The sequence below is a fragment of the Xiphias gladius genome, chromosome 19, assembly GCF_016859285.1.
Source record: "Xiphias gladius isolate SHS-SW01 ecotype Sanya breed wild chromosome 19, ASM1685928v1, whole genome shotgun sequence".
Lineage (NCBI taxonomy): Eukaryota > Metazoa > Chordata > Actinopteri > Istiophoriformes > Xiphiidae > Xiphias > Xiphias gladius.
The window spans coordinates 861,659-1,001,694 of record NC_053418.1 but is presented as its reverse complement, the minus strand read 5'-3'; the positions used below and the strand labels follow the sequence as shown (position 1 = coordinate 1,001,694).

At 45.2% G+C, this 140,036-nt stretch overlaps 8 protein-coding genes across 13 annotated transcripts in view; 5 read left to right on the top strand and 3 right to left on the bottom strand.

Annotated features, from left to right (window-relative positions):
- The first annotated feature begins 16,124 nt into the window (after positions 1-16,124).
- On the top strand, positions 16,125-18,791 carry LOC120804887 (L-rhamnose-binding lectin SML-like). The gene is made up of 4 exons (XM_040154609.1): positions 16,125-16,134; positions 16,977-17,118; positions 18,383-18,566; positions 18,717-18,791. The coding sequence occupies exons 1-4, from the start codon at positions 16,125-16,127 to the stop codon at positions 18,789-18,791; spliced, it is 411 nt and encodes a 136-aa protein (XP_040010543.1).
- Positions 18,792-19,950: 1,159 nt separating this feature from the next.
- Positions 19,951-46,476, top strand: LOC120805249 (protein mono-ADP-ribosyltransferase PARP14-like). Of its 2 annotated transcripts, none has more exons than XM_040155310.1 (23): positions 19,951-20,475; positions 21,706-21,788; positions 24,041-24,068; positions 24,832-24,894; positions 25,701-25,874; positions 26,505-26,630; positions 29,049-29,150; positions 29,762-31,946; positions 32,409-32,591; positions 33,492-33,567; positions 34,809-35,045; positions 36,170-36,391; positions 37,733-37,847; positions 38,259-38,408; positions 39,105-39,167; positions 39,497-39,682; positions 40,167-40,367; positions 40,629-40,747; positions 41,605-41,840; positions 41,943-42,214; positions 42,911-43,053; positions 43,762-43,936; positions 44,871-46,476. In XM_040155310.1, exons 1-23 carry the CDS (start codon positions 20,289-20,291, stop codon positions 45,152-45,154), a joined length of 5,610 nt encoding a protein of 1,869 aa, XP_040011244.1. In that variant the 5' UTR covers positions 19,951-20,288; the 3' UTR covers positions 45,155-46,476. The 2 variants fall into 2 exon arrangements, with proteins under 2 accessions (XP_040011244.1, XP_040011243.1); XM_040155309.1 differs by having other exon boundaries at positions 24,820-24,894.
- A 2,627-nt stretch (positions 46,477-49,103) lies between these two features.
- On the bottom strand, positions 49,104-80,233 carry LOC120805057 (phosphatidylinositol 3-kinase regulatory subunit alpha-like). The gene is made up of 17 exons (XM_040154897.1): positions 79,584-80,233; positions 76,539-77,026; positions 73,260-73,389; positions 69,914-70,006; positions 68,995-69,066; positions 67,988-68,104; positions 67,673-67,871; positions 66,177-66,259; positions 59,900-60,005; positions 59,305-59,403; positions 57,263-57,443; positions 57,015-57,140; positions 55,529-55,671; positions 53,987-54,163; positions 53,826-53,900; positions 52,510-52,680; positions 49,104-51,978 (listed from the first exon to the last, which is right to left on the bottom strand). Exons 2-17 carry the CDS (start codon positions 76,728-76,730, stop codon positions 51,789-51,791), a joined length of 2,154 nt encoding a protein of 717 aa, XP_040010831.1. The 5' UTR covers positions 76,731-77,026; positions 79,584-80,233; the 3' UTR covers positions 49,104-51,788.
- A 382-nt stretch (positions 80,234-80,615) lies between these two features.
- Positions 80,616-86,415, bottom strand: zgc:101664 (uncharacterized protein LOC450064 homolog). Its single transcript, XM_040156457.1, has 3 exons — positions 86,307-86,415; positions 84,405-85,195; positions 80,616-82,473 (listed from the first exon to the last, which is right to left on the bottom strand). Exons 2-3 carry the CDS (start codon positions 85,083-85,085, stop codon positions 82,270-82,272), a joined length of 885 nt encoding a protein of 294 aa, XP_040012391.1. The 5' UTR covers positions 85,086-85,195; positions 86,307-86,415; the 3' UTR covers positions 80,616-82,269.
- Positions 86,416-88,567: 2,152 nt separating this feature from the next.
- LOC120804825 (serine/threonine-protein phosphatase 2A catalytic subunit beta isoform) lies at positions 88,568-106,950 on the bottom strand. 2 transcript variants are annotated; one of them, XM_040154481.1, is made up of 8 exons: positions 106,717-106,950; positions 102,640-102,678; positions 100,185-100,355; positions 95,391-95,564; positions 94,131-94,220; positions 92,844-93,005; positions 89,876-89,994; positions 88,568-88,969 (listed from the first exon to the last, which is right to left on the bottom strand). In XM_040154481.1, exons 3-8 carry the CDS (start codon positions 100,299-100,301, stop codon positions 88,897-88,899), a joined length of 735 nt encoding a protein of 244 aa, XP_040010415.1. In that variant the 5' UTR covers positions 100,302-100,355; positions 102,640-102,678; positions 106,717-106,950; the 3' UTR covers positions 88,568-88,896. The 2 variants fall into 2 exon arrangements, with proteins under 2 accessions (XP_040010415.1, XP_040010414.1); XM_040154480.1 differs by lacking the exon at positions 106,717-106,950 and adding an exon at positions 104,788-105,229.
- On the top strand, positions 105,963-112,669 carry srp19 (signal recognition particle 19). The gene is made up of 5 exons (XM_040154482.1): positions 105,963-106,192; positions 108,420-108,495; positions 110,399-110,470; positions 110,560-110,668; positions 112,119-112,669. Exons 1-5 carry the CDS (start codon positions 106,155-106,157, stop codon positions 112,247-112,249), a joined length of 426 nt encoding a protein of 141 aa, XP_040010416.1. The 5' UTR covers positions 105,963-106,154; the 3' UTR covers positions 112,250-112,669.
- A 2,142-nt stretch (positions 112,670-114,811) lies between these two features.
- On the top strand, positions 114,812-122,498 carry rsph14 (radial spoke head 14 homolog). The gene is made up of 6 exons (XM_040155924.1): positions 114,812-116,275; positions 117,310-117,412; positions 119,342-119,460; positions 120,336-120,570; positions 121,219-121,355; positions 122,033-122,498. Exons 1-6 carry the CDS (start codon positions 116,101-116,103, stop codon positions 122,317-122,319), a joined length of 1,056 nt encoding a protein of 351 aa, XP_040011858.1. The 5' UTR covers positions 114,812-116,100; the 3' UTR covers positions 122,320-122,498.
- A 2,671-nt stretch (positions 122,499-125,169) lies between these two features.
- Positions 125,170-140,036, top strand: part of LOC120805190 (dematin-like) — a 32,763-nt gene continuing 17,896 nt past the window's right edge. For 2 of the 4 annotated variants that reach the window (XM_040155159.1, XM_040155156.1), the window contains exon 1: positions 125,170-125,273. The gene's annotated coding sequence lies outside the window, so the exon portion shown is untranslated. Of the gene's footprint in view, positions 125,274-131,487; positions 131,613-136,128; positions 136,411-140,036 lie in introns of those variants that run through there. The other 2 variants (XM_040155157.1, XM_040155158.1) reach the window with 2 other exon arrangements.

Below are 140,036 nucleotides of genomic sequence, written 5' to 3'. Positions count from 1 at the left end.
TCTGAGTAGTGAGTTGTCATTTAGCTTCATTCACAAAAAAAAAAACAACAACCAAAAAACAATGTATATGAAACCCGCAGTAACTGACAGATGTGTTGAACCTGTGATCAAACAGTTTCCTGTTTTCTGAATCCAGATGTTACAGGTGTCTGTGTCATCTGATGAATCTAAAGTCCACTACTCCCTCTCTTTTAGCTCCGTTTTGGTCTCCACCAGCTCCTGAGGGAAACATCTGGCTCTTTAGCTGCTAAATGCTCCACCGTGTCCACCAGCTGGTCTCTGACCGGGTCTGTCTGCCGGTTGCTGCCGAGCAGGTAGCGGACGGTGGCTTCTTACGGCTGTTTCTCTGAAAAAATCTGCCCGCTGTATGAGAGCGGTGAGAGCGAACCGGAGCGGTAAACGGATGAACGCTGAGCTGAGACTCCCTGTGAAGCTCCGTGAAGCCGAGCGGAGCTGATTCAGATTCAGCTGATAAATCTTGTTTTCATATTGTCGGGGTTTTGGTCTGTTGGTATCAAAACAAGACATTTGAAGACGTCGCCTTGGGCTTCAGTACATTTTGATGGACATTTTTTCAGTGTCGTTTTCTGACTGATGATCGATCAGTTTATGTAGAAAAATAATTGGCAGATTAATAGATAAAGGAAATAATCATTATTTGCAGCCCTAAACTGAATCTTCTAATTGTCTGTCTAAAAACCCAAACATTTGGGTTTCAGGGTTAAAATGAAAAGGCTGAAATGCACGAAGCGGTTTTAAAACCCGGCCTCTGCAAAATGAAGGACGACTAACTGAGGCGTGGAATTCTCAGAAAGATTTAAGGGACACCAGGTTTGTATGGAAGTCCCTCTGGTTCACTGCGTTAGCGGCAAGGCTGGACAGACGACAGCAGGCTTCGTAACCGGGAGTTTAGGAAAACCTCAGGAAACATCAGGACCCACTGACACCTGAAGTACCGGGACTGGGACCAGCTGAGGAAATGAAAAACACCCGTAGTTGTAGTTTACCTGCACAGAGAGTACTTAAACCACAAGAGGTCGTTTCCATTTCAGGATCTTGTAAGTTGACATTTTCAACAAATTTAACATTTACGATAAAGCAACCTGTAACCTGCTCCACATGTTTCTAAAATCCCCTGGAAGTTTGACCTGATCGTGGCTGCGGAGAGCGGCTGTCAGTCTGAACCGCAGGTCCCTGCATGTAAGACACTGCCACACGAACCTCATGGAGGCCCCTTTTGGCAAAAACAAGGCGCTGGACCCCTGCTAAGGCCCCATCCAGCCCCCAGCCCGTGCAGAGCCCATGCTGGATTCATACCTGACCTCTGTTGGGCCTTTGGCTCTGAATCAGCACATTCATTTATGAATAAGCAACATCAGAGCGCAACCTGAAAGATGAGAGTCTGATTTTCCTGCAGGTCGTGGAGCCAAAGCTCAACTGGAATTCGACCCGGGTCCAGTTGGACACTGGCGTCGACGGGAGGCGGAAGCCACGGTGGTGACAGTTCCAGCTCCCGAGCTCGGTAACTCTGCTCGCCGTCCCTGTCAGAAAATATCCGACACCGAGCGACGACACGTCACTGTGGACGGTCCAGAGTCCTAGTTCACCGCCTTGTCGGGGGAATGGGGAGGCCCGCGCCCGAGCCCTGACAGGCCTGGGCCCCTCCGCCTCACATGCTTAACTCAGCAAACTCCTTAATCTCCGACATGATCGAACGAGATCTCTTGGTCTGACGTAGTTGATTTGGGTTTATTGCATATAGTTGAGATCACACGGAACCTGAAGGTGCCAACACTGACGGTCACCGATATCCTGCCCCTTATCCTGGGCTTCCATTTCACTCCTCCTCGGTTCCAGCGCTTTTTCTTTTTTTTTTTCACGCACACTTCCCTGGATCTCGCGAGTAGTTTGAAACAGGCAAACATTTCCCACGGCGTCTCCCTGCTCCTCGCTCCGCACGCGACCTTTCGTGGACTAGTCGCCCTGTGTGTCCGGTCTGAATCTGTATCCACGCATTTCCTGCCCATCTCTGGATTATACTCACCAGAAATAAAGTTTCAATAAAGACTCCAAATGTAAATATTTTTATATGGAAAAAAATCCGGTATTATATCATGTGATATTGTGTAGTGAAACTTGCTGTCTTAAGAAACTGAATGTTATTTAGTAAATAGCAGGTCTCAAGCAGGGTCTGTAACTGGCCTCCATTTTCTTTTCAGTGTCTTAATACTAAATGCCGAGTTGGTGCTTCATATAGAGATTCACACTGGAATGGTTTTTTGTTTTGTCTTTTTTAATGCCATGCTCTCCCTGTAATACATGCGTACAGCCGCACTCATCTGCTGCTCACGACGCGGCAACCAGAACCAGAACCGGTCAGAGCAGCGGAGGAGCTTTCAGACGCAGTGCCGGTGTTCATTTCCAGTTTAAATGTATCAGGGCGGCGTCTGCCAGGCTCTTCGCTCCACCGGAGGAGACGTTATCTGATGTTACAAACAAAAGCTCGAAAACAGGAACCTCGCTCCGAGTGTTTGTGGTTTTGTGTTGGTCCTGATTTGCAAGTTAATCCTGCAAATCAGGACCAACGATGCGGCTTCGCAAGAACAAAGGTGAGACTCCTCACGGTATTTAATGTCCTCCGAGGTCTTCCCCTCTCTTCTGTCATAGTCGGGGAAAGTATTCTGCGTGTCTTGAGCATCATTCTACATTTATATGAAAAAGATTTCAGCTGAGAATATTTGGTCATTTCGGAAACTTTTGAGTCTCCAGAGAGATTAAAAAAAAAAATTGTGTGTGTGTGTTTTTACTGAACAACATGGAAACAAAAACCACAGACAAATGCAACGTGTTTTTAATCATCAGATAATTTCACATTCACACCTGAGATGACCTGATAAAAGAGTTTGCCTGGTTTCTGGAGAACCAGAATGTGGTCCAGAATGCGGACGGATCTCAGATCCCTCCCCCTGTGTGAGGGCGCGGTCGCAGTTTCCAGCCTCAGACCTAAAGAGCATTTTTTGGCCCAACGGTGACGGTTGTGTCGCCGTGGAATTCAGAGCGGCCGGTTTTCACTGGCGTCCGTTTACTGGAAGCCGCCACTTTATCCACATCCCCCCAGACATCAGCAGAATGCTCAGCGCCGGCCTTCATCCTCCTCCTCCTCCTCCGGATCAGCGGCTCCCAGCCTTTTTCCCTCGGGACTTCTAAACAGAGCAGCTGACACTTTGTTCCCGTCGCACGCTGCATATCCACATATTTTGTGAGCAGTCTCTTCTCGTTCAGTTTGGTTTGAATATTATTCAGAGGCCTGAAGAAAACACTTAGACCACCCAGCAATACACTGCTAATTCTGTTCACGCTGTCCGTTGCATGTCTGTCCGTCCTGTTTGGTCTGGACAGAGTGGCGTGTAGGGTCCCGTCCCACAGGCTGGAGACTGTTCTGTCCGTTTGGCCTCCTGGAATCTTTCCTCTCCTTCCTCCTTCTTCTCTCTCCTGTCGTCATGTCTTCAGCTGTCTGCCGGGTCTTTCCCTCTCTTTTCGTCCGTCCTCTCTCGTCTCGTCTCGTCAGCAGGGGCCCCCCTAACGGGTCCCCTGATCTTTTCCCTTCTCTTCCCTCTCTACCTCGGTCTCCTCTAAACTTCCTCTGGAATTCTCTTTCTCCCGTTTTCCGGAGACGAGCCACACACACTCTGTCAGAGAACTGAACCTCGCTGCTTCGCGGCAGGCTTTGCGTTGCAGAGGTGTTCCTGTTATTGTGTCCACAACATGAACCTGCACAGACCTGTCTTTTTTTTTTGGAAACCAGAGGGTTTTAACCTCTTGGCATTCGGCCAGTCGTAACGCAGGATTCCGGGGTGGTACCTGAGCCTGCTTTTCAGATTTCAGGAGGTGGTCCACACCGGGTGGGACCACTCCCCCGAGTGTCAGACCGAAGCCTCTCCCGTCTGCCCTTGTATGGACTTAACCACGGCTGAAATTCCACCAAACGTGGAGGGGGGGAGTTCCAGTCACCGAATCCCTCGAAACTCCGCGTTTTACGGTCTGAAGCTATTTACGCCTTTTCTATCCCGACGTTTACCTGGACGGTGCCGGAGCCACGTGATCCAGCAGAGATTCTGAGCCCCGCGTCACGTGAAACAAAACCAGCACCTTTAAAAGTCAGCGTCTGAGTTTGACCCGTAGACGAGTAGGACACCATGCGGCTGCTTCCCTTATATGGACCCAGACCAGGGTCATACTTTAAGTTCACAGAATTCAGTTGAAGGACACAGAAACCGGAGAATGTGCGGATTCTGAACGAACCGATAGAGTTCTGCTACTTTACGTCATTTCAGGGGGAAGTTTTATTTTTAACAGGACAGGGAGAGTGAAGTGTCTAAAGGGTTTTGACAGTCAAACGCCTCTCAACGTTCAAGTCCTTTAGTTTCGTTGATTTCGCTTTAGAGACTCGGAGGTAAAGGTGAGGTCATTTCCTGCCCGTTCCCGTCGGCAGCGTTACCGGCGCCGTCGCCCCGAGAGACCAGAAGAGTGCGGTGCCGGATTTGACGGCCCCGCTTTGCCTCGGCACGCCCGGCCCGGATCCCCGAGCCGCGATCATTGTCCGCATTCTCCGGCCGGTCCGGGCCTGTTCCGGGAGCCGGAGGGGGGTCGGTCGCGCTGAAACTGATTTTACCGGAAGGTGACGCGGGGGGGAAACTTCCTGACCGGGTGGATGCCGCGGGGTCTCCGGGGAGATGATCCGTCACAGTCCACGGCGGGTCTGCCTCGATCCTCGGCGCGTTCTGTGGTAACTCAGAAAAGCCTCGGCCGGCTGGCGGGGATCAAACGCGGGCTTCGGGTTTCCACAGGCCCGTGTTCAATGGAGAAAGAGCCGAGGCTGCCAAGAAGGCGGGACCGGTTCATTCAGGAAACCGGTCTCCGGGCCTCCTCCCCCTCAGCTTTAGAGGCAGCCGGTAGAAGAGATGCTCCGGAGAGGCCTTGCCCATCAGACTCCGGGTGTCAAAGCGAATCGGGCTCGTTGGGCAAATACCGATTCATTCAGGGCGCAATATGTCCCCACGAATCGTTTCGGCCAGTACACGTTAGAAAAACAGCGAACGGTCCCCGTTTCCTCGGGACCGGGCGGCGTCGTCTTCATGAGTTTGAACCCCAAACAAATCTGTGAATTATCTCAGGCGACGACGAAAAAGAGCAGGTTCCACGACCCGGGAATGTTTGGGACTTTGGCGCCACAACGGGCTCAAACGCCGAATCGATAATCGACTGCCGCGGGGACGATTCGTCCTCAAGCAGAAAACCGGTTTTCACACGACGATACGACGCGGACGCGTTTCTGCCGCGATGTGCCCCCAGTTAACCGTCTGAAGGAAAACCAGAGATTCCGAAAGATTCCGGTCCCGGCAGACTAGTCGCACGTCGAAACTGGCAGGAGGAGAACGCCGGTATCCGGTCAGGATCTTCCTCCCCCGTTACAACCCGATTCTCCCGCCACTCCGATATCGAGTCGTAACGAACAGTGTGTGTGAGACCGTTTTTAGGAGTCCGTCTCATACGGTTCTGGTTCCGGTTTTACCGCCGCTCCCTTGAACACCAGCGGCGGGTAGGAACGAGAGGTCACTTCAAGCTGCCGGAAAGTTGACGGAAGAAAACGTAAAGCCTGTCGGGGTTCGTACGGAGGCCCTGAAAGGTCATGGGATATTTTTTTCTGTGTCCTATTTTCGCTTTACCTCAAACGTTCAACATGAACCAAACGGTTCCAAACGGTCCGTCGAAAAGCCTCCACTCACACAGACCAGAGGTGTCAGGAAAGACGCGAGCGGCTGTGAACATCCGTCAGTCACCGACTGCTTTGCACCAGTCTGTTTGGTTTTGGTTTTTAATTTCTTCTCTGCCTTTTTCTCCGATGAGCTGATTAAAAAGGTGCGTTTTCATCCGGGGCCGGGTTCTGGCCTCAGACGGGTTCCGGTGCGACCCCGGTGCAGGCGCTAAACGGCTCCGTTGCTGTGTGGAGTCCAGGTTCGTAGAACCCTTCCAACCTTCACGTGTCACGTAGGAAGTCACCTGCGCATTTCCCCCCTCCTCCCCCGCTCGGCCGCCGCGGGCTCACCTGCTCTACCCACAGCGTTTGTCCGGCGCACGTGGACATGTAAAAAGCCCTCACACACACACACACACACACACACACACACACACACACACCAGCTTTCCTAATCCTCTTCCCCTGCCCCAGAGACCCGGTGTCTCATTTGCATGATATTAAAGAAGTCAGCGCACCGGAGGAGGCCAACTCTAATCCGGCTACTTAAGCGCGTGCGTGTGCAAAACGTGTTTTCTAATGTCTTCCAGTATGAAGTTCGCCACTTCTCCCCTCTCAGACCAGTTGTTCCCCAGGAGACCCCCCCCCCAGTTTCGCCTTCGTGAGTCCGGTCCAGGACGCGTTCAGCTTTTACGTGTTGTGTGTTGTTTATTGAACAGGTGTGGAAGTGTTTTGGCAGCAGTTAGCATCGGAGCTATTTTTTACAGAATGCAGTATCTCTAAACTCCTCGACTCAAAGTGGGGTCGCTTGATCCGGTCTGCTCTAGCGTCAGCTGAACCGAGCTGACTGCTGGATGGGTGGCGACCAGCTTGTTAGCTAACGAGATGCGACACGCCGTTGTACGGATGGAGCTAGGCTCCGGCGTTTGTGCTGAGCTCGGCCGAGGACATCCCGGACCTACTATTATCCGCACTGACGAGACTGAGACTTGACAATCTCAGTTCTTTACCTGAACTGGTTTCTGACGCTGTGCCCAAAACCACTCCCTCACCCACTCGTCCATCGCTGCCTGTTCGACAGACGCTGCGGAGTCCTCATTCAGCGGTAAGCAGTAAATCGAGATTTCATCGCTGTCAGCTGCTGAGCCACGCGAGCTGTCTCTGTGACGTCCTCCTGGTCGCCTATAGAAGGCAGAGCGGGGCATTGTGGGATCGTTAGTAGGGAACCTGTTGGACCCACAGTGGCACAGTGGATAAGTTTACACCCAGAATCCAGACCCTCGAACGAATAGGGCACTATAGAGTAAAGAGGGAGTGACCTCAGACACAGTCCTGGTGAATTACAAAGCTCGTGGTGACCGTCGTTACGGGACAGACATCTGAGATAGCCAGTTCTCACTGCTTCGCACTGAGGCAGCTCACGTCTCGGGGTCCCGTACATGCTGTGATTCGCGAATACAGAATGTCCCTGGGCTGTTGACATGGGTGTGGAAAGAAGAGGGGCACAGCTCGGAGGGAGACAAGGGGGGGTCTCCAAACGTTTGACCCAAGCGCAGATATAACAAACCCCCCCCAAGACAAACTGTGATGGATTCTGAGTAAAATGGTGTTTTCCCCTTCTGGCACCTGTTGACCCGCAGCTGCAGTTCCTGTCGAGGAATTTTTTCCAAGAAACAAAGAACTAAACCTACCAAGGACTAAACTCGCTGCAGAACCACACATTGGAAAAATAAGCCGATGAAGAGATGAAACCTGTGACACAGTTCCACCACAAGGGGGCACAACAGGCTTTCTGATAATACCAGCCTGTGCACTGACCTGGTGAATCATACTTGACTGTCCAGACTAAAGTCACTCTGCTGGAAACATCTGAGACAAATGGGGATGTTTTGGGGTTTTTTTTAGGAAATTCTCAAGCATTTATTTACTCGTCTCAGAAAGGATCGCTCATATGACGATGCTCAGGGTTCAGCTGTAGCGGGTCCGTGTGCTTTGAGCTGGTGTCCGGCAGGAAACGTCAGAGGGAGCCGCCCTGGTAGCACCACTTCTGTTCAGATTTCATGGTGAGATTGAGTTTTCTTTCAGGCCCTGGGAGCGTTGGCTTTGACTTGTAAGCATGTTTCCACGTCCGATCTGTTGACATCAGTCTGGTTCTGTGGTGGCCCATGTGAAACCCTGGACTTAGTCCTTCTGTGCTGCATCCCTGGCTTGGATAGGAACAGAGATTTTTCAGCCCTGAAGTGAAGTCAAACCTTTCCAGGCATCACCCGGAGCGTGTGATGTAGTCTAGATCAGATGCCCTGGACTTGAGACACTTTGCCAGGCCTTCGTTGCAGCCGCCCTCAGTCGCTGCCTGTTTGTGGGTCCTTCTGCCCTCAGTTTTGTCTTCAGGAAGTGAAAAGCCTGCTCAACTGGGCTGAGGTCAGGTGACTGACTTGGCCATTGAAGAGTATTCCCTCTCTTTGCCTCGAGAAGCTCTTGCGTTGCTTTCTCAGTATGCAGGCTATTTATGGAAACACTTCTCTTGATGGTAGTGACTGAAGTAATTTGACAAATTCTTGATGTGAATGTAAATTGTTAAGGTTGAACTCTTTTATAATGAATTCTGAACAAATGATAAAAATTATAAATCATTCATCAAACCTTTTGTAGCCCTTTAATTTGAAAAGATTTGTGGTTTACATTACTTTCAAAGACAGAATTTTATACTTTGTTTAATCAGTGCAAATGAGGTGGGCAACAATTAGAAGGACTGAGTGACAGTTTAAATGCAGATGAAATATTAAATATGATAATGTGTGGTACTGAAAAAGCCGATGACCAGACAATTGTGGATGACAAGCAAACAGATAATATTTCAACCTTTTTTTGCTAATACTTAAAAATCGATATCAGTTGGATAAGCATAATAAAAAAATGCACTTGTTAAAGACTTAAAGTTATGATTCAATTAAATCGTAACAATAACCCAGTAACTGACAATTAACTATTTAAAAAACCATGTTCATATTTTCAAACTATGAAAATTGGGCAGATGTTAAAAATGTCAAAATAAAAAACGCAACAAACCTGTAATTCTCGGGCAAAAAATGCACATTAGGAAGAACCTAAATTAAGTCTCACACAATCTTACATAAAATATCTTCAGAAAACAGAATGAGCATTAATTATGAAATCAATCACAAAAATTGGTCCCATGACGTCCGCTTCTGTTATAAGCCGCCGAGGCAGCATTCAGCCTGTGAGCCACGGAGCGGACTTCTCTTCAGGCGCCTCCCTCCGCCGCCAATTGTTTCTGTCGTGTAGCAGTGTGGTTTGTCTTTGTCAGGTCTCATCTTTTCCGCGGTGTCCAGTATCTCTGGGATCTGATGTGTGTCCGTGATGTTGAGGACGACACGTCTTCCTCCCCGGCTCTCACAGAGCCGCTGGATGTCTTTGTTTGCCTTTAGAAAGTGGACGACAGCTGGAGCTGTTGGATCTGACTCCAAAGTGAACGGAATCATGTTGGAGTCATCGACTCGAGAGCTGAGAGTCTTCTGGATGGTCTCTAACTCTCCCTTGTCTTCATCAGCGAGGGGACCCACGGGTAGGACCAGGATGAAGGCGTGGACGCCCTGAAGATCACAGAGGGAGATACACCTGAATGATTCCTCCTGTCACCTCTCCCTGGTGTCTAACACACTCGTGTTGGGTGACTGACCTAAAATGGCCTTGGCTGCTGACGTCTTCCCTGCTCCTCTCCGCCCCCACAGAACCAGGTTTCCAGGAAGGTTTCTCTGCTGTCACGCACAACGTTCTCAGTCTTCTGCATTAACAGTCCGCGGTCACTTGTAAACATGTCGTAGTACCTTCCATCACAGGCTTCAAGCAGCTGATCCACGTTTACATTTCTTTCTTTCTCCTTGTGTGGTGTGACGACCGTTGAGTATTTAAAAGCATCTTGACAAACTCAGGATGAAGCTCGGTGTTTTTTCTGTTCTCCTCGGTGAAATCAGAAGGCTTCACTGACAGCAGCAGAACATTTGGTCCAGGGAAACGCAGATTCCTGCATGTTTTCACCTCTCTTCTCACTCTGTGCTCAGACAAAGTGAAGATGTCTGGTGTTCTTACTACTGTTAATGGTTTTTCTTTCCACAGAAGACCTGACATTGCCTGGTTGGTGATGAAAACCTTGGTCGCTGACGATGAAGTCACAGTTTTTTGGGTTTTTTTGTCCCCACTTTTCCCCAGTGGCACAATCCTGACTGGAGATGCTGTAACACAACAGAGACAATGATGAAATGATACAAAATGATCTTGGTGATTTCGGTAATCGCAGGTGGACAGTGTGTTGTACGAACACACATGAGGCTGAAATCACTCCACTCGATCCAGTCGGTCATCTGTGGGCGCAGGCAGGGTTTTAGTGACATTCATGGTCCCCAGATCTGGTTAAAATGGGATGTGTTTGTATTATTCACAGTGAACCTGGGTTTAAAGGTGAACTAACACAATCTCCTGTAAATGATGTCCATTGATGGGATGGGAATGTGCTGTCGATGTTAGCTTTAAAAAAATCTGCATAGACGTGAACATTCATGTTTCTAAGAAAAAGCGGCATCGCATTTCCCTTAAACTCTACCTTGCAAATGCAAAGTAGCGAAATACAAATGTGCCAGGTAAGAGGTGCTAAGTTGTCAAATGATTTCACATAAAATTGTTTTCATTTTATTGCTTTTCAATGGTGCAGAATTGTGGGATGTGTAGAGGAAAATCTGCAGATAAGTGAGATGACTTTACTTACCGTGGGACAAGTTTTGTCGCTGAGCCTGAGAAGGATCGAGGCAGTGCTTGAACCACACTTATCCCTGGGAAAAAAAATGACATCATTAATGAGCAGTTTATTGGTCTGATTTAATAAAGGAGAATTTGTTTGAACAAAGTTTTGGTTTCCTTGTCAGAGTTTGTTTCTGCACTTACCGGCAGCTATAACAGTATCTGTGAGAGAGGTCTGTGTTTTCTTTGGTTTTGGGCTTTGATGATCACCCGGTAAAGTTGCCGTTGTGTCCTCAAATGCGTCATAGCAAACATGATCTCCATTGTTCTCTTTTACAATTTGAACCAAAACATGAGAGAAAATATTTAACGAAAGCGGCTGTAAGTTGGTCCAGCGCCGAGATCAGAGAGCTGCTCTCCCTCTGAGCCGAGGACCAGATAACCAGGCAGATTTCAGGAGCGTGAGGGTCGTATCATTATACCTAACCTAATGTTCTTTTGGTCTGGGCCCTGGCTCGTCTGACTGAAGCCACCAGACACATTAACTTAAAAGTCCCCTGTGTCTGAGTGGCTTGACACAAAGCCGTCGCTCTAAACGCTCGATGAAGCCAGCGATGTGACGTATTCCACGTCCGAAAAGGGGCCCCGATGATCCTGGGGCCTGAAGCAGCTTTGAGACGGCCCCGTGTGACATTCTCGACTCGTGTCAATCTGTTTCGTGCTTTTCTCAGATCTGTGCCGAGCTCGTTGGACTTTCCCAGTGTCATGTTTGTGGCTCAGTCTAATGTGTGATGTCAAACGAGCTAAAGCTGCAACAAGAAGTTGAATTAATCGGCAAGTATATTCAGTCATCTGCTGTTTGTTTTGTCATTTATGATTGTTACTAAAATCAATTTTAATTTTGGACTTTTGCTTTGGATAAAACGAGCGGCAGCGTCACTTTAAGGCCTGGGAAGATGTGACGGGTGTTTTTCACTACTTTTTGATATTTGACAGATTAAATGATTAATCAGTTAATCGAGGAAAACAACCGTTTGATCCGTCAATAATGAAAATAATTGTCGGTTTTGGCCCGAAAACAAGGTCTGGTTGTGGAGACACAGAGAAGCTGAAAATTTCTGCAGTAAAACACAACCACTGGCAGGAAGTCGAGAGGCAATCGCACAGTTAAGTTAAATCTGATGTAGAACTTTTTATGCCTCCAAAGTTTCTAATACACGGCGCCGTCAGTGGCTGGATCTATATTTTTGACACATCAGATTTTGTCATATTGTCGGAAAACCCACAACAAAATTCTAAAAGAAAGTAAACTGGTTTGTCTGTTTGTGTGTTTGCTTGTTTTGACAGAGAGGAAGCATCAACGCCTCTTACAACTACATGTAAACTTCTGACTGCAAGTGTGGATAAATAACAAGAAAACTAAAACCAACATTAATGTCTGACACAGTCTGACACAAGGAGCAACATCAGTCAACACACGTCACACATACAGGACATAAAACACGATCTCATCGCAGACAAGTCCAGGTCACGTGTCGAGTCTTCGTGTTGGCATGTGGAGTCGGACTTGAGTCTCCATCGTCAAGCCTGGACTCGACATGGATCATTAGAACCGGCATTTTAACGTGCGTGTCAGTTAAAGGCCGGTGTCAGTTTTGTCAGATCATAATGACGTTGGCCTCCTGTTGCTCCGTTGTGACCTGCTGCGGCGGACTTTGGTATTTATGAGCCCGAGGCTGCCACCTGGACTTCTTCAAGAGGCTGCTGATGCATGTTGGGACATTTTCAGGGCGGGTCCTGAGCGCCCACTACTCTACATGGGCTACTCTTTAACACTAATTATCTGTCAACATTTCAGCACATGCTGTGGGTTTTGGCTGAGACAAGAAGTCAACCACCTTGTTTCCCATCCCACTGGTGGGAGTTTAAAACGCAACAGAACTGTGCCGAGTTTAAAAGCAGATTGTGAAAGTGAGGGATTTTTTTTTTTTTTTGTCACTTTAAGATGTTTGCATTCAGATAATTGATCTTTATCATTTAGGCAGCAAATACAAACCCCTGTAAACTTTTCTGTGATCAATACTACCTTTGTGAAACATCCACTCAGTTGTTGTTGTAGGCGGAAAGAACGTTAAAACCACCATCTGAAATGCAGCACCACCTCCAAATGTAAGCTAAAGTTCAGTTTCCCTTCTCGTTTTCACGGACACGTACGTCAACAAGCAGGGAAGTGAAATGCCGTTTCTCAGGACAGATGTTTCAGGACACTGGGCGCGTCCAACAAAATGACAGCACAGCTGTAAATAAGGTGCACAAGCTGTTTAAATGGACACTGCCCATAGATTCAGTGCAGTGACATGTGCAGTCGTTACTGTCCACGTAGTGGACCCAGGCCTGTGGTATTTACAACGTTCTATGAGGGTATTTATACCGGTAAACTAAGGTCATGGAGTCGTACCAGTATTTCCAGTGTTTCCTAGGAATAAGTAAAGGAAGAGCTGTAGAGCTCGCCACGGTTTAATATGTCGTGTTTTTCATTTTTTATGCTCTGCGTGTTTTACTGGTGTTTTTCTACTAGTGTACAGGCGTATACTTCATACTTACACGCTCTCGTTCTTCTTCTGTGTTTCGGTGAGCTAAAGACGATGTCGAGTCCTATTCTCTTCCATCCTTCCAGTTAACGTGAGCACTGTGGCTGGGCAGAGAGAGAAGTCAACGCTTTTACCGGCAGAAAATCTGAACCGTCTTTCCCTTGCCTCGGCCAAGGAGGTCAGGTTTTCCCCCGTGTCTGTCTGTTGGTTCGTTGGTCGGCAGGATTATGCATGAAGCACTTAGCCGACTTATACCGAACTCGGTGGAGGGATGGGACATGGGTCCGGGAAGATCCGGACCACCTACTATCCACCAGGATGGTTTTCTCTGAAGTCTGGTGTATGTCGTTTGAGATTGGCCTTGGCGCAGCTCTGCGCTCTACCGAGCGTCTTTTCTAGTTTTGCGTAGTGTCGTGTTCACATTAGCCATTTTTTTTTTTTTTTGGTTCGGTAGGGGGAGATTTTTGTCCCAGCCAATCAGTATCCAGTGCAGAACTGAAAAAGTTACTCGATTGATTGATCAGTCAGTTATCGGAGGATTAATTAAGTTCATTTTTAGAATGACCAAATACTCCCTCGGTGCAGCCTCTCAGTTGTGAGGATTTTCTGCTTCTCTTTGTGTTCTGTGATGGTAAAGTCGAATATCTTCGGGTCTTGAGCTGTTGGTTTGACAAGACATCTGAAGATCTACCTTGTCACTAGGGAAATCCTTATCTGCACTTTTCACTGTTTATTCGCATTTTATAGACCAACCAATTAACCGACCAACCGAGAAAATAACTAGCAGGTTAATAGCCAGTGAAAACGACCGCTATCTGCTGCGGTGATGCCGCGATGCACCCGTCCCGTCGATGTCATGTCAGGTGAGGTTGTCAGCAGCAGTTCACGTTTGTCATGCAGATCCACGAAATACGTCGATTTCAGGCGTGTTGCTGACTCGAAGCAACCTGTGCAGCTGCAAACATCTCGTCCACGCTCGTCTCCATTTTTTTGTCATTATTCTTCTCTCCCTGGTACAAGATGACAATCCCGCCCACAAAGCTCCGACTGGCTCGGGTGTTGTCCAACCTGGGCCACGGGCAAGGCCTTTTTGAATCGCTGCAAAATTCACATATGTGGGCGGCGTATTACAGGTCTGGAACCAGGTTTCTGAGAGAGCTTCAAGATCATCAGCAGTCGGCTGGGTTTTAGGAACAAAGGTCCGTATTTGTGGACTGTAGAAAAATCACTGAGTCTGTCTTTCAGCTAACTGTCACAAAGCCTAGAGTCCCTATATGGACCTGGTATACGTGCTGTGGTATAAATATGGCTATAGGTTCTTCAAAACATGCACATTTTGTAAATCTGGGCCTGTTAGCTGACACAGTTTCCACCCCTGCTTAACAAATCCAGATGTTTTTCTTTTAAGTTTTGAGCTTCCTGATGAGAAATAAGGAGGAGAATGAGGAGCAGCTGGGATCTAAACCGTTAAAGGTCCTGAAACCTGTGGATTTATAGATCTCTCTCCTGCAGCTCCGCAGGGTTTTACACGTTCATCACATCTGGGTCAGGAGGCCCCGCATGCCTGCGGCGGTGGGGGACAGGCGTCTGCATGTCTACTGTCAGGACGGACGCATAAATACCTGGATGCCCAGATGCTGCTCCCACCGTCAGTCTGTCTGCAGGTGGAAGGCAGAAGAGGAGGCTGAGAGACGCCAACATGGTCCCACTGAGGCTGGTCGCCTTCGGCTGTGAGTATCTTCTCCGCTCCTCGGCTTTAGTCCGAGTCCGTCAAACACGCGGCGTTTCACGACCCCGATTTTGTTCGGTGGGTTTTTAGTCGTGACATTTATGCTCTTTCGGGGAGTCCTGGCAAATTCTTGCACAAATACGAGACAGCGGTGTACGGCGTCTTCGCTGCGTTGGAGTAGAGTCATGTCTAAATGTCGGAACGCAGATTGCTGTCCCACGATGAGACGCACGGACAGGAACTGTGGACCTACTCGCAGCTGGAAAAAAAGAGAGAGAAGGAAAAAAAAATCGGATCATGCTGAGAGACCGCTCGGGAAAAAGATAGCAAGCCCTTTAAAAAAAAACGTAGTTTCATTTTTTATTCTTTTGAGTGTTTTGACTCCTCTTACTTTGGACGCCATGATGCTGTTCACACACTTACGGAGCTTTATGGCTGAAACTGTGTTTTTCATTCGCTGATGATGGAGCAGTAACCTGTTCCCTCACGCTTTTAATCAAACTTGACAACAAACGTTCTCCTTCTAACTAAGAGGATGTTACAGCGCGACGTTACTACACTATTTGGCATTCATCTCGTTTCGCTGTCTACGTGTGGAAACAGGGGGTTTTGATACATACTGTGTGTGAGAGCTGAAGGTGAACTGATCCAACGGATTGTGAGATTTTCTGAAAACACAACTTCCAGCCACATTCGGACCCTCGTGACCTCTGATGTTTAACGTCCAGTATTTAGAAAAGCCATGATTTTACTGTATATTTTTTGAGCGAAGATATCCATCATCTCAGATTTACTTTCATGACAGCTGTTGTCGGACCAAACACCGCTGTTTTGTTTTCAAATCTCAGTCTGACATCCAAATGTTATAAATGTTTCACTGTCAATTTATTATGCAGCAGAATAAAGTGGTTTGAAGTAACGCAAACTTGTGCTGTGTTTTCAGTGCTGGCTGCAGCTTGGTACTTGACTCGTGCCGCTGGTAAGAACTGATGTTGGGCCGTTTCAATATGAATAAAACTGACCTGACGTTTGTTGAAAAATGTTTTGCTTAATGACTGCTGATGGAAATTAGTCTGTCACCAACATCTTTCCTAACACACTCTCGTAACAAGTGGATCCACATGCTGTTAAAACAAAGTGCAGGAGCCTCACGGAAGCACTGACCAGTAAACGATGAGGATGAGGATGATGAAGTCATTTCTTGTAGTCTGACCTGTGTGTGTGTGTGTGTGTGTGTGTGTGTGTTTCAACAGAGGGAGAGGTCATCTACGCCTGTCACAACGACACTGCTGTGATGTCATGTGGTAAGACACCATGGAGAAACACACCCGTCTTGCTATTCTTACGGGGAACCCTCACTGAACGCATTGGTTATCTTTCCGCTCTATCGTTACCGCGACGGGAACCTAAACAGTTTTTTGTTTTCAGATCCACCAAACAAGACACGGCGTGTTGATCAGTGAGCTGTAGAGGAGCTGGTTGGTTGGTGGTGGGTGCCGTTGCCTTTGGACAGAGTCAGGCTGGCTGTTTCCCCCTGTTTCCGTTCTTTGTGCTAAGCTAAGCTAACCAGCTGCTGGCAGTAGTGTTCACGTTGAATGTAGCGACGTGAGACCGGGATCGGCCTTAACGTTTAACCCTGAGCAAGAAGGCAGACACACGTATATCCACAGATGTAACGCTATTCCTTTTAACCTAAAATAATCGGTTGAACTGGGTGGTGGTGGTGGTGGTGGTGTTGGGGGGGGCGTGATCACATTCAGGTCCTCACAGTGTCTGCAATATACACACGGGGGTTAAATCTGCTCTGTGTATCATTATCACAGAGATCAACGGATCATAAATCGTGGCTGTAACAAGCCTCCCCCACAGGATAAAACCCTCGATTTTCTTATCGTCTTGAAGGTTGGACATCTGATCCTGTAAGTCAGAGACCTCCCAGCCCACCAGGGGCTCGTTGGACAAATAGGAACAGCAAATAGGGCAAAGCTATCAGGAATGTTTTAGTTTACTGTTGGTTTGCTGCACAGCGTCTGGTAGGCTCCACACAACACACTGATAATGGGAGCGAATGGGATCGATTTAGCAAAGAAAACTCCCAAATGAAATGTCTTCACTTTGTGACGCTTCGCGCTCGTGTCTCCCCCAGACGTCGGCAGCAAGATAAACCTGGAACACATCCTGTACAAGGTCGGCGTGGGGACCAGGTGTGGGGAGGGAAAACGCCACCCGGACGACGGGCCCGACACCTACTGCTCCTTCCCCTGGGCTGAGATGGTGGTGGAGGATCTGTAAGAGAACTCACTTTCAGCCCCATGTTGTGAAAATAAATCTGGTCAAGTCTAAAGTCCAAGACGAGCAGATATGAGGAGGAAACGTTCTCCCGTCTCCTCTGCAGAGTCTCTGTCAGGTTTCCTGTCATGTTAAACGGGGAAACGAGGTGGGAGCCCTTGTTTCAGGCTTGTCAGGGCTCCTGCCGTAACAGTCCGGTTCATGACGGTCTCGGATGAACATGAAACTGTCCACGGACGAACCGCTGGGTTAGAAATTATCTGCTTCTTTGATTTAAAAAGTCAAAGGCAGAAGGAGCCTAAGGAGAGAGGTCAGCTACGATTCCCAGGGTGCATTTCAGGATGACGCATCCGATCCTAGAGCTAAACGTTCTGCTGTTGAAGCTAAAGGCTAAACTTTGTAGAAACCCGATTAAACATTCAGCAGTTTAAAATCGGTTCACATTCGGATTCTGGATCAGATCGGGACGATTTGAGGGGCTTAAGGCTTCAAACCTCTGACTGGCTGCTCCATAGCAACAGCAGCTGAGGCTCATGGGTATTGTAATATTTAGGAGACAGAGAGAAAAACTGATTTGTCAGAAACAAACTGTAGATAATTCAAATGATGGTCAGAACTTGAACCTGTTACATTGTCCAGGAGTTTCCTTCTCAACCAACATTAAGGAGATGACTTCAACACTTTATTTTACTGCTCCTGTATTTTCCAGCCAATTTCCTGGAAACTTTCCCAACAATTTCCTAAAAATGAGCTGGTGTTTAGCAGTAAATTACTAGATAGATCTTCTGAATTTCGATTCCTCATGACTTCGAGCTGCCTCGCATTATTGATCCGCTCGGTGATCGGTAGATATTCACGAATTAAGAATTTTTGTTTGCCCTTCTCAGAAACTCTGATGGACGCTCAGGAACTTTTTCTTCACTGACCTGCTACATCATTTTTTATTTTTTTCTTCAAAACTCAAATGTCAGGCGCAGCCACTCAGTAACTGTAGCAGCTAACGCCTTCTCCACTTCCCTTGTCAGTAGTACCGGACTGCGTCGGCCCGTCTGGGAAGAATCAGCTAAACGCCAGCTCTTTTTTAGGACATTTTTTTGGGAAGGTTTCCAGGAAATTGGCCGGAAAATACAGGACCAGTAAAATAAAGCGCTAGCAAAGTTTCCACAGACTTCGAAAGTGTGAATTTAAAGGGTGGAGAACAGAACCGGTGGCTCCGCTCACTGGTGCCGGTTCCGACCCTGTTTCCTCTCTCTGCATCTCCAGCTGTGGCAACAGGAAGTCCTGTGAGGTCCCGGTCACCGAGCTGGTGTTTGGCGAATATCCCTGCAAGGAGCAGACCAGGTACCTGGAGGTGTCCTACACCTGCGCCAAACCACCCCCCCCACCTCCACCACCACCTCCAACCAAGCCCGACTGTACGTACGAACACACGCATGCCTTTGTACCCGTATCCCCTCACTGACATAATTCATTTCCTAGTCCCTTGTAGACCGACCCGGAAGTTGGCGTCGCTGCGGTTCCCTCGGAGACCGGCCAGGGGGATTTGTCCATTCTCAAAGATCCTGAAGCTCACCAGTCTCTCGTGTTCTCTCTGCAGGCGAAGACGCACCAGCCGCCGAAGCCTGACGCTTTTAAAGCGCCGTTGTTCCTCGCTGTGGACGGAACAGTGTGAGCGCACATCGGCTCCACGTCCGACGACGGCCTGGTCAGCCGGTTGAGTCTCGGAGCTCCAATCTCACCAAAACCCTGCCCCGCTTGTCGTCCACGCGCCAACGAACCGAGGTCTTAGATGAGAGTTCGGATCTTTGAAAACACTCCTGACGTTTTCCACAGTGTCTGGGCGGAGGCCGGAGTGAATCCATGCATTAGACGTTTTTAAGCTTCTTTACTGCAGAAGGATTTGAAGTCAATAAAATAAAAGTCTTCCTCCCACATCAGTCGTACCGTGTTTCCTTCCGTCCGTTGCTCCGCATCTTCAGGCAGAGCGCAAACAGTCTCGCCTCAGGGTCCATTTAGTAGCTGCTCTTTCTATCAAATCGCATGACCTTCACCAGAAGATGAAGTTTCGGTGTTTTTGTCCGAGTGCATTATGGACTTTTGATCCATGATCTGTGTCTGTGTTAATATTGGTATTCGTTGTATGAATGACTTTTTTTTTAAAGCACCAGTGAGTTAATCGGTTGAACAGTTGAGAATCGTTGTCGTCCTTCTCTTTTTTTTTTTAAATCAGTTTTCTTTTTTGAACAATTAGTCGATTAAACGACCAGTTTATCGACAGAAAATGAATCGATTCATTGTTTATTAATTTGAATAAAAGCCTCTTATAGTGTTGGAAAAGTCACAGTCACTTTCCAAACAATGCTTTCAAAAACACTGATTGTTTCCCACTTCTGTAAATTCAGAAAAAAAACAGCTCAGTATTAAAGAAGCGTATCTCCAACTGAAGACTAACGTGTCTTCCCCACCAGGTGGCGCTGTCAGCTCCAACAGGGTTTATTACCATTTTATTTTAGTCTTTTAAAAGTCATATTTGCCCGGTGGATTTCAATGTCATCAATCATTCTGCACCTTAAGGCCTAAAGGGGAAATCAAACTTTTAATAGACGCATTTCGTGACCATTGGTACTTTCAGGTTGCACATAAATGACCCGTGAATGCGATGAATTGCTGAATTTATTGAATTCTCGAGGTCCCCCTCGACCCGGGTAGAGCAGCGGCCGGCTTACAACCGTTTCGCCTGGGGGGGCGGCGGCCCCGGTGGGTCCCCCGGGCACGGCGCCGGCTCCGTGTAGTGGGTGGACCGGTTCTTGCCCATTCGTTCACGTCAATGCTCGTCCACGGCTGCGTAGTTAGATGTAACCGGTAACAGAAGCCTCGATTTCTGGACGAAACTGCCGGAGGAAGCTGGCGAATCTCGCCGCTCTTCACTCTTCACTCACTTGCACCGGACTCGATTTCATTTGTTATTTCTCAACAATACGCATTGAGTGAAACCCCGGTTTTGCCCGGGTTAACTCTGGCTGGCTGCTTCAACTCGGTTCCACTTTCCCGTGAGTTCGACGAAGAAACGAAAGTGAAAGCGGCGGAAGCCTGAGGACCGAGGACCGAGGACCGAGGACTAGAACGGGCTCTTCGTCTCGGTCTGTGGGTTTTTGTGCGGGACGACGGGATGGACGAGTGCGAGGGTCCGCCGCCGGTGACCGTGGAGGGCGACTGGAGTTCGGTTCAGACCAGATACCTGAGGAACAAACTGCAGCTTCACTTCCAGAGCAAGAAGAAGTCCGGCGGGGGAGACTGCCGGGTGGAGGTGGAGGACGGAGCCCCGAGAGCTGCCCTGTACTTCCAGTCGGAGGAGGGTGAGTCTCTGTGTGCTGGATCAGCTACAAAACCAGCAAGTCCGCGCTCGGGTCTCCGTCTCTGACGGCGCGGTTCCGGGGGGTTAGAGAGCCTCGAGGTTCAGGGGACAGCGGGTTTGGGGACTTTACTGCGAGTCTTCGCGACGGTAGAAACTTGGTAGAAACAACAGAAAGGCCCGAGAGTTTCACTGCGACACACACTGTAAAAAAAACAAAAGTAGATTTGATCACCAACTAAAAGATTCGTCCCCCTCAGACTAACGAGACGGATCTTTAACCTCGAGCTTAAACCAGCTCAGAACCAAGCCCAGCAGCTGGTTTTTAACATCTGTCATTCAGGCCTTGTCCTTACACCACATCAAACAAACGCTCTGAGCCTGACAGAAGACCCCCCACCCGGTCCTGAGGAGATGAGGCAGAGCAGAGGCCTGCAGGTGGATCGGGCGGATCGGCCTGATCGGCCTGCAGGTGGATCGGGCGGATCGGGCGATCGACAAATGAAGATAATGAGCCGTAGCGTTGGAACGCGACAACAGACGTTTCAGGCTCAGTCGTCGAAATTTAAATTAAAACATGGATGAGTCTGGAGTCGGTGGTGGAAAGTCACTAAGTGCATTTACTTACGTACCGTACCCAAGTATAATTCTGAGGTACTTGTCATGTGCTTGAATATTTTAATTTCTTGTTCTCCGCTGCATTTATCTGACGGCTGTAGTTAGTTTTGCGGATGTAGATTTTAAAAACCAGAAGAAGAAAACAGGGCAAATTATTAAATTCAGCCGACACGGCGTCTGCAAAGAGCAAAATGAGCCGTACTGCAGCCGTCAGCGACTTTTAAACGCTGCTGAAATCTTAGTTCAACCACAGTCACGCAACGCTGACGGAGGAAAGGTGAGCTGCTGGCGTCAGGTCGGACGGAAAATCGGCTGCTGTGGAGCAGAAAAACTGAAAACCTGAAAATGGAATCACACGTATAAGCTCGGCCGGTGGTTCTGTGTGTGAAGGTTTATTCTGCAAAGTAACTGAAAACCACAGACTGAAGCGCTCAAGCAAAAGCACCAGAGCCTGGACACGTGACCGGAGTCCAGTTCTGGAGCGAGTGACGTAATTTTTCGGTTCCACTGGAACGACGTCGTCGCTGCAGGCTACGGCGCCGTTTTTCGTTCTTTCGGACAGAGCTCCTGACCGGGAGACTTCCTGACGTGACTCTGTTGTTCCCTCTGGTTGCAGTGAGAGCGCGAGTCCTCGCCAGGGAAAGCCATGAAATCGTCCTGGACAATCAGACCATCAAGTTACGGCTGATTTCTGCCGCGGTGAGTGAAGTTTTTCTGAAGGTCTTGTGTGCATCATTGTAACCAGCAACATGTTCTTCACGCATGTCAGATTAAAACTGATGCCTCGCTATCATGAGGCTAAATATTACCCACTTATGTAGGTATCCTCCAGCACTGAAAACCTCGCTGATCTCTTGATCTTAAATTTAAATTCTGACTTCTTGACTTTTATTTATACAAGAAAGGATGATAGTCCTGTCCTCCCTCCTCTTCAGACTCCAGCTCTTTGTTGTCAGTTGTCCACTCCAAGAAACACACACCCTCTTCTCCACGTGGTTTTCGTTTAACAAACTTGTTCAGGCCCAAAAAAATTCAATATTTTCACAAAAAAAAAATAATATTAGAAAAAAAGAAAAAAAACTGGAATCTCAATCAGTGGATCAGAACTGTTCTTCTTCTTCCTCCTCTTCTTCATCATCATCCGACGCCCCTCAGGTTTCACCTGGCGACTCCCCTCTGGCTCTTGACCCCGGTTGGTGAACCAGTGGACTGAACTGAACTCCTCTGTCCATAGCTAAAAAAAAGCAGCCCCACAGTAAAATGCTGCTGAAGCCTCCGTGACTCAGGATCAGAGACCAGTCACAGGAGACAGGTCCCTGCACGATTAAGTACTTTTACTGTGATACTGGAACTACATGAAGTACTTTTACTGTGATACTGGAACTACAGGAAGTACTTTTACTGTGATACAGGGCCTACAGGAAGTACTTTTACTGTGATACTTCTAGTACATTTTGTTGATAATACTTCTGTACTTCAGTTGGGTTTTGAATGCAGGACGTTGACTTGTAGTGCAGTGTTTTTACAGTGTTTACTGGTACTTTTACTGAAGTAAAAGATCTGGGTACTTCTTCCACCACTGGTCAGGGGAAAGGTCCAAAAGAAAATAGGGTTGTGTTTTTGTTATGAAGCAAAAGAGAAGACTCAGCCCTCCCCAGTAACTTTCCTACGGCCCCCGAACACGAAGACTTGCTGTGTCTCGATGACTCGTTTAAAGTGAGTCACCTGCTCCTTTCATAACATTGCAGGTTTCCACCACTGCGATCAACATGCAAATAAATCCCTGAGTGTGTGACGGCAGCAGGAAGTTTGACCCGAACTCTGTGGGCGTGTGTGTATTTTGGAGGCGCAGGTCTGACAGGGTGTGGTTCCCCTGTCATTACCCACCTGAGCGAAAACCTTGGGAGATGTCAAATGAAGCCGAGCTGTCCGCCAACTCCAGCGTCCTAAGGCTGAACCAGCGGAGCCGCACAACAAAACGCAACGTCCAGAAAAGTGTCCAGAATCAGTTGACTTCCTAAAACAGGCCTAAAAACGAACTGCACCGAAGTCAGAGTTTTAAAGAGGGAGGTTAAACATTTACAGACTGAGCGGCCGTAAAAGCGTCCTGTTTCACACATGCAGGCGTTTTTATTGATACCTGATACTAACTTTGTGTCTTTGCACAGTTTCATTTTGTCCATTTATTTCTACAGATGTCATCGTTGCGAGTTCGTTCTCGATGGTGTAAAAGCTTTTAAACAACAGCTACACATTTTCCTTTTTGTCTGTCGACTCGATTAAAATGACCATACGGGGGAAAAAAAGAAAAGTTAAATTCGGTACATTCGAGTCCATTTAGGAGCAAGGGCTGAGGGTTTCAGCTCGTGGCCTTCGTCGGGGTCATCACACAGAACAGAAAGGACCGTGCCCGTCCGTAAGTGAATGTTCGTTGTGGTGTGTTGTTTGCTGCCCCCGGCCCCCGACACGTGCTTCCTTCTCCGTGCGCCGTGGAAGGAGCTGACGTACCAGAAATCCCACTGAGCCACAGTGGTGGAAAGTGACTAAGCACTTTTACTCAAGTACCGTACTTCAGTCCGATTTTGAGATACTTGTACTTTACTTCTGTCTATCCAGTTTATGCTACTAGCTACCTCTACTCCGCCACATTTAGCCGACAGCGTTAGTTACTAGTTACTTCTGGGATTTAAATCAGTGGATCAGTGGTGATACTGGAACTACAGGAAGTACTTTTACCTTTATACTTACAGTACATTTTTCTGATAATACTTCTCTACGTAGGATTGTAAATGCAGGACTTTGACTTGCAACGGAGGATTTTTACATTTGAGTGTTGGTACTTTTACTCAAGTAAATGGCCTGAATACTTCTTCGCCCACGGCTGAGCCGAAGTCTTTACATTTCTGAACTTGTGCAGTTTTTGATCCCTGACATTTTCGTTGTCTCCTCAGATCCCAGCGAGCTGCGACGACATCTCAGGTAAAACTTCCTTGCAAAGCCTTTCTGATTCTCCGTTTCGGGATTTATGGCCACGGTGACCTTCTTTAACGTCGTGTTGATGTAAATGATCAGTCTGGTGGTATTCTACATTTTTCTTATTGTCAAGACTCAACCCAACAGTGTGTCAGTCCGTCTCTCTCATCACCTTCCCTCCTCCGTCTGTGGCTCTCGGCTCAGAGCCCGTTGGTTCCCACTGAAGACGTAAACCTCTGAAAACACCTCACAGATTTATAGTTTCATTTTTAAAAAGAGGCTCGTTCATTTTTCTGAAACAGCTGGGCACCGCACAGATTCTACCAAACAGGAGGATATGGTACATTTGTTGGGGACTATTTTCAGAGGCGGATTAATCCACATTTGGGGCTTTGGTGAGTATTTGGGACGGCGGGATGGTGTGAGTGGGACTGGGTCAATTCTTGTTGACAAGAAGAAAAATCTAGTATCATCCGGACTTCATGTAAGTTTTAAGTACCTTCCCATAATGGAAAAACTCGTCAGAACCAATTTACTTTTTTACATTTCTTTCCCTTTTTACGTGAAAAAAACAGTGTAAATTCTCCAGAGTGAAATATAGTTCTCGACTCTTTCTTTGGTTTGAAACGAGATGTTTTAGCAGCGATGTTTTAGTCGTCCTCAGACAGTCACACACTCTGGACCGTCTCGTTTCATTGAGTTCACGTTTGCAGATAAATCATCTAAACAGGTCAAACCTGCACCTCTTGATTCTTAGATTCCTCCACAGACGCAAAGACTCGGAGGCCAGAAGTCGAACCTGGATATGGAGCCGCTGCAGCGAACAAAGAGGGTAAAAACAAACTGTGTGCCCGTTTAAATACGAAGAAAACAGCGTAAACTGTACGTAATCCCATTTCTGGTAACGGTTTATTTTACACGTCCACAATTTCCTGATATTTTCCCCAGAATTCTGATTGCAAGTTCCGCTTACTTTGGTTTTTCCAGAGCTTTCAGTCACATCTTTTTGGCCCTCATCAGAGGATAAAGTTTGTTGAGCTGTCATGGACATGGATCTGCTGCTGTGACCCACATAACCTCCAAACTCGGTTTCCTAAAATAATCTGGGAAGACGTGTATAATTTAATTTCATATTTTAGGCTGCATCTCTGCATGAAAATGCCATAAAGAGAAAGTTATCATCATTGTTTTTATTTCCGTCGTTCATTTGGCAGAGTAGGTAAGACAGTGTGTACGATAATTACTAAAAAACTAAAAATCTTTTTAGTCAGTGCACAGCAGCTCGGCTGAAAATGCAAAAACGTGCAAAGGAGAAGTTTGTCAATCACAAATGAATAATGAATGCAAATTAACCAGGGTTTAAAAAGAGGAATTCCTCAGGAAATCAACCCCTGCTCTTAATCTCAACCCTATAATAAATATTACATTATATGGCTCTTTCCACATTATTGGCATTATTAGGAAATGTGAACGGATGTGTGAAATACATTGTTACCCAACTTTTTTCTGGCTAATTTTTTGCATTATAGACAAGATATATAATATATATATCAAAAATTCGAAACAAATACAGAGAAACTCCTCAAGTGGAAGCAGTGAGGTAGGAAGGAAAAGCATCTGTCATCTGTCTCCTCTCAGACTCCGAGTCCGCTCAGAGCGACGCAGTGGTGCTGGAGAACGTGTCAGACGACAAGTGCAGGGCTCTGCTGCTGATGCTGGTGGAGAACATCTCGGGTTTGGACGAGAGCAGCTTCCGTCTGGAGACCATCTGGGAATCCAGCAGAGCCGTGGTCGCCTTCAACAAGCCGGCAGGTGGGAAACGGCACCAGGACACTTCATTTAGATAACGTCCGAGGCCACGTTGGAGACTGGAATCGTGAAGCCAGGCTCCACTTTTAAATGGATGTGAAATGTGAAAGACTGCAAAACATTATGAACTCTGTTTAGAAACGGAGTTTTGTGGACAGATTAGGAAAAACTTGACCTGAAGTAGTAACAAACAGGGCAACAACAGGCTGATTAAATGACACGGTACCACAATGAACAAGCAGATGAAACACGATTAAACCGTCACAGCGAAGTGGGATCTGTACACGAACGTGCAGACGGCGACGTGCGCGTGGACGTCGTGCAAAACGAGGCGAACTGAGCCAGAAGGAGCAGTCCGGAGACTTCCAGAGCACAGAACGGGGGACGTGCCTCTCTATTTGAATGAAGCCTCGGTTTCTTAGCTCCGTCTGAAATACTTCCAAATTATAACATTATTCTGAATTCGGGTTTGACGGGGTCCGTCCGAACAGCGTTGTTGTTAAAAGACGAGGTCTACAGCTCTGTTTTCGAAACATGTCTCATTTTTAGCCACGCTAACAGCGCGGCCTCATGCCGTTCGGGGCCCGATGAGCCTGACTGAGTCTTAAAGGGGTAATCTGGGGTATTTTGCAGACGCGGAGCGGTTCCTGACTTTGAGTCAGACCAGCGGGAGGCTGCAGAAACAGGGACTGACGGCTCGACCGCTGGAGGCAGCAAGGAGCGTCCGAGTGGAGAGTCTTCCTCCGACTGTGACCGAAGGTACGCAGACTGTTAAAACCCTGCTGCGCCACGGGCTAGTCTGGCTGTAGAGGAGGTTCTGTTGTTCCCACAGGGGCCACCGTGACACTACACCCGGAGCAGCTTACAGATCATACAGATGAATGGTCTGTGACTAGCTCTTTCTTCGTGTGTTGTGTTGGTGTTTCAGTTCATTCTTAAGTTCAGCGTTTTCTTCTTCATAATTATTTCACATTAACAAGGTTTCGGGATCTTTGTTCTGAAGCTTTGCAGATTTGAGTTTTTCCTTTTAAATCGCCTTTATTGTTTTGACTCACCTTCAGTTGTTGTTGGTATGGAACCAGATGTTTCCTGCCACATTTTCTACCATTCACCTCTAAATGTCAAGCCTGGCGGGACATTATGTCGTCGTGCTCTGTGGACATGTTTTCTGTTTTAATCTTTGTCGGGAGTTTTATCCCGCATCTGTGCGATGGAATTCAGTTTGTGGTTCCCACGACGAGGTTTGAATGACGGGTTTTAAGATCCCAGGATTTTGGAAGGATTTCTCCCCAAATTCTCATCAAAAATACCCGTCGGAACCCGTTGGAGAATTTTTGTGGCTTAAAGTGATGGAGGTGCGCGCACACACACACACACACACACACACACACACACACACACACACACACACACACACACACACACACACACACACACACACACACACACACACACTTCTCCATATTACAAAAGCTTTCATTTACGTTTAAGAGCTGTGTCTCATTTTGGTCACAGTTTGCATTCAATCCAGCTTGAAATTTCCACTCCAATGCAGCTTCTAACGTCATTCAGGCCTCAGCTTCATCAGAGCCGTCCAGACATTTTATTTTGTGCAGAAGACATCCTGCCGCTTAGAGGAACTGCTGCTCCGCTATCGCATAAACTGATGAATATGGAAAATTAGAATAAGCATCAACATATAGTAAATTTTTCCACAGTTTTATGGTTAAAAATTTACTTATGGCAAGAAATTCCGGGAAACGTGACCGAGAGTGAGATATTCCCGGGATGTAGTGATTCTAAAATCACAAGAACCAACAATAATCATCTCCAAATTCACTGTAGCTGGTTTCTGCTGAAGAAATAGTTCCAGTGAAACTTGATGGATGAAGCTGGACAGTGAGGTCTGTGGATTATCTACAGAGGCCAGATGAAAAGTATCTCAACAACTGCAACTCGTGCATTTTGTGAGCAGAAAATGTGCACGTGCGAAAATCTTAAATCTGACACTGTCCTCACATTCATTCATTGTCGGTCTGCAGTAAAGAAAATCACAGAGCGTCAAGGTACCGGATAAGATGATCACATTATCATCTTATTATCTTATCATTTGTCATATTATTCCCTCGGTGCAGCTCTTGGTTCCAGGAAACACAGTGGAAACCGTTTATAGTGAACACGTCTGTCCGGGTCAAACTATAATTTCACTCTAAGTTTCTCATGCAGCTTATCATCTAATTGACATTTGTATATTTATTACATGAATATTCAATTAAATTTCAATTCAGTTTTATTTATGTAGTGCCAAATCACAACAGAGGTTACATCAGTGACATAAAGGAATGAAACGGACAGCTTCCATATTTACTGATGTAGAGATAAAGTGAGATGAACCGGCCCTCTCCTGCTTCAAGCCCAGTCTGAATGGACGGGGTGAAAGCGTAACACTCCACTCAGGGAACACACCTGCTGCCGCGAGCGAGCAGGGAAGACAGTTAGGCACTGGAAAAGGCCCAAAACACAGTCAGAGCAGCAACGGGAAGGCGGAATAACTAGAGGAGCAAGATGTCACAAGGCACGCGAGCGAACCGTTGGGAGACGGTCAGCGGACGCTCATTACACGCCGTCCCAGTCCAGACACCCTGCTCGTTCTGTGGGAAGGGAGCCTGAGCGCACGGCAGCCTGCAGTAGAGGGCTGCAACAGTTTCCCTGTCTCTTCCCACATGTTGTCATGTATGAAGAGACCCAAGATGACTGCTTGGTCACTTTCAGCAAATTATTCAAACGGCATTTGTGCAGGCATGATTCTGTCCCAAGCTTTTTGATCCATCTAAGCGTTGGATGTGACCATGATCACTGGGCAGTTCCCACCGTGACTACCTCGGCCGAGGAGGTTCTGTTTCAACCCGTGCCTGTTTGTTGGTTTGTCTGTCGGCAGGGTTACGCATCAAGCACTGAAAGGATTTGCACCGAACTTGCTGGGGGGATGGGGCGTGGGTCAGAGAAGAACCCGTTACATTTTGTGGCAGAACCGGATCGTTTTATTATGAATTTGGTGTATGTTGTTTGACATTGGCCTTGGTGGAGGTCTGTGCTGTAGAAGTGCTTTCATCGTTTAACCGTTTTCACAAAGTTTTCCGTGTGGTTAAAAATTCTCCGTTTCCGATTCCTTTCCAGTCATCTTGGAGCTGTATTTTGAGAAGAACTGGGCTCTGCCGGACAATGTCGTCATAATCCCGCATGAACAGGCTGCCATTGTCACTTTCACTGACCCTACAGGTTTTTCATTTAACTTTATTACTGATGTTTTTGAAGTGGATTCAGATTGTGTAAAGGTACTACAGTAATTCTGAGACTTGGACTTCAAGTCTAGGACTTTGAAGATGCTGGCAAACTTCGAAAGGTCTTTAAGACCAAACTACAAGAAATACACTATTTGGCCAAAAGTATTTGGACACCCTAATAATACACACCCATATGTTATAGTCTTTGATTGCATCACCATGGGCATTAATGTGTGCAGCCCCCACGCCTCAGGTATTTGCCCCCATTCAGCCACAAGAGTATTAGTGTCATCCGACACTGATGTTGGGTGATAAGGTCTGGCTTGCAGTCTGTCAGGCCAGTCACTTTCTTCCACACCAAACTGGGAAAACCATTTCTTCCATGGAGCTGTGCACGGGGGGGGGGCTAAACTAAGTCATAAAGCCAATGCTAGAACCACGATGTCCATATGCTTTTGGGCATATAATGTATCCTGTGATCTAGATGACTGAGTCTTCATAGAAACCTCAAAGAAAATCATTATTATTTACAGTAAATGCCTTGTAGCTACAAGTAGAACAACCACTTACCTGAGCTTTCTTCCTGTATTCCCTTTATTGCTGCAGTTGTGAAAAGCATTTGCATGAAAGAAGACTACATGATATGCTCCAACCCTGTCAAGGTGTATCCATACCACGAGTCACTTGGCACCGCCTTGTATGGTAAAGAACGACCACAATGGAAGTTGCCCAAGCCCTTCACCGAGAGCGTTAACCACGCTGTCAGGAAATTCCTCCTGATGAAGAAACAGTTAAAAGCCATCAACGATCAGATGCGTCCGTACTTCTGCAGCGTGGACTTGTTTAATCCTGAGGTGAAACTCAGCCCTCTCCCGAGCTTTTTGAGGCAGAAAGGTCTGACCGCCAAACATGTAGATAACTGGAAGAATACCGCCCAAGAGGCCTTCCGTAAGCAAATGTCTCAGTTCTCAACCTTTGAATGTCCAGTGAATGCACCTGCATGGAAAGCTGCAGAGAAAGATGTCCGTGCGGTTGTCAGGGAAAACGCTGTCCTGGAGCTTGATGCATCTAGGGGGATTTTGACTGCGGCTGGCCGAGCTGAGGATCTAAAACAAATCAGGGCTCCTGTGGAGAACATTCTCCTTAAAGCCATGAGTCAGATCGAACGGCAGAAAAATGGTGTCTCTGACATAATGATTTTGTCCCCTGCAATGTTCTACATCCTGAAGCAGGATGGGTTACAGAGAGCAACAGTCGACATTTCCCCTGAGATGAAGCTCTCCTACAACGAAGGCACCCAGAGGTTAACCGTTTCTGGACTCCCTACAGAGGTTTACAAGACTAAAGCGTGGATCTTGGAGAAGAAACAGCATTTGAGTAAAAAACAACTGAATTTCTCCCCATGTCTTTTAGACTTTCTTAAGACAATAGATCCCATGGACATGTCCCGGGACCTGTTCACATCCCAAGGGATCAGTGCCATCTACACTATTGACAGCAAAGGGGTTTTACTGTTGGGGAGTTCTGACAGCATCCTCACTGACGCAGAAAGTAAGATGAAGATGGTTTTGTCCGTGCACACTCTGGATGTGGAAGACCAGGAGGTTCTGAAACTTCCCAACTGGGTGCACCTGAACCAACAACTTTTGGACACTTACAACTCCTCAAAGAAGAAAACAGTGGTCGTTCAGATCCACCCAGAGAAAAGTAATCAAATATCTGTGGCTGGCTTTGTGAATCCAGTGAGAGAGGTCAGCCGCAGTCTGAAAGAATTCATTGTGAACTACTCACAAGTTCAGGAAATCATTCGTTGCAAGTCCTGTGCTGTTGTTCAGTTCGTTGACAAGAAAAAATCACATAATTTTTTCCGCATTGTCAAAGCTAATAACTTGTCAGTCCATTTTGATTCAGAGAGGCGGAGAATCATTATCTCCGGGGCTCGTCTTCACGTTCAGAAGGCCAGATCCTGCTTTCAGGAACTGACTCGTGCTCTCTTCACTGACAACTTCATCGTGGACAAGCCTGGAGCTAAGAAGTATTTCCAGTCTCAGGGAGGCATGTTCCTGTCTACAATAATGACCGAGTTCAGCTGTGTGGTGTTGCTTCGTCCAGAGAATCAAGAGGAAGAGGAGGAGGATGAGAACTACAAGGAAGAAGGGGGCCGTTGTTACTGCAAAGTGCAGACCCCCGCTGGAGTTCTGGTTTCAGTTAGCAAGGTGGACATCTGTAGCCTCAGCGTTGACGCAGTGGTTAATGCAGCTAACGAGGGATTACAGCACATTGGTGGCCTGGCTTTGGCACTGCTCAAGGCCGCAGGACCACAGCTGCAGAAAATCAGCAACGACTATATCTCCAAAAATGGAAATCTACGCCCAGGCTATGCCACCATAACAGATGCGTGTAACCTGCCTTGCAAGTATGTCGTACATGCAGTTGGTCCGCGGTTCTTTGACTCTGACAAGACGACATCGGTGTCGCGTCTGAAGCTCGTTGTCAAAGAAAGTCTGAAACAAGCAGAGATGGTCAACTGTTCCACCGTCGCCATGCCAGCGATCAGCTCCGGTGTGTTTGGTTTTCCTGTTGACCTCTGTGCTGAGACCATAGCTCAGGCAGTGCGGGAGTACTGCGACAGTCCACGAAGTCCGGGATCGTTGACTGAGATTCACCTGGTGGATAACAACGATAACACTGTCAGAGTCCTGGCCAAAGCTGTCAACCGCGAGTTCGCTCACCTTGGGCCGACTATGACGGTACCACAGCAGGCAGGCGGAAGAGGCACTGGGGCCTCGGGGTAACTAAAGAAACATTATTTTATTACACTGAACTTTTACTGTTGATCAGAGCATATCGCAGAGATTTAAATAAATAATTAAACATTCCTTAAAATTGGCTTTGAGTAAGATGTTGAGGTTGATACCAGTCTTACGTCCGTATTGGTAAATATGAAGTTAGCTTAGGATGAAAACTGGAAACAGGGGAAACAGCTAGCCTGGCTCTGTCCATAAGTAACAAATTTCAGCTACGAGTACAAAAAGAGACATTGTGGCTTCAGCAGCATTTAGCGCTGCTGAAGTGTAAAAACACAAGTTACATGCCGCTGTTGTTTTGAAGTCTGTTTCCCCGTCGAATAGCATTTCCACAACGTCTCCTGTCACATTTCTGTTTCTACACCTGTGCAGTAAACAAAATACAGCACGTTAATCGGACAGACTTGTCGGAAAGGTGGATTTTTATTCTATCGTTTGCTTCCCAGTGGATATCAACGAGGTCGAGGTCGTGGTCGTGATCGAGGTCAGAGCCCGTCTCCCAGGGGTCATTGGTGTGGCGAAAGAAGAGGAAGAGGAGGAGGAAGAGGAGCTGGATTCCGTGGAGGCCTGCAGGGTAACAGGGGAGGTCAGAGCCCCCGGGGACACACCAGGCCTGGAGGGCATGGAGGGTACGGTTCTTTGTCTTCTTTTTTTTAATCTTTCTTTTCTGTTATCTGTGAATTCTTACTTCTGTGTTCTCAATTTTGTATTTGCTCTTCGCTAAAGTATTTCAGACCACATTATTGGAGTCTGACATATTTCTAATAACCAGTCCAACATAGGGTCAGGAACAAATCAAGACCAGCAAAGCCTAAAAAAGAAAAACACCAAAATGTAAGTGTAAGGAATAGAGAGCAACATTGTGAAGGAGCTCATAAGTCACGCAAGGTAACAAAAAAAGCACATAAGGATCTGCGCCAGGCGCCAACCAAGGGGTCGTCAGTAAGCGTCAACCTAGTGTTTTTCAGCATTGTTCTTGGGGGACCAGGGTTTTGCTAGAATAGCATTTTCAAAATGTGTTGTTTATTTCTTTAAATTCATTTTAGAATAACATTGATTTATAAAACTGTTTTAGAATTGTATTTGAGGGCAGAAGTCATTTTTCCCCATTAGTGGGTGAGATCTCGCTGAGTTGCAGCTCATGTTAAAACTTCGCAAGAAAGAAGGAATTTAAAAGTCCGATGCCGTAACGTGAAACTCTCTTCACGTTACGGCATTGATCGTAACTGGATGTCACAAGGCGATATTGATTAGCGTCTACACGAGACTCGCATTTACATTGTTATCTACAGAGGATTTGTGAAAAGTTTTAATGTAAACTATGAAAAGGAAATCTGCAGCTGTCATTGGGGGGGGGGGCATGTATGTTTGCTGGAGGTCCAGTTGTGGCCCACGTGCTGCTGTTTGCCTACCGCTGACCTCACCTTTTACTCTTTGAATAATAAATACAAAAAAAAAAAGCTTTGGATGCAGTAACGTTGGCCAAATTCGCTGCGGTGACATCAGTGCTGTTCTTTGATTGGCTGTAGGCCGGGGAGGACGGAGCAGACCAAAGCTGAGGGCCTGAAGATCGTTCTCTGCAAGGGAAACATTCAGGATCAGACTGTGAGTACTGACCCCGCAGTGCCCTTTAAAGCATCATCTGAATGACACGGTTTATGATGAGCTGCGGGATTTTACAGATGTCGTCCACCTCGTGGCATCAGCAAGACTCTGTTCCTGTGGAGTCTGTACTCGAGCGACCGTGTCTTCAAGGACAGTTCCAGCTGTTAAACTTGGATCCTATTTTCGGAGTTTTGTCCATTTTACTTATCAAAGTAGCTGCTGAAGCATCTGAGATGTGTGAACACGGAGACATCAGTGAAAGGAAGTCGGACGGGTCGATGAGCGCGAGCAGTCAGGCGATCAGACAGTTTATCCAGATTGTGTAGACCGCTTGATTTGGAGGTGAAACTGTGGATGCACCTGAAATGTGACTATTAACCTCTCACTGAAGGGGAAAACGCTTTTCAGAACCATGGTCAATAACGGACTGCGGTCAGCTTCAGGTCCAGATTCAGGGAGAGCTGCTGCTGAGGGAAGAGGACAGAGTTTTGTTGATCACACACATTTACACCAGACCAGAAGCCATCATCAGTTGTAAGCTTAGGCTGATCCACCAGAGCTTTTCCTTCAAACCTCGAAGACGATGTTGGCCGGAAAGAGGAGGTCCATTCCGAGGCAACAGGGCCATCTCTACACGGTCACTCTGACCCTGGTTCCACCCTGTGCACTATTAACATGAAGTGTTTACCATGTGCTGGTGGTGATAGCAGTATTCTGGCAGGAAGTATCCAACTAATTGATGTATTTTATCATTTTGTGTTAAGAGTAGATGACACAAGGCGATAAAAACAGTGAGAAATACTTTTTTTCAGAGGCGCCTTTTCTTCTTTCTTTCTCTTTTCTTTTTCTGCATTGTTGTTTAAGTCTGTTTGAAGGCACCACACACTCCAAACATGGTCTTACTGCAGTGCCTGATTTGCATGGTTTTCCATACAAACTAACCTGAGTTTTTCTCTCTGGCTACTTTCAGCACCAGGCTGGTCTTACTACACACGTATGGTTTATATATGTTTGTTTCTTCCTGCTTAGACCTGTAATGAAGCTGTTTTTTTCTTTCAACAACAATGCAAACTCGTCTGAAGAGTTTTGAAGCCGTAATCAACAAATATTTTTGTATTTTTATTTGAGAAATGACTGTAATCAGTAGAACCAACTTCATTTTCCCCTCGATGGAGTAAGTAACTGATTCCTCCAGCTTTAGTCATGTTCTTATGCAAGATGCTGGGATTTTTGGTCCACAGACCGACGTCATCGTCAACACCATCTCAGAGGATATGAATCTGAAGCAGGGAGCTGTTTCCAAAGCGATCCTGGAGGCGGCCGGGCCCCAGCTGCAGTCGGCCGTTCGGTCCGAGGCTGGGGTGGCCACGCTGCAGCAGAGCGACGTCGTCATCACCGACGGCTTCAAACTCTCGTGTCGGAAAGTCTTTCACGCCGTTTGTCCTTTCTGGGACAACGGGGGAGGGCGGGCAGAGGAGGTGAGAGCTTTCACTCACAGATCAAAAGACTTTCCTGACCGTGACAGCGGGGTAATACTCAAGTCCAGAGCAACGGAGTACACTAGTAGGATACGTTTGAAGGCATGTTCCACTGAAAAATAAAAAGTCCACCCCTGTAACAGGGACTTGTCGTGGGGTTCCCTCTGAAGACGGTTAGCTTATCTACTATCATTTTATACCAGATATTTAAGTTTCGAGTGGCCTTTACTGAACGCAGTTTCTCACAAGCCTGAGTCCTTTACGAGCCAAACATCACGAGCAAGTTTTTAGACAGCAGGGATTCCAGCTAAAAGCTTACTCACCGGGTGAATCTCATGGATAGAGGCGTGTCCCCTCCAAGTAATCGTCGTTTCACTTTGCTAAAAATCCTGAGGGTTTCAACTTCTGCTAGCGAGCACTGGATGCTGTCAGAGTTACAGTGGAAAAACGCATGGGCACATCCATAGAAACGACTCAAACTGTCCATCTGTGTGTTCACTAAGTTCCACACACTCAGTGTCCTCCCAACGGAGCTGCACACTCCTTCTGTGTCACACCGCCACATTTAGCCGTTCAAAGAGTGACGGAGTCGGAGCAGACGCTGGTCCCAGACGCAGAATTAACAACTACAGCTGGCCAGTATTCAGATCCTGTACGTAAGTAAGAGTAGCTGTGCTGCGATTTAAAAAAAACACTCAATTTCAAGTGGAAGTCCCGCGTTGAAAATATCACTCGTAAACAGTTTTAATAGCAAAGCATCCTTAAAGTTTCGACAGTGAAAATACTCAGAATTCGTGAGAACTGCCCCTGAGAGTTACGCTATTAAACAGGATAATGTTTCATAGCCTCATCAGATTTTTGGGTCGTAAAATTGCAACTGGTAACTAAAGTTGTAGTGGAGTAAAAGCGTGACGTAACGTACCGCTGCTCCAGAGCATGTGGTGCGTAGCTCAAGGGAATTTAAACCGACAACCTTCCAGTCAAAAGTTTATTTATTGGAACCGATCGGCCTCTTTCACCTCCATTTATGAGTTTCAACTTACCGACTTTATCGCCCCCTGCGGCAGCTCGTTTACCTCACACTCTCTGAAGTCCGGTCTGACTTGTTCCTCTCTTTGTCTCAGGCGTTAACAACCATCATCAGATATTGTCTGGAGGAGGCCGAGAAGCAGAGGATGACGTCGCTGTCCGTCCCGGCCATCGGTACGGGCAACCTGAGCTTCCCCAGAGACGTGGTGTGCAGGGTCCTGCTGGGGGAGATCCACTCATACAGTCGCAAGAGACGTCCTCGCCACCTGAGAGAGGTGGCCGTCGTGGTTCACCCCAGTGACAGCCAAACGGTGGACGTAAGTTTCTGGTTTACTGGAGGCAGCGCGGTGTGTTTGAGTGCTCGCCGTGGTCTGAGAATGACGACTGTTCCTTTCAAATCACCACAGCTCAAAAAGTCTTATTGCTCCGAAGAGAGAATCAAGCCACAGCCGCTTATGCACCAGAACCACAGAATAACACGCGTCACGTCCTGCACACACAAATGCCGGCCACCGATCCTGCTGCTCTCACCGTCAAGATCCGTCACGGGGGGGGTGTCGTGTCCTCGAGTGACGTCACTTGAGTCAGCGCCATTGGGTCTGAAAAGTTCAAAGAAATCTGGGTTTGGATTTACCAGACCTCTGTGGCCCGCTGCTCTTCTCTGCTGCGGGCTCCAGGCTAGCCGCCACTGGCATAACACACCCCAATCTACCCACCCAGCTGTCGGCAGTCGAGTTGCATTGTGGGTATCGTAGGCACCAGGTTTTGACAGGGAAGAGGAGTGAATGGAAAAACTGAGACGATATGTCTGGTTCCGCTGCATCGCTTTTTTTCCTTTTCTTTAACCTGTCCACCATGAGTCAGAGAGTGTTAGAGTTCAGTCCTGAACCAGTGGAGTTCCCTTTTAAGCTGAACTTACAGTTCCAAGGAGGCGTACACAGGCTACAAGTTTTTGCACACCACATGCGTGTTGGGGAATTTTCTGTTGGGTCACGCGGGTCACGCGTGGCCCTTGAGGTCTCAGGCGAAGCAGCGGCGAATCTTTCTGAAAGACGCACTGTCTTCTCTCCATGAGACGCTGGGCAGCCGTCTGAGGGTATTTGGGGAAAACAGAGCCGTTCTGATAAAAGTGAAGCAGCGTCGCTGCAGTAGCCAAGGTCAAAGTTGCTCCCTAGACGCCACAGACTGGGGTCCGCTAGAATCCATGGGCAGAGCCAGATAACAGCAGCTCCAGACCAGGACGCGCTGACGTTATACTGGAGGCTACGTTCAACGTGATCTGAACTAACACGGTTAAAAACCTTTCCCTGTTTACAGAACAGCGAACCAACAGGCTGCCTCCACAAACTGTGGAGGCAGCGAGCTCGACCACTGCTGGGTATAAAGTACCGGCAGCATCGTCTGTAGGGGTTAAAAGACTGAGGACAGGGGACCGAGCTTCAGGTTGGAGACGGCATCATGCACATAAACCCGTACTGATCATTACTCCATTGTCCTCGGCCAAGCTTCAATAAATATGTTCAGCATAAGACATGTTGGGCTCCTGAACGCTTTCTCCACTGACGAGTTGAGCAATAATCAGCAAAATCTCCACAACAATGTGTATTACTGGCAAAATCGCCTGTATTAACATAATATGCCGACATTTTGTTTGTCAGTGTTTCACCAGGGAGTTCAAAGGTCAGACTGGTCCCACAAACGTCCAACATGAGGCACAGGAATTGAACGAGTCAGCAGATCAGAAACCGCTCGGCCAATCACAACAGTCGTCAGGTAAGACGCCTCTAACACCTGTCATTTATACCTTCGTTCACGAACAACTGAACTACTGAGAACACAAAACAAATCGAACAGAAAATATTCTCTAAACAGAGATGTGGGATGTTGAAGGGTCAGATTAGTAGAATTCATCAGGTAAAGATGGCGCGGGACAAAATAAACCGATCGGTGAGTCTGATCGTATTTAGAGAGCGGCCAGGACAACGGGTGGTGATCCGGGTTTCAGGGACAGAACAGACACCTTATCCTGCCGTCGGCTCAAACTTCAGGCGCTGTCTGCACACAGCTTCAGGGACAAAGTAGCGGGAGTATACAACGTTGTCAGGGAGCCTCTGGGACGGTATTCAAGCCTTAAAATAAGTTCTGTGTGTGTGTGTGTGTGTGTGTGTGTGCGTGCGCGGTCAGCCTCCTTCGGTCGGGTGTCGTTCCCTTCCCTCGGCGTGTACCGGATGCAGATGGGTCAGCTCACCCTCGAGGTGTCGTCAGGAGACATCACCAAGGAGGCCAGTGATGTCATCGTCAACGCCTCCAATGTGGACTTCACCCTGAAATCAGGTGACCGCCCGGTGACTGGGGGTCTCCTCCCGTTTTCTTCTGTTTCTCTTGGAGCGAACGTTGCATTAAAATAAGAATATTTCCCAAACTGTTTACACACGTCTCTCGTGACCTTTTCGCCAAGAGCCATAGTTTTCGGTTCATTTCCGCTCAGTTCCTTCATGTTACATTTTGATTGTGTGATAATGAGGAGCAGGTTGATGTGGTGCAGACACTTTCAGCTGCGACTAACACTTTAAGTATTGATTGATTTGTACAGTGTTGTCTTAATCAATCATGTCCATCGCCACAAACACCTTATTCACACCGATAGGACACAGGAAAGATGCAGTTACATCTGAAGGCCTCACATTTTGGAAAGCTGGATAAGCACGATTTTGACAAAATGAATCAGGATAAATTACTTGCTCAAATCCAAACCAAATGTAATCACATTTTGTCTCGACTCAGCCCTCATCGCCTTGTCACACGTATACCCAGAACTGAACTGGGCTCAAAGTGTTGTTTTTCCCATAGAAATGAAGTGAAAGTACCTGCTGCCTGGAAGCTTAATTTATCTGAAAACCGATGAGGTACACGTGAAGTTCTATTGAACTCACTGAAGAGATCCCTCACCGGTTTTTTATTTTGTGAAAAATCCTCCTCCTCTCTGATAAAACAGCAGTAGCAGCGCCTCTTTTCTCTGTCGCACCTCAGGAGTGTCCAAGGCGATCTTAGACGGCGCTGGACCCACGGTGGAGCAGGAGTGCTCGCGGATCGGTACGTGCTGCAGCCTCACCTTCAACCGGGAGCACCCAAGCACATCTGCTCTTCTGTACAACAGCAGCTGAGGGCTCCGTGCCTTGCTCAAAGGCTACAGGGAATGTTTGTAATTGCACTTCAGAAAGCAGACTTTCGGCTTCTGTAACAGAGATTTCAAACCCTGTCGCAGAAAGAATTTCTTCTGGGATGGAGTTTAAAAACTGTGACATTAAATTTAAGTTTCTAAATGTTCACATTGTCTTTATTAAGCATCTTCTGTTGTACCGTATCCTCGCCGCGTGTCTTACCCGAATGTGGTGTGAGCGTCGTTTGGTTCCTCTCCGCAGTGAACTCTCCGGGTTACCGGGCCTGTCCGATGATCCTGACGTCAGCCGGAAACCTGTCCAGCAAAAGCATCGTCCACGTCGTCGGCCAGAACGATCCCGCAAAGATCAAGGACATGGTTTACTCGGTGCTGAAGCTCTGCGAGGAAAACAAGTTCAGCTCCGTCTCCTTCCCCGCCCTGGGAACAGGTCTGTCCCAACACAAACTCTGCATACGTCGCATTTCTTATTGGAATTTGTCAATTTGTTTTTTGGGATGCGTAGTTTACTAGATGATGTTGATGTGAAGAGGACGAAGGAGACTCCGCTGACACCGTCTCGATCGCATATAAAGGCTTCATTACAAAGAAGAACGGCGTCAAGCCGAGCACCTGCGGGTCTGGTCCTGAGAGGGTGTGAAGCCGGTGAACCGCTCTGGAAACCGGCCTCGGTCACCGAGTCTTAAATGAGGCCGTTGTCTTCCTGAAAAACGTCACTAACCTATGGCTTTACCCCCGACGTCTGCGCCACGTCGGTCCAGATGTCGGCGCTAATGAGTCTATAAACTGGTGTTTGGACTGACAATAATCAACAGATGTGATTTTTAGGGCAGAACCTCCACATGCGGTTCTCACTTTTAAGAAGGCAAAGAGTTAAGGATGAATTGATTCACCGGTCCTTGTCTGCCTGTTAGGTCAGGGAGGGGCCGACCCGTCGGCGGTGGCAGACGCGATGGTGGAAGCGGTGGTGGATTTTGTGAGGAAGAAGAACCAGAGGTTGGTCAGCAGCGTGAAGATCCTGATCTTCCAGACGGCCATGATCACGGAGTTCCACAAGAGCATGAAGAGGAGAGAGGGAGAGGAGGTGGAGAAGAGCATGTTCACCAAAATCAAAGGTATTTTAATGATTGTGGTGGAGCGGGGGGGGGCTGAGTCAAAGTAAACTACAGTGTGTGAGACTCACTGATGAAGCTCTATGGCTCAGAGGAATCAGACACATCAGGCTCTGACCCAACAATCGAGTATCTTCCCGGTATCTAAATAATTGTTGGACTTGTTGACTGTAAGAACAACCTGGAAACTCCAATTATTGCCACACAAATATGTCTGACATGCTACTGTAACACAACACACTGTGGTGTTTTATGCTGTTTCAGACACCTTCGCTTCGCTTTTAACGGTATTTGGGGAGGAGCAGACCAGCACCGAGGACCTGGTTCTGGAGGGGGAGGAGTTCGAGCCCATAGTGTTTGAGCTGTGCTCTGACAACGAAAAGGTTGAAAAGCGTTTATTCACGTCATGTTTTAGCTCTTTGCTTCGAGAGGATCTTTCGATCCTGGACAGGCACATTTTCCAGACAAAAATCACCTACTGCAGAGAAAAAAAATCAATGTATGGTTTTATCGGCGTTTCATTGAGCCGAGTCACGTTTTATGTGACCGACGGGAAATCGTTCAATGAATAGTCCCTTAAAAAAAAAAAATTAGAAAAATAAAGTTGGAATTTTAACCTAGAACCGCAGTCTGCTTATTTAAGGGAGTAGTTAAACATTTTGGGTGAATTCTCTAAGTACAGAGGTGGAGTCAAGGCGTGTTTAGCCTAGCTTAGCATAAAGACTGGGAGCAGGGGGAATCAGTTAGTCCAAAATTAAACCTACCAGCGCCTCTAGAGTTCAGTAGTTAACAGTGTTGTTTAATGCGTCCAAAACAGAAATGTAAAAATTAGAGTTTGTGGTTTTCGGGGGGGGGGGTTACGTGCTGGAACAACCGAGGTGCAGTGACTGTGTGCAGCTTCCCAAAGTCTTTTCATCGCAATGAGGTTTCCAGGTCTGTAGAGAGGCCAAAACCAAAACCTGTGCCCAAAGGCCATAAGTGGCAACCTGCGTTATAGCCCGAGAGGCTGCACAGAAATGGGTGGATGGACACACTGTCGTTCAACAACAAACAGCTCCGGCACGCAACTCTGTCTGAAACCGCAAACTGGGTTTTTTACATTTCTGTTTGTGTGTGGATTAAAACAAACCAGATACGGAGTTTTAATTTAGCAGAAAACCAGATGTATGAGATGAATAAAATGCATCAATACTTAAAATCAACTGGTTTGTGACTTCTCGCCATCTTCCCGCCACTGCAGGCTGTGAGTCAGGCTAAGGAAAAGATAAAGGCGCTGATTGTGGCCGAGCAGGCTGAGAGAACCATCACTGACCCGCACATTAGTCAGCTGTCGCAGGCCGACGTGGAGCAGCTGAAGGCCCTGCAGAGGAAACTGACGGTGAGCATCCGCCTGAACAAAGGGCTGCAGGACCAGGAGCCCAACATCCAGCTGGAGGGCCTGACCAGGGACGTCTTCATCGCCGAGTCTGAAATCTGGTCAGCAAACAGCAAACACATTCATGTACGACGCAAAAAAAGGAGAAACAAATACGTCATAAAGCGTCAGTCCGGAGGACTAAATGTTTTTTCTTTCATCAGGGACCTGATCCGCAAGGTGGAGAGGACGGAGAACCTGAAGAGCAAGGCCTTGCTGGTGAGTGGACTGGTAGAGTGGCAGTTTCAGCACAGCAATGGGGTAATGGTGCCCTTTGACATGTGCACCAACCTCAACCTCGAGGAGGCTCTGAAGAAAAAACAAAGTGTGAAGATCAAGATCAACCAGGAAGCGTACACGGCGGACGTAATGCTTCAAAAAGCAGTTTCGGCAGACGGGCAAAAAGAGGTGGAGCTATATAGAAAGGAGTTGAAAGGTGAGTGATCTTTGTGTTAGCCCTCATTTAACCTGTTAAAACAGACACGTGGTCTTATGTACAGCAGAATCCGAATCCCAGTCCATAAAGAAGTGAGGAAGCAATCGTCCCCCAATTTGTTAAAGATTGGAACAATTTCAAATGATCCAAACTGTCTGGTGTAAAGTAAAACGACTCCAAAGGGCTTTCTGCTAAAACGTTGACCTGCTCTACCTGTAGGATGAGCTACTGTGTCAGAAAATATCTGGTTCTGTGATAAAAAGTCAAAAGGTACAAGAAGCCTGACACGGAGAAGTCAACTATGACTCCCAAGGTGCATTTAGGCAAAAAGAGGAGAGCTTAAAATTCTCCAGGAAGCTAAAGACATCACTGTTGAGAAAACTGAAAACTGCTCATCACTTCAGATTTTGAATCTGGGTCAATTTTGGACTAAATTCATTCAACACTGTCAAAATGGACAATTCAGAGGATTTTTTTTTTTTTTTACCTCATTTCTGTCACTTTTTCAAAGTAAAATGACAACTAGCACACACAGTCCTAATCCTAAGGCACCACGTCGATTGGATGTCGCGCCCACACACCGTTTGGAGTTTGGCCCCTTCGTTCATTCACCGTCTAAACGGTGAATGAACGACGGCCAAGACCGTGAAAATATCCTCTGCCTGTTACCTTCAAACGCTCCTGCTGTGATTTTAGCCGATGACGCTGCCCTGCCTGCGCACTGGGACGACATGAAGGGCGACCTGGTGAAGCGGGTTCCCGTGGCTCCGGGGTCCAAGGAATACAACGAGGTGGAGAAGGAATTTAAAAGGACCGGTCTGACTAATAACGTTATCAGTGTATGTTCACTTTCTGATCATTCTAAACATATGTTGATGATATCAGTTGTTTTCTTTACTCCCTCTCTCTCTTCGAAACCGTCAGATCGTCAGTCTGTACACGAGCCTCTCGACCCGGTAGCGTTTGTACATTGTGTTTGGTCTTGATCTGTGATAATAACATCAGAGATGTGATGTAACACACAAGGGCTGGACTATATGTCCATTTAATATTGCATCATAAAATATGAGCTCATGTGTCGGTGATAAAATAATACTGTGATAAATACCAAAGCCTATTTTAATATTTCTGTTACAATATTTACTACATTTGTCAAAATTGTATGAATTTTACATCGACTGAAATCGTCAAACTGTTTTAATGGGACCAAATGCCGAATCCCCCAAACATGCGCTGATACTATAAATTCTTAAATATTTTCTAACTCACATTTGGTTTGGAATATTAAACGTTATTATTCCGTCAGAGAATTGTAGCCCTGATCAATAATTTTGCCATGATGCGATAATAGAGAGAGTTGGCAAACGATAATATTTAGCCCTCAAAAGAGTTCTGCAACTTGAGGAGAAAAATTAAAAAACCAAAAAGCAAATAAAGAGCCAGTTCTCACCACGTGGAAAACATTTAGGGAGGACGCTGCAAACGAAAAGCAGAGGGAGAGCGAGCGGCAGGATGAACAACGTGTTGTGTTGTAACTGTGTCGGCAGATCGAACGGATCCAGAATGCGACACTGTGGCAGAGCTACCAGCTCCTGAAGAAACAGCTGGAGGTGAAGAACAAACGCACGGACAACGAAAAGCTGCTGTTTCACGGCACCAGTGCCACCTCCATTGACCTCATCAACAACCAGGGCTTCAACCGCAGCTACGCGGGAGCACACGGTAACCGAAGCCGCGCCTCGCACGCTCATGACTCCATAAGTGGAATGTTTTAAAATGAGTGCTGGGACAAACTAGGTCGACGGTATCTGTTGAAGAGTCAGCAGTGTCAGTAATCGCGACCACTATGTGTTGGATTTGAAAATGTAGGACTCTCCAAAACCGTTAGAAATCACTGTCGTAAAAACGATTCGTAGCAGCGTTTTCTGATCCGAAAACCTCCGTGGTCAAGGTTTGGAGAGGTTTCGGGCCTCAGTTCAGGCTGAGGATTATCGGTTTGGTGTCATCTGATTCATTCATGCATCCAGCCCCATAATCTGAAAGGAATCCTTTACCATCCTAATCTCTGGATGGCAGTGTCGGTCTGGTGGTCGGTCCACCACTTTGGTCCGGACTAAAAAATTAGACAAGAGCTAAATGGACTACTGTGAAATTTTGTACGGACATTTCATGGTCCCCAAGGGATTAATCCTGTGGACTTTTGCGAGTCTCTAACTTGTCAACTAGCGCCGCCGGCAGGTCAAAGTTTTAGCTCACCCTGAGAAGTATCAATATTTATGAGGTGGACTGGCACAATCACATGTATGGTCCCTGACTTGGATGATCCGCCATCGTCAGGTCAAAGTACTTCGGTTTACGACCAATCACCTGTAAAACCAATGACGTTCCCCTCCGCCGGGCGGCGACAACAAAACGTTAGTTAAACCCTGCGCGCAGGTTTCGTAGCGGACCGAAGCTCCAACGGTGCAGCAGTGGCAGCACCGTTGGAGCTTCGGTCCGCTATGAACAGAAGCTCCAACGGTGCAGCAGTGGCAGCGATCTAGTTCAACCTGAGGGAATTATCCGGCTCTGGCAGTGGCGCTGATGTATTCAGTTAATGGTGCCTTGGCCTGCAATCCATGGTTGACTCTGTCCGATGCATTTCTTTTTGCTGCAGGTGCGATGATTGGTCATGGCTCTTACTTTGCTGTGGACCCTGCCTACTCGGCGCAGGGCTATGCCAAGCCTGACGGCAGCGGGCACAAGCGCATGTACCTGGCCAGGGTCCTGGTTGGAGACTGCGCCCAGGGAAAAAGTGGCTTGATCACCCCGCCCTCCAAAAACTCTGGAAATGCTGCAGATCTCTACGACAGTGTCACTGATAACCCCGGCAAACCCACCATGTTTGTCGTCTTCAATGACATACAGGCATATCCAGAATACCTTATCACATTTACATGAACTACCACGATCAAGCCGTGGAAAAGATAAAACATGACCTCTGTCATATGTGTTTAAGTTTAAATTCAGTCTGCAAAATTATTTTAAAAGAATGAATATAATACCGTGTAACATTTTTAAAAGGGCAGTTGTAATTTTCTTTAATTAAGTTCCCAGACAACCACAAACCATCCCAGTGTGTCTGAGTTTCAGACTAAATTCATCTAGAAAATACTAAAAAAAAACAAAAGCATGTATTTTGTCTTTGGCATGAATATATTAAAACTGCCATCGTCTTCCTTCGTACGGGTGTTCCACATTGTATTTCCTGAAAACATCTAGAGTCAGACTAGATCTCCAGTTCGGGACCAGTTCCATCTCTGTGTGATGTCCATCGATACGTCGAATGTTATGTTACATTTCTTTGGAAATGTAGAAAACACTAAAAAAAACAAAAACAAAAAAACACCATCTAACATCTGTTGTCTGGCAACAGATGTTAGATGGTGTTTTCATTCTGAAACAGCACATCTGGGCTACAGCATTAGCTTTCTGGTTTTTTTAGCCATGCTAGCGCCACGGCCCTGTGGATGGCAGTGTTGTTCTGGTGGCCTTCCACTTTTTTCCAGACCAAACCATCTCAACAAATAGTGGGTTGGATTATCACGAAATTGTGTTCAGACATTCCCGGTCTCTTTTTCCAACACTTTTTGCTTTTATGACCAAATGACCGAGTACTAACAAAAATAACGACAGTGCCTCCAGCCGATTTTGCTAATTGGCAAATGTTGGCGTGCTAACGAGCTAAACTAAGATGGATAACATGGTAAATATACCTGCTAAACATCAGCCTGATGTCTACAGATTCCTAGTCCTGTTTTTAAAATGATTTCCTACGATACCTGTAGACGCACAAACCGCTTGGGTTGATCGAGGTCAGACGTCTGTACGTTGTAACGTCGACGGAGCCGGCGGAGACCATCTGACTGTACTGAATTGCTTGTGAGGCCATTGTGTGACCATATTCCTGTAAACTTAACCTGCCTTCAGTAAAGTTTGAGCTCTGAATTCTGCCCAGTGTCTTTCTACTCACGTGCCAGAGCCTTTCACTGCCACTTACCCAACTCAGGATGCCAGGGCCGAATAATGAATCACTCAACATGACTTTTACAAACACATGCGAACCCTTGGGAACCCCTGGGTTTTCGGATTACGATAAATATACTGAGCGCACAAAGTATTACATTCTTGCGACTGATCTATCAAAGGCATTTCTGTACCTGTGATATATTATAAAATGTCAGACAACACCGTGGGCACAGAGAAGAGCAGATGGGCCACACTTAAACTACTCCACATTATACATTGTTCAACACTCACGGGATGTTTTTTCTGCATCGAGTACTTGTACATTTTTACTTGCATACTTTTACTTAGGTCAGGACTTTTGCTTGTAACAGAGTATTTCCACAGTGTGGCGCTAGTACGTTTACTTCTCCGCCGGCGATGTAATACAGCGTTACCTCGTGACATTTAACACGTTTTCAGAGACGAGAAGAGTTCTCGTGTCGGGCTGTGCTTTCCCGTCCCGCACGCACATTAAATATTCGTGGAGAGTTTGTGGTTGATTATTTGTTGGGTGGTTTTTGTCAACTTAAGTCTCAGGTTTGCGGCGTCATTAGTCCAAGCCCGAGTGCCCCTAAAGTGGACGAAGACGGAGGAAAGAGAAGGATGACGAACAAAAAAAAAAAAATCCCTGATTATATCTAAGCTGCACTACAGCTTCACTGTTTAGAAGAGAAGGCAGGAAAGCGGAGCGCAAATGGAGGAGAGCTGATCTTCACTAGAGCCTTGTATTTACAATTCCAAAATAAAAAGGCTAGACAAGCCTTTATCTGATCATCAACAGATATAGCAACAGGTCTCGTACCTTACTACTGCGCTGGAACCATATCTCCGGTCTATCATTATCTTTCTCCGTTTGTATTTTGTGTGTTGAGCTCATTTCTATCCCGCTTTTATCCTGGTTTTTACTGCTTTAGGTTTTGAAAGTTGTTGTGATGCTTCTCTCTGCTTCTGTAAGACCCTTTGAGTTGTCTCTGTGTTTGAAATGTGCTATAGAAATAAAGATGCCTTTTTACCAGAGGTCGGGCGTTTGCACTGTGTCAAGAAAAGAAATTGAATTGGCCCCCAACTTGGATATAGTATATCCTACATCCAAAGTGGGGGCACACTCTACCTCATGTATTCTACCTCTCAGTAGAGTCTTGAGTCTTGGATTGTAGCTCATTTGTACAAAGTGCCAGTAACTGCCGAGGTATCGTGACGTTTCAACGCAGCGCCGTGGCTCATCTCCTCCACGACCTTCTACAGCGCCGTGCAAAACGTTTAGGCGCTGAAAGTAGAGTGAGTTTTCTTTCAGAAATAAAGCCATGAATAGTTTTTATTTCTCACTGAACGTCATCCAAATCCAATAAATAGAAAGAACCTAAATCAGATCCGTATTTGCTGTGACCCCCTCCTTCTCCTCGGTGCACTCGGACACAGTTTTCCAGGTTCTTGGCAGGTGGGTTGTCCGGAGCATCTTGGAGAACCTGCCTCGGTTCTTCTGTGGATTCAGTCTGTCTCACTGTCTCCTGTCTCTTCACGCGGTCCCAGACTGACTCCGTGATGTTGAGGTCAGGGCTCTGTGGGGGCCGGACCAGCTGCTGCAGGACGCCTCCTGGTGGTGCTGTGAAGGCTCGAAACATCTAAAGCTCCTAAAACCTTTGCACTGTGCTGTACGTCACTCACGGGTACCAGGCGGTTCTTTTTCTTCACAAGGTGCTCCGCTCCTTCCGTGACCTGTCATGTTTTCGTCGCCGAGCGCGACGGCAGGTCGGACGCAGACCTGGTGGACTCCGAGGCTCCTGATCCTCTATAATAGCAACTGTCTTGGGCTCATGTTGTCATGTCTGAGGCGCAGACCGAGAGCTCCCCCTACAGGCCGTTTACCAGAGGTGAGACCAAAAACCGAGAGGAAATCAACCCGTACAGTACATTGGCCTGTCTTTTCTTTTGTATCAGCCGCTACAGTAGCGGTAGGTCCGGTTTAACACTACAGCAAACACTGCTTGAGCAGCTGGCTCGCGTCTGTCTGGTTCCGAGGAGGAAGCCGGTCAGTAGGGATGAGCATGAGAAACACCTGCCGCCGATCCTGTGGATCGTCAAATATAAAATGAGTTTCACCTCCACAGACCCTCAGCTGACGGTTTCCCGGAAGGCTCGAGGACCCCTCAGACCAAAGAGGTCTGGACAGGCACTGCTACACCTACAATATACAAATGATTTAGTGCCTACGATAAATGTTCATACTGAGACGCTGCTGGGATACGGTGCCAATACGCTTTGCCCACATTGTTATGTAGCCTCGGGTCTCGGTTTCCACATGCTGTGGGTGAAAAGACCTCAAGGGAAAAAACTAATTCCTGTTTAAATGTTTGCACCACTGGATTTTATTCTTTGTCTGTGACACTGGTTTTGCTACTTCAAATTTGTCTCCGTCAAAGCCCTGGACGTATCACCATAGTACAGTTTTATTAAATAGAAGTTATGTTTTACCATAATAATAATCATAATAGTCTTTACCTTCAGATATCAGCTGATTCTGTGGATGATTTGAACAAAACAGAGACAAAATGTTTCATGATTTCAGTATAAAGGCCTTCAGATAATCAGACCAACTGTTTTATTGATCAGATTTCCTCAACAACTGACTTCTCACCACTTCCTCTTGTCTAATGTCACAGATTTTTTCCAAACATTTTGTAGTATGTGCTGATTCTGAAACCGACTGAAGTGTGGAAAAAGCTTCGGAGGTGGGGGCATTACCAGGTGGCTACCACGAGTACAGATCTGTACCTGGTGTCTCTTTAGACAAGTCGTGTGTCTTAATGCACGAAAAGGAAAAAAGAATCCATAAAGACAAACGTCGTGAGTCAGATTTTTATCGTTTTACATCGGTTGAGCGTCATATTGTCCACAAGTCCATGAATCTTAATCCCACAAGTGTGTGGATACAAAAGCCAAAATGAGATCCAGTTCTCGTCGTTCCTGAATCTTTTAAAAGACTCTCAGTTTTGATCCAGCACCCGCGGATCTTTGAGTGTCCAGGACCAGGACTTGGGCTGAGAGACGTTTAATGAAATGAGAGAATAAAGGAATCATCCGTTCACCCTGCAAAAATTAAACAACCCGCTCGGGCGGCGTAAAAAGTACGACTCAAACATCCAAACGAAACCTGAAGAGACGGGGAACTGGAAAACACTGATGGGATTTTTTTTTTTTTTTTTTTTTGGAAGGGGGGGGGGGGCTGGGAATGAAGGCGGGATGCAGGTTTTTTCCCCTCCCGATATGAAATGCGGATCCATGGATTCGCCCTCATGTTAAAATGTTAAACCTCGTTCAGTCACTCACAGTGTTTGCAAGAAGTCTCTCTCTAGATTGTCCACCATATTGTATATCTGACATCATCATCATCATCATCATCATCATCATCATCATCATCATCAGCAGCCCACAGAAGCAGTTTCAGAGACCAGTCCAGTTGGGGCCCTGTTCTGCTGAAGCGTGCTGGACCAGCAGTTCAGTGCTATGATTAAAGGACGAGTCTGTCATTTTAAACCAGACCTCGGGTCAGCTCTGCTCCTCCCGCTGCAGTTCAGTCCAGACCAGCTCTGACGAGACGGTTCAGTACCTTGTTTCTCCACAGACAGTAAACCGGAAAGTTACCGTGGAAGGTCATGATCACATGGGACTCACTTCTGAACGGGCCTGGAGCCCCAGAGACCTTCAGGGGAAAACTAAAAGACAGTAAAGATCAACGTCACACCCTGTTTTGGCTTGAAGAAGCCTCCTTCACACAGTTTGAAAAATGCCGTTCAATGTTACTGAATTTTCTCCGGAAAGAGGAAAAAAAAAAACTTTGGTTGCAGTGACCAGTGTAAAATGGGACCAGGACAGATTAAGTCGGCAAAGTGGATTTAGTGTTTTGTTACCCTTCTTCATGTAAACTGATCAGAGATCGAGCTGCTGTCAGGACTGGTCCACGAGTTACATCATCTGACTGACTGAACCTAATCAACAGAGCTTCACTTGACAGTAATGAAACAAAGACAGAAAACAGAAAACGCTTTTCAAGTGCTTTCAAAAACAGATCAACTCTCAATGCTTTTCTGCTTCTGACTGTGTGTGGCACCGAGAATCAAAGCTAAGCTACTGAAAGTTGAAAACAAACGTCGGGTCATTTTCACTATCCTGTCTTTGACCAGACAGTTCCTGATTTTAATCCAAATTTTCCAGTTTTAGTCCTTACATTTGACAAGATTTATGAGGAATCAAATCAAGAACAGCTGCGGTATCGTTACTCAAACTCGTCATACCTGCTGTCGTACTAAAAGAAATTCAAACGACGCCGAGTCGCACAGGAAGCGTGATCTTTGCTCACCTGTATACAGACGGGTGAGCAGGAGAATAGAGGACGAGTCGTCTCCTGCTCACCATCAACACTAAAGGTACGTTTTCTGAACAGTTACGTTTCGGTCCAGAGATCTTCGTCAGGCGTCTCATCCAGGAACAAATATTCACTGACATGATTCCTGATCAGGCTTTGTTTTTATCATCTTTAAATGTTCCTTAGTCCTGTCATTGTGCCTGTAAGGCAGATTAACAATACGTTTCCATCTTCCCCCTGTGCTTCTGTTCCTTTGGGTAACTGATTTTTGATGTCTCTCAATACACTGTATACGGGCTGGTTATCATTTGGTATTGGAGTGCCTCACACATGTCTCTGTACTGAAACACAACTATCCAATTTATTCACCTTAAGTGCTCTAATTGTGCGGGAGCTGAGTGTTGTCACGTAATACCTGGCTCTCAGCAGCACTTTCAACCTAAGAGCGAATGTTTTGGTTTTTTAGACAGTGCAGGACGCACAGGGACATTTTTTTGGTTCGGTTTTGTTCTCGTGCGACCCCGACCTGAAGCGCTGTCTCGGACTCTGATGATCGGACCTTTCTCCTCACTGACTGAGGCTGATCTTCGGCACCCGATCACCTGGACAACTGAGCAACATTTTTACTTTCTATGAACTGAGAGGTTTGTTTTTTTTGTTTTTTTTTTTACTGTATTTTTAGAGTCAGGTGGGGCTGTTAGTTTTTCCCCCCACCATCCTCACAGGGAGTTAAAGCTTTCACAGTAAACTCTTAGTTGTTTAGTCAGCTCCTATAGGATGTAACAAAGCATTAAACTGGACACGGAGCTTCGTCATCTTCATTGTGCTAAACAGAACGCGCGTTTCTTGTTTCACTGTGATGTGCAGCACCAGGACGGCTGGTTTACGGTCTTTACAAGTTCAACAACAACAACTTCTGTCCACGGTGTCGTTATGGAGCCGAGTTTTCACACAGAGCTTTAAGCGTAACGTGTTCAGAGTGAGATGTATGGTGTGGTCAGGCACTGGTCTGTGAAGAGAGACAAGTGGGAGGTGTTGACTTCCTTCTCGCTCGTTTGGTGAGACGTGTCGGACTGACCGGCTCCTGTTCTGGGGGTCAGGTGTGTAATCGAGGTCTTGCTGCTGGTCTACCGTGACAGTGTAAGTCGGGAGGGACCGGGTGGGTCACCGTCTCTGCTGGCTGTAGACGGGGAAGGCCAGCGTGACGTTGAGCGAGTCGTTGTGTTGCACCAGCGAGGTGTGCTGGTAGTGCAGCACCAGCTCCTTCAGAGATCCGTACAGGTTGTAGGGCTCCGCAAAACCGTAACCGGTGCTCGTCTTGTTGATGACGCAGTGTTTCACCTCTCCGTCCACCCTGAGAGGGAGAAAGAAACGGAGAGAGAAGTGAGAGTGGGATTATACAGACGGACTGAGAGCGCAAAGACACAGGTGTCTGCAGTGGCTTGAAAAACTCCAAACTACTGAAGAGACATAAAATGGAGGAGAAAAGGCCGATTCTCTTAAACCTCGGGGCGGTTCCTGCAGCTGCCATGTTTAAGTTTGTTCACTACTGTTGCCACTGATGAGAGAGTAACATGTCCACTGACTTCAAACACTGACCCAGTGACACCTCACATCTAACTGGGAGAAACACCGACTAAATAAATGTGTGATTTTAAGTCCTTGACGCTTTTCCTCCGAGCTGCCGTACTCAAGTTCTGTTCGAAAAAGAATTCTTGCAGCAGTAAACAAAGTTTTCATGAGCTCCTGAGTTCAGAAAAACTGGATTGAAGAAAGACTCGCTGAGTGAATGGGATAGAACACAACGGAGCCACAAGCAAAGCCCGCCGAGCAGGCAAACGTCTAAACGGGCGGAGAGACTGACGGGTGAAGAGGCGAGACTTACACCACGGAGCAGGCGTAGCAGCCCGGTTTGCTGCTGTCTCGGACCAGGAAGGTGCCGTCTCGCTTCCCTCGGAGCAGAGACTCGGCCTGACTGCGGTTGATGTTTCCCAGGCGCCACAGACGCTCGTCGTGGTGGGGAAGGTCCTCCTCATCCTCCACCATGCTGTACTCGCTGAGGGGGGGAGGCACACAGAGGACACTGTTAGCAGGGGATCACACAGACACACAGGGTAGGGACGTAATAGTCTCTCATTTTCAATTTATTACTAATGCGGAAGAAATAGAACCTTAAACGTCAGTAGAACACTGGTGCCTCAACTATTGAAAGCTGAAACACAGTTTAATTACTTCATACCATGTTTTCCTCGAATTTTATTAAACAACTTTTTCTGTTTGCACTATACTTATATTTTCTAACTTTAACACACACACACACACACACACACACACACGTGCAGACAAGTGTGAACCTGCAAAAGCATGAAAATAAAATACGCTTAAAACCCTGGCAAAAAGAAAAGCGGGTTGGTTGTTAAAAGTTTAGGAGAGTTGACTGCTGATTACTTTAAGTGCAGGATGTTTGTGTCCCACTGAGTCTGCTCCGAACTCTTCACCTGTCTGCTATACGAGCTGAATAGCGCCCCCTTGTGGCTAAAATAAAACTGCTATGAAAGGCAAGAACGCTGCGATATCTCCATGGCAGGCCTGCAAATTATTTAGTCTATTAAATGTCAGCAATAGTAAATGAGTCCAGCCGTTAAGTCTTTAATTTTTACATTTTTTTTTTTTTTAAATGAAAAATATCTTCACTCATGGTCCACTAGCTAGCCTTTTCCAAAGCTTTCAGCCACATCTCATGGTCTTCCTCAGTCTTGCTGAGTGACTGTGACCTCTGAAAACCACGGCAGTCAGGGTCACGACGGTCACGTTACTTTAGTTGTTGGATTCATTTATCAGGCACAACACATTACTTAATGGCAGATTTAGCCCCGAGGTCCATTTTCGGTGCTTGGGCAGGTTGATGTGACGCCGTGCATCAAAAGCGTCAGGACATACAAGAAGCAGACAAAACAACATTGAAGCACACGAGAGGTTACGGCATAAGTAAAACTGAAACTTCGTAAAAACCACCAGTATGTTTCTCCTGGATGAAGTTACACTGACAAACCTCTCACACAATATTCAAATAGAAATACATGCGTGCAGATAAAACACAAAGTAGTAACACTTTGAATTTTCTATCGAACTCAAAGTGGGGTTAGTGGCGTTAGTGGTATCACCGTCTACCACGGCGTCGTTCTTGATGTTCAGACTTACTCCTCTGTGGTTTCGTTTTTCAGACCGAGCCACTCGTTCAGTTTCCTCTGACGAACCCCCTTCTGGGTCAGCCACCTGAGAAACACACAGCAGTCGTTAGCACAAAGCGCTGAGCCGGACAGTTTCGACTGGATCTGTGTGCCCGTCTGAGTGCGACGTACATGAGGTACTGGTCCCTGGTCTTGCGGAGCTGGATCAGGTCTGGTTTGATGCTGTTCATCTTCTTGTCGATCTCTCTGTAGTCGGCGGCCTGCTTCTTCAGATCCACCTCCAGGTGACGCTTACTGTCCACGATCTCACTGATCCGAGACTTCAGCTTGTCGTAGTTCTCCATGATCCTTTGGAGAGACAGAAAAATTAAAGTCTCATTATCTGAAGTCTGAAAAAGGAGATTTCTTTTGTGAACACTGCAAATGTAAGAATTTACTTGAGCATTTGAAAACAGCCCTTTACATTTTTTTTTTTTACATTTTGTATGTGTGTTCAGGTGGTTTTGCAGTTGCTGGTTGTGTTAAGCAAACTAATTTTCTTCTTTCCAGTGCTGAACTAGTCTGGATCAAAATAATCCGCCCACCAGCTGAACGAGAGGCAGCGCTCAGTGTCAGTCCTGCCTTACAGCTACTGATCTACTGAAGAACAGCTCAACCAGGACACTTGTTTTTGAGTGAGTCTGAACATGAAGTCAACCACAGACACACACTTGAACAGAAGTTTGTTTGACGGTGGCAAAGCCCCTGCTGCTGTTTCCTCAGAGGCCTCGGCGACGTTTGGAGCCAAAAACCAGGGGTTTAATCGAAAAGCCACGAGTTTAAACAAATCTCAAACTTTCAATTAAGAAGGTTCACAACTGCATTGTTTTGTCTAAACAAGGGAGAAATGTTTTCTTTTTTTTTAAACTGCTCCCACCATCATTTTCAGATGGTTTGAGATTAGTGGCAGTTTGATATGAAGTTTTGAGGAAATCTAACATATCCTTCATCCATCTGCAGACGGGCGTTAGTATGTTACTGTCATTCACCCTCCCTTCGAACGGAGGCCTCTTCAAACTCAGACTACGTCCACGTTAAGCAGGTTAAATTTGTCAGCGTCGTTTTCTCTCCATTTCAGCCCCCGTCCAGACTAATATTCTCTACTTTTTCCCCCAAACTGAGTTTTTTCCAAAACAGCCTCCAGAGTGTGTAAACGTTAAAGTGCAGCTCTGTGTTTCAGTGTGTGTGGGGAAAAGTGAGACTAAACGATGCCGTAGCTGCTCGAGTCAAGAAGACGACCTTTAGTCTCCTCCGAACTCTCTCTGTGACCGCCAGCGTAGCTGAATACACAGCAGAGCTGTTGTCATGAACTTGGATTCATGCTGATTTTGTTACGCGACGTAGTGACCATTAAATAATGATTTTTTTTAAATCCGCCAGCTGCCTCACTCCTCACCACAGTTTTTTTCTTCAACTGAAAAGAGTTAAATTTAGACAGATTATTTAATCAAGCCAGAGTCTGGACCACTAGACAACTAGACCCCAGTGCAGCCCAGGACTTACAGGGAGCCCTGCAGATTCCTCTGACTGGACGACACAAACCTCCTTCCAGCTTCAGGCTAAATTTCCCAGCAGGTGGTCTCCTCTGTTGCCACGGCAACCAGGCCCCCTTCGTGTGTGTGTGTTGGTTTGTGTTTTAAAAGGTCTCTGTCAGTTGCCATGGTGACGGCCTACCTCTGGATCTCCTTGTCGTTGCCCTCTCGACGAAACTTCTCGATGTACTCTTTACTGAAGCGCTCCTGAGTCTGACACTGCTCCTCGAAGATCTTTATGGTCTCGTTGAACGCCTCGATGGCCGTCCTCTTCATCTGGATCTCCTGAGGGACGAAGAGGGGGAGGAGGGGAAGGGGAAGGATGTAAGGCGCAAGAGGAGGTGGTGGTGGAGAACAAAACGGAGAGGTGGAAGGAGAAAGATGACAAGAGGGGGGAGGAAGACAAAGAAAGATTGTACATAAAAGAGTTGAGGCAATTAGAAGAGGAATAAACAGTAAAAAAAGAAAAGGAGGAGAAAGGGGGAGAGAACAGCAAAGAGAGGACAGGAGGCGGAGAAAGATGGAGGGATCGGAGAGAGATGGCAGAGAGGAGAAATGCCGGGACAGGAAAGAAAACCAAGAGAGGGCGGGATACAAACAGGATGATTTGGAGGCGGGGGAGAGAAAGAAGGTGAAAATAGATGGGTCAGAGAAAGATACATTTCCCAGCATGCTGCTGTGACCTGCCAAGAGTGAGGGGAGGAGGCTACAGCTTGTGTCGTTTGTCTGTTGCTAAAACAATGTTAGCGAGAACAACTGGAACTCTCTCTAACCAGAACTACTAGTGCCACTAGGATGCTTTCGCGTCGGTACCAATACCAAGTGGATATTCTCATCAATAACTTAATTTATAGATATACATGCTTATTGACAAAACCCCTTTTTTCATAAAAAAGAAGAAAAAAAAAGAAGCCAAACTTATCAAGAGACGACTGTTCAGCCTTACAAACCTTAAAGTAAAATAAAATAAAATACAGTCTTCAACTGGTAAAATTAGGATTTAAATCAGGAACGATCTAATCAGAGGACGATTCTAAATCAAACCAGTCGTTCATTACTTGACGGTTTGACATGTGGCACCATGGACACGTTTCGGTTCGTACTCAAAAAGTATGGAGGTTTGATGCACAGTCCTTTTCTTCAACCAACAGACACGCAGTCCCAGTGGACGCTCTCCCTGGGGGACAGTTCCAGGGTCTCAGTTGGACTTGATAAATCTTCGGTGAATTCTTCGTGTGGTCTGTTGTGTATCAGCTTCTCTAAGGGAAGTTTTTATGCTGACGAGGCAGTTTACAGCCAAACAGTCACAACATCAACAAAAGTCTTAAGTTTTGTTGATCTGACGTTGGGAGCTCATCACGACAGCATTGTACTGGACTGTACAGATCTGGACTGTAGTGGCACATGTAACAGGGCTGTAGATGTTATAGCGTGTTTCTAATGTGTTGACAGGTTTGAAAACTGAATATAAAAACTAACTCGGTGTAAATATCTTTTCTTTTTTCAAGTGGTCATACATTATTGAAAACTGTCCAGTAAAAAAAATCTGGTGGCACCCGCGGCCACACCTGATGCACCCACTCCGGGCGCCGCTGCAGCGTACAGTAGTGTGGTGTACGGAGGGGTACCTGCGATGTTCTGGTGTACTCTTCATACAGTCTGTCGTACTCTCGGTTCTTCTCCTGGTACTGCAGGTGATACTCGTGGAGCTTCTTCCCCACAGCTTCTATACTGTCCTCCTTCACCACCTGGTCCTGAACAACGACAACAACAAAACACGTCCAATCAGACAACTCAGCGACTGACAAACCACCAGTCACCAATCCCTGACTCGCTCTACTCGGAAACCAGCTGACCGTCAGGCGGCGTAACAGACCTGTTGGTGTTTGGAGACTGGGTAGAGCAGCTTGACGTCCAGTTTGGGGTTGTACTGGGCCAGGGACTCGTGGCGGTAATGGTTGATCAGCTCCACCACTGAGCTGAAGGTTAAAGGGTCAGAGAAGCCGTACTTCCCCTCCCGATGGAAAATCTTGATCAGTTTGTTGTTGCCTCCTTTCCTGCAGGGGGGCACGGAGCGGTTGTTGATTAAGCCGAACCAGTGTGTGATATCACATTTTGGGGTAATGTTAATCCTATCCAAACTGATGTGTGGCATGTGACCATTTGTCTAGGAGGGACGAGGACAGATCTTTGTGCTGTACCGTAGATTAGGACAGCGCTTGTAGCAGTACTACAGGTATCTGGAGATACTTTTTTGTTTTATTTAAATACTAAACATTATTACGGTGGTTTTTCTTGAGAACACCTTGACTTGCAGGCATCAACCGTTCTACTCAACATTATTTATTGCTGTATAGGACACTCTGCTGTGACTACCAGCAAATTATCTGCTCTCTGCTGTCGAGCTGATTGGGAAAATCAAAATAAAATTCTGGTAACGAGTACTAAAATATGTTTTTACCACTGCTGTTTATACACAGCCACCAAGTTTGAAAAACCACATTTTAATTAAGTATCCGTTGAAATTCTGGGGCTAAATGTACAATGAGGAGCAGGATATAACAATCTATAATTTACTGATTTGGAAAAGAAAAACCTGCAGAGCTCAGATGAAACAAACTCAAAATTATAGTTTGATTCAACAGAAAATGAACCAGCAACTATTTTAAAAACGGATTCGTCGTGTCAGTTATTTTTCAAGCAACAATAACAAACATTTGCTTCTCAAATGCGAATATTTTCTGTGTGATAATCTCACAGTAAACTAAATCACTTCAGGTGTTGAACTGTTGGTCGTACAGAACAAATCCTCTGAAGATGCCACCGTTACCTGTGGGAAAATATTACAAAAAAATCAAATTAATCTATGCGAAAAATAATCGTCGCAGCCCTGGTTTGGTTGTCAAAGCACTGGTGCTGGCTTCAGAGCACGTGTGTGTCTGTTAATATACAAAAGCTATTTACGGTTAAATGTTTACCAATTACCAGGCTGCCTGCAAGGTTCAATTTAGAATAAGGTTTTTTAGATACAACTAAAATATAAAATTAGAGCAGTATCAATTATTAAATCCCTACATCATTACACTGGAAGTTGATTTTGACTGAGGGAAAAAAATAAAACGTTTAAAATTTCAAAAACAGAATTTAAGACGTAAAATATTAATAATTAGCAATCAAAGACCACTCAAGGCCTTGAAGTCAGAAACAATTCCCAGACATTTTAAGTCTTGCTGAAACAATGAACGACAGAGGGAGCAGGTTTCTTAAAAGTGTCTCAGATGCTGAGGTCAGTAAAATCCACGTAGGGGAACCTGACTTGCTCTATTTATTTTGTAATGGAATTTAAAAAAGGATTACGATATATACTGTAATTTCTGTGTGATGAATATGAGGCTCCCTCTATGCTCATGAAACCTCACACTAGTGAGTTTCCCCACCTTTATAAGGACAACTGTGCTCAGAGTTCACTACCGCTCTGGAGAGAAAGGAGACTTCATACTGGTCCTAAGAGAAAAAAGTGGGGGTTGTCTCATATTTCAGGACCAGACAATCACGTGTTCTGGTGTAACATGTTCTGCTGCCACCGAAGAAATAAATTCATGACGAGCGAAAGCCAGTCCACAGCGCCGGCCCACTGGGATCTGTCCTGGTAGTCCTGATGGCCAGTCCGGCGATGAACCAGGGAGAAAATCTGTCAAACTGCCAGGAACTACGTCAGTCACAGATGATGAGCTCAGAAAGACTGAAGACTGAATGTTGAGCCATCACAGCGCTTAATCCTCCAGGGACCGAGGGAAGACCCTGCTAACACTAAACACTGCCACGGTTTTCTGGGACCTCAAGACCTGGTTGTGTGTGTCAAAACATTAAGAAAAGCCTGTGTTGAAGTGAGTGAGGCCACAGTGTCGAACAGTTCACCTCAGAGTCAGGGTGTAATCTCCGTGCATCTTAGTGGAGGCGTCTCGGACCAGGAATGTACCGTCAGCTGTGTCTCTCAGCTTCTCATTCACCTCCTCTCTGTAAAACACGCGTCAACCAGCATATAAAACACATCACCGACAGCTCTGATACGACGGGGTTCTCCTGTCTTATCCTCTGCGGCCCTTGTGCAGGAGCGGAGGCCTCACAGAGTCCAGAGGCGGGCATTACAAACTAGCTTAGGCTACAAATGCTTTGGTACGTAGCATTAGTTTTACCCACTTGTCCCGATACAAACAAATGTCTAAAAGTACATAAATACTGTGTGCCAGCATGTTCGCGGTGAGTCTACAGGATGCAGAAGATGCAAAACTGTTCAAAGTGAATTAACCCAAACCGGATGCCTAGATTATAAATTAATCACACATTTTTTGTAAAAAAAAAAAAAAAAAAGGGTATTAATCCTTAAATCTATCAACCCTGCCCGACATTTGATGACATGCTTGAGTTTAGTTTTCCATATTTTTCAGTCTTAGTTCAACTGTAGCCTGGATGTCTATCTGTGTGTGTGTGTGTGTGTGTGTGTGTGTGTTACCTGGAAATGTCTCCCCAGTACCACTCGGCGTCCTGCAGAGCGATACTGTTGTTAAAACTACAGGAAGGCGCTGGAGTCGACGACTTCACTGGTTTAGGAGGTAAAGCTGAAAAAGAGAGAGAGAGAGAGAGGGAGAGAGAGGGAGAGAGAGAGAGAGGGAGAGAGAAAAAGAGAGGGAGAGCGAGGGAGAGGGAGAGAGGGGAAAATTAAAACGATCAGGAAAAAAAAAATCCTACTTTGTTTCCTTCATCATTGTCAGTTGCTGAACCCACTGAAAATTCTCTGAAATCAAAGTGGAAGTCTGTTTTAACAAGAAAGAAATTATTCAGAGAAAGTGGACGCACTGATACATGGACCAGTATTATGGGCAGAATTTCTCACTGATCATCAGAATCAGTGTATATGTCACCAAAAAGTCACAGTAAATGTTAGTAGAGAAATGTTAAAGCGTGTCTGAGGTCATTTAGAAACGGACAGGTGGATTTTGAACAGTTACATTTCCTGCTCAGAACAAAATTTCCCTTCATGTTATTAATACCTGGCTTGTCCAAACCACCAGTTACTTTATTCAATGACTATCAAATAAACTACACTTTATTATAGTGCTGATTTTTTTTAATGCATAGGCCCGTTATCAATATGTGTGACCCTTACTTTGACAGTTTACTGGTATATTTCCTGTTAACAGTCCCACTCAGTCCACGTCGGGGCATCATCTCTTTAGAGCCAAATTTAAAGGGACCCTTATCAAAAATGTGGATGTGATAACAATGTGTTAACGTGAAACATACAGGCTTGATATAATAATAACATATGAGAGCGATTTAGTCGTTCTGTCAACGTCGAGCTGAAGTTAACGCGAGGCTTCAACAGCCTGAGTTGGACCAACCAGGGGTTCCGGGTTTCAAGTCTTTTTAGTACCAGATTCCTAAACTCCTTATTGGAATGAGTGTTCACACACGTTCACGTGTCCTCGTTTTGAACTCATGTTATAATGAACGCGTCCACTAGGAAGCAGTATCACATTTATCAAACCACAAGGTATAGAAGGAAAAACGATTTCACCCAAGTGACGGTTAAAAAAACAAAAAAAACAAAAAAACAAAACAAACCACTACATTCTCAAACAAATGTGAACAAAATTTGGATTTATCAACATAACCGGACGGGACAACGACAAGATACGCACCGATGCTAGAAGATCCCCTTGTAGCAGAACGATGCTGAAACGTAACCACGCTGACGCTGCAGGGGTGAGCCTGGTAACTGATCATTCGATCAACAGCAAATTAATCAGCAACTTTTTTCTATTTGATTAATCGTTTTACTAATTTTTCATTCAAAAATTCCCAACATTTCGTGGTTAGAGCTTCTCATGTGTGATGAGTCTTTTTCATATCTGATATTAAACTGAGTGTTTTGGGGGTTTGGACTGATGGTCAAATAAAAGAAGCAATTAGAACACATCATATCTTGGGCACATCTCACTATTTTCTGAGATTTTAAAGACAAAACAATTCGTCATCAAATTAATGCGCAGATTAATCGATAATGAAAATGATGGTTGGTTGCAGCCCTAAAAATCAGACCAAACTCTGAAAGAACATTTGCTTAACATGCTCCATCGCACTACGTCGCCGAGATTTGGGATGTGCGTGTGTGTCGGCTTCTCTGCGACCGACTTTTACCTATAACATCGTTACCTGCGTAGGTTCGCACAGACGTTTACGGTTAAATCTGTAGAAGCAAAACTCCGGATCAAGATACAATGATTTCAATGATTTCCACGTCACTTTAGATCTTAGAAAATATCTTCAATGCAGAACCCCACGACAGAATTCAAATCATTTGTCTAAAACACCGTTTTACAAAATGGCTCAGGACAATTAGCAGGACCCTTTTCAACGGCTATCTTAACAGACTGTGCGGACTGCCTCCAGGTGCCGGTCCCCTCTAACAGCTACAGGTTCAGGTCTGAGCTCCTACCTGGACTCTGCATGTTAATGTAGCAGAGGATCTTGTCTCGTCCTCCTCTCACCGGCTCGGACTCGGCCCTGCCTCCCTCCTCTCGCTCCATCTCGGGCTCTAAACTGTCACCCGCCTCCGCAGCGCTTCAGAGGTGAAATGAAACGCGGATCCCTCTTTTCTGGATCTCATGATCCTCCTGCCTTCAGCTGAGCGCTCCTATCCTGCCCTGAAAAACTGACGTCATCTCGAAGGAAACAGGTCCAGGCTACATTTTCCTCACTGAGCCCTATTTTTAAATCTCTTTTTGGCTATTCCCCTAATTTCTAAGGCACACTCGACTGCACCGATGACTGAAATCGGCAGGATGTCCTCTCTGCACCTTCAGGTAGATCTTTTGCCTTTTTCACCTTTGCTGAGACTCATATACAGAGAAACTAAGAGCCTGAAAGCAGCCTCCTTGCATTGATCTCGATACGAGCAGTCGTCTTCAGCTGTTAGACATTTAAAACGACGCAACTTTCTCTCCGTCTGCCTACCTCTCTCTCAGCCTCAGTTCAAAGCTCAGGAGAGCAGCTTGGAGATGTGTGACATCATCGTAGCCCCCAGCCAATCCTGCGATGGCAGTGATATCACCGAGGCAACACCCCCCTCCCCTCCTCTCTTCTCTGCTGCATCTTTCACTCTGTGGATGGATGATGTCATCGTTTCAGCTGCCGCTCAGTCTGACCGACCGACTGACCAATACCCTTACTGACTGATACACTGACTGACCGACCGATACACCGACCGACCGACCCACTTACTGACTGATACACTGACTGACCGACCGATACACTGACCGACCGACCCACCGACCGACCGACCGACACCGACCGACCCACCGACCGACCGACCGACCCACCGACCGACCCACCGACCGACCGACACCGACCGACCGACCCACCGACCGATACACCCACCGACCGATACACCCACCGACCGACACCGACCGATACACCGACCGACCGACCGACACCGACCGACCGATACACCGACCGACCGACACACCGACCGACCCACCGACCGATACACCGACCGACCGACCGACACACCCACCGACCGATACACCGACCGACCGACCGATACACCGACCGACCGATACACCGATACACCGACCGACCGACCGATACACCGACCGACCGACCGACACACCGACCGACCGACACCGACCGACCGACCGATACACCCACCGACCGACCGACCGACCGATACACCGACCGACCGACCGACCGACCGATACACCGACCGACCGATACACCGACCGACCGACCGACCGATACACCGACCGACCGACCGACACCGACCGACCGACCCGACCGACCGACCGACCTACCGACACACCGACCGACCGACCGCCCGACCGACCGACCGACCGACACACCGACCGACCGACCGACCGACCGACCGACACACCGACCGACCGCCCGCCCGACCGACCTACCGACACACCGACCGACCGATACGCCCGACCGACCTACCGATACACCGACCGACCGATACACCGACCGACCGACACCGACCGACCGACCGATACACCGACCGACACACCGACCGACCGACCGACCGACACACCGACCGACCGACACACCGACCGACCGACCGACACACCGACCGACCGACACACCGACCGACCGACCTACCGACACACCGACCGACACCGACCGACCTACCGACACACCGACCGACCGCCCGCCCGACCGACCTACCGACACACCGACCGACCGCCCGCCTGACCGACCGACCGATACACCGACCGACCGACCACCGACCGATACACCGACCGACCGACCGACACACCGACCGACCGACACACCGACCGACCGACACACCGACCGACCGACCCACCGACCGACCGACCCACCGACCGACCGACCGATACACCGACCGACACACCGACCGACAGACCGATACACCGACCGACAGACCGACCGACACACCGACCGACCGACCGACACACCGACCGACCGAGCGACACACCGACCGACCGAGCGACCGACACACTGACCGACCGACCGACACATTGACCGACCCTGAATCGCCTTTCTGCACGGCTAGAACCTGAACACTGTATGGCTCACCCAACCGGCCACAGTGTGGAGCTCTCACTGAACGTAAACACTGAACCTCTGGTCATCTTTGCCCAGTGACACTTTCCGATAAAGTTTACTCAAAAAAATGATCGTGACCTTGACAATGTTGACAAAAGGAAGAAAGGCCGCTTTACTTTGTGTGTTCAGATAAAAGTCTGCCTGGTCTCCAGTGAAGTTCAATTTTATGTCACAGCAGTCTCAAGACTACAGTTTTAGCCAGAGCATGTAAAATACTAGTCCAATGATGTTAAAACTAGCTCACTACAGTTCATAACAACATGTAAAATACTGCAGCATAAAACACTACTGGTGGGACATCGGGTATCGCCAGAACGGCTTCAATCGGCCTTGGCATTGATTCTCCAAGTCTCTGGACTCTACTGGGGGGACGGACACCATTCTTAGAAAAGACACTCCCTCATCTGGTGTTTTGATGGTGGTGGTGGAGAGCGCAGTGTAACACGTCGGTCCAAAATCTCGCTCAGGTGTTCAGCTGGGTCGAGATCTGGTGACTGCCAAGGCCACAGCACATGACTCACATCATTTTCATACTCAAACATTCAGTGACCCCTCCTGCCCTGTGGATGGAAGCACTGCCATCCTGTTTCTCTGCTCACTCTTCAGCTCCTTCCTCTAATTTTGGTCACAAAGAAAACATCTAAAAAAAAAAAAAAAACACATCCCTGCTCAGCTCTGGAACAGGATTCTTCGGACAGAGGAAACCAAGATGAACTTGTACCAGAATGATGGGAAGAGAAGAGTGTGGAGAAGGAAAGGGACGGCTCATGATCCAAAGCCTCCACATCATCTGTCAAACATGGCGGAGCCAGTGTTATGGCCTGGGCATGTATGGCTGCCAGTGGAACTGGGTCACTAGTGTTTATTGATGATGTGACTGCTGATAGAAGCAGCAGGATGAATTCTGATCAGATGGATAATGCCCCAAAACATAATGCGAAAGCAACACAAGAGCTTCTCCAGGCAAAGAAATGGAATATTCTTCAATGGCCAAGCGAGTCACCTGACCTCAACCCAGTTGCTGCGTTTCACTTCCTGAAGACAAATACTTAGGGCAGAAGGAACCACATATTTCTACAACAGAAGGCAGCTGCAGTAAAAGGCCTGACAAAGCAAATCAAGGGAGGAAACTCAGCATCTGGTGACATCCATGTGTTCAGACTTCAGCCAGTCATTGACTACAGAGGATTTTCATCCAAGTATTAAAAATAATCCTTATATCTATAATTATGTTGGTTTGTCCAGTTACTTTTGAGCCTCTGAAAATGAGAGACTATGTATAAAAGGCCTTTAATTCCTAAACGGTTAATGTGACATTTTTGTTAAACCTGTTGAATTAAAGCTGAAAGTCTCCACTTCAATCACGTCTCGATGGCTTTGTTTCATATCCACTGTGGTGGTGCACAGACGCAAAGTTATGAAAATTGTGTCACTGTCCAAAATGGGTTTTAGACCGTAGGATAGACAAAAGAAGACATCTAAAGACATTACCCTGGTCAGTGGGACATTATTACAAGCATTAAACAATTCATCAAAAAAATGGATTAGATTAAAAGATTTCTAGATTATTCTGCAATTTTTGGATTTTTTCCTATGTCCCTCCCCAATCTCATCTCGAGGAAAGACGTGACAAGCATATGACTCTTAATCCATATGATTGAGCAACAGCTGCGACGTGTGACGGTGACACAGATCCAGTGTGACGCTGCTTCACTGCTGTTAGAGGAACTTAAAACGACCATCGAGGAGTTTGGGGCCAAAGTAGCTCGAAATCAAGTGACATCTGACCGAGGGAACCAGAGTTCACCCAGAAAACAGCCCTATTACAGATCGCTGTAATCAGCTATCCTATACAAAGACTCGGGTATTTTTACATCTTTGATTTTTCTTATTAACATGCTTTGAGCTCTTTTCTTTTTACTCACTACTGAGCCGTTTTTTTACTCACTGTGGTCAACTGGATTAACAGCTGGATTAACAGCTGGAATAACAGATGACCAGATGAATAAAAGGTTTTATTGTTTCCCATTGTCTGTAAATGCAGGTTAAAGTTTTCTCCAGCCAAACATGGAGCCAGGCGTGTGTGTGTGTGTGTGTGTGTGTGTGTGTGTGTGTGTGTGTGTGTGTGTGTGTGTGTGCGCATGCGTGTGTGTTAGTGTTACCTGGTGCAGCCTGGTTCATGTTGAGCTCGCTGGTTATCAGAACCTCCAGGACCTGAACCAGAGGATCCAAACTTGACTCAGACCTGCACAGACACACAGAGTCACTGTAAGATTCATCAACATCACACATATACACAGAGAAAGATGTTGAGATTCTTCAGGTTTAGTTTCTGTAAAGGAATTTTGTTTTGAGCATCTCAGGAAGACTCAAAAATCACGGGAGTAAAAACAGTCACCGTAGAAAAAACCTACACGTAACAACTCAAAGGTAATTTTTTGGTGCAGCTGCCTTCAGTAAAACAAAGAGTTCCTGTTCTCATGATTCATGTTATTCACAATATCCTGTGACTCAGGATGTAACATTTACTGTTAATCAACTGTTGAATTATTTATAATTTTTATTTATTTATTGCAAATGTGCCAAATGCAATATTTAAAAAATGTACTGGTTAATACACCGACCATGAACCATGATGCCCTCTTCTCCCTCTTTCCCCTTGTTTCCCTTGTATGCTGTTGGCCACCAATTGAGACGCAAAGTGACCAAAAAAGTCATGTGAAAAATGTTTATTACTTTGTCCTCCCAGGCAGATATTACTCTTGGGCCTTGCTGCCAAAAACCTAACCAGCTCTAACCTGATACTCGTACACCGTTTTTCAAGAAGCTAAATTTAAGGGGAAAAAAACAACTCACCAAATACTCTTTCATCTAGCTGGATGTGTGCACAGCCCACCACTGTTTCAGAATGCATCCACCCATACTTAGTTTCATCAGTGCACTTTTACTCTAAGACAAGAGTTTAATTCTTGTTGTCAAGTTTTATGTTTTGATGGCGATATTTTACATTCACAAGCGTAGGTCCCGGCCTAGTTTGCTGCCTTTTCTTTCTGAAATCAAATGTCTCTTCCTCACTTTAAACCACATGAAGAAACACAGAAGCTGCTATTACTGCCTAGATAAACAGAATTAACTGGAGATTGGTTTTATTCTATTTATACTGATTTTCTATAATTATTTACTTTGTGTTTGTGCCTTTTAAACTTTATTTAAAAATGTTTTTGCTTTTTTTACCTTATGTTCACCTGCTGGAATTTGTATGTTTTGTGCAATGTCAAGCTTTCTGCTCACCTCTTGTATAATTAATTCAGGATTTTTTAAATAAAGCTTTTCCTTCTAAAATAAAACTCAGTAATTGTAATCCCGCTGTCAGTGTGAACACGAAAAGTGAACAAACTGTGTCGCAATTTCTCTGAAATGCTGCTGAAAATTCACCTATTTCGTTTCTGGCCAAATTCATGAAACCACAGAGAGTTCACAATCTGTACAGTGGCTAATAATTCAGCCAAGAAAAAAATTAAAAAAGCGAAATGAACTTTTGTCAAATATTCAAACGCTGTTAATTCTCTTATTTTGGGCTGCACAACAACTGCTACTACTGTAAGCTGTGTGTGTGTGTGTGTGTGTGTGTGTGTGTGTGTGTGTGTTTATTACTGACCCTGCAGTCTGTCTGAACAGCAGTGGACTGAAGCTCTCAGCCAGGTTTCGGGGGCTCAGCTGGTTTCTGGAGCCATGCAAACAGAGTCGGGCGAGGTGTCGGACCACGCTGAGCAGGGTCAGGCCGTACTGGGCCGGGCAGGCTGGCGAGCTTGCCACACCTCGCAGCACCTGGGCGCAGTCTTCTGGGTCTCGGACCTCTGCAGAAGGAAGCAGTGGGGCAAAACTTTGAACAAAACACAGACTCGACCACAAAGAACAAAATTCATTTAAGAATCGTCAGGACAAGACAAGTGGGGTCTGGTTTTCTGCTGACCTTGCACCGCTTGGATCATGTCAGCCTGCAGCGAGGAGGGCAGGACGGGACCAGGGAGGTCAAGCAGGAACCGGACCACCCCGTCACACAGGGACGACACCTCCAGCTGCTCCAAGTCTGAAAATAAACACATCTCTCTTTAAGGGACAAGGATCAAATCACAGCTGCCTTCAAGATGATCATTTAACTTGAAGATTAAGTTGAAGTTGGCCGTCTCCTGCCTCTAACGAGCTTTCGGGATGTAATCTAATTACTCGTCTACAACTGAGTAGTCGTTTTCGGACAAGTCTCAAAGTAACTCATTATTATTAAAAATGTGTTTGGAGGCCCATGTCTGTAATGATCAGATTTTCCTCCATTTTGTCTGAAGTTGTTTTACGTGGTTGATCGGAGTAGAACACAGCTCCGCTTCTGTCGCCTGTGGGAATCAAAACAAGCCGATTGGTTGCGACTCCGGCAGGTCAGGGGACATTTTCTAAAAGCTGAAACTCCGTCTTTAATCTCCGACATCACGCCGCTAGGATTTTGAGTCTTGACATTTATGCTGAGAATCACATTACAGTGCTGCTGACATCCTGTCACTTCTCCAGTCTACGAGTCTCTGTGTGTGAATGGGGTTCGCTGTTATCATAATGAGCAAGACTTCTTGGAAAAACAGGACATGATCCAGTTCGCAGCTATTCTGATGTGTTTAATTGTATCACATGATCTTCCTCAGAGGACGGCGTTTGCCCAGTTGTTATGGAACTGTATGTTCAAATAACCATTGTTCTGAGAACTTAAATGACTTCTTCTCGTCCACGTTGGCTTTAAAATGGGACCTTGTGGTTGGACTGTTTTGTTGCCAGCTACAGTCTCCACGATCAAGAATGAACTTTCAGTTGCAACGTGTGATTAACATCTAACACCCACAAAACAACTTCTGCTTGGCTACAGTCGATCTTGCGATTACTGGTTTACAAATGAAATTGACTCAAAATGTCTGAGGGTAGAAAATGACTCCTCACCGGTGTCGGCCAGCTGCCGGGTGTCCAGACCTCCTCCACTCACGCTGCGATACACACTCGGACTGTCCAGACCTGCAGCAACACAGACCGGATGATCAGCGCCACAACACATGAGCCAATGGAATTAGAGGTTAACGGTGGCCGAACCAAACAGAAGCCATATTCTGCTGAAGGTATCGGGTGTCTGAATTGTAGAACCCACCTCCACCGGGTATTAACCTGTGACCTATATCTGGAAACATTATCTGGGTATTGACATCTGATCACAGGCGTTTGCCTTCACACCAGGTATTAATAAGTGTTATTGTTATGTACGTTCTGCCCACAGCGCAACTGAATCTCAAAATGAAAATAAGGCAGGCGAAGCTGGAGGACTTGTCCCGGTTCAGGGACGCACTGCTACTTTATGAGCTCTACTGATCATTTCTTTGCATCGTACTGCGTGGGGATTTTTTTTTTTTGGTTAAGAATCTGTCCAAGCTGCACGGACGTCATTTCATTTACACCTGCTGAGATCTGATCACATGTGGTCTGTTAGATCTCATCTTTGCATTAACATGCGTTTTTCCTTATCTAGATGAGATTACATGACACAGGATGCGTGTTTACAGCAGGTGGAAACGGGTTAATGTGAAGACAGCGATGGACACTGAGGTAAGGCTGGTTATCATTCAAAACAATGCCCAAGCTTTGGAATGAATTTTAAACGAAAAGGGTTCACTTTTTCTTTTATTCAACAAATTGTGCCACTCAGCTGCTCTGTAGGGATTTAAGGGTTGAGGGATCCCACGTTTAGGCCATGTTTGCTCATCAGATTCGCCTTCACTGCTGCTCCCCACATCAGTAGAAGCACCCGCAGAAACTCGCGTGTTGTCCTGTATGCACTGTTCATTTATGTTTAAATGCGTGAGCTTGGTACCTTTAGTCTCTATGGCCTCCATCAGTCTGCTGAGGAGGGCAGGGGCTGTGTCTGGGGGTCCAAACTGCTCTGGCAGGTCTGGCAACATGAAGCCTGAAGAAAAAAAAACACACACAAGAAACAAACTGTTCAACAAAACGGTTTCTGTAGCTCAACATGGACAGAAGATGAATGAAACTCTTCTGGCTGAATCATCAGTACAAAAGAGGAACAACGGGGTTAGAAAATATCTGGATCTTGATTTAAGGTAGAAGAAGCCTGTGGACATAGAAGCTGAAGGAGAGAAGTCAACAAACTCACAAGGTGCATTTCACTAAACAAACATCCATCACGGAACTTCGCTCTCTGTTGTTAAAGCTAAAGATCAAACTTTGCAGAAACCTGATAAAGCATTCAGCAGTTTACATCAGTTCATGGTCAGATTAAACGTCTCTGACTGGCTTCTTCTACATAGCAACAGCAGCTCTCCACAGATCTGACGGGGGGGGGCACACTCAAGTTGAAATAAACTGAGACAAATCGTCTGGTTAGGGTATCCAGGAGAGCCACGGGTTTCTGTAGCCGTTTTCCACACATGGATTACGTAACATTGCCCACTTCATCTATCTGTTAAAGTGGCGGCTTTCTGTCGTACAGACAGAAGAGTCTTTGACGTTGAGGTTCCTCGTGGCTTCAGACGTGGCAGCACATTTACAGAGACAGACACAATGATCGTTGACATTTGGAACAGAGAGAGAGAGACACACCGAACAGCAGTGAGTTGAGAAAGTCATGACAGTGTTTTCTGTTCTCTCTCAGGCTGCATCACTAATGGATTTTAAAACTTATTTTGTCACTGAAGCCTTAATTAATGGCGAGTGACAGGGGAGTTTGTCTCACTTTTCGCGGTGAATCCATACATAAATTTCCACATCAATCTTGTCTTTTAAAACTTATTATCAGGGAGCGACTTCTGCTGCTCGTTTTATAACGTCTGACGGTGCACAAGCATCGAAGGACGTCTGCTTGGGACTCATCATTCATTCATCCACGCAACTGGAATGAAGATTGAAAAGGGAGAGTGCGCGGGTGTGATTATTACATTGATACTGAGACAGTTCATTTAACCTCTTCGGCTCCAGTCTCACTGCAGGAGGGAAACGGACTGATTTGATCTGTGTAGAATCTCCTAAAATAAAAGAAAACTTAAAACTGGCTATCGCACGACTTTCCCTGGTTTATTTAGAATCAATTGTCACTTCGAAAGTGAAACATAAGTTTCAGGTCTGAAGGTCAGGGTGCATACGTGACCTTTACAGAAAAGTGCCACGAGACCAACACGTTAAACTGCCATCATATCATTGTAAAGGGCTGTTGACTAAAGTTAAGAAAATGAGTAAAATATGAGTTAGAAGTGGGAATTTACAGCGGACACAACAACTTCAGGAACCAGCAGCTTCACAGCTCCGTACCCCAGGGACTCAAATGCCTGAGGATCTTTTAATATGAAAGGGTGAAAGCAGCAGGAAGCAGAGGTGGCTCTGCGGCTTAGTGCAACAGAAAGGTAACATCAACAGCCAGGTTTCTGCTGCTTGCCAGTTTTCACCGTAGCACACACACCAACAGCAGATAGCATCAACACACACACACACACACACACACTGAACAGTAAAATCAGAAGCACACACTTCCTGTGTTCTCTGGTAAACCTGGTAGCAGCAGAACAGAGCTGTGTGTGTGTGTGAGAGAGAGTTATTGTGCATATAGCTCCTGGCGAGGAAGCAGCTGAAGGAAATTGAAGTGTGTGAGTCACACTGAGCCAGTTTCAGGCTGATAAAACTGTTTCGAGTTTCTACAGAGCACAAGCACGCATATATGGACAAAATTACAAGCGACAATGATTCACAGTATTTAGCAGTAAGCACAAAGCCCAGCTGAGGCTGATGGGAATGTCGGTAGTTTCACGTAAACCAAATTATTTGACACATTGAGGCGTCGACCCGATGATGGCGCTGGATTTAAAGTCAGAGGATCACCAGGGTCAGGAGGATTCCTGCCCTGGATACCATGAATGTCTGAACCACATTTCACCACAGTCCATCCAATAACTGTGGAGACATTTCAGCCGAGCATCTGACGGACGGACATTGCCAACCCCTAGAGCCACACCGCCATCATGGCTATAAACGCCACCCCTGGACCTGTTCTTATATTCTGGGAACAACAAAGGAGGCTTTCATAAGATATCTACACACTCGGCTTCAGCAGACTGCTGAGGTCAGACATCTGTGTCACTTCACCGCAGCGCTGAACATCAGGAAAAGGTCACATTAGTACTGGGAATTTTTGAATGCATTCTTTTTTCACACCGCGGGTAGTTTTATTAGCCGCAACATTAAAACATTATTTCTGTGTAAAAAATTTTCCATAAACTAATTTTAGATGACAATTTTCTACTCCAGTGGATTCACATTGGTGAAATATCGAGCTGAAAGGGTTCCTGCAGAGTTTTGAATACCACAGAGTGCACGGTAAGAACGTCTACCGGCTGCAGCGTGATGGCCGGCTATACTCTCATGATCGCACCGTCAAGAGGGAGAGATGGCCGAGGAACAGCCAAAGAGGAGAAGAAAACCTGAAAAGGAAGTGCTCCGATCAGGCGAGGCGCCAAGAGCCGCGTTGACATCGACGAGGCTTTCCAGCAGAGAGTCCCGAAGACGGATGCGGCGGTTGCTCCGTTTCTGCTCGACAGGTGGGCAACACTGGTTTCGCAATGTTTCACAGAGCCAAAAGGTCAGTGCTGTTTTGGGCCGCTTGCCGTGGTGTGTGGTGCCTAATCCCAGCTGGCTAGTGAGCAAGCAGGTACCTGTGTCACATTTGTGTGTCCGGTAATGTTAAACTACTTGCCCACGGACATTCGGCTTTCTTTCTAGTTTGCTATGGTAGCAGGAGAGCTGCGAGTATCGCCGTCTGCAGCTGGCGTGCTGGCTCTGGGAAACCGTCTCGTCCTCTCTGCACGTTAGATTCACAGCAGCAACTGAAGCAACAGTTTGCCGTCTCGTCGCTTGCTCTGTATCGTGGTGGAGGCTGTATTTGTTTCGCTGTTACGTTCATATATCAACAGTCTCTCTCCAGAATCACTTACTCTTCTCTTAGGCGGACAATTATTTATTAAGAACATGAATTTACTGACATTTATATCATGTTTTTTGTCAGGTTTCCCAGCTGGTGTTGTTTGAGCGGCAACAGAGGAATCACATTTTTCACACAAACAAAAAAAAAATCAAAAATTTGGAAAGAATTTATTCGATAAAAACGTCCACTCCGAGGTTTAATAATACAGAAGTCTAAATCGAGCTTCACTCACCGTCTGACTCGGAGTCGGTCCTCGCCGACGCCGCAGATGGCGGTCTGGGTGGGCGGGGCTTCGGTGTGGGCGGGGACATCCTCTTTCTGCCGACAAACTCCACGTACGTCCCCGGGAAGTCGCCTTTTTCCTGATGGCCAGAGAGGGACGAGTTAGAGACACGGAGATGTCTACATCTAACAAAAACCGTGCGATGATGCGTGTTACTGACGCTCCGTTATCATGAAAATTACGTTACATTAACCACTGCAGAGTTTGTCCACCAGAGGGCGCTGACACATTCACCACCCCCCCAATTGTAAAACGATCCTAAACACACCTTTACCTCAAGAACCATATTTAAAAGGGATCGTTACCAAAAACATTCATTCATGTTATGTGGTTATGTTAGGACTGCATTATTTTCATTATTATTTCCAATTAATCTGCCAATTATATTCTCGATTAATTGTTTTCTCTATTAAGATGTGAGAAAATAGTGAAAGAAGTCGCCTATAATTTGCCAAAGCCCAAGATGATGTATTCATATCGTTTCATCTGACCATCGGTCGAAAAATATTCCAAAAATATTCAGTTTACACTCAGATAAGACAAAGAAAAGCAACCTGAGAATCTTTAAGCGACAAATGTTTGGAATCTTTGTTTAGAAAATGACTAAAATGATCAATTACCAAAACAGCTGCTGATTAATTTTTTTCAAAATCGACTAATCGTTGCAGTTCTAGTTCATGTTACAAAATAGACATTGCATTTACTTTATCATCAACTATCTTGATGATAAGAACTTTGTTCTGAGTCATTTTTAATGAAATATTTCAAAATTTTCTGGGTGCAGCTCATCCAGTCTGAATATTTCCTGGTTTATCTGTGATAGAAAACTAAGGACAGCGATGTGATGTATGTGATGTATTAATCAAACTAGGGATAGTTTTCTATCACAGTAAACTGAATCTCTCTGAGCTCTGGACTGTTATCAGACAAAACAAAGACACCCAAAGACGTCACCTTGGGCTTTCGAAAATTGGGATGGACATTTTTCTCTATCTTCTGACATTGTTGACCACACAACCGATTCATTGATGGAGAAAATCTACAGATAAAAATCGATAAAAACAAACAAAAAGAAACTTCCGTTGCAGTCCTAGATACGCTCTAGTGTTCATTTTGGTATCTGCCTCAAAAGTCAAGTACCGAGCTTCCACATCCAGGCAAGATCTTGACTCTCAGCTGTGGATCCTCCGGCGAAATTAAAATGTGATGAATTAATCAGCACTGTAGCTGTTGGTCAATCAATAATGGTAGCTATGTGTTGTTGTATAATGGCATAAAGATTTTTAAATGTCTGGCGGGAAGACTTGCGGAGGCTTCGTTCTTTGCCTGACATAGTGGGGGGTGAGAAAGATGATATCAGTAAATGTGTGGAATATTTTATGTGCACAATTGAAGGAACATTTTTAAATAATAATATCAGAGCCGAGAGTCAACACAAACTGCCTGAACAAACATGAGGTGGTAATGGACTGATTCCTGACATAAAGCAGCAACATAAAACCTTAAAAACAACCCGGGAGGGGCCGAGTGTATAGCTGTCAGGATGTTAGGGAAAAAAAAACCACACAAAAAAAAAGAAAAAAAAAAAAACCACAGTGTTGTAATTCGTTTCCAGCGAAGAGAGTTTTTTTCAGTGGTTCGCTGCGTTTCCTCCCACAGCGCAAGTAGATGAAATGGAAACTTTAAACTGCGTGCAGGTCTGCGAGCGTGCCTGACCGTGTTTGTCAGTCTGTATGAGTTTAATCTGACAGACTGGTGAACCTTTCAGGGATGCCTCTCACCCAGTGCATGGTGGGATACTCTTCTGAGCAGGAGCGCTAGTTTTGAGAGCGGTTGGATGGATGGACGGACTTTGTTCCACGGAGCTGAGGAATCATCCGTCTCATACTCGTGTCCATGTTGTGAACAGAAAAGTTTAGAGACTGAAATGTTTCATCAATCCAGATAATCTTCATTTTCATTTCATCTTCTTTAACACAGATTTTATTTCATTGATTAATTGTCTGACATGTAAAACGTTAAAAAGATGATTACAATGTCCATCAAATGCTCCCAGAGCCCAAAATGTGACAAAGAGCTTATTTACAGAAAAAAAAAAAAGAAACAACCCTAAATGAAATAAAACAGAAAAGCAATAAATCTTCACAGCGGAGAAGGTCAACCAGCTAATGTTGAGCAGTTTCACCAGATAAATTATTAAAATGATTAAACAGTTTTCAGATTCGTCAATGATAAATTTTCTTTTGCCGACAGCCAAAGAACTTACTAACCCAAATAGAGTTTTAGAGACTATGATAGATAAACAAGTAATGAATAATAATAAAAAACTGTGACAAAGTTCATTAGAAAAATTGTATTTTCACCTAATTTCTTCCTAGACCTTTCCACGCAGAAATCATGAATCAATACAAACCTGGAAAAAAGGAGCATTATAAAAGTCTTTTGACCTCAAAAGTCTCCTAAATGTCAGAGAGCTGCAGAGGTCTGATTGTAAAGAGTAGATCCCTGATAACAGCAGTAAAGTAACAGAGCCCAGCACACCTATGTTTTTTCCGTCTGATGATAATTTTTGAATCAGGCTGCAAACAAACAAGAATAAATCTGGCACTGATGTCATTTACAGTCACAACTTCTCTGTTTGCGCTCATCAGCGTGGAATTAAATTCTCCTCTTTATCTAGTTTCTCTGACGAACCTCGTCCAGCAGCAGCAGAACGCCTCACAGCAGAGTCTAGTTTCCATTTCAGACAATTTCCTGTTAATTCCTCCCTGTTTCTGTTTACGTGTCGTAAATGTGTCAGATTGTTGTCAATTATTCCTGGAGTTTTAGGAGTTTCCCACCAGGAGCGGGGAGGTGAGATCCAATCACAAGCGGTGACTGGAGACGCATGCGGCGACACATTTCAATGCCAAGCGTGAACTGACGTACTCAGAGCTGTCCACTTGTGACTGGATCCCCGAGACGCATGCTAACGCTGGTCCGAACCGGACCTCAGACAAGAGCCGCTCTACTCTGAAGCTGCTACTTCAGATTCTTCTGTAGAGACGTTGTCATAAGTTTGAGAAATACAGGCCCTGGCCTTACTAGGAAGACCAAAGCACGACCCACTAGACCATGTAACCACATGTTACCCAGCCTAAGCACGTTAATCCAGGACTAATCCGGTCTAACTACGTCTCCCCCAGACGTGGTCAGGACTGCGTCAGCCTGGTCAGAGCAGTGTCCTACCTGTGTGGTCTCATTGAAGCCCGGCAGCCATCCGATCTCCGATGGTCGTTCTTCGGCTCCGCTGCCGCAGCCCAGAGCCAGCAGCGCTCCTTTACTGACCAGCAGCATGTCCCCGACATGCAGGTCTATGTCCTCCTCCCTCTCCTTCTTGTAGTCGTACAGCGCTCGGTACTGAAAGCCCTCCGAGCTCATCCTGACTGCTTTGGTCAGCTGAGTATGGCTTCACAATGACTAACAAAAACAGCTCTGAATAAAAAAATATAAAAATAGGGTTTACTCTTGTCCTGAGGGGGATCTAATGTGGAGAATCCAGACTAAGTAAATACGGCGTTTCCAGCTCTCTGTGTGTCTCCCCTGTCTCCATGTCTGCTAATGTCCTGTCATCCCTCCAGGCCGAGCCACGGCTGCCCAATCAAAGCATCCTCGTCGTTCATGAACAGGAGTCTCAGCAGAGGTAGCGGCCGCATCTGGCGAGGCAACGGATCCACCTGGGAGACGAGAAGGAGGTCAAAGCTTGGTGAGAGGAGACAGCCGCATTAAGACGAACACACCTAATAACAGCAACGTGTGTGGAACGGCGGCAGCACTTGCGCCGGTGCAGCAACAGGTCCGTTGCGGCTATCACCGTACATGATTCACGACTGACGTGACTCACCGGGGACAAGTTATAGACAACCCAAAGCCAGTATACAAACGGATGTCACAGAGCATTTCGAAAGAGGAGGAGGAAACAACTCGAACTCAAAATATAAACAAAACTATTTCGAAGCGGAAGTTGTTAAATGTCGACTAAACACGTCTTAATTAAGCATGGTCTAAAAGTGGTCAAATCAGATCGGACACCAAATCAATGGGATTAAGAGTCTGACCAGACAACTGACATCATCTCTGAGTACTTGACAGTTTTCGGTGCCTGGTGCAGCCGATACATTTTGGTCGGTTCAACCCTCAGCCTTGAATAAACCTTAGAACCCAAACAGATAAACAGTGTTAACAGGAGCCAGATATGAACACACACTCTGAAAACATGGAGACGCTGATTTCCTGTCTCTTTATTTGGTTGCTATGTTGCTCTTACAAACAATGCTTTATACAGGGTTTTCCCCCCCAAGCAGTTGTTCAGAGAGGTGATGATCCACCCAGATCCTGATGAATCTTGTGATGAATTAAGTCTAAATTCTCTCTGATCACGGCCTGAACAAATCTTTATTTCTATTTTTTACGTTTCATTTCGTAAAGGAGTGCTCATTTTCCTGATGTTATCAATTAGCGGTGTTTGCCAACCTCTGCTATAAAGCCACTGCGGAAACTGAGTCTTATGAAACATATCCAAACACATATCACTGTTTAGGCCTTAGGCCGTTTTTATCTGAACATTTTTATTACTGTTTTTTGTACTTTAACAAATTACTGCACTGAGTAAATCCTAACTGAATAAAAAATATTGCCATACATTTCTTTAAAAAAAAAAAAAAAAATGCTGAAAGTCAACATATATATAATAGGTCTGCAACAAGAAATTTCATTAATCTGTTGATTATATTTCCAATTATAATTAATAATTTGTGAAAAAATGTCCATCGCAGTTTTCCAGAGTCCAAAGTTACGTCTCCAAATGTTTTTTCTAGAGCTGCAACTAACCATTATTTTCATTATCAATTAATCTGCTGCTTAGTTTCTTGATTAATCGTTTACTCATTTAGTCTGTTAATTGCTTTATTTGTCCGACCGACAGTGAAAAATCCAAAGATATTTCATTATTTGACAAAGAAAAGCAGTGAATCCTCACATTTGAGAAGCTTGAACATTTCAGTCTTCGGCATCTTTGCTTGTAAAGTTACTGAAACGATCAACCGTTAACGAGAAGTTTTCATTCAACCGATTAATCGATTAACCGGCTTTATTTGCAGCCCTAGAGAAATTAAAAAGCCCTGGAGACCCCAACCAGCAGTCCCAAACTCAAACATATTCAATGACATAAAAGAAGGAAAAGCAGCAAATCCTTACATGGTAGAAGCTGCAACTTGATAAATCTTGACATTTTTTACTAGATAAGTGACTTGGAGGGAAAAGTAATCAATCAAAACTGTTTGCAACTAATTTTTTTGACCGGATAAATATTCAACCAGTTCTGCAACTTGTTTTTGGACAAATCAAAACATTTCAAAAACATCGATTGGGACGTTTATCACCATTTTATGAACTGAACGACTAATTGAGAAAATTAATCAGAAGATTATCTGATGGTGAAATTACATGTTAGTTACAGACGTAAATTAAAAATAAATTAAATACCAATTAACAGAGAAAACCAGAAAATCTTTAACTATTAAAGAAAAAGAAAACTAATATAGTCGCAGTTAAAAATCATTTTCAGTATCGATTAGTCTATTGTTTTGTCGATCAATTGTTTGGTCCAAAAAATGTTAGAAAAAGAGGCGTGAAAAATGCCCATCGAAATTTGTCAAAGCACGAACCCAACACTATCTGGTTTAATGTTACCCGCAAATATCGATTATCAGTTGAGAAACAAACAAAAAAAATACAGAAAACGAAATGTCATTTTTTCTCAGGCGACATTACCTGACAGGCAGAGTTTATCAACGTTATTTAACAAATGGAAAGGAATTTCAAATAGATGAATGAGGCCGGAAGGATGAAAACAAAGTGGCTTACGAGCCACTATGTAAGAAGATTTGAGAGTATATGTATGTTACGGTTATAAACTATAGAAAACACAAAGTTTTAAAGGGGCTTGCGTTTTGTAAACAGAATAAAACAAGGAAAAACGGCTAGCGCTTAAATGTTGAGGTATTTTCCGGTTAAATAAACAAACCAAGCCGAGATTTACGTCTTTCATCCCCAGCTACACCCCCACAACTAAAAACCTCTAAACTAAAACTCCTCAACGATGTAAAATAACGCCACAAAAAGCACAGACGTGAGACGCGGACACAGTGAATCCCTCCAGGAAACGGGAGACGACAATGCATACCAGCGCTAGCTTAGCCTGCTAGCCTCGCATCAGTCGCCACAAGCGCTTACCTTTTTTTTTTATTTTCTCCCCCTCGAAAACCCTCCGGCAGAGCAAACGGCGGACGCCATCGTGGAGCGGCGGGCAGACGCGAGGTCCGGACGGTGTCCAAAGCTGAGATATTCCGTTGCGTTATCGATTAACTCCAAAATGAAGACACTCGTGGTTCGTCCGTCCGAATCTCAGATGCGAGAAGTGCGTCGAGTTCACAACGATTCGCGGCACTTCCGGTGCGGACTGTCAAAGTATAACTGCTTTTATTGTGTCAAAAAGCCTAACGTTTAAAATAAAGATCGAGTTTTAAGGTAAATCGTTAGACTATTAGATAAGCATACGGTTTGCATTCAACGTTTCCCCCACAGTCCACTTTAAGGACATATTTTCTTCGCTTATATGCGTTATATAACAATGTAGCGCGAGCAGAATTGACAAGTTCCGGCCTGCTTTGAAAATAAAAGACTTCTCGCGAACATGTGTTTCAAAATTACTGCGTGGTACGCAGCGCCAGCGACAAAATAATGTTAATGTGTGTGGGAAAAAATGAAGATATTTAAGTTTTTTTCCTTTTCACATCGCGAATTTGTAGCGTTAAGGGGACAAACAACGTGGATTTAAGAGATTACAAGCGACTACAGCTGGTTGAGGAGGCAGGGCACTGATGTCACATCCGGTAACCTAGATTTTTAATGCAGCGTGCAGCGCTGTCAAGACAAGGGACCCTGGCAACAAAGAGAGTGTGTGTGTGTGTGTGGGGGTGTGTGAGAGAGTGTGAGTGTAAGAGAGAGAGAGAGATGGGTGAGGGGTGTACTGTATTCATGCTGTCCTCATTCATCGAGGTCTTATACAAGCATCACAGTCTTTGAAAATGGCTCTGTGTGTGTGTGTGTGTGTGTGTGTGTGTGTGTGAGAGAGAATGAGAGATGGTGGACCAGTCTTTTTTTTTTTTTGTCTCAGTTAAAAGCAGGGTGACTCCTGTATCATGTGACTGCTGCGGCTTTTCCAGAACAAACTGCACATCACATGCACACTGTGCATCCATTCTGTCCATCACTACATATTAAACCTTTATTTACATCAGAGAGTGACAAGAAAAATCAAAGGGAAGATCAATCATAACCATTCTCACATTTATAAAACATACGGTACCGGCTGGAACCTCAATTCACCTTCAGTTCATCAATGAAGTCAATTCTTGTAAAATATTAATGAAGCTCTGTTTGAATGTTGTGTATTTACTAGATGTAATTACAAATATACTCTAATAAATACTAGATTTTGTAATATCTCATGTCTCACTGATGTGAGTGTGCAAACCCTTTCTGTACTTTGGATAAAGGTGGCTCAGAAAAGCAGGGCTTACTCTGAAAATAATGTCTTCCATAAAACACAGAAACTGTACCATGATTGATCGATTTCATAAAGCTGGTTTGGAGCTAATGTGAGCAAAAGTCAAGTCTGGCTTATCTCATGGCACAGCCAAGGCACGGTGAAGAAAGCGGACATGTTAGGACAAAAACTGTGATACTCACAGCCACAAAGCAACACATAGTAAACATGTAATATGGACAAGAACATCACTACGACAAACAAAGCTAAAGAGAAGAATGCTGTAGCGCAGACTCTGTCGGAAGTAGAGACGAACTCAAATCCGCCGTACTCCTGCGTTAGCTCCGTTTGTTGCTACACTCATGACGTTGTGGGTTCAAGTCGGAGGTAAATGGTGTGATCTTTCTTTCTGTCATATGTGCTGAAAATTAACGTATAGATGCAAATGTGTAAAGATGCAACACAGTTTTAACGACTCTGATGTATCACATAGGGCCCCAGCCAGGTATGTTATTCACTAGCAAGACATAAATTCTCCGTCAGTTGGATTTTTTTGTAATCCCACTTGTTTGTAGGGATATACAGTCTCCATATGCTGAAGCTTCTTAAAGTTCCAATTTTATAGTTTGGCATTTTTATAACCTTTTTATAGCATGGTGTTTATATGTTGTTCTTTGATGTTTTGATTTATTTTTCTGTGTGTGACCCCGTCTCAAAATACCTTCTTCATTCTATATATTGTTGTTGTATGGTTTATTTCTCTATATTTGAACACTCCCTGGTATCGTATGGGATCGTATTTTCGGAAGCACCTTGTAACTCTGGTTTTGAAAGGCTCTACAGAAATGAAGTTTACTTTATGAAAACAGATTTTCCTAGGATTAAGCCTGACTCTGAAATAAGCCTGGTTTAACTGGTTCTCTCTTCATCAAACACCCGTCTGGTTATGTGTCGCATAGCTTAACATTACATCCTGGTTTCAGAAACCTGGACAAGGCCTTACCGCGGTTTTGAGAAACCTGGATATTCTAACTGGAGCATTTCGATAGAAACCAGGATACTGTGGCATGTGAACACCTGATCCAGGTTTCTGATCGTTGTCTGCCATGTTCGCAGGTGCGTCCCCTCAAGATACAAAAAATATGATGGTAAATAATAATAATGATGACAGGGAGCTGAAGAACCAGGTTTCTCATGTTCCAGGCTAACGTCATGTCCTTAATATGCTTGTAAACTCGTAATTTATCATCTCATATTGAAATGTTCAAAGGGGACTGCATGCATAGAGTCCTGTTACCGTTGCCTTTGAGTTAGTAAAAACCTGAGTCTGTTGTCTGTGGACTGATCAGACTATTTCCAGCCAAAGTTCCTCTACATGCTGAAGATGCTTCCCAGTCTGTGAACCGACAGGCTGATCCTCCCCGACAGCTGCAGCTCGTCCTTCAGGAAGCGCCCCACCTGCTCAGAGTAGAGAACGTCGCAGAACACCCAGATCTCCGCCACATCCCTCTGGATGTTGGCGTTGCACGTCGGCAGCCTGGAGCTCCGGACGGACCGGCTCAGAGTCCGCCAAACCTGCAGGGAGGAGGGTTGATGCGAGGAAGACGAGGGAACAGGAAAATAGATGAAGGAAAAAAAGGGTGACAGAAACATAAAGGAGAGGAAGGAGGTGCAGAGATGGAGAGAATGGTGTGATTTATTAAATCGGCCCCATTTCACATTGATTGAAGAACAATTAAAGTCCAGTTCCACAAGAGACATCCAGCTAAACAACAACAAAATCCCACTTAGAAAATATATTAAAATACGTCACATGTACATATTGTAAGTAGCACTCAAACTTTGCACAAATGGGAAACAGTGCGGCTACTACTAATTATTTTCATTAGAGATTTTTTTTTTTTTTTTTTTTTCACGATTCATTTTTTGGTGTAAAATGTCAGAAAATTGTGAAAAATGCCACAGCTCAAGATGATACGTTCAAATGTTTGGTTTTACTCCAGTAAGAGTCCAGAACCAAAATACATTCAGTTTACTGTCACATGTGACAAAGAAAAGCATTAAATTCTCACATCTGAGACTCTGGGACCACTTTTACTTGAAAAACGACTAAATGGGTTCATGTCAAGTAATGGTCGACATAGTGAAAACATTTTTCTACATTTCTGTAACTTGATGCCGTGATACTTTGGTCTGGTCTGAAGGCGAGGAGGTACTGAGCGCAGTGGAAAAACAAACTGAAGGACGATGGGACAGATAAAGATCCACAGTCACACCGGACCCAAACATAAACACAAACACAAAGTGCGATCTCAGCGTTTACACTACGACTGTGCCCGATTAAAAGGTGACAAAAGTGTCACATAAAAGGAAAAGAAAAGCGTGTACCTGAATGTGTGTGTGTGCACAGAGACAAGCTATGTTAAGTGTGTTGCTGTGCATGGAGGTGTGAGGAGGGCAGTGTATGACAATGATAATATGAAAGCTGCGCTGTGCTACATAACAAAAGGAGAAACGGGAGCAACGCTGACAATGACGACAACAACCTCCTCAGTGAATGCTGCTGATCCAAGTCATTCCAGGATCCACCAGATGTCCACGTTGCGACTGTTTTTTTGTGTCACACATTTGAGATTTGATGTCTACAGGCTGAAGATTTTTGAAGTACATAATCGGTACCGCTACAGATTGATCCAGGCTGACAGCACTTTCAGACACGTTTCTTTTGGGCCATGCTAGCAGCGTGGCAGCGTCGGCCTGTTGGTCCGTCCACCACTGGTCAGGACTGAAATAGCTCAACAACTGTTTGATGGACTTTTTCTCCAGCGCCACCAAAACAATGACATTTATGGTTTAGAGTAAAAATTTGGATGGTTTGCCATGAATGGTGGTTCAGACGTTCATGCTCCCCTCAGGATGAACTGTAGTAACTCTGGTGATCATCTGACTTTTAATCTAGCGCCATCATCAGGCCAACATTTTAAATTTGTCCAATACTGTGGTTTATGACCAAATACCTGCGGAAGGACAACTCTCAGCCTCAGCTGGACTTTGTGCTTACTAATAATTTGTAACCTGCAACCAATGATTACTTTCATTATCAATTAATTTGTTGATTTTTTCTTCAATTCATCGATTAGTTCTTTCGTCCGTAAAACATCCAAAAACAGTGAAAAATTAACATCACTTTCCAGAACCCAAAGCGATGCCTTCAAACAGCTTTTCGTGTTTGACCAATAGTCCAGACCCACAGAAGCTCGAGCCATCAAAATGTTTGGCAGTTTTCCTTCAAACCTGATATAAACGATTAACAGACTCTCAAAACAGCCTGGTGCATATGACATATAATAACCCTCTCTGTCCCCACGTCGCTTTTCTCCCTCCACTGGCTGTCAAATACAAATAATACCAATAGTAGTAATTAGCTCAAAGCACCACTGCGTCGCACTACAGCCCCACTGAGCTGTTATAGACTCATAGTCCCGTGTCATGGATAATCTACTGACCTGTTCGATGTCCCGGGCCGCCCCACAGTTGCGCTCACTGATCGCCCATTTGGCCCTCTGGCGGAGGTGGAGCCTGTGGACCGACACCATGTGATGAAACTGTTTGGACAGCGACTGGGAGCTCTGCAGCAGGACCCCTCTCTGTGTAAAGACGCTCCAGGAGCGTTTGATCGGGGAGTTTGAGAGGGTGAAGCCTTCTTTGTCTTTCTGTAGCAGCTTTCCAGGCGACAGTCTGGTGACCCCTCTCTCTGGTTCGTGATAGAGTGATGCTGGGAGGAGATGGTTTGGGGTTTCTGGGACGCAGAAGGCATCTTTGCTCTTCTGTGTTTTTTCAGGTGGAATTCTTGTCGTTTCTGCATGTGGACAATCATGACGTTCTTCAGCAACGAGGCCGTCAACTTTAGGTTTTTGTAGTTCGTTTCCTGGGGGGGATTTTGTCACTGTTGTGTGAGTGTGTGACCTGCTGTCAGAGATGAGTAAATCACCCACGTGGGTGATAACAGGAGCTGGTTTGGCAGGTCTGATGGGCAGCCGGCGGTCTGTTGTGGCGGTGGGGAACCACGGCACGAAGACCGGGGGAATCCGATAGGGGAAAGGCTCCAGAAGTTTCTCTGTCCTCTCTAACAGAGAGCTGAGCCCCTCTGCTGATCCAGACTGATAGTGGAGAACCACATCCTCCATGCAGACGGACAGAGATCAGAAGACTGACTGACCCACCCTCCTCCTCCTCCTCCTCATCTTCGTGATATCAGCTCAGTCTGACATGCAGGGGTTGTTGGGAACTAGACAGCCTGTGGAAGAGGAACACAGATTCCTTTTACAGTTACAACCAACGACTGTAAATAAAGATGGCCAACGCGTCTTCGCTTCCTCCCACGGTACCAAAATGAAACTAAAATATCCCGGATACGGGCGCTGCCATCTTGAGCTGATGCTTTGGCTTTACTTTTGGGGAGCTGTCATGTCGTCCATTTTTTACAGTCACTGTTCACAACACATTTACTTCGGTCTATCCCTGGTTTCTGCCTCTCATGTATTACCGTTACAGTTCATTGACTTAGCAAAGCATTTGGAACCCGTTGCACCAGCTTATTTGCAGAGTCACCGGAAAAAAAACAAATGTCCTTGCTTTTTGCAAAACACAAACAAAATATTAAAATAATAGAGATTAACGTAAACAGGGTCAATCTGATTCATGTAGTATAAAATAAGTAAAAATAATTTTCATCTTCGTATTATCTTAGTTTTACCTGCTGACCTGAATGTGCATATAACAAATAGGACTAATCTGAGTTTCCAAACAGCTGCTATAGCATGAAGCAACCTTTATATGTGGAGGTTAAAACTGAACATGCAGGTCCTATAAACAAACTGCTGCCACCTGGAGCCAAAACTGAGTATGTGAATTTAGACTGTGTGTTTTTTGTGGCTGTCGTCTGATGTAACTGACCCCAACCCGTGCACAGTGGTGCTGCGTCAGTGTGTAAATAATCAGGTAACCGACCTCAATGAAAGCGTTAAGGATACAACAAACAATGTGGAGAGAGAGATACAGAAATAAACTCCAGTAACCTCATATCAGACAAAAGATGGCGTGAGAATATAGGGCATAAATATAAGAAAATAATATTAACGGTAGGTAACGGCTCATTTGACTGTTACAGCTGAATAAAAGCTAAACTTGTTTTATTCCACGGAACATTAGCAGCCTCCGGGTAAACTCCCTGACCGGCAGCTAATGTTTTTAGCGCAATGCTAGTTAGCTGACGAGCTAAGCCCAGCTAGCTGACTGACTGGGCTGAACGCCGACAGACGAGCCCCCATTCTCTGCCAGCAGTTAAACATGAAGCCGACCGACAGTGCACTGTGTCTACACGGTTATTATAGCCAAAAAATACCGACCTCTTAATCATCCGACGCTGGGCCATCGAGCACTTCGCCTGCTCGGAAGCTAACATGGAAACGGTATGATGTGCGCGTTCCGGAAACTCTCGCGATATTTGAGGTGAAGTCGTCCTTCCTCCTCCTCCTCCTCCTCCTCCTCCTTCTTCTTCTTCTTCTTCGTTGAGGTTTTAGGGTAGGTGGCATCCCCAGTGCTGCCTTACTGCCTCCCTCATTTTTTAACTCCCCTTCCTTGGAGGCTGGACACAGCTGTGGGAGGACCGACTATTATTGGCGGGGACATAAATTCCTTCATTTTTCTTTAATGTCACAAGTCGACTTGCTCGAAGTCTTCGACACTTCAGTTAGTCCCCGTCAGATTGTGCGTTTTATGAGAGAAGGGGGCCGTTTTCCTCCCCGGCGGTGCGTTCAAGGACTTAATCAGTTGATTTGATTTGCTTCATATAACGACATGCACATGACAACATTTGCCACAAACGCCGAGAGTTGTGACACAGTGTTTCTGCTCTGTGGTACTAGTACTTTCACTTATGTAAAGTATCTGAGTACTTCTTCCAGCACCAATAACAACACAACAGTCTTTGACTTACAAATAAGAATAAGAATTAATTGATCAGTCGCAAATTCATTTTGCTTTCTCATCTTAAAAAACTGAGTCTCTTCTCTAAATTACGAGGAATGGAAATCTCACTAACCTGCTACTGGAGGAGCTGTGTGGACACTACTTCTGGGGAAATGTGTGGTGTCTTTTCACAAGACTGCTGTAGGCGTCAAGCAAAAAAAGTAATCGTGTACCAGTTCAGCTCTTTACTTTGCTCCATTTATGTCTTAAACTAGACTTTAAGGTTAACTGGACGGAAGGGAAATGAAAACCGTATCCATGAGGATGTTTTTCTTCCAAATTGTAACCATACCGTCTCTCAGCCAGGTTGGCTTGAATTTCTAAATCAACTAAACATGGAACTTGCCCAAACCTTTGCACACAACTGTAAATAAGTGTCATAAAAAAAACACCCATAAACCTTTTCCCCCTCCGAACACTGTCTCAGGAAATACAAAAACGCTGCTGGTACAATTATCAGTAAGAGACTGTCTCGTTTATCTTGGTCTGAGAACATCATCACAAATTCTGGACAGCTTCCCAAATTTTGCTCTCAGGCTTGAATGTATTATTTCACAATCCAGATTCTCACTTTGTAGTCAGTCCGACCCCGACGACCAGGGTTTCTGCAGGTTCACCGAGGTAAATCTAAGACTTTTAAAGACCTCTCTCAGACCACACAGGGTGCAATTTAAAGTTTCACTATCTAGTAAAAGTTTGAAACATCCAGTAGGGACATTTTAGACAAAAATGATTTTGTTCAGTTCTTCCCAGCAGCATATAACAATATTCCTGATGATACATCAACACCTGAGCTCCCAGCTCCCGTAACAGCAGCGGCAACGGCGTTTTCTGCAGGTCTGATGGTTCTGACTGAAGCTACTCACGAGGACCAACAGCCTCCTGCGGCACAACCCACTGTCACAACAGTCCAGTTTTTAGTTGCGAGGTGGAGAAAGTCCCCTGCCAGCTGCAACCACATACAAAAAAAGCCAAAAAAAAAAACCCAACTGATAATGTCTACAGCAGGCGAGAGAAAATATTCAAGACATTGGTAAATTTTATTAAAGACGTTCATTTCTTCTAAGGCCTTTTTTGAGGAAACTAAATTCAAATACGAATTCTAAGACCTGCAGGTCCCCTGTATAGATCCAGAAGTCATAATTGTCTACAGGCAAACCATGTTTACGTGCTTTTAAAAAAAAAAAAAAAAAAAAAAAAAGTGTTACATGAATTCAAGTTTCTTCCCCACAAAGTCTAAAATCGAGCCAGAGAAATGACACTGACGCAGCCCAGTAGTTTGTCAATAGGACATTTTATTTCATACGTCTGTTGTCTTTATTCAAATTACAGTAATATACTTGCTGAGATGACCACCGGCTGCAGCCTGGACAGCTAAAACTGACAGCTGTACTACTTGAAGCAAACTTTTTTTCCTTTTTTTTTTCCTCCTTTTTTAAAATTATCTTGCAACAGAAAAAAAGCACATACTTTATGCCATGAGATGTGATGAGTGGTGGTGACGTCAGGTAGGTAGGGTTATAGTGCTGGTCTAAAACAAAAAAAAGAAAAAAGAAAAAAAAAGAAAAAACAAAAAAACAGAAAAAGAAGAAGAACCTTGCGTGTTGTACATGTTGTAAAAGGATCAGAATATGGCACATTTGGTCCACGTTGGTAGTTTTATTATCTCGTTTTCAAACATGTAATAAACAAAAAAAAAGGAAAACAGATCATCAAAGTTGTACGTGTTTTTTTTCCCCAGAAGCACAGCATTAATGACAGCATATTGAAAACACGACTGTAGAGGGGGCCGCTCTTTAAGTTTCTCTTTGTTAAAATCTTGGATTCATCAGCCAATCGTTTGTTTCTATTCTCCCTGGTACAGTGTCATCATCTTATTATTATTAATATCTTCTTTCCATCCAAAATGTGGGGGTGAGGGGAGGGGGTGGAGCTTCGTGGATGATTGACAGGGGTGGCTTTGGACATTCACAGGAAGTAGTCGGGAGTGCGTCTGGTCACATGGGGCTCGCCGCGGCGGGGGGCCGGGTCAAACTGAAGGCTGAGGGGGCAGAAAGCGTTTGTTATTCATGAGGTCACTCTGTTAAATACTTCAAAAAACAATCGGGAGACAGTCTGAAACAGGAAGTTGTACGTAGCCCGTTAAAGTTTGTACCTCGACAAACCGTAAATCCATCAGAGGTTATGTGGCGAGTCCCTCTGAAGGTAACTACTTAATGAACTTAATGAACAGCTGGCACCAGAAAAAAAACTGCAATCAGAGGCTACATTTCAACCATCTGGTAAAAGTGGTGACTTTTACTTTTTACATTTAAAATAACCTGACTTTAATCGGGTCAAACATCTTTTCCTAACCTCAACCTTGCGTTTTTAGTTGCCTGAGCTTGACCATAACAACCACAGAGATGTCACAGAGCTTTGGAGCTCTCAACTTAAACTCTATGGCGTCCATTTCACCAGGTTACAAAAACACACCAACGTACCAGTGTGTGCAGACGTGTCTAAATCTAAATGAGCCCGCGTACAGGAGGGATCTCCCTTCTGCCGAAGCCCTCGAAACAGGAGCCGGGCAAAATGGCCAAACACTAAAATCAAAGATTGGCGGCGCCCCGTGAAGAACAGCCCCGCTCACATGGTTTACGTGTGTTATGGACACTCAAAAAAATACAGGTACTGTCAGTACCAGAGGCTTCGAGATGCTCCCCGAGCTGCGCGGCAGAGTGAGAAAAGCAGATTCTGCGCCTCTTGCGAACGGAGGTAAACTGCAGCAGGTGTTCACACAGCTCACGGGACCTTTGCGCTTCGAGACAGCTGATGCAGCCGGCTTTCATCTTCCTTACTGGGACTGAAAAGGAGTCCTTGGTGCCGATTGTTCGGTGTAACGCCCAGGCCTACCCGAACTTCACATAAACATCAAGTCTTACGTCTTTAATGTTTTTGTACTTACAAAGAGTATTTCAGAGTGTCGTCCAGTTCCATGATGGCTGCCTGATTTCCACAGCGGTAGCAGTAGTTCGGAGCACTAAAGATGGTCACCACGTTCTTGTCATGGCCCCAGTTGTAGCCCTGAAGGTAAGAACACGCACATGGAGCTAAGACGAGTAGACATTTCATTTCCATCTCCACCTGACCACAGCCAGGGTCGTCACATGACAGAGGTTTAATTCACACGGAACAGGACATAAAGGCAAAGGGCTTATAAAATAAATATACAATAGGTTTTTAATCACTAAAGTTTGGCTGGTCTAAACTCTCTGACCGATTTATTCCTTAGAATTGCAATTATTGGTAAAAAAGGGTTTTATTTATCAAGTAAAAATAAGAGACTCGCCACTTTTCTTCATATTTTAAATCCCATCGTGCTACTATTGTGTGTGTGAGGTTTTCTGTGACTGTGCCAGATAAGATCTGGAATATGAACGTCGCTTTGGACCATTTGTCCTCATTTCAAGCATTTTATTTCCCGAATGATGAAGTGAACAATGGAAATAAAAATCACTAGTAGGCTCCAAGCTCCCCCTACTTAGCTGATCAGGGTTATACTTGAGTTGGATTTTTGTTTTTTTACTGGTCTTTTTTGGGGCTAACAAGCTTAAAGTTATAACAGGAAAATGATAAGTCATTTCTGGCATCATAGTAATCAGTAACAGACTTTGCTCTTCAATCACCTTCAGATTGACTGTGTTCATCTAAGGGACAATAATATTCGAGAAAGAGTCTCATAAATTTTTTAAACTTGCATCCACCAGTCAGTCAAAGAAACTCTGGGCTGTCGACTGAAACTTTCCTAAGACTGACAAGATTCTCGCTGGCTCTTTTGAGCCACACTGGTTTTAATTACAGCTTTTCTTCAGTTATAAATCTATCAATACAATCAAACTCGTTTAAATCCTCACTTTGCTGCAGCTGCTGCCTGAAACTCATTTGAACACAAAGCGGGTGAACTCTGTGTCAGGCGCAGTGGGAGTGAAACTGGCACAGAAACGGGGATGGAGGAGCACTGCACCCTTATAAAACTTCATCATATTATATTGCCATGGAGACAGAGGGATTTTAAGGATGCTTCAGTCCACTTGTGTGTGAGCATGTGAACCAACTCGTCTAAAATACACTCAAAAGACTAAAGCTCCAAATTTCACGTGTCATCCCTCCAGAAAACATTCAGCATTTTAGGTCATTTTATACGTTTTTAAATGACTAATTGCAGGAAGTCCAGCTCAAGTAGCTGGTACCTGAGCAGACTGTGCAGCGACGTGTCGATGTGAACAATAATCTAAAAGGTCATTTAGAGACCGAGTCTCAATTACATAGTTTGTTCGGAGAGCGCCGACAGGTTTATTTGTGCAGTGTAAAATGTCCAGCTCAGTATTTATCTGGGTCACATTTCTAAAAAAAGAACTAAAAATAAGAATAAGGGAGGTGTAGGTGCCCTTTTGTAGATTCTATTGCCTGCGTTTACACCTCTGGCTACCTGGCAGAGCTCCTTCTTTGGAGCTAATAGATAGTGACGTACTTCGGGAGGTCAGCGTAAACAGCTTCAGGTGTTGCTGCTTTGTGTGTGTGTGAGACAGGATACAGTATTCGACTGTGTTCATGCCACATGTCTGTGTTTATGTGCATTACTGTGGGGTTTTTCATTTTCTCTGGAACATTTGCTTCATTTTATTGAGATGGAAACAACAGGCTGAGCCGTTTTGAACTGAATAACAGATCTGTATTTAGTTGACCTACAAACTGAGCGTTTTATTGGAAGTGCGTGTCATTCCTAAATCTCACAGAGCAGCAGCCTCTCAGTGGTTTTAAGTTCTGCAAATGTACACAACAGGATCCTTAACAAAAAGGTTTGTTTAAAAGAAAAAAGCAACCAATCTCTACAGGTGTGTGCAAAAATATAGTTTTTGATGTAGAAAGAAGCAAATTCAACTCCTGCAGCAAACAGTTCTTCCCTCTTTCTGTGCAGTGTTTCCTTTGCCACTGGCTGCCACACAGACCCGAGGCAGCATATTTCCACCCCCATGCTGAATGGTTGGCAAAGGGGGCTCAGGTTCTGGTGAACACCTGTCTGTGATAAACTGAACGAACTGACAGTGCTACTCATCCAGAGCAAGAGGACCCACTAAATGCTCCCACATAAGATTCAAACATTTTGGCCATCGCTGCGTCTACTTCTGCCTCTTCTCTGCATCGGGTTCATCAGGTCTAAGTATAACTCAGCTCTGACCACGTGGTAAATATCAACCACTGCAGGAGAAAGCTGTGTGTGTTTTGGGACGGGAGCAGGAAAGAGCTTGTTTTAGGAAGAATCGGTTATTAAATGACAGGTTTTTTTTAAAAACTGAATTCACAGATATTAAACAGGTTAGAACAGTGACTCTTGTTGATCTATTGCCCTGTTGGCTACAATAGGTTTCATTGCTTGTGCAGGGGGTGGAAACAGGACTTTCATTTATTTATATGAATTCGGTTTCTGTGACTTTGCCTTTTTTTCGTAGGACATTATTATTACATTGCTGCTCTTTTCCTCTGCGGCTGCTTGTTAATTGATTGAATTAACTGATAGATCGTCATGCTGCTGCCGGTGTTACTGTTCCCTCTCTGTTCGGGTTGTCGTTAAGGTCGACATTTTGGATCTGGTCTAATTATCCTCGGGTCTTTTCAGTTCAGCTCCGCTGCGGATCGGGTCTCTCTTTTCAGAAAATTAATTTATGCGCGTAGGATCGGGTAGGTTTTCCATGGGTTTGTATTTTTGACCTGTGATGATCTCCACTCACAGGTTTGAATCATACATGAAACAAATCTACACAGAATTTCTACAAAATGTGTTGCTTTGTACAGATTTAAGTGTTTTATTTGTTGCGTAGGTTTGACTTTGTTCTCCGGCAGGACATTGGTGGGTCTGTGTGCGTCTGTTTTACCTCCATGACCAGCTGATGGGCACGGGACACCAGGGTGAGGCCGTTGGCGTGGTTGAAGGTTTCAGAGATGTCCTGTCCAAAGGTGTAGCCAGCACCTCGGGGAGAAATACCCCACCCACCACGATCATCAGGGTCCGACCACAGCAGGTCACACATTGGGCCCTGAGAGAAAGAGACAGAGTCACTGCAGTTTCCCAGTGCAGGACATCTTTGTTTTCTCCATGTTGTAAACCACATGCTAACATTTGCTTTCTCCTCTGTCTGAGCTGGAAATGCAGCTCCTGAATCAGACCGATAACGTCATTTAGTCATGCATCATTACTATGTTTTATCAAATTTTATCACAAACCACAAACCGACTGCAGTACTGTTTTTGGACAATCACTCAAGTTTGAAAATATGATATAATGTCAGAGTTCACCTGAACTAGAAAGTTGTTAAAACAGCAAGACAGCAAGGGCCAGACGTCCAAGATTAAAGCGCAAGTTTGGTGATATTTTATATTCTTCTTCGTCAACAAATCCCATGTTTAGACTCAAACCAACACTGAATGTCTCCTATTAGCAAGAACTGCGTGTGTATCACCACCTGATCTATCTGATTCCTCCGAGCCTCGGAGCTCCATTGTTTCCAGAAACAATTAAAACACATCAGCGAGTCACACTGTTGCGCTGGGTCACATGTTCCTTCTTCACCATGAACACACACACTGTGATTTATTTAGACTCATTCCCGCACCCGCACACACACACACACACACACACACACACACACACACACACACACACACACACCGTCCTACTGCCCCAAATGCTCACCACGGCACCAAACGTGGATTAATCCGCCACTGCAAATAGTCCCCAACAAATGCACCATTTCCTCCCGTTTATTTGATAAAACTAAAGCCTTTTTTAGAAATCAAACTATATTATTTCCTATTTTCAGTAGGAACCGATGGACTTAGAGCCGTGAGCCACAGGCAGAGGCAGTTAGCAAGTGTTGAGGGACGAAGTCATATGTTGTTGGTTTGAAACTACCCATGGGATGTGTTGACAAGAATGAAAACATAGACCACTAGATTTATCCTTTAGGTTCTGGTTCTCCAGTGACATTCTAGTTTGTGATCAGATATTTGAAACAGACAATCACACAGTAAAATCTCCTCAGAGTGTAACATCACCTACACACATTATCTTTGAATCGACATCCAGTGTTTAAGCATTAGAGGGGTGTGTGTGTGTGTGTGTGTGTGTGTGTGTGAGAGAGAGTGTGTGAGAGCACGCGTACCTCATGTGGGACTTCTTGCAGGCGGTCCAGAGCTCGTATGTGATCCAGAGTGTCTATGGAGGGAGACAAACCTCCGTGGAGACAGAAGATCTGAAACCAAAACACAAGAAATGATAAATTATCCTGCTTTATGAAAAATTTAATTTATCTGAAGCTTTAAAACTGAAGATTGGGGGGTGGCCATTATCATCCAATTTTCAATGTCATCATATACAATTATTCAAACCCGTAGTTCTCAGACTGGTGGGGGGGGGCACAGATGTCATGGGGAAAAATGTGGAGCTCATCAATTATTCATTCATGGAGAAACAACTAGTGTGTATTGCGAGCAAAGCTATCAAGATTCAGCTTAGCTAGGTTAATTCAGACAGCAAAAAACAAAACGTAAAAACACAAGATGGACAGATTTAAGGACAGGGAAGGAAAAAAACTAAAAACAGATGATGTGCATCAAGCAAACAGCTTAGCCAAAATACATAATTAGGGCTGCAACTAATAATTATAGTCATTATCGATTACTCTGCAGATTATTTTTTTAATTAATTGTTCAGTCTATGAAATGCCAGAAAACAGTGATAAATGTCATGTGTTATAATTTGCCAAACGCTAATGTGACGTCTTCAAATGTCTTTTTTTGTCTGACCAGCAGCCCACAAGCCAAAGATATTCAGTTTACAGTCCTGTACAACATAGAAAACCATCAAATCGTTACATTTGAGAACATGGTGAATTTTCGCTTTTAAAAAAAGAAGAAAAAAAAAACGATTTTTCAATCATCAAAATAATTACCAATCAGTTGATCATCACCTCTTGATCATCTAATTGTCAATTATCATAGTATTTTATACTAAAAAACCCCTGAGAAAACGTGCATGAAAAGAAACACACAGTTCGTGTACTTGATGTTATCCTACTGAAACTTAGCATTGTTGTGTTTGATTACTAGTTTCCTCACTATTGTTAATGCTCAAAAAAAAAACTTAAAATGTGGGGTGGCACAAATTTTTTTTTCAGCTTTCAAAGGGGGAAATAAAACAGAAAAGTGTTAGAACCACTGATTTAAACCATTAACACTAAAAAACTCATCTTTTTCTCCTAGAAGTGACCTTGCAACATTACAACATCCAGTAACATCCTGTATCAGAGGAAGTACATCACAGTACAAAAACCTGATGCCGTTTCACTGCTACTTGAAATTGGGATGAGAAAATCCGTCATCTGATGGCAAACCAAGACAGCACCCCTAGCTAAGCCTCCTACCTGTCCATCGACCAGTGCAGTGAGCGGCAGGTAGTCGAACAGGTCTGTGAAGTACTTCCAGACGTTGGCGTTGCCGTACTTCCTCAGGCACTCGTCGTAAAAGCCGTAGACCTGCGTGATCTGCCGCGACTCGTGGTTCCCTCGCAGGATGGTGATTCGCTCCTGGAAACGAACCTGAATAAAAGAACAATAAAAAAATTAAAATTAAAAAAAAAAAAATTAAAAAAAGCTGCAACTCATGTTTATTTACATTTAGAGTTTAAAAAAACCCAATTGATTAACTACTCACCTATTTTGATAAATCGATACACTCTGTCAGTCATTATCAATAATTTCAGAACTGTGAATATTTGTGAATATTTGCTATTTTGTTTGTTTTACATGATAGTCTGCCAAACATTTTTGGGTTTTGGATATTTGTTCGCAGAAAACCAAAACAGTTGAAGAGGTCATTTTTCCCCAGAGTCCAGGATTACGTTTCAAATTGCTTGTTTTTTTATGACCAACAGTCCAAAACACAAGGATATACAGATTTCTTTAAAGAAAGACGAAGGGAACCACCAAAATATTCTCTTTTGAGAAACTGGAACCATTGAATCTTCTGTAATTTGCTTAAAAATCAATTGATTATCAAAATTGTTACAATAAATTTCCTATTAATCGACTTCATTGATTCATTACTTCTCGTTTCAGCTCTAATAAATTAAAAACTACAGCTTAGATTTGGCTATTGAGAATTACTCCTTTATTGAATCAGATTCTATATTTAGAAGAAGCAGGGATTCTTTGTTTTTGATATTGTGTAGCAATTTTTAAGTACTGACACGTTTGTGCGTCAAAGTACATGTTTTGTTACCTCACTTTACTTAATTTTGGGCTTTTTAAAATATGACAGCTACAGCTGAGCTTCATAGAACATGGATTATTCGATAAAATGTATAATGGCTGCACCAAAAATAACTTAATGCAAAGGAGGAAGTCAGTCAGTTTAACATGACTCAGCATATCCTGCAGTGTTTCTATTGTCCACAGTCATGGACATAATGTCCCAGAATTAGAGTGAGACAGAAGATTTATAGATGAGGAAAAATTGTGGCTTCAAGTCCAGTTATAACTGATTAAACAAACCATTAGTTACTTTTGTTTTGTCATTTCTTAACTTGATCTGGTGCTGATGCTTTATTTTAATAGGTGCATTTATTTGTAATGAACTCAGTATTTCATATATTGCTTTTCATGTCGTTAATTACACGTTGCTGCTGCTCATTGTCATCAGGGTGTTCCTGTGATCTGTGTCTGATGCCTTACTGCAAAACAAATCTCCATGGGCGATAATAATAAAGTTGACATTTTCTGAAGAGTCAGGAATTTCACACTTGATAGAATCACACACTTTGACTCTCCGGTATGAACCTGGCATCTCATCTAGTCACAATTAAGGCTGATTGTTCCATTATCCATTAATCTGACGATCATTTTCTCAAGTCTTGTTCTACTCAACAGTCCAAAGTCCAGAGATATTCAGTTTACTGTCATACACGGCACCAAGAGAATATCTGACATTCTTTCAATCCACTAGAAGTTGCAGCTCTAATCATAATATGTACCTGATCAACCAGCTGATCAATAGCGATCTGTGAGAAAGTCGACCGAGGAGCCACATAACCTTTGGTATCAAACCTTAGTAGTTTTCTTGTTAACGACTGAAATGTGTTTAAAGCATCGGAACTGCTCAGATTTTCATGGATCAGACAGTAATTCCTGATTTAAATAATCATTTGACTAATTTTAGACTTTATTTATGAAAAGCTCTTGTTCGGTTGCCTGTGTTCAGACAACAGTTATCATTCGACAACTTTGGCTTCTTTTGTCAAATCAACAAAAGGAGAGAGAAACACTGGTTATCTGCTCGTCCATCAGCTCCAGTCATCTCCTTGACGTCGCTACATTCCTCGCTGTCTGCTCACACATCACTGCATCATGTTTTTACAAACGTTTTTATGATGCAATAAAAGTTCCCAGTAAAAATATCAACACAGGGACACTGAATACTTCAACTTCCTAAGATCCTAATCAGGGGAGTGTATGTCTGCCCAGATTGACGAACATTTCAGTCAAACTCCAAGTTGAGTTTCTGAAGCCGATAAGGATCCAACATGTTTGTTCACTTCTGTCTGAGCAAATCAAATTTAGAGGAACTGATGATTATTTTTAGATGCACTGAGGCAGGTGGAGCAACAGGTTTAGTCTCCTGCTGATCAGATTTGTCACAACAAACAAAATGTCAGCAGGCTTGTAGCCTCAGAGCCGAAAGCTCTGCTGAGAATCACCTGAACATGATCAGATACTGATCAATCAGATCAATGTGGGGACGGATTAGATCTCCTTTTTTTAAATGCAATTAATAAAACATGTTGTGATAGGTATAAATTGAAGCACAACTCAGTTCTGGATGCCGTGTGTCTCTTGTCGACTCTAAGAAACTGATTTTTCAACGATTGTTAATGAGAAATGAGACATTTAGAAAAGAAACCACGATGTTTTTCTCTTTGAAAATCAGATGCAAAGACCAACAACAATCCCGTAAGATTCATGCTACTGTCTGAGTAAAGGCAGGAGCCTCAGACTGTGGCCTGGCTTATCAGGCACGTGCTATTCAAAAACACACTGCGGCACAACGTTCTTAACCAAACTATCATAACATACAGTAACTACTAATCGACCCATTAGTGAGATGAAAACAAAAAATTGTTTCATCACAAAAAAACTTTCAAAAACTACAGTTGATAAAACACTGTACGGTTCAGTCAGAAGTAAACAGCTTTGTGATGATTCAGGGGCAGGATCGTCTAGTGTCTGCTCTTCTAGACTGAATATGTTCTCATAGGTGATGGTCGCTCGTCCTCAGAGGAGGCGTTTCATTCATGTTTTTAGTCATTCGTCTAACACGTGTCAGACAGAACAGATCATCATCTATTTTAATCAATACAGCCACACAGGGTGTGTAACCATCCGCAAATCTGAATTGAAATTTGACATTTATTTTGGTCTGCAATCAATAATAGAGACATTAAACATGAAACTATTACAAAAAGGCAATTACTCAAATACCAAATAAAAAGGACGATAAAGCAACAAAGATTTCTGTAAACTAACCAAGTGTTCTACATGTTTTCAATTCCTCACTACAGCTTATCCACAAATTCACCCCTTTAAAAGGATTTTTTTTTACACCAGTCCTCACAATTTGTTTTTTAACATGTAAATTCCTCTCAGATCATATCAACTTTCCCTCATTTTAAAAACAACCTTTGGATACCTTCAGGTAATTATTTATTTTTTACACTCCACATGACATTTGGAAATTGACCAAATCTCTCAAAACTCTTTTTAGTGCTTCATTCAATATCTTATATGTAACTCTTTTTTGAAGTACAAAAATTGTATTTGGTTTATTTGTATCTCCCCATACCTCTACACATTTATGGAATGATGAGGAAACAGTATAAGGTATCTAATGAAGATTGATTTATTTTCTACAAGTTTCTGCTTTGAGGCAAGCTATATGTGGTTTCCAGCATAATTTATTATCTACATTCACTCCCAGAGTTTGTTTTGTGTACGTGTTGCATAATTCCCAAAAATAATGAATTTAGTCCTCCGTATATTCAGTGGTAGTTTTGTTTTAAAAAATAAATAAATAAGTCAATAAAATAAATAAAAAAAATTTTAAAAATAACTCTTCAGAGATTTCAATTCCTTCCTGAAATGGAGTGGAAACTACACCAAACCAGTTCAAACCAGCATTGTGCCAGTCGGGTTTTTAGGCACACTCAGACGTCAGCAGTTTCACATGACTGGAAAAAGCCCTTGAAGGATGCAAATAATCATCCTGTGTTTGTTCTGTTTCATCACTACACTCATTTACACACATTAGGACAAACACACACAAGTTAGATGGACACATTTAATGTTAACATGCTACAAAAGCTGTCCATCATGTGTCCAAGTCAAACATTACAACTAGTAAACTTGTGGATCATGGTTTCAAATATCAAAATATTCAAAATCTTATATTAAATCGCCATCTGTGGTTGGGAATTTTAGCTGAAGTTAACAAAGAGCCTGAAGGCCCCATTACTTTTGGTCTCTTTGAGGTTTGTTTTTTTCAGTTGGTTGGACGAATGCTGTTTTACAGATCCATAAATTAATAAAACAAACACTAAAAATCAGGGTTTCGGCAGGATACCACACAGAACACAATTTAACACCTAGTGACAAAAAGACCAACAATTATATATTAAATACCTGAATGTATCTACATTTATATCACATTTCTTTCAGTGCTTCCCAGCTGTACATAATAATTCTGAGTAGCATAATTAATCAATGAATGTGACCTGGACCCAGATAAGGGCGCAGAAAAAAAATTAAATTAAAAAAATATTCAATCAATTATAAACTTATTTGAAGTTTTTGCTAAGATCTTGACTTAGTGATAGTGTTTGCTGCAGGTCTGACGGTGCTCAACAGCCCCCTGCAACAAAGTCCACTGTCACGACAATCCCGCTTTTAGTTTAGAGGTGGAGAAAGTCTACTGACAGCCCACAGTCATTTACAAAAAGCATTTAAACTAATATCACTCTCTGGCGAGAAGAAACATTCGAGACTACTGTGAACTAAATTTAAGACTTTATACCTTCCAAGGTCATTTTTGGGGGGAGGGGCTGAATGCCACTTTTCAATACCTGCAGATAGACACACACAGACGGACAACACGGCATTGGCGTTTACCTTTAACGTGACGAGCAGCGTGACCGTCTCCACAGAGTAGTAGCCTCTGTCGACGTAGTCTCCCATGAACAGGTAGTTGGTGTCGGGAGACTTGCCTCCGATCTTAAACAGCTCCATCAGGTCGTGGAACTGACCATGGACGTCGCCGCACACCGTCACCGGGCATCGCACCTGAGGGGACAGATAATGGCGTCACCAGGTCGTCTCAACCAGTGCCACGACCGGCAGTTCAACAGTAATGATACGCTGACTACACTAAATATTTTGTTTTCCCTTTGCACATTAACACCTTAATCAAATGAAGGCACTCTTTTTGAAATGACACTTCTGTTGAGCACAGAGGTTCATTCTTGACCTCAGGATTATATCTGTGATCAAATATTCTAAACTCAAGGTTCGCTAACTAACTTTGTCTAGAGCTTCTTTGGTTTATAAAAAAGTGAAAATCAGCTAATATACCATAATTTGATAGTTTTTAACTGAAATATCAGCCATAAAAATTCAGAATCAGATGGGACCAACTACTGACAGCAACAACTGCAAAACCCAGGTACGTCTTGGATTAAATTTCTGCAGCAACCACCATGTGTTTGGTTAAAAGCTCAATATTGAAATGTCTAAACATTAACACTGACAGATTTTTGGTGTCACTAGTACAACTCAAGTCAATTCCATTTTATTTATATAGCACCAAATAATAACAGAAGTGAACTCGGGGTACTAGACCCTACTCTCAATAGTCAACCCATCACTGATGTTAGTAAAACCACTGTGCAATTTCCTCAAGTGACTTTTCATTTCCTCATTAAAACAAAAATCAACCTGCAGGGCACAATAAAAACATCTAATAGTTAAGTTGAGAAAACACCTGAAACTGCACACTCCAGTAAATAAACAATGATCACGCTCAAAGTATAAAGACACTGCAGCTTGACTTGAATATTATGTTTTGTCAGTGTTTGGTAAAGGACAACTTATCTAACTTTATCGTGGCTGACAGATCTGGGGTAGAAACAGTTTCTGTAAGGACTCGGTGACATTTAAAAAGGAAAGTGTGTGTGTGAGCCTGCAGCTCAGCAGAGACACAGTTTTCAGTGTAAACAATGTGTGATATTGTTCAGACTGTGGAGGCTCAGTCATATTTATATTCAAACATGCCAGAGGGAACAACACCGAGAATTAGATCCATGAAACATTTGTTTTTTCTAATATACAGATAAAACCATCCAATATAAAATTTTAGCCAAACAAGAAACTTCTATTCACTGCTTAAATGTAAAAATACTTTTTGGTTTCAACTGATGCGTTGATCTTTTCATCATATCGTGTAAATCTTATTTAGGAATAACCCCCATCTACACATAAATGAATTGATCTGTGCTATTTGAGAGACTAATGTGACTTCTTGCACAAAAAAAGCTTTCAACATTTTTTTTCTAGTTCCCTTTCTGATGCAGTTTGGAAACCTTCCAGCAGCTGAAGATTTCACCATCTGAGTCTAAACAGGCTGTTGTCCCGTTCTGCTGTTTCTCTGCTTGTTGGTGGAGTGTTTGTGTGTATTTCTGGTTTGTTTCTAAGAGTCTGCCAATTATTCTAATAAAACACACTAAAAAAGACACAGTCTTTGGTTGAACTGGTTACAATTGGTAGACATATACAACCGATGACGAGGGGACGCAAATAGACGTTTTGTTTTGGAACCACAGATTTAACACACAATTAATTAATTTCTAGTTATTGTAACTGTATTGTGATCTTCATAATTAGTGTTACAGTTAAGGTGGGCAGAGATAAAACTGAAAGTCTTTTGTTAATCTCACCTGTGCAGATTACAGATTAAACCACTTTCTCAGGACTTTGTATTTAAAGGTTCACTCTCTATTCTAATCGATTTTGTTTCTGAAATTTAACAGAACCGACTGTAGAGTACTAATTAAACGTTTTCAAAGTCAAATTATCTATTGATTATATTATCCAATTAACGGATTAATACATTTATTATAAAATATCCAAAATATATAAAATTGACCAAGATATGGTACAAGAGCACGTATTCATACTAGATGATTGATTGTTGGTCAGACGACAATCAGTCATCAGGGGTCAGGGTCTAATATATGGGGTCAATATGAATCAGAAACCAGCTTCAACCTGGAATTATACCTGATAAATAACTTACATTATGAATTGATTATCGACAAACATCTACGATTCATTTCCTGCCAACAAATCATATAAGCAAAAGCACCAAATCTGTCACTGTTTGTGGTCCCACTTTATCATCACTTAGATTTAAATTCCCTTTTTCAGCTCTGTAACGGGACAATCTGTTGCCCAAAGGCCGCCATGTCACCCAGGACCTGACAGCCATGTTGTACTGGTAATCAATCAATAAGAGTTTGATTTTTCTGCGATGATGTTGAGAACAGACTCAGGCATCGTGGGGAAATCTCACCTCCTGAACGTTGGACTCCTTGGTCAGAATCTCCTTGGCCTGGAGGAGACAAACACACAGATTCTTTTATTTAATTACCGACCTTTTCAAAATATATATTCTGTTAACCTCATCTCTCTCAGACACTTAAATGATCGTGTGAGCAGACAGAAGGTTAAATAAAACTCTTCACAGACACACTAACAGAAACTCATGTCATACAGGTCCACGTTCAGCCTCCATGACAGACCGCCGCATTATTTAGAGATGTCGAGGCTGCGTGACCTCACAAGACACCGTAGTGTTTGAAATGAGTTGGTCATAAATAGAAAGGCCAAGTTTTTGCTGATGAAAATGAAAAAAAAAATTTTAAATAAATTAGTAAGAATACACACAGAATAGTAATCTGCAACACTTTTGATAGTCTGTTCAGTCAAAATGGCCACCTGATTAAATCAATACTGAAGATAAATGTTAGTTGTAGCCTTAAATGATTAAAACAGAAATGCTGATAACAGTACACCTGTATCAGTGTAAGAAACAAACTTAACCAATTTTTTTTTTTTAACCAACTAATCAAGAAGACTTTGCTGCTTTGCAGTGTCTCGCTTGTTCTGATGTTTTTAAATCTCCAGCAAGTTTCAATTTTGGGGAAGAAAATTTAACACTCACTCAAAGCATTAGTTACATAACAGCCAAAAAATAATACACAAATCATGAGAGCTGTTAATGTTGAATACAAACAAAAATATCAAAATATCAAATTATTAAATCATGCTGTCTAACAGAAGACAAGGAGTCAATTTATCTTCGAACACAGACATTTAAAGTCAAAACTTTGGGCTCCGCTGACTTGGGACGGCCATTTATCCTTATGTTTAGACATTCCACTGAATAGTGATTTCTACTTTGAAAATAATTTTTATTTGCAGGTAGGGCTGCAACTTATAATTATTTTAATTATCGAATATTGATCCAATTTTTTGCCGATTAATCTGTTAATTGTTTAGTTTATGAAACATGCTGTTCAACCAAAGTCCAAACCCCCCAAATATCCACTTTATGAGGACACATGAGAAAGAAAAGCAGCAAATCTTCTCTTTTGAGAGGCTGTACTCTGCAGAGTTCTGGCATCTTTACACTATTTTTGTTTGAAAAATGACAAACTACTAATCAGTTATCAAAGTAGACGATTATCAATCAACTAACTGTTTCCGCTCTATTTGGAGGCCTGTTGCTCTATAAAAGCTCACATGAGCTGGTAACAATTGTTATCTGACGTTTCCGCACATCCCTATTTACCAGACCTGCATATCATCACGAAGTAAAATTACTTTTTCTCCATTCGCCAATATCGGATTATTCACCCTATAAATAACTCAGCAGACACTTTCAACTCTTTGCGGATCAAACCAAGGTTTTGTGGTTTTCCTTCCATTCATTCAACTCACACAGACCCAAAGTTGCCCCTCGACACACTCAGGAGAAAACACAGCCTGCGGCTTCTCAATAGTACGATTTATAGATATTGTTATAAAGCGTGATGTGATAACATTAAAGGTCGATGATGCAGAAAAGCTACCCCAAGAGTTGCTTTTTCTGGTGCAACAAACCTGAGGTGACGCCTGAAAACCGAGAGGCTTGACAGGTTTATACAACAACACAGTTGATCAATAAAGACAGGGCGCGGTGCAAATCGGAACACATACACCTATTGATAGATATTTACTTTTAACATAGAAGTAAGAATATAAAACTCAGGAATCCAACACTAGCTGAGTCCTGGTCTGTGCGCAGAATGTAGCCCTGTTAATAAACTTGCAGTAAAATGGGCTCCGTCTACTTATTGGTAATAATGTAAACGATGCGAATTTTCGGCCTGCCTGTCCTAAGACGACGATTGTCGGATAACCGTCCACATTATTACCGTTTTGAATGGTCGGTAGTGCACTTGGCGAAAATAAGAAATTTTAAAAAATGCTTAGCTTTAGCTACAGTACTGTGATACACCAATAACTTCAGGATGACTGGTCGAAAACGGGGCGAAAATAGCCGCCTTGCTGTTATCTCATTCCAGAAATTAGTCGGAGACGCTTTCGCCATCTAGGCCACATTGAAAGCGAGGCCGACTAAGTCCAAATAAAACCCGGACTGATTAAACCCACTTACCTTCTCGCAGAGTGTCCTGACTTGGTTTTCCGTTAGCTGCTTACACTCGTTTAGCTGTTCGATCCATTGGTCTAATTCTTTAGTAAAAGATTTGTCTTCCATGACAGCCGCGGTAGCTTGCTAAGCTAGCTGTGTTAGCTACCTGAAAAAAACAACTGGCCTGTGTCTCAGCGCTAGCTGCTTTAGCCCTTAGCTCGTCGTATTGTTAACCCGATCTAGTCCCGCCAAACCGGTTGGAAAATCAACGACAAGACCTAAAACTGACGAGCCCTTCAATCAACTTCTATCATGATAAAGTACCGATGTTCAATTACCGACGCTAAAAACCAGTTTATTTGGGCCGGGGGAGTCAAAAGGGTCGAAAGTCCCCGATGCGGCAGACCGTAGCGGCAGGAGTCAGCGGCGTCGCAGCGGTTAGCCGATTTGCTAAAAGAGCTAGCTACAATAACATCCGGGGATTTCAGCAGCGCGCAAAGTCGGCGCACTAGCGACACTGCGCGGACAGACGGTGAACTGCAAGAGGGTTCAAAGTAGCGGGTACAAACATAGGGGTCGGGCCTACCCGAAAGGACGCAGGGTAAATCGGAGAAGCAGTGGTGGAGTGTAACTACTGCTTGAGTACAAATCTCCATTTCATGCACCTTTATAGCGACAGCCAACGTCACAGTAAGGCAGCCCAGCATTTCCACCACAGTGTCGCCTTTCTCCGTGGATACTGTATTGTTTTTAGACCATTCAGACTCAAGACATTTGCTATTCTTTACCGCACCATTACTTTGCTCTGACCGATTATGTTTGCTACCAGTCGGCAGCTCCCTTGTACTTCTGGCGGAGGTGATGACATGACACGCTTAGATCGGGATACTAAGGTAGAAATGCCATTAACCTGTCGATGCATCAAATATATGTCTTTTTATTTTTCATGCTTGAATCACGACAGAATACTGCAGCCACGAGCACTCTGACATTAGCCGCTGAAAAAAACGTTACCGGAGGTGAAGATTGAAAAACTTCCCTCTTTCTTACCTGTTTTAATCCATTTCAATTCAGTGTCATGAATCACTTCATACTCTGTGTGTTATTAAGCGATTTGTTTGATAACCACTCGCGACCGCACCGGCTGGGCGGTGCTCCGCCTTCTCGCGGCCGCCCCTTGACCGGCGTACTCGGTGCATCAAATGAAGCGCGCCGGCTGGTTGTCAACAGTCAGTGAATGAGCCCGTGAAGCGGCCATATGGCTGCATGGTTTACGCATAGACTGTGTATGGGGGAATAATATCGGGATCTTTATATAGAGTCTATGATTCTACGGCACAAATCAAAGCGTGTCGTTAGTCGTTGTATCCAGTCGAGATTGGGCCACAACAATGGCTCATCTGACCCAAAACCCCGCTGATAAAGAGAGGTGAGTCCTTTTAAAAGCTAGCCTATTAGCCAAGATAAGCTAAAGCTAACAGCTCTCCGCTCAAACTTCTATAGAAGATTTTTCAATTTAAGGACAACTAGGATTCGGCATACATGTAATCCAGGTTCATATATTTTAATCCAACAAAAACTCCGTGTTTGTTTAACACGATTTACGACAACGAAATCATTAACTAGAGCAGCGAACTGAGGGATTGAGGGAGTAGCTAACTGTCGGGTCAACCGAGTTAAATTGTTTGTTGTAATAAATCATGTTTACCACTATACCGCGTTTGACTTGGTGTTTTGTAATGAGTTCGGTATAAAGTCACGATTTACGACGTCTTTGGCAGAAACCGTGGCCAGTGGTAAAATGGCGTAGTTTTTACGTGAAGTCTGGCCTGGCGACCTTTCGGCGCAGTGTAGTCCTTTAGCGTGACGTGTAAAAGTCTTTTGACCCGCGGATCTCGTGGCACCCGCGACGTTATATCGCATTTTATGGCAAAATGCAACGGGGGGACATACCTGTTCTGTGTCACGTTGTTATGAAATGGGATTTGTTATAAATGTGGCTAACTGTTCAATCACTGAGTTGTCGGGGGATTGGTAACTTCCCGCTGAGCCGTTCGTTCAGGCCCGTGATTCAAACCAGTGGTTCCCAGAGTGTGTCCCTCTCTAGACCCGAATGACTTTCATTCGGTAGCTTTAAGGATCCGCTGCGGTAAATTACAGGTCAGGACCCAAGAGTGTGAAATGGTTTGACACATAACCAGCATCAGTGTCTGAATAATAAGCCTTCAGCCAGCTGCTCAGACACATCTGAAGGTTAAACACCAGGTCTGCGGCTAACGATTGTTTCCTTGACTATTCAATGCGTCGTTCGGCCTGTGAGATGTAAGAAAATGCCAAGAGAAATGGAAAAGAAGCCTGTGACAATTTCCTGTAGCCCAGGAGTGACCTGTCCCAACCGGCAGCCCGGGACCGTAAGATTTTCCGGTTGTTCTCACATAAGACGGCATGTCCCCAACTTTTAGGGATGCCAACTCTTAAAATAAAGCGGCGTGAACTTTTGACCTCTCATCGCAGGTGTCAGAAGTCAGTGAGTTAGACAGTTTCCTTAAAATGGCTTAAAAAATTCAATGACTATCAGATGTGTTGAAAATTAATTTTCTGTCAATTGACTAATCACTGAATCAACTAATCTCAAATAATATTTTAGGCTTCACGACTTTATCTTGTAATTTCCGTAAGGGGTTTATTGGTTATCCCCTGATCATGGAAATATGTACTTTTTTATTATCTGAAAACTTTGCTGCCACTTTGGGACAGAAAAAACCGATTCACTGATCTCAACAGACTGTCCTGGTAAAATAAAGGTTGTATAAGTAAAATAGAAACCAAAAGGTGGTGAAAACAGTAGCATCGCGTGTCGGCGTCCTTTCTGTTCGGTCTCCTCTGGTTCCCCTCCTTGTCTCCGGGGTCCTGAGCACAGAAGCCTGTTATCCTGAAATAATCACACACCAAAGTCCTGGTCACGTCTGATATCGTGATAAAGCTTAAATTGAATAGGTCTCTCATTGATAACTAACTTGAGCTGATTAAGCCATGATCTCGTAACAACAGACCTTGACAGATCTTAGTAACCACAGAAGAGCTGAAACGAGCAGTTGCTTAATCGATTAGTTGATTTGGGGAAAATGAATCGTCAGGTATTTTGATGATGGTTTGGTTGAACAGAGCAAACAATTTGAGGACGTGAGCGTGGGCTTTGGGAAACTGTGATGGCCATCTATCTCTCTTTTCTGATATTTTATAGGCCAAACGAATAATTCCAGAAAAGATTTGGCAGATTAATCACCAATGAAAATATAGTTAGCTGGAGCCGCTAATATCTTGTTTGCGATATGAAAACACATCATCTTTCAGGACCGTACAATTGGCAGATAATCGATCATGAAAATAATCATTAGCGTTTGCCATCAATCGCCGTAGCGCTCTGTTTCTATGGTCCACAGCTGTATTTGTGCAGCATATTGTGCGATTAGCGTTACGTGGTATAATTCAGGTTGGCCCAAACATCTGTTTGTGAGCAGCTTGGTTGTCGTAGTTGGATGGGGTCATTCTTGGTAGACTTTTGTTTTTCGGAGCCATGTCAGTGCCGTTTTTTAACGCTGCCTCTCGGCTCAGTGTGCTGCCCTGACTCGGTCTGTGTTGGTCACCTGTTTCAGGTTCATCTGCCTCTACCCAGTCTACATCAACAATAAGAAGACGCTGGCTGAAGGACGCAGGATCCCCACAGAGAAGGTGACTTTTAATACTCTCCCCTACTTTCACAAAGTTTCACCAGTGCACATTTTAAGTTTTTGGCTCCATTCTTTTGGTTTATCTTCCAAGCAGCTCCTTGATGTTGGCGGGGACAAACCCTGTTGATATGTTCAAGGACGCCCGCCCCCACCAAAAACTCAAATATGTGGTAAAAATTGGTGACTCAAAGTCGACTTGGAGACTGCGGGTGATTCGGGTGCAGATCTAGTACTATATAATATGGGAGAAATCAGAATAATTACACATTAAATAGTCCATCTTGTCTCCTTTTGAGAAAAATTTGGAAAACTTGATCACATCAACATTAAACAACTATTGCAATTTTTGATCATCTGTACACCTGAATATTTGAGGTTTTTTTTTTTTGAGCCATTCGTGGAACATTGGTGCTCTTAAATGAATTCGGTTAAGTTGTAAAAAGTGAGATTTCCATATCTTTCTTTGATCATAAAGCAGGTCAAGCTTCTGTATAAATACTGTGACAGTATTAAAATACTCAAACGACACAGAACCACACACAGGCTGTATTCAAATCCTGTTGCTATTTTGAGGTCATGAGTGCGTTCACGCACACATTATGGCAACATGCAAACGCACCACGAGTAAGAAGTTGACTGAGAATCCCCAGACACTTCTCACCCTCAACGGTCGCCATCTTGGCCGCGTGGCGGAAGGGGAGGGGCCACCGACGTATTTTCAAACTTGTGAAAATGGCGGCGAAGCAAGGAAGACTCGATGGCGTCGTAATTTCCACTTCGCACGAAACGGGGGATACACACGAGAAAGTAAAACATCGATTTTTAAGTCAAGTGAGCAAAGCAGCTGGGAGATATTTTTTTTCGTCGTTTCTGGTGACTGCACAACTGCCACGTTTGATTTGAGACAACACTACCCTGTTGAAGTTGGCGTACTACATCAGGGAGAAACATCAAGGAAACGCTGCGCCATCCTTGGACGTCAGGAAGCCGATATGTATCACGGCTATTTAGCCCGAATTGACCGACTGTTGGGCTCATTTCAGCGCTGGCTGACCATCGCCGTTTGAATTTACCGGTGGGTTTTACCAAGCTGCAGTAGATGGCTACAGTCTGTCACCTGTGGTGAGCCTGGCCGTGCGTCACTCAGAAAACAGTCAGCCAATCAGAAGAGAGGCTCAGAGACTGACACAAAACGCCCTGTTCTCGCTAGAGCTCCAGCGAGAGAAGCGTGACTGAGGAGATGTAAAAGTGTATTGAGATGGTTTTGGCTACCTAAGACCACAAATATATCTTCTTAACGATATCAAAACTTCAAATAAAGCAACGGATAAAAGAGAGAAATATAGGACCTTTTTTTAAATGATCGTAGTTTGTACACCACAAAAGAAGATCTGCTTCTGCCTCTGAACAGAAACTTGTTCAATGCATGAAACCTTCAAATGTACATCATCCTTTTCACAACGTCTACGTTCGTTAAACATTTTGACCTTTTACCTATGATCATCTATTTTCAGGCTTCCTTGTAGTAAGAAGAACGTTTGCAGGTTGATACTGTTGAATGAACCAGACAGAGAGTCTGCAGCCAGATGAAAAGTCTGAGGCTCGCCAGAGTTTTTCCAGTTCATCCTGAGGGGAACATGAATGTGTGAACCGAAGTTTGTCACAATCCATCCAGCAGCTGTTGCGATATTTCAGTCTGGGCCAAAGTGGTGGAGGGACCGACACTGCCAACCCTAAATCCAGGTCACTAGAATGGGTCAAACTAAAGCTGACTCACTGTTGACTGATGGACAATCTCTCTGCAGGCTGATTTTTTTTTTTTTTTTAAGAATGAAGTGAAACCAGTGAGGAAGTGAACCGTTTCAGCTCCGTGAATAAAAACCGCTGACGTTGTCTATTTGCAGGCTGTGGAGAATCCGTCCTGCGCTGAGATCAGAGACGTCCTGACGGCTGCTGGGCTGAACGTCTACGTGGAGGTAAACCTGAAAGCCGCTCCTCACACGCGCTTCATCGGGGCTTGAAAACGCATCACGTGATGACATTGTACTCTGTGCGTGTGTTACAGAACAAAATGCATCCACGGGAGTGGAACAGGGATGTCCAGTTCAGAGGTCGTTGCAGAGTTCAGCTGAAGCAGGAAGACGGCAGCCTCTGTCTGGAGAAATTCAGCTCCCGTAAGTCCTACACACTCTCTGCTGTGTGTGTGTGTGTGTGTGTGTGTCCATGCATGCGTGTGTGTCAAGGGAACGAGGCTTAAGACAAAATACTGAGGTATCATTTTTTTATGGTTGAGACAAAATGACTGAAGAATTAAAAGACCATTGTTTGAGTTCGTGTGATATTAAAATTCATGTTCTGGTGTATTTGTGTAATAGATTCCTAACAGGGTTTATCGTGGCTCAGCCGAGGCTCAGGGGCCGGTGGTCAGTTCTGCTTTGCGTTCCCACTGTATTATACAAACTGGGAAGGGTCGGATGTGAGTCATTGAAAAGGCGACGGCGGGACAGATGTTGTCCTTTTTGTGTGCGTGTCCAACAGGCGGAAGAAAGTCCTTGTCGATCTACACTTCACGGTTTGGCAATCGTCTGTATTGTCATATGATCGTATTGTCATTAGAGATCGCCAATAGACTGTCAGTAAATACAGACATTTACTGTAGATCAATTTTTAGGCTTCGGTTGGAGATGTGAGCTGACCCGGCAGAAATAGACCTGGTACGTAAGGACAGCGGAGCGGAGAAAAACGCCGTGGTCACGCAGTTTCACTGACCCAATGGACACACATACACACCTGTCTTGTATTAGCTGTGAGGACACTCGTTGACACAACCCTAGCCCCTAACCCTAACCCTAACCTAGACCTGATTCGAATCTGAACCCTAAAACCACGTCTTAACCCTCAAACAGCCCTTTCAAGGTGTGGGGTCTATTATTTCGGTACCCACGCGGCTCTCAAGCCCCACAAGTATAGTGGGCTCCCAGTTTTCGGACCCCACGAATATAGTAAAACAAGCGTGCGCACACATATTATTTCACTCACACACACACACACACACACACGACTGCAGGGAGGGGTCACATTAAATTAAGCAGCGGAGTCACTTGTGGTCGTTCCTTAATGTCAGCGGGGGGAAAATCAGGGGTAAAGTACAGCGGAAACAAAAGGCGAACCTGGAACAATGGGTACGAGTTTAGTTACGTGTCAGTAAGTTCCCGGAGTGGAAAAGGCCTTTAAGTGACAGCTGATGTGGCCTGTCACTCGTCATATTTGTCATTTCAACCACTGATGTCGACTAAACGGGGAGTACAGCACGGAAAGGATCGGCCTTTGCTCGACCTTATTGTAGCTGATACCGATCCATCAAAATACGCGAGGATCAGCCCAGACACATTAGTCAGGGTTCAAAACGTGGTCGTTTTTCAGCCAAAGGGCTTTGTCGCACTAAAAGCAGGAGGAAAAAATCCACAGGCAAAGTCTTGCATGGGTTTTTGTGCCGCCAAGTTCTTATAGAGATGGGTAAAGCGATGATTGCGTCAACCACCCATCCAGACCCCAACGACTCTCACATTTTGGATTTGAACCAAACATAAATCGCTTTTCTTTTTTTTTCTTTTTTTCTCTCAGGTAAAGATGTGATGTTTTACGTAGCCGAGATGATCCCAAAACTAAAGACTCGGACCCAGAAGAGCGGAGGAGGAGACACCAGCTCTCAGCAGGGAGAGGGAGGGAAGAAGAGCAAGAAAAAGAAGAAATGAGCGGATTTTACTTTGAAATTTGACGTCATTGTGAACTTCTTGTTTAGATCGGTGTCAGGCTGAATCAAATCCTGAACTCAAGCAAGTTCTTTTTTTTTTTTGGTTGAGAGGTTTGTTGTCTTTGAAGATTTAATGTAACTCATTCAGCTGTAGGCAGCTGTCTTTCATATTTTTTTTTCTTTGCTGAACATTGCTATGACCTAACATACCTACTTCCAGTTCATCAGGTCGTGTTCAGCAAAGAAATCAAAACATTTCTGTCACATTTCAAATTTAGAAGCAGCAGGAGGAAAGGTGAGAAGTGACAGAGGAAGACGTGCGTCTGTGTTTCTGTGTGATACCTTCCTCCGCATTTTATTGACCTCGTTACGTTTCTTTGGAGAAAACGACGAGATGAATAAATAGTTGATTTTGTCACCATTTTGTTTGTTTAATTTGAGCAAATCAATTCTGCCGGTTTTAAGCAATCACAGAAAAACCTCATCGGGGCTGCAGCTCTGTCACTTGTCTCTGACTAGCTTAGCTGCAGTTTTAGAAACGGGACCAGCTAAACAGGAACTTGTAGGGGTTTAAAACGCAGCCGCGTGCTGAACTGGACCTGACTGTTCCGTTGAAACGAGCACAGGTTCAGTTGAACAAGATGTGAGGAAGTTACCTTAACATCTGCCCAGCGGTTCCAGAGGAGCTCAACATCATGATGGTGTGTGTAATAGTTTTTTTTTTTTTTTTAATTAAAACAAAAACAAAAAAAAAACCCTTTTTTTACACTAATTCACCAAAATCTGAAATGACACACAGGCCAATGGACACTAAAGTTTTTTGACACTGAGTTTTGCAAACATTTAATTAACATTCATGTAAAAAGATCATCATCATTACCTCAAATCAATCAAAGCCACAGAGGTCGGGGCCCATGCAAGAACGACGCTACAGAGGAGTCTAAAGAACCAACGTTAGAGTAAAACAGTTCTTGACTGAGTCACTTCTAATATATCAACTCTCAACCAATCACATGATTGATCACGTCTTATCAGAGAAGGAATAACCAATCACCTGGCTATCATGGCCTCTTTCTTCTTTCCTATGCCGGACCAAGATAAGAGGATCTCTCTTGCCGTCTGTTGGCTCTTCTCAACACCCATGTGGTCGTTGTGTATGTGTTTTGACAGGTCTGCTGGTACAGTTATTCTCCCACCTTTTGAGCGGCAGACCATCCCCCTCTGTCAGCTCGTCCATGCGGTTCCAGCATTCGGTAGCACCGGCCTGGACTTTTACTTCTGGCTTCTGCCCAGCCGGAGTGGACGATTCCCGGGGTGAGGCGTCCGCTACCGGGACTTCTTGGCCATGGGTGTTTGAAAGATGCTGATGTCGTACCTCTGCAATTGCTGGATGATGGGTGAATGCCTCCGCGTTATAGAGCTGCCCGGTTGTTAACCCACCACGTCTTGTTCAACACGTTTTAAATAGAAAGGACTTGACATGAAGGTGTGGAGCTTTCGTCTAAAAGGCACCTTTGATGGAACTGGGGTTAATAATGAAGGTAAAGTCACCTTTGCTGATGACAAATAAGTAAAGTGATGTAATTACTTTTTCAATGAGTAATTGATTACCATTCTCAAGTAGCTTGCCCAACACTGATCATATTTTTACATGAAAACGTGATCAGTGCCGAGCACAGCAACACTCGGCAAACAGCCAATCACATAGCAGCGCGGCAGCGGACAGTCAGCCCCACCTGGCGTGAAATTTGTGCCGTCCACTATCCTTAGCAAAAAACGGCCAGGTGATGTTGACTCCAGTCCTCCCAGGGTTATCTTTCAAAGGGCAGACACAGCCAGAGAGCAGCTGGTGAACATGGTGGAGCATTTAGCAGTTAAAGAGCCAGATGTTTCCCTCAGGAGCTGGTGGAGACCAAAGCCAGAGCTGAAAGAGAAGGAGTACTGGACCTAGATTCATCAGGTGGACTCAAACACCAGATCCAGATGAATCGTGATGTCGCTCTGTGTCAAATAAGTCTTTCAGTTACATCTTCTTCAGCGTGACATGGTGTTCATGTTAGCTCCGTTTTGTTTGGGAGGGGGCCATTTTGCTATATCCAGTCAGCAGCAGTGACTGACGTATCTGTTCAGCTGATGCAAAGCTGGATCTCCGAAAAGGCAGAGTGGGAAAACTGCCACGGAGCCAAAGACCCCCGGGGGCCCCAAAGCCCCATGTTCACTTTACATCAACTGGTTGTTCTGTTTAGGAATTTGACCCGACCATGTGCAATATCAGGGCCCTTCATTAGCTAATGTTGTGGCGCTTGTTCTTTGGAGGGGCAGTGTGTCAAAGTTTAGTTATTTGTTTGTTTTGTAGTTTTAAGACTTGTGATATTAATTTGGTCTAAATACAGACGTGTTTTATTTAAAGTAATTGAAACACACACTAACAGTTATAGTCATCATCTCTTATTAGTCTGACGATTATTTCCTTTTTAATTTACAACTAATTAATCATTTAGTGAATACAGTTTTTGAAAATAGTTTTTTTTTTTAAATAAATAAAAATGACCATCTCAAATCCCCAGAGTCCAAAGTGACATTTTCAAATGTTTGTTTTTTCCAACCAACTTTGGGTCCAAAACCCAAAGATATTCAGTTTACTGTCACAGATACGGGAAAATTGGCGAATAAACAAATGGGGTCAGTCTGCAGTGATGTCTTTGATGTGGACAGACTGGATGTCAGTCAAACCGTCCTTTCTGTGGTTTAAGCAAAGGAACAGTTCATTAATGTTTTTGTTGTTTCTGTACAGGGCGAAAAGCCATTTTATCCTTTTAGTTAAACTCTTATTAAACGTTGGTAAATTCAGTATCAAAAGAATATTTCTCAAAATGGAAAAGCTCAGAGAATCTGTGTTTGCTCGGAGTGAAGAGCGGTGGGCTGATGAAACATGGACCGAACCAAAACTGCCAACATTTAGCAGGATAGTGTGAACGCGGTGCTGAGAATAATGTTGTATATAATTGATCTGAAATCAAAGATGTCCATGTGCACAGCCGAGATCTGGTATTTTACCAGGTGGTGTTGAAACAGGACGTTTTCTGGAAGAATCTATTTCAGGATGTAAGAAAAACGAATTTTTGTGTTCCACATAAATATGTGATCTGAAGGAATATTTGAGTCCTTATAGTGATGTAAATTTATTTTTGCTCTTTTGTTTTTGTTTTTGTGATGATTCCCATCTCAGCCTTGTGTCTGCTGGCCGCTGTTTCCGCCAGGTGTCCCTGGACTTCATCCTGCTCCCGGATCCACCAGCTCACCTGTTCCCCATCTCCAGTCCCTTGAACTTACCCGCCTACCTGCGCCCCTGTTCCTCATTTCCCTCCCTTGCTCCTCGGTAGTCATACCAGCCCCTTGCCCCCGGCCAGTTTCCGGATTATTCCGCACATCTCTACATTTGTGCTGCTTATTCTGTGGACTCTCCTTCCTGTTACCTGTCCTCCCACCAGGCTTTTACTACCTGTTGTGTGTTTCCTGCCCACCTGTCAGCCTTTCTACCTGTAATCCTGGTCTTCTTCACTTGTTCTTCTAAAGCTACTTCACCGCACCATCCTGCCTGTGCTCCTGCTGTGTCTCGTAATCCCACGTGGGATGGGCCAGATGTTTGGCAGGGTTAAAGCTAAACTAAAACTGGACAGTGGTTCGACGTCCTAGAAATGCCAACTTTCCCACAGGCCGAGAACGCAGCATCATCGTCCAGCGGGGTTTACATGCGGTTACCAGGCAACGGCTGCGGAGAGTTTGGGCTGCCAGGTCGTCTAGTCCGCTTTGCTCCCGATTCACCAGGTCTTCAGGCAGTTCACGTCCCGGATGGCCGGCGTCCTGATAGACCCGACCCGGGCTCCGGTGGCCTTCGGGCAGCGGGGCGTGCCGCGGCTGTTCGCCGAGCTCCAGCAGCCGGACACCGGCGGGAGGCAGCGGGCTCTGGCTTCACTCTGCGACCTGATGCACGACCCGGAGCGGGTCCACCAGACCGTTAAAGGAGGTGAGTCCGAGTTCCGCAACCGGCCGACGCGACGAGGTTCGGGCCGCAGTCTGCTGCGCAGACGCGCTCCTGCCACCGGTGGAGCAGGTGTGGTTAAGGTAGGAAGTCCGTGTAGGACCGTGCGGCGTTAGATGATCGCGACTCGGGCATCGGTGGAATTTCCCGATCAACCGACTGATCAGTTTGGTTTGTGGAGGTGAATGGATCAACCCTGACACCGATCAAACACTTTTATGACGGTAGAACAATTCAGAGGAGAGGCCGGAGCCACCAGACGCCCGGTATCCAACGAGTGGCACCATTATCCGCGTAGCTGCCGGGTGAGGTCCGGGCCCGCTGCTCTGCTCCGGACAAGGCGTCTCACTCTGGACTTGTCTCATCGATTTTGGATGTAAAAAAAAAAAAAAACTCGATTCGTAAATGAACTAAATCCGCCAGATAAACGTGGAGCGCTCGAAAGTAGGACGTCTCCCTCCGCAGTAGACAGCGGCGTCAGGAGAAAAGACCCATAGTAAAGTAAGACCACCTCCAATCTGCGTCCCGGACTGGAGTAGGACGCACTCGGTCGGGTTTCCTCGCACTCAGCCTCGGGGCCCGCGGCGGACGTCTCGTGTACGCGCGGCTCCAGCTGCCGTTCCCGAAGCACGAGCACCTGTACCCCGCCTCGTGACTCTGCTCCATCCGTTTCACAGCTTCGGTCCCAGGCTGCTGCTCAGACAGAGAGTTTACACGGTCCCCGTCTGGTGGTTTGTGTCCCCCCGTAACAACATTACAGTCAGTCTCGGGGGACATTGTAGTGTTGACGTCTCCTCCTCCACCTCTTCCTCCTCCTCCTTTTCCTCCTCCTCCTCCTCCTCCTCCTCCTCCTCCTCCTCCTCCTCCTCCTCCTTTTCCTCCTCCTCCTCTTCCTCCTCCTCCTCCTCCTTTTCCTCCTCCTCCTCCTCCTTTTCCTCCTCCTCCTCCTCCTCCTCTTCCTCCTCCTTTTCCTCCTCCTCCTCCTCCTCCTCCTCCTCTTCCTCCTCCTCCTCCTGCAGGTTTCCTGGCGCAGTTGGAGGTTTTGTTGAGGGACGAGGATCCATCGGTCAGGACGGAAACCTGCGAGCTGCTTCACCTGCTGAGCGCCCACGACCTCGGCAGGTAGGCGGCCGACGGCTGCACTGCACCGGGGCCACTGTCTACGGCGGGACTGCGCCGTCTGCTCGACCGTGTCTCCGTCGACCAACACACCGCCAGAAACCGCTTTCTCTCCTCTCCCCCGTCGCTGCGACTCCCCAGCTCGTGTCTGGTCACAACCTGATCAAGTATTATGGACTTTTTTATTTATTGCAGTGCTCAAACAAAACAAGTAACAGATAGATTTTAAAAAAGAGAAAACCCCTCAGGAAACCAACATACCGGCGGGAAAGAAAACGATATTCTGGATTTCAAATCTAAATCCGGACTCGCTGCTGCGCCGCTGTCTTTGATCCTTTGCGATATAAACGTGTAGTAAATTCCACACTCGATATTAAGCCAGTAATTGCACCTGATCTGAGGCGAGGTCCGGTAGAAGTGAAGTAACACACTGATAAAAATAAAATAAAAATAAAAACGTGCAGTTGCTGTAAAGTGGTGCGAAGATCAGAGTTTACTGAAAGTGGAAATGTGAAGTTTAGTCGAGAGGATTTCATTCATTCTCACTCGGTGGACTGGGGGTCTGGGTCTGCTCCGTATCCGCGTTCTTCCTACTGTCATCAAATCCCACGTTCGGGCGTCGGTCCGGTCCGCGGCTCTCGGCTCCGAGCCCGTTGGTCCCCCCCCCCCCGAGGACGCCCTTTCGTTCCGTGACCCTCTGGGAGACGAGACGAGACCAGGCGAGGACTTCACTGGTCCAGACACGGAGACTGGCTGAACGAGAGCTGCTAGACAGAATGAAATGAACACGAATGAAGAACGAGACCCAAAGACGCAGGACCAGGGAGACTGAAGAGACTAGACCAGGGAACCAAGTTCGGCATTTAGAGCCCAGGGTCGACTCGTTAGTACAGTTTACATGATATATACTAGTGTCAAGGTCGATCTATGTAATACACACACTATGAAGTCATAATCCAACATGGTGGTGGTCTCTGGTCTGTCTGGTCTCCGGGGAGTGTTTGTGGCAGCAGGACGGTGTGTGTGTGTGTGTGTGTGTGTGTGTGTGTGTGTGTGTGTGTGTTGATGCTGATGAAGCGACACGTGACTCACTGATGTGGTTGGAGCTCTGAGGCTCAGAGGGATCAGACACATCAGTACCTGTTCGGAGGAGACCTCCGGTGTTGGTTCTGGTCTAGGACTCGCTGTCAAGAGGAAAACGAGAGAATTCCACTTTTTGTTTCCTGACGAGCCGCTTGTCCTCGCTGTGGTCCGCGGTGTCGCCGGCAGGCGGCGGTATCACACTGCGGGGACGTCCAGGTGAACCCGGCGCTTCGGTTCCTCCTGGTTCCTGCAGCGCCGGAGCCGGAGCCGGACGCCCGAAGTTCTCCCAGCGAGTCGCGGGCCGAACCCGCGGCTTTATGTCAACTGCGCAAACTGCGAGCGGAGGCGAACCCCGCGGAGGGTCGAAAGCTCCGGAACGAGCGAGGAAGTGGTCCTTGAGCGGTGATTGTCGTGCCCGCTGTGCGACGCCCCTTCTACGCTTATGTCTGCCCGATGTCACGCCGATGAAACTGGCTCTCACGCTTTCCGACGGCGGCAGAAACAAGTCAGAAACGCGGCGTGACCGGCTGCATCGTCAGTTAGTTTCATTAGTTGGGACCTGAAATGTCGTCGACGGCGCGTTTTCATGTTCGCCCGAACCGAACTGGACCGTTCGCTGCTCTGCCTCTGCCCGATGGTGAATTCCAGGAGAGCGTGACAGTAGCACGACACCGTGACTGCATTCAAGAGGTCACTGCGGAGGTCACTGCGGTTTTCCCAGCCCGAAGCAGGGGGGGCCAGTGTAGCCTGGGAGGCAAAACTCCGGGCGGGAGAAGTTTACGGAGGTTTCGAAACGACAGCAGGCAACGGCTCGGTCATCGCGTGTCTCTGTTGTCTCCTCTCCCGCAGGCGGGCCGTGCTCTCCTCCTCCCTCCTCCCTCCTGTCTCCCGGCTGCTGGACGACTCCTCGTCCTCCTGCAGGAGGAGCGTCCACCGGGTGCTGCACCGCCTGGCCCTGCGGCCCGCAGGTACGCTCTCCCCGTCTGCATCGACCCGCCGCCTTCATCACATTCAGTTCTCTTCTCTTCTCTTTGAGTTTGGGAGCCACGAACTAGTTTGGTAACAGTTGAGTCAATGAACCGTCCTGAATTTACTACAGTGGGAAAAAAAACAGACTGCACAGTCTCAAGTATTATTTCTATTGTTTCACCAAATATATCAATGCAGTACCAAAGACTGTAGCCTGCTCACTTTATAATGTGCTTCCACACTAGAGGGCGGCTCTGAAAAAAGGTCTCTGAGTTCTGAAATGGGAAATAAAAAAAGGTCCCCTGAACCGGGGCAACCACCCTTCACTCCTAGCTGCTGTAGCAGTCGTGGTACTGGTGATCCATTACTGCTGGGGCCAAAAAGATTCGATCAGATTCTACTTGTAGGAGATCAGTGCATCAATGCACTGGACGGATCGTTTCGCTCAGCGTCTGATCAAGTGTTAATTCCAGTGAATGACAGTTTTATTCCGGTAGTTTTGTAAAACCATTTCTGTCGGTAATAGTAACTTTATACTCAACGAACGGCCCCGGATCTGAGAGGATGATACCGTCGCTGAAGAGAAGAAACTGGAGCAGTCGGAAGATCAGACAGGTTGGAAAACAAACCAGCAGCTAGTCCAGATGATCTAAACCACTTCATTTTGGGTCAAACTGACAGCGAACGCACCCGAAATACCAGCAGTAGTCCCTCGTTGCTACAGTGAGTAAAGTAGGTTAAAGTAGAAGCTAGAAGTCTGTGAAGGGTGTTTACAGCAGCGAGCCTGGGAACAATGTCAGCGTTCACTCTCCCACTTTCTCTTCCCAACTAGTCTGTCTAACCTGGGGTTCTATCACCGTGTATTGTCCTGCAGGTGCAGACGCTCTCCTGACTCTGGTTCCTAAACTGATGATGAAGCTCAGGAAGGAGGAGGAGGAGGAGGAGGAGGAGGAGGTGCAGGTGCTGCTCCTCTCCACCCTCAGCTGCTGCTCCAGGCTGGACGCTCTTCCAGCTCTGGCCTCTGACGGCGTCTCACTGCTGGGCCGCAAACTCGCCCACCGCTCCACGAACATCCGCAGGGAGGCGGCGGCAGCCATGATGGCGCTCAGGTTAAACACCAGGCTCTTTTGTACAGAGCAGGGAAGCGCGCGGGGTTACGTGTCACTTCAACTGACACTCCGACTCCTTTCGGTGCTTAAAGTTGCGCTCGAATTCAGTGCACATAAACTCCCACTTCAACTTAATTCACTTCTTGTACCTAAAGAGAAACTTCAGAACTACTCTCAATATTTCCACTTCATGTTTACAGCTTCAATTGTGCTCACACTTCAACAAACCCTTGAAATTAAAGTAACACTTCAGTTCCTTTCAGCACGTTCACTTCAACCTCACTCGGTGCCCAATAAGCAAACCTACACTTAAGCTCTAATTCAGTACTTACCGTTAAACTGAAACCTCAGCACTATTTTCAGCGTTCGCACTTCATGCGTACACTTCAACTTCGTTCAGTTCTTACATGTAGATTTACACTTCAAAATTACATAATGCTTATAGGTTGAGCTCATTTTCAAATGCTTCCTCTGCAGCTTTTCAGTTTATTGAGCCCAAGTCAATTTTCTTCAAAAAATGTAGAAACTTCTAGTGTTTCAGATGTAAATTTACTCTAAAAAACACCCTCTGGAACCTGCTGCTCTTCCCCCTTAACCCCTTTATTTCAGCGTTTGTTTGTTGCTCTGGTTCTTCCCTGCTGCTTTCAGTGTCACTGAGGTCGGGAAGCGGCAGGTGTGCGAGGAGGCGGTACTTCCTGTCCTGGTCGGTCTGCTGCAGGATGAAGACATCGAGGTTCAGGCCAACGCTGCAGGAGCCATCATGTACACTGTGATCATCGCCACAGGTACAAACGCACACCTCGGTCAGTTTCAGGCTGGTAGCAGCAGAGCTGGCAGTATTTTTCCTCACTGTTAATTAACACTCTTCTGGATCACGTAACCAGACTACAGGTTTATTTTCTGACCATCAGTGTGAATTGTTTCCACACTGTTTTTGACAAATCAGGGTTTTTCTGCCAGCTTGGCGGACGGCTTTAAATACTACAACACCCATGAGCCTCAGCTGCTGTTGCTATGGAGGACTTGGTCAGGTGTGTGAATCAGAGCTGTAGCGAATTCAGGCTTTGTCAGGTTTCTACAGAGTGTTTACCTTCAATAACAGAATGTGAAGCTCTGTGATTGGATTTTTATAAGTGAAATGCACCTTGGGACTTGTAGTTGATGTCAGTTCAGCCCCTCCTTCTTGTACCCTTTGAGTTTTTGTCAAAGAACCAGATATACCGTTGTTCGTCTTTTGTACTGATTCAACCAGGAGAGTTTCATGTTCATCCAAGACTAGAAGAGAGAGAACTGAACCAACTCTGTCCTTGAGAACATCAGCTGGACTCTTACTGCAGGAGCCCTGGATGCCCATGATAAAGAGTTGTCCTCTGTCACCACGTAACTTCTCCTGACCCATCAGGTTTCCTACAGAACGACTGAAACAGAAATCAGACTGAACCTCCTCCTCCTCCTCCTGCAGGTAAGCAGAAGTGTCTGGATCTGGACGTCGTCCCTGTCCTCCTCGACCTGGTGTCCAAGAAGAAGGAGGAGGAGGAGGAGGAGGATATGGAGAAGCGGAGGAGGAGGAAGGCCCTCGTCATGTACTCCCTGCGCGCTCTGACAGCCCTGGCTGAAGCTCCAGACGGCCGCCGCCTCCTGCTGGAGCAGCTCCCCCTGCTGGTGAGGAGGAGCGAGGCCGCAGAGGAGGACCGGGACATCCGGAGGGCCGCTAAGACCGCCATCAAGGTAGTCACCTGGACACCCTGAGACCCGGATGACCTCTGACCTCCAGAATAGACCTGCTGGGTTAGCCTCAGCTGATCAGATAATAAATAAAATAATGAACTCTCTGGGTGATTATTAATTCATCGTATATTATTTATAGTTATTAATCATTTGTATCTAACATGCACAATAAAATAAAATAATTTTTATGTAGAGAAAACTGGATTTTTGTGCTACACTGTATAGGTGTGACCTAAATCACCTGTAATGGCTGTTCATACCTCACATTTCCACATCTGTAATAATCAACATATCACATTGCTTACTCTAATGAATTTGGACTCAACACAGTAAAGTCTGACTGACTGTCTTACTGAGGGCCTCTGGAGGCCTCTGAGTGACCCCAGCGGGGCCACGGACCACAGTTTGAGGTCCCTGGGAGTAGAATCACCTTCAGCAGTGTGCTTGTCCTGAATAGTTTCCTCTCTGACCTGCTGCTCTGAATGAAGCTGCTTTTCAGTTAAATTAAGGCCATCAGCTCTGCAGCAGCAAACATCCAGATGGCCCTCCTTTATCTGAAGCTCACACTGAGCTCTTTTTAATGCATGATGCCCCGGGCGCTGGCATGAAGACGGAGCTCACAGGGAGGGAGAGAAGGAGATGAAAAGGACCATAGAAAATACCAAAACAGGAAGCTGAGATGAGGAATAATATTCAAACATTTTCAGTATTGGTGCCGAGACAACACCCAAGTTTCAGGAGACACCGTAAAGAAGTTGAAAATAATGAACATGTCTGTCGAGTTGTTGAATGTTAAATGTGGTCCGAACACAAGGAGACACACAAGGGCTTTGTCCAACTAAAATACAGTCTAACTGTTCACAATTTAAATCAGGAATGAGTTAATCACCAAGACTATGAATCTGATCAGACATTTGATTCCAGCCTTCAATACCAGACAGTTTGTGATACTCTGAGCAACATTTAGTTTGTAGCAGCAACTATCAGAAAAGTTATTCCTGCCCAGGACATGGGACTATTTTCTATCTTTTTTTTAAGTAAAATTATTGGTCAGATAAAAAAAAAAAACAAGTAATTTTCCAGAGAGATCTGAGCAAGAATGCAGCATAAAAACATCCTCACAACTACATGTACAATACGGACACAAACAAACTGTCACACACTACAGAAGAGCATAAATAATATCCAATTGAAACGCATACACACAAAGGCAAGGCTGTTTGAGTTCGCTCTGAGTTGAAGTTAAATTTGAAGTACTACTAAAACAATAACATCCCATTATTAGTAGTAGCAGTAGTAGTAGTAGTAGTAGAAACAGTAGTAGTAACAATAGTAGCAGTAGTAGTAGAAGCAGTAGCAGTAGTAGTAGCATCAGTAGTTGTAGCACTAGTAGCAGTAGTAACAATAGCAGTAGCACTAGTAGCAGTAGTAGCAGTAGTAACACTAGTAGCAGTAGTAGCAGTAGTAGTAACAATAGTAGCAGTAGTAGCACTAGTAGTAGTTGTAGCAGTAGTAACAGTAGTAGCACTAGTAGTAGTTGTAGCAGCATTAGTAGTAACAATAGTAGTAGTAGCACTAGTAGCAGTAGTAGAAACAGTAGTAGTAAACAGTAGTAGTAACAATAGTAGCAGTAGTAGCAGCAACAGCAGCAGCAGCAGTAGTAGTAGCAGCATTAGTAGTAGCACTAGTAGTAGTAGCAGTAGTAGCAGTAGCAGTAGCAGCAGTAGTAGCACTAGTAGTAGTAGTAGTAGTAGTAGCACTAGTAGCAATAGTAGCCATAGTAGTAGTAGTTGTAGTTGTACATTTTAAATGAAAAATGAGTCAGGGATCCTTTGTACAGTAACTAATGCAATTGTCACAATAGAGCCATCAGAGGAAAACAAGCACAACCTGTGAGGCTGGAGTCAGTGATCAAAGTCCACCGCCCACCACCAAATCCAAACCACGTGATTGGCGGTTGCCGCCGCCCACACAGTGATTGACAGGTCTCTGAGTACAGGAGAGAGCAGCGGACGTGAACTAAATCTGAGTTACTGATGTTAATCGGTGTTTTCTGAGGCTTAACTTTTCATCCGCGGGTGAAATTAACTCCTCGTAGATTCAGATATGTGAAAATACTTTATACTTCTGTGGCTAAACACAGTGGTGGAAAGTAACTACATACATTTACTCAAGTACTGCAATTTAGTCCAGCTCTGAGGTACTTGTACTTTGCTTGAGTCCTGAAACAATTTTTAATGCTATTTTAAACTTCGGTGCATTTCAAAGGGAAATCTTGTACTTTTTTTTTTACCGTTATTCATTTCTCTAACGACTTGAGTTACTAGTTACTTTTCAGATAGAGGTTTTAAATACAAAACATGTGATCGGCTCATAAGATATGACGCATCCTTGTAAATTGAAGTAACCGGCAGTAAATGAAGCAGCTAAAACCGGCCCCACAGTGACCAGCTACGACATTAAAGTATAATCTGCGTCTTAATTAATCAATAATGATCCATTAACACTGACAGGAGACATTCTGCCTCGCGAGCGTTTCTACTTGAAGTATATCTTGTTGGGAAGACTTCCGCACTTTTACTCGGGTGAAAAACCTCAAATGCGGGAGTTTTTACTCGTCGCGGAATATTTTTATCCCGTGGTTTGAACACTTCCTCCGCCGCTGGTTAAACAACTTATTAAGTAACGTTTATACAACACGCACCTTCCCCGTCGGGATGTTGCACCGTCATGTTTAACCCCCCCCCCACTGCTGCAAATGGACTGGTCCAGAGAGAGAGAGAGAGAGAGAGAGAGAGAGACATAGACAGGTAACGGGTTGAAACCGCAACAGCAGAAAGAGAGAGAGAGAGACACACACACACACACACACACACACACACACACTCGGACTATATTTGGGACTGAGCGAAGTGAGAAACAGTTGATGTCGGAGCTGCTGGATGTTTCTGACCGACACCGGCAACAACAGACAGGTAGGACCCACCTCCCGCTGACCTCCTGCGGCTTTACATTTCAGGTTTTCCTGTAAGTGTGGACCCGAAAATCAACTGTCATAGTCTTAAGACATGTAAACAGAGGGACTGGGAGTCCTAATGTAGGAGCCTTGGACAGCCTGTATATCCAGACCAGCCTTTATTTCCAGCCATATGTGATGAATATTATGAAATACGCATCATATAAAATACACTAGAGACACGTTACAGGAATATTCTAGAGATGATCGGTCGATGCAAAAGTGCAAAGTGAAGTTTGCTCTAAAATATATAAACTGTCCAATGCACTCACTGGAGAGATGTCGTGAGAATACTATGAAGATAATGTAGGAATAAAATGCGGGTTTTTTTAGCGGGACTTCGGCCCGACTCTCTCCCCGCCGGCTCCCCCCGTCCGGGGGCGCCGGCGCTGTGCCACGGCGGGCTGCGGTGCGTCGCAGCCGGGCAGAGGAGGTCCGACGTCCCCCCTCGCTTTTTTTTTACAGGCGTCTCCTCTCGTCTTCTTTTTCCCTTTAAAAATGTGAAACCAAACAGTGTCTGATCGTGGGGTTTATAGAGCTACGGTCAGACGAGAGTCAGGTCCTGGGTGATGGTCTGAAATTATGTAAGGGGCTGCTGGAAAGTGAGCACGCCGCGGAGGAGAGGAGAGGAGAGCAGGGATGGAGGATGGATTAAGGAGGGGAGGATGGTTTTATGTAACACCCCCTAAAACCCGCCTCCTCATCCAGCATTACAACATCTGCCGGCCGGCCTCCACTCTGAAATCCTCCATAGTCCCATAATATCTCTAAAATGTCCCTGCAATTTTCTAACTGTCTCTCTGCCTGTGTGTCTAAATGGTTTTCTCATAAAATCGAAGTTAGGAAACCTGCCCCGCATGGATCTGTACAGGTTGAGTAGGCTGGGAATGTAGCACATGCTCTTTTATAGCAGCGCCCTCGTAAAGTCGAGCTAAGATCATGATTGTTCATCCTTTTTTCAGTCAAACATCACGTCAAATCGATTTTCTTAAAGTAGCTGTTAGTCATCGTAGCAGCGTAACTGTCCGTCCACCACTTTGGTTCAGACTGAAGCACCTCAACAGCTGCTGGATGGATTGTGACAAACTCCGGTTCACACATTCATGATCCCCTCCGGATGAACTCTGGCGAGCCTCGGACTTTTTCTCTAGCGCCATCATTGGGTCAACATTTGGCATGTCAAATCTAATGACGTGCCAATTGGCCGATGGTAAACATACGCCATTTATTAGCATTGTGAGCATGCTTGTGCACTGCAGCAGAAGTAAACAGGCAATTTACCGCATGATCGGTCGGACTTTAGCGGTTAAAGTTGTTCTGTTGAGGTCCGAGCCTGAGAGGATAACGTGTAGGTGGAAAATGTTTCTGCCGATGTGAAGGACAGAGACGGTTCGGTCTGGACGAGGATCCATCCATAGGATGGGAGGGGGGCGTCGTCATGGACACGTGAACCACAGCATCCCCGCTCATGGGTTTGATGTGAGCGGTTGAGTCTTAAAATCTGAAATTTGCAGAGATGCTCAAAAACCTCCTGCTCCCGCATCTTCGAATGAGGTCAGAGGTCACAGCACTCTGAGAGCCCAGAAGAAGAAGTGAGAATGAGACGGCTCACACATCAACAGCACATAATGAGGTCAACTGTAACAGGCAGACTAACTGATGACAGATCAGCTCTCTGTCTCTGTCCCATTGAACCTACTGTAGCTGTGAATAATGGGTTTCAGTCCTGTGGGAGCTAGAAAGAACCTGCTGTGTGTGTGTGTGTGTGTGTGTGTGTGTGTGTGTGTGTGTGTGTGTGTGTGTGTGTGTGTGTGTGTGTGTGTGTGTTTTAACAGCCTGACAGACCGACCCTGCTTCAGTTGAAGCTCTTCATACTGAGGATTTTTCTAAAACTTCAGCCTCAACACACAATAAAGCCCCTTTCATACTGGACAAAAAACCCACAAACACCCACTAGCATCTGGTGTTTGTCTCCAGTGGGAAAAGGTCCAATCACCGTTCAATCTCGGGTTGAAGGCCTCTGCAGTAGTCATGGGTATTTATTTAGCGGTTTCCATCGGCACTGATGGAAACATGACACCCGGGTGGACAACGCTAATTTCCCTCCCTTTTTCTGGCGCGAAGCTATGAGGCACGTCGAAGTTCCGGGCGTTGGCGAGTAAATAGTCAGGAACATTCACTGTGTTTTACAGTCTTTGTGTCACCTTGGTCACAAATTCAATCCGTCTCCGTTCAAGTGCTGCTCCAACATCGTTCAGTCGGCGTTTGAGGTTGAAGAGACTGAAGTAAAAGATATAAAAAAGTAACCGCTGTAACATAGTCCCTGGCCCCCATGCTGCTTTCTACTGTTTACTAACCCTGTGTTTCTGACACACCAAAAACAAGACCAGGTCACAACCTAGTACGTGGCTGGACTCGTCCGTCATCTGTTGGCTTCTCTCCTGCTCCCTGTGCTCACATTTACAGTCATTTAATCCAGTTGAATTCCCATAAAGCTGCTCTCATCTACATGTGTTTCTGTTTCTGTTGTCAGGCGACGGAAATAGTGTGAAATAGTGACTGAAACGATGCCCAGTAAGATGTCGTGTTAAAGACGACGGCTGAGCTGAGATTTCAGGTGTATTTACCTGTAAAATGATCAGTCAGAGAGAAAGTTAGAAGCTCATTCGGGTCTGTGTCAGCTGACCTGAGGTCAGTTGAATGAGACCCCATAGAGAGGTGTGTCTGAGGAGGGAAAGACCGACCTCGTGCTCGTGGGTCAACACTGGCGACTCTCTTCTACAGGAAGTAGCTGAGGTTTGTCCAGAAAGTCGCTGGATTTGTCACGAAAGGGTCTGAAAAGTCGGTAAATCCAGCGACAAAGGCTCTAAGTTGGCAACACCGTCTGTAAACGCCCCTGATGACGCAATAGAAACTGTCTGCACAAATCCATTTTGAAAGAGCAACGACCAGCGGTGTGGCTTTATCACTCAGTCAGTCGCGGACATTCACATTTATAGGCCTGGCTCCGCTGTTGCGGTCCAGCCAAAACAAACAGTGGGAAAGGAGTCAATCACCTCTTTTAGTGGGTTCACCCGCGTTTAAAATAACCCACATGTACGCACTAATTTAGGTGTAAAACAGGTATAAGAGCAGCAGCCAGATAATAATTATAAGAAATAAAACGCAAGATGATCATCAACACATTCCTACAGCTTTTAACCTTCTATCACCCACTCTGCCCTCACAGGACGCTGATATGTAGATATAAACGTTTACAGCTACTAATGCGATGAAAAGCTACAGATATTAACATGTAATATGTGTCCTGATAGATTTCATTTTCTTTATTGACAAGGACGACTCACATGAATCAACCTTTCTGTCAATGTGCCAGCGTCAGTCAGCTAGTTTTCGTCTGCAGCCCTGACGATGTTAGAGTCTCCTCCTTCACTGTGATGCTGCTCGCTTCGCTGTGCAGAATGAAGCGTGCTCACAGTTTGTTTTCACCGTTTCTCCGGAGCTCGCCTTAAACCCCGGAACCGGTGGATCTAGTCGCCACGGTGCCCACGTGGCCGTCAGAGCTCAGCGAGACACACTCCGGTCACTCCCGCGGCTACAAGTACATGGCACATTCCAGCTCAGATAATTAGTTGAAACCAATAAGTGGGATCCACCAAACGGCATTACACTTCCAATGGGGGCTGAGAGCAGCAATTGAATCGGGTTTTCTCGAAGTAGGTACTGTACATAAAAGAGACAGAAAATGATTCTGTTCTGAACGGTTTCTGCCTGATATAAGTTTTAAGGATGGAAATCGTTGAGAAAAGAATACGATATTTAATATTTATCTTGACAGCGTCAGATGAGGGATGCAATTCTAACTGGTCCCTTTAAGGAGAATAGGTTGATAATATTAAGTGAAAACCATCTGTGAGGTTCATAACTTTGTAGCGTTTGGACGCGAATAATAATATTCAACACGTCACAAACTTCAGCCTCTGCGTGCTGCTTGTAGGTGCCCTACCCCCAACAGCCGGACTGTGGGCTGCTGGTCGACTGAACTGCGTGTTGGCATTTACCTGACATGGGTCACACCTGTCTACCACCTGAAGGCTCATGAATGTGCGACTAAGTGCTCAGCACCACGAGACTGGGTTTTGGGAAAGACCCACAGTGTGATGTGGTAACTCGTGGTCTATGGAGCCAGGACAGTGACTTAACATTTATTTTTTATTCCAAACAAAGCATTTAAATATGTCGTGAGAATGTCTGGGGGGGGGGGTCTTTCAAAAAATACAGGTGAAGAAAAACAAACAGGAAAGTAGGACGCTGAAATGACAGAAATCTGCTCAGGAGGCAGCAAACTGCTGACTCAGAGTTGTTGATTCAACTGTATGAGGATGCGCAGGATGTAGTTTGTGCTGCTGCTGAATATTGCATTATACAGGGAGGCGTTTCAGTTATTCAGCCTACGCTCACTGGTATAACGGGGCTGGACAAAATAATAGAAACACCCGTTAGTATAATGCAGTACAGTTCAACAGCTCCACAAACTACATCCTCCATAATGATCGTCCAGGTGATTCAAGCCCTCTGGAACATTAGCACTTTCATGAAGGAGGATTTATCACAGCACTGTTGAATTAGCCTGACTCAGTTGTAGCTGGGTGTTCCTAATAAACTGCCAACCAAGTGTTTCTAAATCGGAGCTAAAATTTAAAATATGTTGCTGCCTTTTTTGACAATGTGAATAATTTACAGACTGGGCTGTGTGTGTGTGTGTGTATGTGTGTCAGCGTGTGTGTGTGTGTGTGTGTGTGTGTGTGTGTGTGTGTGTGTGTGTGTGTGTTAGCCCCTTTATTCAAAGATTTGTCAGTTCGGGAGTGATAGCAGCTTCTTTTCCTTCTTTTCCACTGTGTGGGCCAGATTGGGCCTGAGATATATTGTTGTTGAATGCTAAAAAAAATATATACAAATGGAAAATACTTGCTCTTCCGACATTCAGATTTTTTTGGGGGGGGGGCAATGGCACTGAGAGGTACTGTAACCCATGTTTCAGAACAACCAAGTTTCACAGTTTGGGTTTTACTCTCATTGGTGGCGTCCTGTGCTCGCACAGTCCCTGAACGTCTCACCATGCTGCGTGGGCGCTCTCCTCTATTTCTGGACACATGAGTCATCTTCGCTCATGTTATACAATAGAAACTTTGCGCCACTGAGACTGTACTGAGCTTCTGCTGCAGCAGAGGCGGGAGTAGCGCTCAGTCTCTGCTGCCGACGCTCAGCCGGTTTCGGCCGCAGTTTCTGTCCGGAGGCTTGCCGTCGCCTGCAGCCTGTGCCATGAAGTGAGTCTAGCTCAGTCTGACTCTCTGTGGGTGACCTGGGTTCACTGGTGATCCTGGATAAATGGCAACACAGAGCTGCCAAACAACTGGCCCGCAGCATCAACAGATAAGGACCAGAGGATTTAATAGGGGATGAACCTGTAACTTACCTGTCTGAACATTTGGTCATTTTGGCAGCAGAAAGTGGTTTTCAATGAGGAAAAAGATGCACAATATGAACACGTAACTAGAAAAACAGTCCTGACGTTCTTCTAACAGCCCCTAGATTAGTGGTCCCAAACCCTGGGCCGCAGGCCTGTACTGGGCCTGGGAACGTTGGCGGTTGGGCCATGATATTAATCTACAAAAGAGCAGAATAATAATGCAATAAATGTAAAGCTATTTGTGTGGTGACTGTCTAGAATGTGGCCTGGTCAGTGCCGGAGAAAGTCCCGATGTGGGTCAGTTTTAACCGCGTGCTATCAGCTAAAATGGACCCGATCAAATGTCGATCCTTTCAATGCCGAGAGTGAGTGGATGACAGAACAAATGAAACTTGTCCGTGGTCGGTTTGTGCCTCTGTGCTCGACCAAAGATGACGCTCCACTCCTCCAACACCACCGTACAGTCAGAGTGGACTGTGACTGAGACGTCTTCTCTTTAGCTGATCGCGTCAGTTTCTTTCATGTTTGCTAAAAACGTTATGGTATCGAACCAGAACCTTCAGTATTTGAATCAAGTACCTCGCGAAGAGTTAGGTGTCAGATGTTATTTCAGCGGGTTGGACACATTTTTAATGAACGTGCTATATCATCTGCTTTCTATGTATTTATTTTTACTATGTGCACCATACTTTTCGGGTTGTGACGGTGCACTGCTCAGTCATTTAGGAAAACAGAAGTACGGGACTGGATTTAGTATCGGTAGATACCGAGCGTGAAAGGACTCAGACAGAGGTCGGGACTGAAAATACTGGATGGGGATCCTCCTGGGTCTGTGCTGCATCTTCCCTCAACATAATCAGCAATTATGAATGAAAGTAGTCATCAGTCTGTCAGCGCTCACTTTGCTAATTAACGTGTGTGAGGCGAGTTATCCCTCGAGTCAGCTGTTCCCATCCTTCGGCGTGAAGTAATGTCTATTTATGGCCCCTTGTCACAGAAGCCAGTTTCATCTGAATAAATGTTTAGAGTCTAGAAGAAGTCAAATTACACACTGATTCACAAAGAACAACAACAACTGCAGGACAGTCTGACTTCATGTTCTGCTTTTCTGTCCTGTTCATCGTCTCACCCTTCAGATTGATCACATGATGCCTTTAGAGGTCACAAATCCCAGGTTGGGACCTGCTGCCTTAGGACTAGAGGACCGTCTGAAGCCGGACTTCAGATTGCTGCAGACTAGTGTGGTGGCTCGTGTTGTGATGCACCGTTTAATCCTCAAGTTGTAAAAAGCAGAATGTTCCTTTAATAACTAGTGCGGGTTGAATCCAGTCTGTTACTGCAGCAGACGGAGGCCTCAGCTCTTATCTCTGAGTGCAGCTGGGGGCTGGAGTGTGGGGGGGGTTGTTGATGCTGCAGGAATGAGGCCACGGGCACAGCCAGCGGTGGATCTGGTGGTGTCGGTGTTGTTGTGGTAGTGGGCGGGTGGGGGGGGGGGGGTTTCACTGTTGTGCTGCGTTGCTGTGGCTGCGGGCGTTTAGGCTGCCGTCCACTCGCCGTCAGCTCTGTCACTGCAGGAATTTTAAGTTGAGCAGCTCTTGTGTTTGCTGATATGACAGATGGGCGAGCTTTATTCAGAACAACACCTTCCTCGCTCCTCTAATATCAGAACAGACCCACTCTGAGGCCGATAAATTTAAAAACGCAACGCCGTTCTGTCTCTTTCTCCACACCGAGCAGCCGGGTTACAGCACCGGAGACGGAAAGGAAAGAAGCCTGAATGTAAGGGAGGGAGGAAGTAGGAAAGCAGAGGAGGGGTTAAAGAATCAAATGAAGAAGACTGAAAGGAAGGAGAATGTTGGAAAGGTAAAAAGGGAAGCATGGAAGGAAGGAGGGGGCTTAGAAAGGACACAGGGAAGGAAAGAAGGAGGAGGAGGTAGGGAAGGACTTGTGTTTTCAAGTTAAAAACATGGCCTCCACGTAACAGCGGCGTTACTTGTATGATCAATAACAGCCGATCGCCCAGTCCGGCTGTTGTCATCCAACACATCACCTGAGCCGATAAGACAGATGTGATGTGGGGTCGGTGCAGCAGAATGACCCTTAACCCCTGTCAGCAGGTCACTTTCATGAGCACGCATCAAATCGCTGCTGTCGTCATGACGACACGGATGGGAAGAGAGGGGCAAGGCAGCGAAGGAAAGACAGAGGGATGGAAGGAAGGAAGAGGGGGTGGAGAAAAGATGAAGGTAGGAAAGTAGGTAAGGACAGGACAAGTTTGTAAAGGAAAGAAGAAAATAGGGAAGGAATGAAGACCGTAGGAGTTAGGAAAGGAGTGGTGGAGGTGGGGAAAGAAATGAGGGAGTGCGGAAGCAAAGAGGAGATAAGGAAGGAGGAAGAAAAAGGATGAAGAAGGTGAGGTAGAGGGGAGGTGCTAGGGTTAGTAGGCAAAGTTGTAAAGGGGATAAGGAAAGGACGAAAGGAGAAAGGAAGGGGGCCAAGGAAGGAAGGATAGAAGGCCATACAGAAGGAAAGATGGAAGCAGGCAAGGGAGAGAGGAGATGAGGTAGTGAGGAGGTAGGGAAGTAGGGAAGAAAAAGGAAATAAGATCGTAGGGAAAGAAAGAGGTGATAAAGCAAAGGAAAGGAGGGAGCAGGGAAGGAAGTAAGTGAGTATGAAAGGAAGGAAGGAAAGAGGGACGATGGTTCGAAAAGAGGTGGAAGGGAAGTGCTGAAGGTACAGAGGACAAGAGGAAGGAAGGATGAGCCTGGAAAGAAAGAAAGGAGATAGGGAAGGAAAGGAGGAGTCAGGGAAGGAGGTAAGGAAGGAAAGGAGGAAGCATTTTAAGCTCCTGTTAATCAGAACAAACATGTTAGAGACGCTGTGATGTCGTGAGTGTCAGCCAATGACAGCAGCCGTTACCGTAACGATGTCAGGCTGGGTGTGGTCACATCTCTGTGAGCTGAGATAACAGCCTGCCAACACACACACACACACACACACACACACACACACACACACACACACACAGAGCCCCTAACCGACACAGTCCAGTCCACTCCCGGGCCAAGTCCTTCGACCTCGTGGCTCGGTTCTTGCTCTGATGCGTTGTCAGCCCTTATATACATAGGTGTGTTCCTTTCAGAACCACGTCCAATCAGCTGAATTCACCACAGGTGGACTCCAGTCAAGGTGTAGAAACATCTCAGAGATGATCAAGAGAACTGGGAGGCACCTGAGCTAAAGGATCTGAATACTTATGTCTACTTAATGTGATATTTCAGTTTTTCCTTTTTGATAAATTTGTTTTCTAAAATTCGGTTTTGACTTTGTCATCATGGGGAACTGAGCGTAGACTGACGAGGGGAAAACTGTAGCAAAAGGCTGCAAAAAAAACAGTGTGAAAAAACGGAATTTGTCTGAATAGTTTCTGAATGAACCGTAGGTGACATCGTTATCAGGTCCTTAAAACTGTGAAAGAGAAGACGAAGCACGTTAATAAAACAACACCAAGTACAATGAAATGCAATAAAAAGAGGTGTGAAACTCATAAAACTCATAGATCATGGATTTAAAAAATATTAAAGACCTAATTAAAACATCCCCATAAAAAGACGTGGTTCGTACCCCCAGGAGATGAAGTCGAGGCCTGATCAGCTGGTGACGACGTGTGATGGTTGAACCCGGTGAAATCGCACCCAAATCCCCCTTTTCCTTCTCCGTGCACCTGGACAGTGGGGGAGGTTCCGCCAGTAATTCCTACCCCAGGACGCGAGCGGTCTCCGTAATGTCCGGCCTGCACAGCGATATACCTCCTCCCGTGTACTCTGCCACTGGTGCAGTTTCTGTTCACCAGTGTCACCGTGGAAACCCCAACGCCCGTGCATCGGGAAGAAGCTACCGATCAGCGACCGTTTAAAGCAGCACATAGTGAAGACAAAAGAAGAGGGTTCGTGCGGCGAAAAATGTGGCCGGTGAAAACATTTGAAGCTCGGCAGATGTTTGAAGAGTCAGTGAGAGTCTGAATAATGAGTCAGAGCCGTGACTCGGCAGTTTTCATTCTCCGAGCCACTTACAGCCTCGAGCATCAACGTGTTTTACATTTTACTGCGTCACGACTCGACAAAAACTGCGACGCCACAGGCGGCATCGAGCCCAGCAGGATGAAGGGTAGCAGGCGGAGCTGCACAGCTTCATGTAACCTCCGGAGCCGGGTCCTCGATGCAGCTCTGAACCTAGAGGTGACACGTGGACAGTCTTAGGCTGATGCACTCGAAACGATGTGAATGTGTTTTGCAACGCTACGTGCTCATTGTGTGGTTCTGCAGGTGTGAACAAGCAACCGTGCTTGTCCAGGACGTTGCGTTCAAAGACCGATAGCTGCTGCCGTCGGTTTACTTTTGAGGGAAACGTTGCCGCTGCCTGGGTTTTGTTCAGAGGGACTGTTTTGTCCCGCGAACGCAGCTCCACATTCTCGTTACATGCAGGTTGTGGGCTTTTAGTTGAGGTTGAAATAAAAGCACTTAGGTTAAGGTTTGGGTAAAGTCAAGGTCTCCGTTAAATATTGATGAAATGAACACGTCAGCTCTTTTTCAATATTTAACCAAGACCTCATCCTCCCCCGTAACTTTAACCAGCTGTTGTCAGAACCATAGAAACTACTTGTGCTTTAGTTGCGTGTTATAGGAAAACCAATGAAATAACGTCGTCAGTAAAGGTTTTGCTGAGACGCTCAATATGAACATTTCACTAACGTCTCCTCATAATGTTGATAAAAATGTAAGTTTTTCTCCCAGTGTGTTTGCTGTTGACACTGGTAACACATTAACATCATTTCTAGGCGACGTGATTGGAGCAAAAATCTGTTGCTGCGTTCAGTTTTTAGATTCACTTGCTGAAAAGGAGCCTCTCTAATGTCCGTGTTTGGTGGTTTGGGTTTTGCCTTCTGATTTTTCGACAACATAAGTAAATAATGCTTTAATAATTCCTTCTTTTAGCCGTCGACTTTAAAACCTCAGATGTCCAAGAGTCCATGAACGTAGCAGCATCCAACAACAAAGTATTGATGCGACTTAATTCTGGCTCTGATGGCGTCTGTGTAAACTGAGCCAATAGAAAATTGTTTAGATTCAGGAATGTGTGTGTGTGTGTGTGTGTGTGTGTGTGTGTGTGTGTGTGTGTGTGTGTGTGTGTGTGTGTGTGGGGTAGTGATAAATCTGGATGGAAGGTCTACACGTTCTCAGGACCTGTCTTTTTGTTTCTGTGTGTGTAGAAATGCAGTGACCGCTACTAACGACCTCCTCGGTGATCTTAACCAGATAATTTACGTCTCCTCATCCACACACAGAGAGAAAGCTGGACGCCCTCTGCGAGAGTCTCTGCTGTGGCCCTGGACTCATCTCTAGGACCCATCCACACATTTATTTTCTTCTCACGAATCACACTGTGAACGAGAACACTGAAACATCTGTGCATGAAGCTCCGTGAACACTCAACATTGACCAAAAAGACCGAAAAGCAAAAGCGATCGGAAAGAATGACTCAATGAAAACCGTGTCCATGTTCACCAGAGAGCTTTTCACAGACACGACTCTGTTGCTGGATTAGTGCTTCATGCTGAGTTTACCTGGTGAGTCGTCGTAGTGCAGGGAATTTTACCCCGTCAGCCAGTTTACCCGTTTCTGGAATGGGTTTCATTAGAGAATTTACAGCATCATCAGATTTTAAAAATCAGCTGATATTTAGCAGGTGCTATTTCTGCTGGCTGGGTTTTGAACCTTTTTTTGGTCCTGACAGATCCGTGTCTGTTTCACCACGTATCAGAAACTATCAGGCTGACGGTTAATGTGCGACTGATCATTTAAGCCGTTTTTCAAGCAAAAACTCCAGTTGTTCTCTGGCTCCAGCCACTTTTCTCTGTCTTACATGAAGGTAAACTGGACGTCTTTGGGTTTTGGACAGAGACAAAGAAAGTACCGGAAGAGCTTTGATGCATACTTTCATAATTTTTGGACATGGAATAGACCCAACTATCAGTTAATTGGGAATGATTGTTGGTCCTTCTTCATTTCTGGCTCCATTTTGTTTCTTTCGTTTGTTCGGTTTGTGTTTTCAGTCACTCTCTCCTCCTACACACACAACCAGCCGCTGAAAGCAACAAACTGCAGTCCCTTCACTCTGGGTTGTTGAGCGGAACTCTGGGAAATGTAGGAGGTCAGCGACTGCTGTGGAGGAGGCCGAGGGCGGAAGCTGGATTCACCAAAAAACCAAATTACGACAACACGTCTTCACCAATTTACCGCTGAGCAGTGGCAGTTTGAATTGCACTCCCGGGCACGGCAGCCGGGTGGGGTTTACCGGAGACGGTGACCCCAGCAGTGTGTGTGTGTGTGTGTGTGTGTGTGGTATTAGAAACAGTGTGATGGACAGTTGCTTTGACACCTGCAGGACACTTGTGTTTTACACTCTCTCCCTCAGCGTCGGGGTGGTCTAATGGTGGGAGATCTATTTTCGTGCAGCATCCCTCTCTTTGTCTCTCCCGCATTTCTGCTAGCTGATTGGACGGCTGGGTGCGGTAACCTAGCAACCCTCAGATATCTCCCAGCATTCCTCTGAGTTATCTCCTGTCCCGGCAGACCCACAGAGGCAGATTTGCTGGATGAGAATTTATTAAGCAGGGGAACAGCAACCCGAACAAATGCTCAGGTATTAATCCTGACGGAAAATCTACAGTAAGATTTTTGTTTGAAGTTGAAGTTATTCCATCAGCTTAAAGAAACAGAGAACCTCAGAGACTGAGGAACGTATTCACTCGCTAGGCTTTAACTGACTCGGACTTGTGAGGCAGGTGAAGACTTGTCATTAGGAATTATCAGCTGATGATTCATTCTGTGACTCCTCCAACCTCGTGGTGACACTCAGCCACCGTGAGCTCGTCAAAGCAGCTGACTGAGGATCTAAAATTAAGATAACTGATGCTACGGGGGGGGGGAGCTATAAAAAGATATCAAAGTGCTTCCAGCAGAAACTTTCAGATAAACCTGCAGGTCTGCTCAGGAGGAAGGCAAAGTAACCCCCCCCCCCAAATGACTGCAGAGGAGCTACAGGAAGGTTCAGCTGACGCAGGAGTGGCGGTGCAGCGCTCCCCTGTGCAGCGCTCATGCCCAACCGGGTCGACGTGGACCTGAGCTCCAAAGTCAACGTCTGAAGTCTGCAGAGCAACGTCTGGATAGGCCAGAACCTGAAGTGATCTGCAGGAGAGAATTCATCAGTCAGGACCGGAAAGACCGGAAAGTTTTTACAAGCCGCAGTATCTCTTAAAGGGAGGGGTCACCAAGCACTGCCTTAGCAGGGAGTCCAAACTGCAAATGCCACAACTACAAATGTCCTCATGGCTGGCCGGGGGCCAAGCGCTTTGGCTGACTCAGGTCGCCTTGTCGTGAAGTCCGCCGTGTTCGCTGAACCGTACAACCCGGTTTTCTTTCTGTAGAGGAGGAGGCGTTGTGTGCTCATTAGCGCGATCAACAGCCGGTCACGGACGCGCCCGCAGCGCCTGGGAGGCTCAGCTCAGGGCAAAGAGGTCTGTCCTCCACGTTGAGGGCAGCGATACCTGGTTAAAGGTTAGTTAAGGGTTAAGGACTCAGGACTCAGGAGCGGCAGCAGTCACAGAGACCGACTCAGTGTCTTCACTGTCCCTGTCTCCAGCCTCTTCTCACTTCCCTCAGAACTTTCCAGAACTTTTCAGACCCGTCATTCTCAACCTGTTCCCCAGATACCCTCAGATTTTCCCGCCTCTCTCTGTGGCTGAGCACCACCTGCCAACACACCTGCCCCACTTTTCGCCCAATCAGAAACAGACCCGTATACATGCCGGCCCTTTTCCCTCAGATCGTCAGTGGTGCTACGTGCTGCTGATTTACAGCCTGATTTACAGCCTGATTTACAGGCTATTTTACAGCCTGTTTTACAGCCTGCTTTACAGCCTGTTTTAGCCTAATCCACTCCTCTTACTTGCACCTCATTGTTGAATTCTGAGCTTGTTTCTCTTTGGACTAACTGCCTTTGCCTGTAGGTGGATTTCCATCATATTTTAGCCAAATTTTGACAAAAGAAAATGCAAATGAAAGCATGTGTCCATTCACTACTGTTACAAATTACTAGGAATTGGTTCGTCCAGACAAACAGCTGGTGGAGCGGGTTGTCTAGTCAGGTGCCATTAAACCACCGCAGGAGGAAACTGCAACAAGGTGACGCCATTGAAAGCGTTCCAGTCAAAGCTTCAACGTCTTGAAAAACAGGATTGTTCCATGTGTTAATTTAGGCTCAGATCACAGATCTGACGCACAAAGTGTCTGACTTTGACACCAGATGCTGTTTTTGGACCAGAAGTCAGTCTAGGTTTGTTGTAACCCCGACCTCCATATGTTCTCAACCTTCACCGTGGGATGTTGCAAAGCAGAACATAATGTTTTGTTTTGGTTTTCTACCTTTAGCATAACGGAGCTGATGTTGTCAGGTAACAAACAAAAGGTTCTTTTTAATATTGTGAGTCCGAGTGAGAAGAAATATTATGTGAAGTTTGTGAAATCCGGAAGGAAGAGTCAGAAACAAAGAGAACTTCACTCAGTTTCGTGCTGGTTTCAGTCATTTTGGAGCTGATTTCACTATCAGATTAAACTCCTGCAGTTCGTCTCCCGCCGGCATCATCGCTTAGCAACAGTGTCGGCTTCCTGAAAATAAAACCCGAATCTGAAAATAGACGCAGAGCTTCACTGCGGGACGTTAAACGATGAGAGATGACTCCATCTGTTGTTCGAGAGTCCGTTCAAGTATCTACTGAATCTAACAGTAGGTGTGAGGATGTGACAGTTAAACAGGAGAAAATCACAGACAAAGAAGCTCAGCAGCCGTTTACTCCACCCTGACACATGAGCTGGTTGCTGGCTGGGCTTCTACTTTTAGTTGGGGTGGTCCTCTGTGCAGCGGCCCCACCTGGACTGAGGCGGGACCCAGCTCACCTGCCTGCCGAGGCACATGAATCTGCGGGGTTCTCCGACCTCTAAACCTTCACAGCTGAGAGTTTCAGAGTGTGGTTTGTGTCTCTGCCTCTCTGGCCCTTTTGCTTTTCTAAAACTCTTTGCGTGGTTTGCTTTTCAGACTGGGAGCTGGAACTGAAATCTGTGCTGCACTGAGTTGACTTTTTCGGATTCAAATTCCAGCAGGGTCTGAATTTTATCCCTGTTCGTTCCAGTCCTG

Coding starts and splice junctions, on each gene's coding strand:
- LOC120804887 (XM_040154609.1), top strand. Junction 17,119..18,382: donor GAGATGGTGGTGGAGGATCT/GTAAGAGAACTC, acceptor CTGCATCTCCAG/CTGTGGCAACAGGAAGTCCT. Junction 18,567..18,716: donor ACACGCATGCCTTTGTACCC/GTATCCCCTCAC, acceptor TTCTCTCTGCAG/GCGAAGACGCACCAGCCGCC.
- LOC120805249 (XM_040155309.1), top strand. CDS start 20,289: ATGGACGAGTGCGAGGGTCCGCCGCCGGTGACCGTGGAGGGCGACTGG. Junction 24,069..24,819: donor GAGCTGCGACGACATCTCAG/GTAAAACTTCCT, acceptor CTTGATTCTTAG/ATTCCTCCACAGACGCAAAG. Junction 31,947..32,408: donor AGAGGCACTGGGGCCTCGGG/GTAACTAAAGAA, acceptor TTTGCTTCCCAG/TGGATATCAACGAGGTCGAG.
- LOC120805057 (XM_040154897.1), bottom strand. CDS start 76,730: ATGAGCTCGGAGGGCTTTCAGTACCGAGCGCTGTACGACTACAAGAAG. Junction 68,105..68,994: donor CCGGCAGCTGGCCGACACCG/GTGAGGAGTCAT, acceptor GTTTATTTTCAG/ACTTGGAGCAGCTGGAGGTG. Junction 60,006..66,176: donor CATGAACCAGGCTGCACCAG/GTAACACTAACA, acceptor TCTCTTTTTCAG/CTTTACCTCCTAAACCAGTG.
- zgc:101664 (XM_040156457.1), bottom strand. CDS start 85,085: ATGGAGGATGTGGTTCTCCACTATCAGTCTGGATCAGCAGAGGGGCTC. Junction 82,474..84,404: donor CGGCCCGGGACATCGAACAG/GTCAGTAGATTA, acceptor TCCTCCCTGCAG/GTTTGGCGGACTCTGAGCCG.
- LOC120804825 (XM_040154480.1), bottom strand. CDS start 104,889: ATGGAAGACAAATCTTTTACTAAAGAATTAGACCAATGGATCGAACAG. Junction 102,679..104,787: donor TCAGGACACTCTGCGAGAAG/GTAAGTGGGTTT, acceptor TGTCTCCTCCAG/GCCAAGGAGATTCTGACCAA. Junction 93,006..94,130: donor TGCAAGAAGTCCCACATGAG/GTACGCGTGCTC, acceptor TCTTTCTCTCAG/GGCCCAATGTGTGACCTGCT.
- srp19 (XM_040154482.1), top strand. CDS start 106,155: ATGGCTCATCTGACCCAAAACCCCGCTGATAAAGAGAG. Junction 106,193..108,419: donor AACCCCGCTGATAAAGAGAG/GTGAGTCCTTTT, acceptor CACCTGTTTCAG/GTTCATCTGCCTCTACCCAG. Junction 108,496..110,398: donor GCAGGATCCCCACAGAGAAG/GTGACTTTTAAT, acceptor GTCTATTTGCAG/GCTGTGGAGAATCCGTCCTG.
- rsph14 (XM_040155924.1), top strand. CDS start 116,101: ATGGCCGGCGTCCTGATAGACCCGACCCGGGCTCCGGTGGCCTTCGGG. Junction 117,413..119,341: donor AGCGCCCACGACCTCGGCAG/GTAGGCGGCCGA, acceptor CCTCTCCCGCAG/GCGGGCCGTGCTCTCCTCCT. Junction 119,461..120,335: donor CCTGGCCCTGCGGCCCGCAG/GTACGCTCTCCC, acceptor ATTGTCCTGCAG/GTGCAGACGCTCTCCTGACT.